General features: G+C 33.9%; 9 protein-coding genes, 1 long non-coding RNA gene and 6 pseudogenes across 15 annotated transcripts; 8 read left to right on the top strand and 8 right to left on the bottom strand.

Moving 5' to 3' along the window:
* Nucleotides 1-1,591: 1,591 nt before the first annotated feature.
* LOC120189385 lies at nt 1,592-4,620 on the bottom strand (annotated as a pseudogene).
* A 19,348-nt stretch (nt 4,621-23,968) lies between these two features.
* On the top strand, nt 23,969-32,655 carry LOC120189327 (annotated as a pseudogene).
* Nucleotides 32,656-35,915: 3,260 nt separating this feature from the next.
* On the top strand, nt 35,916-37,365 carry LOC120189238 (annotated as a pseudogene).
* Nucleotides 37,366-39,240: 1,875 nt separating this feature from the next.
* Nucleotides 39,241-40,389, top strand: LOC120189240 (annotated as a pseudogene).
* Nucleotides 40,390-49,902: 9,513 nt separating this feature from the next.
* LOC120189241 lies at nt 49,903-50,720 on the bottom strand (annotated as a pseudogene).
* Nucleotides 50,721-61,489: 10,769 nt separating this feature from the next.
* LOC120189239 lies at nt 61,490-63,763 on the top strand. Its single transcript, XM_039192554.1, has 5 exons — nt 61,490-61,662; nt 61,995-62,109; nt 62,381-63,016; nt 63,161-63,272; nt 63,734-63,763. The coding sequence occupies exons 1-5, from the start codon at nt 61,583-61,585 to the stop codon at nt 63,757-63,759; spliced, it is 969 nt and encodes a 322-aa protein (XP_039048485.1). The 5' UTR covers nt 61,490-61,582; the 3' UTR covers nt 63,760-63,763.
* Nucleotides 63,764-66,744: 2,981 nt separating this feature from the next.
* LOC120189242 lies at nt 66,745-68,054 on the bottom strand (annotated as a pseudogene).
* Nucleotides 68,055-82,895: 14,841 nt separating this feature from the next.
* LOC120189243 lies at nt 82,896-83,301 on the bottom strand. Its single transcript, XR_005522495.1, has 3 exons — nt 83,215-83,301; nt 83,038-83,121; nt 82,896-82,952 (listed from the first exon to the last, which is right to left on the bottom strand). It is a non-coding gene; the product is annotated as an uncharacterized LOC120189243 (long non-coding RNA).
* Nucleotides 83,302-83,336: 35 nt separating this feature from the next.
* LOC120189326 (NADPH--cytochrome P450 reductase 2-like) lies at nt 83,337-85,495 on the bottom strand. Its single transcript, XM_039192637.1, has 9 exons — nt 85,148-85,495; nt 84,997-85,056; nt 84,819-84,895; nt 84,622-84,685; nt 84,376-84,496; nt 84,049-84,118; nt 83,759-83,953; nt 83,570-83,662; nt 83,337-83,460 (listed from the first exon to the last, which is right to left on the bottom strand). Exons 1-9 carry the CDS (start codon nt 85,493-85,495, stop codon nt 83,337-83,339), a joined length of 1,152 nt encoding a protein of 383 aa, XP_039048568.1.
* A 7,639-nt stretch (nt 85,496-93,134) lies between these two features.
* On the top strand, nt 93,135-97,867 carry LOC120189411 (dihydrolipoyllysine-residue succinyltransferase component of 2-oxoglutarate dehydrogenase complex 1, mitochondrial-like). Its single transcript, XM_039192700.1, has 15 exons — nt 93,135-93,190; nt 93,282-93,353; nt 93,451-93,525; nt 94,154-94,217; nt 94,308-94,335; nt 94,599-94,669; nt 95,176-95,250; nt 95,357-95,412; nt 95,490-95,534; nt 95,705-95,980; nt 96,077-96,171; nt 96,412-96,502; nt 96,607-96,717; nt 97,223-97,417; nt 97,567-97,867. The coding sequence occupies exons 2-15, from the start codon at nt 93,300-93,302 to the stop codon at nt 97,756-97,758; spliced, it is 1,428 nt and encodes a 475-aa protein (XP_039048631.1). The 5' UTR covers nt 93,135-93,190; nt 93,282-93,299; the 3' UTR covers nt 97,759-97,867.
* Nucleotides 97,868-98,982: 1,115 nt separating this feature from the next.
* On the bottom strand, nt 98,983-114,695 carry LOC120189322 (aspartic proteinase-like). Of its 2 annotated transcripts, XM_039192635.1 has the most exons (15): nt 114,689-114,695; nt 111,598-111,603; nt 102,151-102,538; nt 101,991-102,051; nt 101,552-101,646; nt 101,334-101,446; nt 101,029-101,197; nt 100,692-100,731; nt 100,540-100,604; nt 100,228-100,341; nt 99,985-100,049; nt 99,734-99,890; nt 99,526-99,645; nt 99,290-99,378; nt 98,983-99,177 (listed from the first exon to the last, which is right to left on the bottom strand). In XM_039192635.1, exons 3-15 carry the CDS (start codon nt 102,520-102,522, stop codon nt 99,093-99,095), a joined length of 1,545 nt encoding a protein of 514 aa, XP_039048566.1. In that variant the 5' UTR covers nt 102,523-102,538; nt 111,598-111,603; nt 114,689-114,695; the 3' UTR covers nt 98,983-99,092. The 2 variants fall into 2 exon arrangements, with proteins under 2 accessions (XP_039048566.1, XP_039048565.1); XM_039192634.1 differs by lacking the exons at nt 111,598-111,603; nt 114,689-114,695 and adding an exon at nt 104,146-104,243.
* A 5,066-nt stretch (nt 114,696-119,761) lies between these two features.
* Nucleotides 119,762-121,179, top strand: LOC120189301 (ribonuclease 3-like). Its single transcript, XM_039192615.1, has 4 exons — nt 119,762-120,315; nt 120,432-120,524; nt 120,731-120,867; nt 120,968-121,179. The coding sequence occupies exons 1-4, from the start codon at nt 119,827-119,829 to the stop codon at nt 121,140-121,142; spliced, it is 894 nt and encodes a 297-aa protein (XP_039048546.1). The 5' UTR covers nt 119,762-119,826; the 3' UTR covers nt 121,143-121,179.
* Nucleotides 121,180-122,396: 1,217 nt separating this feature from the next.
* LOC120189275 (ethylene-responsive transcription factor 3-like) lies at nt 122,397-123,493 on the top strand. Of its 2 annotated transcripts, none has more exons than XM_039192587.1 (2): nt 122,397-122,498; nt 122,612-123,493. In XM_039192587.1, the coding sequence occupies exon 2, from the start codon at nt 122,679-122,681 to the stop codon at nt 123,303-123,305; it is 627 nt and encodes a 208-aa protein (XP_039048518.1). In that variant the 5' UTR covers nt 122,397-122,498; nt 122,612-122,678; the 3' UTR covers nt 123,306-123,493. The 2 variants fall into 2 exon arrangements, with proteins under 2 accessions (XP_039048518.1, XP_039048517.1); XM_039192586.1 differs by having other exon boundaries at nt 122,397-122,511.
* Nucleotides 123,494-123,952: 459 nt separating this feature from the next.
* LOC120189233 lies at nt 123,953-127,969 on the bottom strand. Of its 2 annotated transcripts, XR_005522494.1 has the most exons (7): nt 127,186-127,969; nt 126,549-126,891; nt 124,949-126,303; nt 124,745-124,858; nt 124,462-124,616; nt 124,255-124,377; nt 123,953-124,145 (listed from the first exon to the last, which is right to left on the bottom strand). XR_005522494.1 is itself a non-coding variant. In XM_039192552.1 (6 exons), exons 1-6 carry the CDS (start codon nt 127,591-127,593, stop codon nt 124,329-124,331), a joined length of 2,424 nt encoding a protein of 807 aa, XP_039048483.1. In that variant the 5' UTR covers nt 127,594-127,969; the 3' UTR covers nt 124,252-124,328. The 2 variants fall into 2 exon arrangements, 1 of the variants encoding a protein (XP_039048483.1); XM_039192552.1 differs by lacking the exon at nt 123,953-124,145 and having other exon boundaries at nt 124,252-124,377.
* A 1,137-nt stretch (nt 127,970-129,106) lies between these two features.
* LOC120189220 (V-type proton ATPase subunit e1-like) lies at nt 129,107-131,556 on the top strand. The gene is made up of 4 exons (XM_039192538.1): nt 129,107-129,192; nt 129,315-129,442; nt 130,357-130,404; nt 131,305-131,556. The coding sequence occupies exons 2-4, from the start codon at nt 129,345-129,347 to the stop codon at nt 131,369-131,371; spliced, it is 213 nt and encodes a 70-aa protein (XP_039048469.1). The 5' UTR covers nt 129,107-129,192; nt 129,315-129,344; the 3' UTR covers nt 131,372-131,556.
* Nucleotides 131,557-132,017: 461 nt separating this feature from the next.
* Nucleotides 132,018-134,902, bottom strand: LOC120189210 (syntaxin-51-like). 3 transcript variants are annotated; one of them, XM_039192528.1, is made up of 7 exons: nt 134,842-134,902; nt 134,680-134,805; nt 134,083-134,298; nt 133,705-133,907; nt 133,531-133,631; nt 133,372-133,416; nt 132,018-132,241 (listed from the first exon to the last, which is right to left on the bottom strand). In XM_039192528.1, the coding sequence occupies exons 3-7, from the start codon at nt 134,295-134,297 to the stop codon at nt 132,110-132,112; spliced, it is 696 nt and encodes a 231-aa protein (XP_039048459.1). In that variant the 5' UTR covers nt 134,298; nt 134,680-134,805; nt 134,842-134,902; the 3' UTR covers nt 132,018-132,109. The 3 variants fall into 3 exon arrangements, with proteins under 3 accessions (XP_039048459.1, XP_039048457.1, XP_039048458.1); XM_039192526.1 differs by lacking the exon at nt 134,842-134,902 and having other exon boundaries at nt 134,083-134,301; nt 134,684-134,806; XM_039192527.1 differs by lacking the exons at nt 132,018-132,241; nt 134,842-134,902 and adding an exon at nt 133,113-133,256 and having other exon boundaries at nt 134,083-134,301; nt 134,684-134,806.
* Nucleotides 134,903-142,778: the final 7,876 nt, after the last annotated feature.

The raw sequence follows: 142,778 nt of genomic DNA, 5'->3' as shown, positions 1-142,778 counted from the left end.
TTCTTAAAATATTTAATTCGATCGAATATTTATCATTATTTTATATATTCGTGTGACTAAAGAGTGAAACAGAATTGTACGTTAGTTTACAGAGTATAGAATTAATCATTAATAGCAAATCAATAATTTTATATTTATAAATACATAATATTTGATTGGTTTTTATTTAATTATCTTTTTAATTTAATTTTTTATACTCTCGTATTTACAAATTATAGATGTGATATTGTAGAGGTATGATAAAGTCAGTTTATCAAAGTGTGGTCATTGGTATGTACATTTTTATATTAATGTTGATAGTGTTTATGTTTCATGTTCAATGATAATGTTTGTTTGTCTATCGTTTTCTTCGAGTTATTGTTTGATTGAATTATTTACCCTTTATGTGTCCTATTTTAATTTTTAATAGTTAGTTTGTGTGTTTTGATGGTTGTAATAAAGATGATCGGCTAATGTCATTTAATCTACTTTAATTTTGTAGATTTTTTTAGTACAGTTTTTCTATTTTCTCAATAAATTAAATAATTATTATTAATTTTTAGAAACATATAGAATGTTTCCTAGGTTGGTATTATAATTAGACTTGAACATAATTTATTATAAAATCCTTACGAAGCACATCACAAATTGATTTAGCTTTCCAAAGCATGAAATGCATGAATCATGCGTGTACACTCATATTATTTCGCGCGGCCAACGCCGACACGTCTATCTCCCAACTATTGATTTCAGCCATTGAAATTCCATACCTTGCTTTGCTTGGATTATGCCCATAGTTGCTAGTGTAGATTGTGATTATTTTCAAAGGATGTTACTATTAGTTGGGTTTTAAAATCGTTTCATTAGCAAGTCGAGAATTTACTTTTAAAATATTATTTATAACCATGTATATATTTACATTGATTAAAAAAATACTAAATCACACCGGCCTTTGGCATAAATCCTTTAGGGTGCGTTTGGTTCACGGAATGTAAGATTACCAGTGGGAATAAAAGATTACCAGGGAATAGGATTACTGGGAATGTTGTATTTTGCGTTTGGTTGGTTTAGCAGGAATGTAAGATTACCGTGTTTGGTTAAAGGAATAAAAGATTTTTGGAATGTATATTTGACCAAATTGTCCTTATTATATATTTGTATAATATTACAAATTGTAAAATATTTATATATTTTCTTTAAAAAATTAAATTCATAATATTTATATAATTTTTTTTACAAAATTAAAAATATAAAAAAGGTTTAATGAAAGGGTAAAAAAATTTTAACCCCTGAACTTCATATAAAATTTTAATTATATATTTTTTTTGTAAATCTAAAATAATTTAAGGATAAATTTGTAATTTAACATTCGTAGAATTTTTATTATTTAATGAAAGAAGAAGGATATTTTTGAAAAAAAATAAAAATTTAAGGGTATTTTAGTCCAAAATGCCGGTAATGTTACAATACATAAGGGAAGAGAGATAATGACATTCCCTGTAATATACCCAAAAAAATCTACTATTGGTAATAAAATATTACTGAGAATGAGATTTCCGGCCAACCAAACATGGGAATGTGGAATTCACATCCCATGAGAATCCCACAATCCTTGAACCAAACACCCCCTTATTGTATAATCTCCTTACTATTCTACATTTTGTTGCTGTATGTTCAAAAACAGCGACACAATTCACATTCATTTGCCGAGTACTTCCTCGCCAATGACTAAAGAGACTGGTGATTCGAGTTCAATCTATGAAATCTAATCGGCGGACTCCACCCCGAGTTTGCCCCAGCAGTGACACAACTGTGGCGGCGATGTGCTTCGAGCTCAGCCCCGCCTCTTCGATCTGATCATTTTGAGATCCATGCTCTATGTATCTATCCGGTAGTATCATTGGCCTCCACTGCACCATGTCACATTAATTTTAGCCTTTATAATCACACTGATTCTTCAACTAAGTAGTAAATTTAATGGATGCTAGTGTTACCTTAAGCTTGCCATCGAGTAGTCCATTCAAGCACAAGAAATGAGAAACGTGGTTGCTGAACCCTCCAATCGATCCTTCTTCGGCAGTGATCAATATCTCGTGTTCTCGAGCTAACTTTCTCAGTAAATCTCCGTCAATCGGTTTGCAAAATCGAGCATCCGCCACCGTTGCAGAGACGCCGAGCATTTGTAGCTGCTCTGCTGCCTTCATGCAACTTTGGACTATTGTTCCATACCCCAAGATAGCCACCTTGCCACTTCCTTCTCTTAGTACTCTTCCCTTTCCAATCTGAATACATATTCGAAATTCAGATTAAGAAAATCGGGAACAGGTATTGTCCAATAAGACGCATTAAGAGATCAGTTGCAACTAAAAAGATGTAGAATAAAATTGATGTACCTCCAAAGGTGTTCCTTTGTTGTTTGGTGGGAGAATAGAGCCAATGCCATTGCCTCTGGGGTACCTAAAGCAGCTAGGACGATCATCGATGGCAGCTGCCGTTGCCACCATGTTCATCAGCTCAGTCTCGTCCGAAGGTGCCATCACCACCATATTCGGCAAACACGCCATAAATGTAGTGTCGAACGCACCACAATGGGTCGGCCCATCTGCACCAACCAGGCCAGCCCTGTCTATGGCAAATCTCACTGGTAGCTTTTGAAGATCAACATCATGAGCGACCTGATCGAATCCTCTTTGTAGAAACGAAGAGTAGATGGCACAAAATGGTTTGAGCCCTTCACAAGCTAAACCAGCAGCAAACGTAACAGCATGTTGTTCAGCTATGCCGACATCGAAACAACGATCCGGGAATCGTTTTTGGAATAAGTTAAGCCCTGTTCCTCCTCCCATGGCTGCATGGATCCCAACTATTTTATCATCTTCTTCTGCTTCAGCTATTAATGACTCTGCAAAGTACTGAGTATACGAACGTGTTCCCGACTTGCTCTTCATTTGCTTCCCCGAATTTGGATCGAATTTCACAACCCCTATAAGAAGAAGAGGAATCTATGATGACCCAATTGTTCATTTTGCTTAAAAAACTTGTGTTCGATGCAATATCGGTCATTCCGAGTCTGCATAACACAGTGTTAAATTATACTTACCATGCATTTTATCAGGTGCAGTCTCAGCAGGGGCATAACCTTTTCCCTTCTCCGTAATGACATGAATGAGAACAGGCCCCGTGGCTGGCATTGACCTAATTTCATTCAACACATAAACAAGGTCTTCTATGTTATGACCATCCACCGGACCAATGTAGTACAATCCGAGTTCTTCAAATAGGCTAGCTCCGGAGCCACCAGCAACTTCTCGCACATAGGATTCGAATTTGGCGGCGATTTCATGTGTTTGCCCTCCAATTTTCTTTGTAATACCCTGCAAATTATGTCAAAACAATCTAAATATGCTTGGTTTTGCAGAGTTTTCATGGGAAGTGTTAGGTTCCGAGAGTCGAATTTTGATACCTTTGCAGCCTCGCGTAGTTGACGAATTCCCTGCTCGAGTGCAGCTTTGTTAGAGCTTTGCTAAGAGCTCCGACAGGAGGAGATGGACCATCGACCGTGGCAGTCGGCAATGAGACTTGTTTGTTATCATTCAGGATGATGATGAGATTTGAGTCAAGATAACCAGCGTTGTTCATTGCTTCATATGCCATTCCAGCAGTCATTGCTCCATCGCCTATTACTGCAACTACATTATTGTTCTTCCCTAACAAATCTCTTCCAACTGCCATCCCTGGGAGGAAAAAAAAAGCAATATAACACCCCCAACATTAGCAGATGATAACTATTGTGATCTATACCGATGACGAAAAGCTTCGAACAAGTACCTAATCCAGCTGAAATGCTAGTAGAACTATGGCCAGCTCCAAAGGCATCATGAATGCTCTCTTCCCTTTTCGGAAACCCCGATAATCCGGATGTTTGTCGAATCGAATCCATTCTCGATCTTCTACCAGTTAAAATCTTATGCGGATAGGCCTGCAAACACCAAAATTCAATAACTAAATCGATCACATTCGGATTAAGCTCAGGCCTAACCGTATGCAGCAAGCAACAGAGAAGAAAAATGTAATTACCTGATGGCCAACATCCCAAATAATCTTATCCTCAGGAGTGTCGAAAACATGGTGCAGTGCCACTGTTAACTCGGCCACTCCCAGGTTTGAACTCAGATGACCACCAGTCTTTGACACTGTGTAAACCAGCTCTTCCCGTAGCTCATCAGCTAACTTCCCAAGCTCCTATAGTTTCAAATGGACAAATATACAATGTTATACATATACATATTCATTTCCTTTGTATATTTCTACAAACAATTAAAAATCATTGTGAATAGTGTTAATAAACATACCTGGATGGAAAGATTCTTCATATGGATGGGATGGTTTATGGTATCAAGAAGCGGAGTGGATGGTTTTTCACCTGAGAAATTGAGGAATCTTTTGATTTGTCTCGTCTGTTGACCTCCTTTGACCATCATGTTCCTTTTTTTACTTGTTTCCATCTGGGCTCTTGCCCTGCGATGGAAGTTTGAAGATGAATTATACCCATATTGAGACTGCTGCAAAGGATGAAAACTTGTTCTGAGAATGGAAGAAGCCATTGCCTAGTGATTGTAATTGTATTGGTTTGGGTGGAAAGGTATGTGATGGATTTGATGGAATCTGGGGAAAAGAGGAGATTTTATAGGGTAATGGATTCAACTTTCCGGGAAAAGTCATGTAAAGTTCCACGTGAAAAACCTTGGAGAAGATGGCCAAGTCGCCGTCACTGTCACTATCATCCACGTAGAGCTTGTCCATGATTCATTCCTAACACTACGAGTGACTCGATTGTAAACGTTTCAAATGATCTGAAATCTAAAACAATTCAAAAAACGAAACTAATAGAAATGATTGAAACCCGAAACTATTCTAAATTAGATCGATGGACAGAAATAGACGGTACAATTTATGTTGGAATTCAAATTTATAAAATATATCTAAAATATATAATCATTTAAAATATTTAAAAGTTGATTATCCTCATCCGTAAATCTGATAATTTTAAAACTCAAATTTATATGATCTTGTTCGATACAACACAAATTTAATACTATTCATATAATTAACATGCTTGGCTTTACATAAGATGATATTAGGGATGAGTATGGGATTTATATTCGTGTGTTTTGATCCAACTCAATGTTATAGAGTTGATCTTAAAAAATAAGTTTGAATCATATTGTTTTTTTTAAAAGATAATGTCATATCGGGTCACGTTTTTGGATTTACGATGTAAAATCCTCAATCCAAAAAAATAATATAATTATCTTTTATATATTTAGAGATAATAATAATAATATTCATTGTTATATTTCTTTTTTCAATTAGATCTTTGTATGACCTAATAAAAAAATTATACATGCATTTTTTCCAGGTCGAGTCGAATGCAGATTTTTACTCTAAAAACAAATTGTAACTTTATATCAACTGATATCTTTTTAGATTGAATTAAATCTAATGATTAAAATAGAATATTCGGATCAATAAAAAAACCTGATCCAGCTCAACACTTCCTCTCCGTGGATGAGATGAGATCTTTCTCCCTCACTTTTGAGTACGTGTGAAACAAATCCAAGATAAGTAATGAGATTAAATGATAATGTTGTTAAATATGACGTGATTAAGCACAGTTTTACTGATAATTATTTGCTTTCGTCATAGCTGATGGGGTCAAGAGCACTGGGAAAATCTCTTACACGGCTTTACTGAGAAGGTACGTAGATAAGCCACGCCGCTCTTTACTTTCAAGTTAGAGTAAACGATAATGTTAATAAACAATGGGATTGAGCTCATTTTTAATGTGAGCTTATTTTATAGGGTTGATCATAGATAAGTAAAGACGGAACCTAGAATAGGTTTCGTTGTAGTATGTATTTGAATAAATTCAGGTACATTGATAATACCGTTCAAATTTAAATCACCTTAATGAAATATGTCATCTTTTATCACTAGAATCGCTTCTTAGATTTAAATGTCAAATTTAATTTCATCAACTTCAAAACTGTATTCAAATTAATTAAATTAAAAATAATAAAGTTGTAACTTATTTTCATAATTTTAAAATAGGTAAATTATAACTTTTGTTATGCAATTTTCTTATGATCACTCTTATTTTGATAATTAAATTTTAAATCTTTCAATTTACTCGTTAAACTTTTGATTCTCTCTTATTTTAATCACTTTATTGTTAAATACTTAACGATGTTATAATTAAACATTTTTCTTTTGAAATTTATGAAATGGCCCCAAAACTTTCTTCTTTTTGTAAAAAAAAAAAATCTTATTTTTGAATCCTCTTTGATTTCTTGACGGTGAATCATCTCATCCCAAATCTCAATGGTAGAAAGGTGGAGAAAGAGAAAGCGAGATGCATATCTTGATTCCACGTTGATTAAATAGCAGATGTTTTGGATCAATGTTGTTTGGTGTTTTATAAGTCTTGAGTTTAGGATTGAGTTTTAAAGTGATATATGTATAGTCTAAACTGATAGGGTGATATGACAATAAGGCGAGTTCATCGATATCTTAAGTGGTCGGGGAAGACATCAGATAATGATAATTACAGTGTCGACGTGACACAAAGATAAAACTATAAACCTTTTATCTCTAAAGGAATAAGATAAAATAGAGAGAGGGAAAATGACGTGGATAACACATGGTTCAATGTCAATAAAATAAGACATTATCAACACATGTAATTGATATGTCATTTTATTTATTTATGATTTAACACACGAATGACTAAAATAGGAATAATTTAAAATTTTAATGAATAAATTAAAAATAATGATTAAAAAATTAAAGTGAAAAAAGTTGAGTGAATTTAAAATTAGGGTAAAGTATAGTAATGTTCACTAAACTTTTCTAAAACTTTTATTTAGGTTCCCCAACTTTTAAAACTTGCAATACAATCCTCCAACATTTAGTTTATTTGTAATATGGTCCCCGATGTAATCGGACGTTTGACGTCGTTACACTACCGTTAGTACGTTTGCAATATGGTCACTGAACTTTTCAGGCGCTTGCATTTAGGTCCCCCAACTTTTAAAACTTACAACACAATCCTCAATTTCATTCTAAACCCCAAATTCCTTTTCAATCTCGAATTTCCTTTTTCGCTTCTCTCTTCTCATTTTCAGTGTAACTTTTCAGCCAGTGATGCATGAGAAATTCTAATCTAACTTTGAATTATGTGGAGTTGTTGACTTGAATAAGGGTTCATTGAGAGAAGACCCGACCAAGAGACTATCGGGACCATCAACAATTCAAGGTGTAATGTTAGATACAGATCATCTCAGGTGAAGCATAGATGTTCGATGAAATGCTTGTGAGAAAAAAATGGGGTTAGAAATGCAGAGTTGACAAATACTACTAAGATGAACTAAGTATCATTGTTGAAAGTCACCAACAAAGCTAGAATTATTTTGTATAAATGATATATAATAATTTCTTCGTTTAATCCTTGTGGTTAAAGATTTTCCAACAGATGATCAAATATAATGAAATCCCAAATTGCGCATTCACCTCTCAGTCTCTTTCGCAACTCGAAAGACATTATGATAGAGTCAAGTAGTTGCTCCAAATATACTACCCTGACATGATGCCTTTCGAGTTGTGTGCATGCAAAATTGTCTTATAAAGCTATAATTCAATACAATTCAACTATAAAATTTCCAAAACATGTAAAAAAATTCAAATCGTTCACGATGTATCAGTCCCATAATTAAAATCATTCACGATGTATCAGTCCCATAATTAACATGAACATATTAAAAAGTATACAAGCTCACAGGACGCCGAAAACCACAGGTCGGATCAATACAATTCCCAGTAAACTAGTATCAACAGTCTCTCGGAGTGAGCCTGGCGATTTCACTATGTCTGTTGAGTTAATCGATCGACGGAATTAGCCAAGAGGGGGGTGAATTGGCAATTAAAAATTTGGTGGAAGCTTTTGCAGAAAATTGAAAAAATTTGCACAGCGATTTAGAGTGGTTCGACTTTCTCAATCAAAGTCTACGTCCACTACCTTAGCTATCCACACTAAGGATTTTCCAACAAATTCATTAATTTGTTCTTTCTTTTGAGGCCAAAGAGATAACCTTACAATACCCTCAAGAATATACCACAATTCTTGAGAACACTCTTTTCCCAAAGAGAAGATTATAAATTTGCAAACTTACAAGGAAAACCTCACAAGGTAAGATGTTTGCACAATTCTAGAACAAGAAAAGAACACTCAAAGATAATTACAAATGAGCACAAATGGTGTTCTTGAAAGCAAAATGAATATTGAAAGGAAAATTAGCTTGATTTGCACAAACTTGGTGTTTGATGCTTTCTCTCTTGTTTCTCTATGATTTCTTGTTGATCAAGGGCTTCAGAACTTGTTTAAATACACCTTGAATCACTTCTGAACGTTGGGGATGATTAGTGAAGATCATATAGCCGTTTTAGTGTGAAAACAATTAATAAAACAGTTTGGAGCGTGGGGGGAATCGGTACCCCCTATGGGGAATCGGTTCCCTAAGTGTAAAATTCAAATATTTCGACCGTTGAACAGGGGGGAATCGGTACCCCCTATGGGGGAATCGGTTCCCTCCGACCATTCTGGAAATCTCGGAGCCAAACCATTCAGGGGGAATCGGTACCCCCTTGGGGGGGAATCGGTTCCCTCTGAGCAATCTGGAATTTTTGGCTTTGAAATGGTTCGAAATACTTTGAAAGATTATTTTGAAATTGTTTTAAGATTAAAACTTAATTTTACACTTAAGTAAAGATTAAAAATGATTTTTGAAATATTTGGAGTAATGTTTTGATATTCGAATAATTATATCGAATATACTTAGAAAATCATTTTGGAAAATCTTAAAATTCATTTAACTTAATTTGTTATATCGAAATATCAAAATGTTTTCAACAATCTCCCCCTTTTTGATATAACAAAACATTTTAGTAATTTTAAGATTTTGAAATCAAGTTTTGAAATTACTCCCCCTTACTTTAACACTTCTCCCATTTATCATTTTAAAACACATTTATCATTTTAAAACACACTTAAAACACACACTTACACTTCTCCCCCTTTTTGTTAAATCAAAAAGATTCAAAGAAACATGAAAAACATTTAGCCAATTGATTAGGTATATGTATGCATAAGCTGCTAAGATCACAATCAAGAGAACCGTTAGCCATTAGTTCCATAATCAATATTCAAAACAATGTGATATGGTAAATTGGTCATATTGCTAATAATGATGTAAATGATGCAATAATGAATAAATCACACCAAACATATAAGTTCACACCATCCATAAATTCAAACATTCCAAAATATTCAAAATGTTAAAACAATAAGTTTGGAAAACAAAGTAAAACATTTAATCACATATCCGGATCAGGAGGAGGAAAACGAGCTCGCATAGCGGCCATTTCGTTAGTGAGGTCATTAATACGTGCGTTGGTTGCTTCATTATTTGCACGCATTTCCCGAAGAATTTCTAATTGTTGAGCTCCCATTGTGGATAAATGGGACTCTATAGAATTAAAGCGCGAATCCATGGTCGCATATCGGTAATCAAATGTCTCCATAAAAGATTGAAAATATGGAGGCATTTGAGTCGATTGTTGTGCTTGCTCTTCGGGTTGCTCCTCGGCCTGCTCAGGTTCATCTTCAGCTTCATCGATGTCTCGCATTAGTTGCTCAAGCTCGAGATCTTCGTCAGCTTCGGGTGGAGCTTGTGAAGAACTAGCTCCCGGAGTAGTTGCAGAAGATCGAACCCATTCCCCGGTTTCCTTATCCTTAATCCATCCCGCTCTCGTTAAGGAAAGAAGGTTAATTTGTTTCTTAAGAGGAAAGACGGCATCTAGACCGACTCTAAGCCCAGCTTTGGAAAACAAATTACTCAAAATACAACCGTAAACAAGAGATGAACAAAGTTTTTTATTAGGAACAAGATTTACGGTTTCAACAATTTCAGCAAAAATAATCTGAGGTAGGTTGATTTTAATATTGTTTTTGAAACAATGTAACCACTAAAGATCTAAGGCTCTAAGAGTAGAATAACGACCTCCAGATGGTCGAAACCACCAAGAAATCATTAGATGAAGAAAACGTTCATGAAGGTCTAGGACACTTGCACTATCCCTTCTTTTATAACGAGATCCTAAAACCTGTTTTTCATTTGAAATCCCTTCATTATCTAATCTGAATGTATTGCCTATGTAAGCCGAGTCAATATATAAGAATTGTCCTAGAAGGTAGGAACGAATTCCTATGGTTTCGGTTTCAGTTTGGTCTTTAACACAAACGGCATTAGAATAGAAAATACGAACAAGTTGATGGTAAACTATGGGTTCAAGGTCAAAGAGTTTATCAAATTTCCACTCTTGTAAAAGAGGAAGATATTTAAAATTGATAGCTAACATAGCTTGACGAGAAGGAATACGTTCTTCCCGGATTTTGTATGAGTCGAAATATTGATAATACCAAAAACGATGATTTCTAGGACTAGGATGATTGAAACACGAATTTTGGATAGTCAAATTAGGATCAATAGGATTAGGATTAGAAATTGGAATAGGTGGAGGATTTGGAGGTGGATTTGGTTGTCGGTGTGAACGACTAGATGAAGACCTAGCACGTTTAGGATTAGACATGGAGAAGGAAATCGGAATAGATTGGATAACCTGCAATTTTAAAATGTATGCAATTTAATTAATCTCAAAACTCAATTGAGTCCTCAATATTTCAAGGTTCTCTAAATCAATCCTAATGGGCAAAGTTTTTGAAAAACTTTTGAAAAATATGGTTTTGAGAAACAATATATGTATAGTTTTCATAACAACAACATAATTTAATCAAAACACAATGATTTGAAAAACAACAAATTTTTTTTTTAATTTCGAAAATTTAAAAATTTTGGAAAATTCTTGTGTTTTTGATTAAATTAGTTGTAACATCTAGTTTCTAATCACTAAACAATCAATGCCCGATCACTATTTCAACCTAGAACTAATTAAAACTAATCCTATGTTCAAAAACAATGAAATAGAGAGTTTAGAAAAATTTACCTTGAAAGATGAAGATTGAGGGGATTTAGATGTTGTTTGCACGATTTTAATGACTCTAACAGGTTTAGAAGATGATATTTGAAGCGAATTCCGATTAAATATCGTTGATTTGAGGCAAGAAAGGAGAAAGGGAGAGAGTTTGGTCGGCAAGGAAGAAAATGGAGGGTTTTTGTGTGTTTTGAAGGGTTCTGCCCGATTTTAACAGAACCCCAGGGGGGTATCGATTCCCCTGTGGGGGGAATCAGTTCCCCTTCAAAGGGGGAATCAGTTCCCTCATGGGGGGATCGATTCCCTCTGCACCAAAATGCTAAAATCCGATTTTAAACACCCAAAATGCTAAATTAATTTTCTCTAGTGGTATTGGCAACTCATATATTGAAAAATAATTATGTTCAAACAATTAAATTAATCTTTAATTGATATTTGAACATAAAATTAATTTTTCATCAAGAATCATAAACTCCCCCTAACTAATAACAATGAATGCAATCAAAAAATTACTATTATGAGCATTTTTCAGTATTTATTAAAAGTGCTGAATTATTTTAAACACTAAGTGAAGATAGGTCAGTTAAACCTAATTCTCTCCTAAGTGTCCAAAACCTTTCCTTATCTAAGGGTTTTGTAAAAATATCCGCTAATTGATGCAAAGTATCAACAAATTCTAGAACTACATCTTCCTTAGTGACATGATCTCTAATGAAGTGATGTCTAATTTCAATGTGTTTAGTTCTAGAGTGTTGGATGGGATTTTTAGTGAGACAAATAGCACTAGTATTGTCACACTTGATAGAAATAGTACCTACTTCAATTCCATAATCAAAAAGTTGTTGTTTCATCCATAAAACTTGTGCATAACAACTACCGGCTGAAATGTATTCCGCTTCAGTGGTAGATAATACAACACAATTTTGCTTCTTTGAAAACCAAGAAATCAGCATATTTCCAAGGAATTGACAAGTACCGGAGGTGCTTTTCCTATCTAATTTGCATCCTCCATAATCCGCATCAGAAAAGGCATGCAAGCTAAAGCTAGAGTCTCTAGGATACCAAAGTCCTAAACTAGGAGTGTCCTTAAGGTATCTAAAGATTCTCTTAACAGCTAGTAAATGTGATTCCTTAGGACATGATTGAAATCTAGCACATAAGCAAACACTAAACATAATGTCCGGTCTACTTGCAGTTAGATAAAGCAAAGAGCCAATCATTGACCTATATAATTTAACATCTACACATTTACCTCCTTCATCTAAGTCAAGCTTTGTTGAAGAGCTCATTGGAGTGTCATGAGGTTTCCCATTTTCCAGTCCAAACTTCTTGAGCATATCTTTGACGTACTTAGCTTGATTAATGAAGATGCCATCTTTCTTTGCTTGATTTGGAGTCCCAAGAAAATGAGAGCTCCCTCATCATGCTCATCTCAAACTCACTTTGCATTAGCTTAGAAAATTCTTGGCAAAGAACATCATTAGTAGAACCAAATATTATATCATCAACATAAATTTGAACTACTAATAAATCTTTACCTTTATGCTTTAAAAATAATGTAGTGTCAACCTTTCCTTTTGAAAAACCTTTTTCAATTAAAAAATTTGACAATCTTTCATACCAAGCTCTAGGAGCTTGTTTTAAACCATAAAGAGCTTTTGTCAATTTAAGAACATGATCTGGAAATTTTGAATCTTCAAAACCTGGAGGTTGTTCCACATACACTTCTTCTTTTATAAAATCATTTAAAAATGCACTTTTAACATCCATTTGATATAATTTAAATTCATGAAAACATGTAAATGCTAATAACATTCTAATTGCTTCCATCCTAGCTACGGGAGCGTATGTTTCATCATAGTCTATGCCCTCTTCTTGAGTATACCCTTGAGCAACAAGTCTAGCCTTGTTTCTCACTATATTACCACTCTCATCAAGCTTATTCCTAAATACCCATCTAGTACCTACAGTAGATTTATTACTAGGCCTTTCAACTAATGTCCATACTTTACTTCTCTCAAATTGATTTAACTCTTCTTGCATAGCCATAATCCAATATTCATCATTTAATGCTTCTTTAATATTCTTAGGCTCTATGCATGAGATAAATGCAACATAATTACAAATATTTCTAAGAGAAGATCGAGTTGTTACCCCTTTTGATGGATCACCTATAATTTCACCATCCTTGACATAGTTGTTCTCTCTTGGATAAGATACTTCCCTTTCTTCAATGGTTGGATTCTCAAGAGGATCATGAGTTTCCTCATTTTTCGTTCCTTCCTTTGATGATGGTTCTCCAACTTCATGTCTAACGTCATTTGTATTTATAACACCTACATCATCATTCACACAAGAATCCTTCCTCGGAAGGGGATTATCATCGAAAACAACATGTATATACTCTTCTACAACTAAAGTTCTTTTATTAAATACACGATAGGCTTTAGAATTTAAGGAATAACCCATAAAAATTCCTTCATCACTTTTAGCATCAAATTTGCCAAGGTTTCTTTACCGTTGTTTAAAACAAAACATTTACATCCAAAAGGATGAAAATAACTAATGTTAGGCTTTTTATTTTTGAAAATTTCATATGGAGTTTTCTTTAAAATTGGCCTAATCATTACTCGATTTACAACATAACAAGCGGTATTTGTGGCTTCCGCCCAAAAATATTTTGGCAAATTACTTTCACAAAGCATGGTTCTAGCCATTTCTTCTAAAGTTCGATTTTTCCTCTCAACAACTCCATTTTGTTGAGGGGTTCTAGGTGCTAAAAAATTATGACTAATACCATTAGAATTACAAAATTCAATAAATCCAAGATTTTCAAATTCAGTGCCATGATCACTCCTAACACTAGTTATAGAGTAACCCTTTTCATTTTGGATTATTTTTGAAAATGTGATGAACTGTTCTAATGCTTCATCTTTAGTACTTAAAAATAGAACCCAAGTATATCTAGAATAGTCATCTACCAAGACAAATGCATATTGTTTTCCACCCAATCTAGTAGTCCTAGTTGGCCCAAAAAGATCTACATGGATCAATTGTAATACTCTACTAGTTGATATGTCATTAATGGATTTAAAAGAAACACGCTTTTGTTTTCCTTTAGCACAAGCATCACAGATTTTATCATTATCAAATTTAAGCTTAGGCAACCCTCGAACTAAATCACCTTGAATTAGCCGTTGCAAAACACTCATACTAGCATGTCCTAGTCTCTTATGCCATAACCAACTATCATGTTCATCTTAGCAACTAGGCATAAATTAGTCATATCAAAAGAATCTAAATGCACCATGTAAATGTTCCCTATTCTATGACCAACAAGTATAATCCGATTAGATGCAATGTCAATGACTTTACAACCATTAATTTCAAATAAGACATTGAATCCTTTATTGCATAATTGACTAATACTCAATAGATTATGCTTTAATCCATTCACATATAAAACATTCTTAATTTGTATGGAAGAGGTATTACCTATTGTACCAATACCTTCAATGTGACCTTTTGAATTGTCTCCAAAAGTCACTTCTCCTCCATTTTTGGCGTTAAGCTCAATGAACCGACTTTTGTCTCCGGTCATATGTCTTGAGCATCCACTATCAAGGTACCATGAATTTGAATTTGTTTCCTGTGCCTTGTAGAAATGCTCATTTCCCTACAAACATAGATTAACTTTTGATTTTTGGTACCCAAATTCTTTTGGGTCCATATTCATTAGTTTCCAAAATCCTAGTCCCCTTAGGTATCCATTTGTGTAGGATATTTTTATCTTTAGTAGTAATGAGTTCTTTAGGAACCCACATACTTGTAACGATTTTTCCATTAGAGGTTCTTTGGGGACCTCTATGATTGTAGTTTCTAAAACTTTTTCTAACAAAGTTGGATTTTGAATTTCCACCTTTTTTAAAATGTTTTGTTCCAACTTTATCAAAAGAAGAAGATCATCAATTTTCTTTTGATGATCATCATTGATCTTTGAAAGTAAATTTTGCAAATCTAAATTTTTCTTTTCAAACTCTTCTAGTTTGATTTGCAAGTCTTTGATTTTACTTTCAAGATCGTTGTTAGTTTTGGATATGAGTTTGTTTTCATTTTTCAATTTTGAATTATCATTTTTATATTTTAAAAATAATTTCTCATAATCCGAAGCCAACCCATTATATTCCTCTAATAACTCATCATAGGATAAATTATCAAAATCGGATGAGTTAGAGGTTACCTTAGAATCTTCCCCAAATTCCATCAAGCACAAGTTAGCTACTTCTTGTTCCTCTTCATCGGAACTTTCTTCATCGCTCCATGTAGCCACATGAGCCTTGTGCTTATTCTTTGATTGACCATTTTTCTTCAATTGTGGGCAATCATATTTAATGCCCTGGCTTTTTTGCATTCGTAGTAAATGATTGGGTCATTCTCTTTCGTTCATTTTTGAGGCCTTCATTTCGTTTGAATTTTCTTCCTCGATAAGGTCTCATCATTTTTCTGAACCGTTTGGCAAACAATGCCATTTCCTCGTCATCGTCATCGTTATTCGAATCACTCTCATCTTTTGTGGATTTGAGAGCAACTCCAATGTTTTTCTTCTTCTCTTTCTCCTTTGGTGTCTCGTCAATTTTGTCGAGGTCCACCTCATCTTCGAGCATCATTTCATGAGTGAGGAGTGACCCAATTAGCTCTTCAAGAGTTAAGGACGTTAAGTCCTTAGACTCGATGATTGCCGTCTTCTTTGATTGCCACGATTTTGGGAGGGAGTAGACTAACTTCCTCACAAGCTTTTCATTTGAAATGATCTCTCCATATGATTTGAGACCATTGACAATCGTTGAAAATCTATCCGTCATAGCTTTGATATCTTCATTTGGTTTCATCCTGAAATTTTCATAGCTATGCGTTAGAATACTAATTTTAGATTTCTTTACCTCATCGGTACCTTCATGAGTGACTTGAAGTTTGTCCCATATTTCTTTGGTGGTTGTACACGATGAAACTCTTCCGTATTCATCTGGTCCAAGAGCACAAAAATGATATGGATGGCTTTGGAGTTGAGCTGGAACATTCTTGTCTCTCCTTCACTCCACAACCTTGGATGAGTGAGAGGTTTGATGTATCATTCTTCTACAGCATTCCATGCTCCCATGTCACTTGCTTGAATGAAGTACATCATTCTATTCTTCCAATAGGCATAGTTAGCTCCATTGAAGAAATGAGGCTTGTTGACGGGCATCGAATCGAGGTCGGAGTCGAAGTTTGAAGCGGAGGCCATTGATGACTTTGATAATCGATATAACTCTTCCCGAATCGACTCAAGAGGCGATTAAACCTTCAAATGAGTTAGGCTCTGATACCAATTGTTGAGTTAATCGATCGACGGAATTAGCCAAGAGGGGGTGAATTGGCAATTAAAAATTTGGTGGAAGCTTTTGCAGAAAATTGAAAAGATTTGCACAGCGATTTAGAGTGGTTCAACTTTCTCAATCAAAGTCTACTTCCACTACCTTAGCTATCCACACTAAGGATTTTCCAACAAATTCACTAATTTGTTCTTTCTTTTGAGGCCAAAGAGATAACCTTACAATACCCTCAAGAATATACCACAATTCTTGAGAACACTCTTTTCCCAAATAGAAGATTACAAATTTGCAAACTTACAAGGAAAACCTCACAAGGTAAGATGTTTGCACAATTCTAGAACAAGAAAAGAACACTCAAAGATAATTACAAATGAGCACAAATGGTGTTCTTGAAAGCAAAATGAATATTGAAAGGAAAATTGGCTTGATTTGCACAAACTTGGTGTTTGATGCTTTCTCTCTTGTTTCTCTATGATTTCTTGTTGATCAAGGGCTTCAGAACTTGTTTAAATACACCTTGAATCACTTCTGAACGTTGGGGATGATTAGTGAAGATCATATAGCCGTTTTAGTGTGAAAACAATTAATAAAACAGTTTGGAGCGTGGGGGGAATCGGTACCCCCTATGGGGAATCGGTTCCCTAAGTGTAAAATTCAAATATTTCGACCGTTGAACAGGGGGAATCGGTACCCCCTATGGGGGAATCGGTTCCCTCCGAGCATTCTGGAAATCTCGGAGCCAAACCATTCAGGGGGGAATCGGTACCCCCTTGGGGGGGGGGGAATCGGTTCCCTCTGAGCAATCTGGAATTTTTGGCTTTGAAATGGTTCGAAATACTTTGAAAGATTATTTTGAAATTGTTTTAAGATTAAAACTTAATTTTACACTTGAGTAAGGATTAAAAATGATTTTTGAAATATTTGGAGTAATGTTTTGATATTCGAATAATTATATCGAATATACTTAGAAAATCATTTTGGAAAATCTTAAAATTCATTTAACTTAATTTGTTATATCGAAATATCAAAATGTTTTCAACAATGTCGATACTTACAACCAATTCCCTGATTTAAAGAAAAATCAAACAAGAAGATAAAAAAAATTAGCCTAGGACCCTCTTTCACTTATATTCTGATGGACTGAATATCTTTCATAAGGAGTACTAAAAGTTTTGATTAAGAAAAAAAAGAGAAAATTAGATGGTTTTGGTTCAAAACTAACACTGAATATCCAGATCATTGACATGCAGTTTCAGAAACATAAAAATTCAACAAAAACACCCAATGCGAGCTGAAAATAGGAAAGTGCGAAAGAAGAAAAGCTTACTTCCGGATAGCCCAAAAGAGAAAATAAATACCTTCTTGCAAATGAGGGGAGAGACTAAGAAATAAACGAAGAAATTATTATATGTCGTTTATACAAAATAATTTCAGCTTTGTTGGTGACTTTCAACAATGATACTCAGTTCATCTTAGTAGTATTTGTCAACTCTGTATTTCTAACCCTATTTTTTTCTCACAAGCATTTCATTGAACATCTATGCTTCACCTGAGATGGCCTGTATCTAACATTACACCTTGAATCGTTGATGGTCCCAATAGTCCCTTGGTCGGGTATTCTCTCAATTGACCCTTATTCAAGTCAACACCTCCACATAATTCAAAGTTAGATTAGAATTTCTCATGCATCCCCGACTGAAAAGTTAAGCTGAAAATGAGAAGAGAAATACAAAAAAGGAAATTCGAGATTGAAAATGAAGTTGGGGTTTAGAATGAAATTGAGGATTGTGTTGCAAGTTTTAAAAGTTGGGAGACCTAAATGAAAGCGCCTAAAAAGTTCAGTGATCATATTGCAAAAGTACTAACGGCAGTATAACGACGTCAAACGGTCGGTTATGTCGGGGACCATATTGCAAACGGATTAAATATTGGATGACTGTATTGTAAGTTTTAAAAGTTAAGAGACCTAAATGAAAGCTTTAGAAAAGTTAAGTGATTACTATACTTTACCCTTAAAATTATTAGAATATAGAATATAATTAATTTGAGAACAACGACCCTATCTCCTATAGACAAGATACATTTGTTCATGAATCACGTTATTGAATTGTCTTTCACATTTGGTACAATGTTAATAGTTTTCCACTACCCTCACAGTCTGTTATTTCCATGGACATGACAGACCAAATCCTAATTTTTTTTAACAAAGAAATTAGTATTTTTATTTATAATCATATAAAAGTATAAATCTCAAACGTTAAATGTTATTAAATTCAAAATAGCAAACTTTTACAATATTTTTAAAAAGTATATAAATTTAAATATTAAACTCTAAATATTAAAACATAATTCTTCAATATTAATCCTAAAAAACTGAAAAAATTATAATAAAAAATTTTTGTTGGATGTTTTCTGTTGTTGCCCTCCCGATTCCAAGACTTTGCCTTGATTAATCCGGACTGACCCACGTGGTATATATAGTTTTGGTGGGTGAGTCTCCCAGCAAAGATTTTCTACGTACATAATTACTCGAACTCGAGATCTTGCTTAAACAATATCAAACTGCTTATCATCTGAATCAACCCTTGTTGGTTATTGTTGGATGGTTTAATAATTCGGAAAAGATTTGGAGAAAAAAATTGTTGGACGCTTTAAAATCAATGGTCAAAACATAAAATATATATAACTTGACTAAATATAATATAATAATATATAATACAATATAAAAGTCAATCAAACAAATATGGATCACATAAATATTGTACAATATATAACGATATAAAATAAATGTCAAAATCATTAATCAAATACATATTAGTTTTAATTCGAATGATATTTTTTAAAGTTTAAAATTTAAATACTTTTAAATATATTATTTGATTAATTCAAGAAGAAATCACATAAGATCAATGAGAGTTAAATCATTTTTATAGAATTATATGCGGATGATACTTTATTTACAACAAATGATTTGAATAGTCGGGTGAGATGAAATTATTTTTCTCTCGAAATTTTTGTTTGAAGGATATGAACGAGACATTTTATATCATTGATATTATAATCTACTATGCATGTTGATATTTCTTTCTAAAAAAACTATGTTAATCAAATTCTTAAAATATATTACATAAATAATTATTCACTAAATTTACATTCCGGAGTAGACGCAAGATTTTATTCTAATGGCAAAAATATATTATCACTAGAAAATATATCAAAAAAATCTAAAATATAGAATAACTTGAAAACTTCAGGAGACGAATGCTCTCACTCGCTCCTCCTCGGTCCATCCTTTATTCTACTTATTGTCATGACAATACTAATTTGATGTAAAATAATATTAAATGGTTAACTATAAAAGATGATTATATAATTTTAAAAAATTAATTTATCTTCCTTTAGTATAAATCGACAACATTGACTGATGATGCACATGTATGTTTACGTTAGGTTAAAATAAACGGACCAAATATGAATTTGATTTTTTAGTCCGATTAATATAATTATTGCATTATATATATGAATGGAACTAATTGTTTTTTACGTGAGACCTCTAAATTCACTAGTCCACGTACGTTTTTGCATGTAATAATCTGGAGGATTACTTGAACATGTTCTCCTTTGACCGGAAAGTCCTTTGACGGAAAGTCTTCCTATAACTTAATTTTTTTATATACAAGTAATATATGTTCAAACGTAACCTCTCAATCATTTGATATTGCTCACCCCCCCTAAGATTCATGGTGATCGAACCTAGAACCTCAAGAAATAACAATAATTTCTTTACTATCGAGATCGTTTGGTTCGTGCATATAACTTAAGTTTAAATTAATAATTAAAGAATTTTTTTATTAAGAGTATAATGCCCCATACCACTATACTAATGATTTTTTAATCAAATAGATTTTAATTTTTTTTACAGAAACAACTAATTTGTCATGGTGACCCTAAGAAACCCTAGAAATAAGCTATATTATTTCTTTTGAGATTGTAGTTTTCTTTTACTTGATATACTTGCTCTTTGTTCAACTTTGCGTTAATTACCGATCAACTAGTCTAGTGATATGAGGTATAAGATTTCTTAAGCAAAGCCAAGAGTTTCAAACTCTGGTATTTGCGAATGGAACAAATTGAGTGAGAGTGTCGCCATCGTCTATGTAATATCCGATCTAGATTAGTCGATCACTATATCGGATATTAATGATTAAAAAAAGCTTTGCATTAATTTCCGGATTTAAAGGCTCTATTATTTTATACTTTAAAGTTTATGATAAGTTCAAAGTTTTTAGAATTTAAAAAGTTTTAAAATTAGAATCTATTTATAATCAAATCTTCATCATCAAAATTAAAATTAGAATCTATTATAATCCAGATCTTAACGTATTCTAAATTAATCGATTAAATAATAATATGAAATTGAACAATTAAATCAAGTCCAACCGAATTTTGCTCATAAATTGACATCGTAGAATACTAGAATGGAGAGTTCAATGTTGGAGAAAAAACAGACACCTACGAATACATGCCGGAAACGCTCAATTATTTGATGTACTTCGTGGCCAAGGCTGACCCGCCTCTCCCCTCCACCCATCTATTATCAGACTATCGGTGTTTCAATGAGTGACCCCTCCCCTGAAATCGTCATCCATTTCGGCCATTCGAATTCACACCACATGAAATCATAGTTTTCACGACACTGGTGTAATGGTGGAAACACTAGTTGATCGTTCTAAGTTATATCTGGCAAAACACTATTTGATGTATATCGTAGTTTTCACGACACTGATTTAATGGTGGAAAACACTAGTTGGTCGTTCACATAAAAATGTTGATTTTAAGTTGAGTGTAACCTTCTAAATTTGGATTAGGTCAAATTTTAGATTGAGTGAAATTTTCCTAAACTCGAATTAGATTTGAATAAATAAAAATGTTTTTAAATTGAATTTGAGGATAAAAGCCTTAGCTACATCCAAAATTCAACTAAACCCGACTTATAACAGTCGCTAATTACACCCACGAAATACATGCATCAAATCATTGATGCAGTTTGTCAAGGCTGACACGCCTCTCTCTCTCTCCACCAATTTCTTATCATGAAGCCGAGCCCCCCCCCCCCCCCCCGGAGATCGACGCCAATTTCAGCCACTAAACTTCGAAACCCATGAAATTGTAAGCCCATGACCTTTGCGTTTATTCAAACATGGTTGTTGCATTTTTATTCGTATTATATGATAAATAAATACTTAAATATATTAGTTTTTTATTTAATATTATAAAATAACGATATGTATAATGATCGCTCCAATAAATAGATACTAAAATTTATATATGAATTAATTTGTGTCATTTTGAATTCAAGTTAAACTCTAACATTTAAGTATGTAATTTCTTTAATTAAAGTAATATTTAAGATTATCATTTTGAATATTTAATTTTTTTATCTAAGTTCTAAAAAAATTGACATATGACATCAATTAAATAATAGTCTAACTACTTAAATGAAAAATATAGTATATTTAAGTACTTATTTTGATAAAAAAATCTTAGATGCCTGTTTTAACAAAAATGATAATTTATATTTAAAATGAACCTCAGTTTAAACGTGTTTCACTATTCCTTAAATTGTTCTTATTATCGTATTTAACACGTTTGAACGAGGGATTTCGAGGATGTGCTTTATTTTCATTAAGGATTTTTAAATTTACAATGATCTGTAAAAGGAGATTTTGGTAGCAATATCTTGTTTCATTTAATATACCTAATCCCATTATAAAAAAATAAAAATATTAAACCTCACATAACATTTTATTTAATTATGACGTACCTTTTAACAATTTATATTCTTTTATAAATCTAATGATATCCATATTATTTATTCTAATATCATCAATAGTTTAATCTAATATAAATAATTGAATATATCTTAATAAATAGATACTAAAGATTATGATTTAATAGTATGTCGATTAAATTCTAAATTGCATTTCGATATAAATCTTAATGTTATTTATTTTATTATGGTTTTATATTGTTATTATGGTTTACGTTCTTGCCATAATGATCAATTTTACCCCAAGATTGCATGAAATTCTTCTTTAGCAATCATGAGTATTTGGAAAGTAGCATCTCCAATATGACACGTGGAACAAAGGTAAAATAAGACTAGGAAGTAGGAATGTAAGTAAAGGGGTGGTTAATCTTAAGTGAGTATTCGATTAAGTTGAATAAAAAGGTTTAAATTAGTAGAGTTTACAAATATAGTTGTATCATTTAAATTTTATTTGATTTTTTTAATCAAATTCAAAATTTTATTCAAATTTAAATATAATTATTTATAATATTATTATACTAATCAATTATGATTTTAACGACTCTCTAAGCCCCATATATATAAATAAAATTTCTAATGTCATTTAATAAATCAACCATCAAAATTATATGATATATTTGTAATGTTATGTTTAAAAGAATGAATTTTTGAGGATAGAGGATTGATGATAGTATAAATGATTAAAAATGAGGCGAAGAAAGAATTTGCAAAGTTTTCCAATTGAGGGACCAAATTAAATAAGATACAAAGTTGAGGGCTAAGTAAAATAAATGGAATTTTGTTGCAACATACATAATTATTCTAAGTGGTTGAGGGTATGTCATATGTGATTTAAATATGATTAAAAAATGAATTTAAATGAAGGGAGTAATTGAAGAAACAAGGAAATCAAAGATTAAATTACAATCAATTAAATTATCTAACTAAAGACAAAACATATCATTTTAAATTTTCAAATTTTTTATTATTTGAACTTTATAAATTAAAACTCGAAATCTGAACCAAAATAAAATCAATTAGAATAATTCAAATTTAAAAAATATTTTAAAATTAAATCAAAACTTATTTGAATTCGAATCATTCTATCTGAATCACACATTCTATCGATGAAACTAACACTGAGTTTAGGCCATAATTATTTTTTTTCGAAGAAAAATAGAAGGTAATTACAAATACAATTGCAGAATGGCTGGGAGGAGAAGAGTTGGCGACCCAGAAGGTGGAGAGCCATTTCGAAGATGTGACGATCGCGGGGGGGATGTTGGGGAGGATGGAATCTGATCGGAGATGGATCGTTGGTCGTGGAAGGCTGGCTAGGTTTGATCGAAGGATGGAGGGGCGTGGCCAACGCCGACTAGTCACCATTCGATGAGAGAAGCAAGGGTTTTTCTGTGTTTATTGATAACGTTAGCAAAAGAGTTGTCCGTTCGTCGTGTTCATGAGGCTTTTAGCGAGTACGGTGAATAGTGGATGTGTACATTGCTTATAGGAATATAAGGAGAGCAGGCAGGAATACCGCGTTTGGCTTTGTTAGGTTTAGAAGTGGTCGGAAGCCAACCGGTCAGTAGAACTGGGTAGCGGCAAAAGGCTTGATGGATTCATTATTAGGGTGTTCAGGGATTCTCCTCAAGGGGTGAGATGAAGAAGACAGCAACTAAAGTAGCGAAAGTTTAGAGCAGCAATGAAGGATGAAAGGTCCTTCAAAGAAGCCCTCGTAGGGGTGGGCAGGGATGAAGTAAGGAACAGCGAAGGGAGAGGCAGACTAATGAGAAGAATTACGTTAGAATGAGAAGAGGTTTCGTTAGTCTGGTGTGGATGTTTTCATAGAACTCGGGTGACAAAAGTGAGCCCACGAGCGAACTATTCTCATCCCAAACTCGGAACAAGAATGGAGAAGCCGTTGTTTAGTTGTTCGCATTAAAAGAATGTACAATGCAGATGTTGTTAACGATGCTCTCAGGTCTAAGGGATTTGACGTTAAGTTTGCCCTTGGGCTGGGTTATTGGTAGTAATTCAATTCGAGAAGAAAGATGATTTTGAGAGGTGCTGGAATAATCGCTCGGAGCTGGTAGAGATGTGGTTTGATGAACTTGAGAAGCTGGAGTGGTTTGATGGTAAAAGGAGGGTGAAAGTGTAGGGGGCGAAAGTTGGCAAATTCATTCATTGGGTAAAGTGGGACATTGCATGTGGGTCTGGTTGTACACTCCCAGGAACTCTTGTAAGATCGTGGAGTATGCGGATTGGATAAAGACCCTGTTTGGAAGTTGGTCTTGGCGAACCTTGCACCTCCGAAAGTGGAGGCCTGTGTTTGGAGGCTAGTACATCATAGGATCCCTTCACTGTTTGAATCATCCAAAAGAGGGTAGGTAACCTTGATCCTTTTCTTTGCGTGTTGTGCCATGAAGAGCAAGAATCTGTTATTCATTTGTTTTGCCACTGTAAGGTGGTTTGGAGAGTCTGGCAAAGATGGTGCCAGCTTCGGAGTTTAGAGCTTGTTTTCCTGACAATGTTAGAAGCTTCCTATTGGCTTGGGATAATGTACCGATTAAGAAGGGGGCCAAACCGATATGAAACATGCTTTTTTTGGGTTTGTATGGTCCATTTGGTTATATAAGAATGATGTAATGTTTAATAACAAATCATGTTGCGAACTCCAGCTTTTCGAGTATGCTTGTTGTGGAGTTGGGTTGTGGTGTAAAAGTAAATGGCTCAACTGCATCATCAATATACTTGATGTCATTCGGTTCCCCAGTTTGTGTTTGGTTGGGCATAGGGCATGAATTTTTTAGGAATCTTGTGGGTTGAGGAGTCTGAAGCTCGGGGGTCTTGGGGCATTTGGTTTTGGTGTTGGTTATGTTGGTAGTTGAGCGTGTTTGGGTCCTTAATGGATAGGGTGAGTCTCTACTTTTGTGGGGTGAGTCATAAGCCATACAAAACATCATTTCAGAAGGAAAAAAAAAAACACTGGGTTAAGTCGGAAGAACAACACAAACATGGGCTTTAATAGGACGTTCATATCAACCTTGAATCAATTGGTCATAAGGGGATGGACATAAAATTCACCTAAGTTGTGGACTGAAAGACACATTCGCACTGTTTCATATAGATTAAGAAGTATTTGATCAGCCATCTAAATCCTAAACTTAGAAAAATAAAATTAACAATGGCCATTGAATTTAACTGATAAAAATAAAAGAAATAATTATAATTGCAATACACTCATATAAAAAGAAAAATAGAAATAATAATCATTAAAAAAATCCTAGAAAACAAAAAGTATTAAAGATAAAGATAGGAAGAGAAACAAAACATTCCCTTAAAAATTATGACCAACATACAAAAAATTCAGTAACCTCCATAAATATTTATTATTTTTGTCGAACGAGACGTTTTACGAAGTGATAAAGGAGTGGTGAGCGAACCAAATTATATGACAGGCTACTTCACTACATAATTCTAATTATATCGACAAACAACCTTTTACCAAAAAGTAGATTTGACTATATTTGACCACTTATAAACAATCAGAAAACAAATATCATTTGTGCAAGCACCAAAACCCACAAAGGTATGTGAAAAACGTACCAAAATTCATAAAGATAGTGTCACAATAGCATAAAAGCATGTCACAAAAAATGAAAAACAGAGGCCATAGTATAAAAATAAATAATTAATATTAATGACGATTAGTAACCAACATTAAGATTGACGTCACCACTGGCTACACAAATATCAAAAGGAAATATGAAAATAACACAAAAATATTAAGAGAAAACTTAGACTTAATAAACTTTATGTAAATTTGATTACTTAAATTAACTTATTTGGTTTGAGATATGACATTTAATATAGGTTCAAATCTTATCATTTAAATTCAAATTAAATTGGACTGAATCAAATCGATTTTAATGATATGACATTTAATATAGGTTCAAATCTTATCATTTAAATTCAAATTAAATTGGACTGAATCAAATCGATTTTAATTTTAAATGAATCGATATTGATATGTATTTAATTTAGTCTGAATTGAAAGTAACCCTTCTTATTTGTAAAGACATAATTTAAAGTTAGTATTCAACGTTTGTCAGAATGATATTTTGACCCTTATGATTTCTTATATTATTTTAGTTTCCTACATTTTAATTTTTAATCAAAATATATTTGTTGGATGAAAATTATTAATTAAATAATATTTAATGCATGTTGTTGACGTGCTATTTATATATCAAATTATCGATGTGTCACGTGCTATATCATTTAAGTTGATGATATGATATGTACTATAGTAATTAAGCACATAGAAATGTCACATTAATAATATGAATTGATAATTAATCGACTAATAATTTTCATCAAACATGAATAATTTTAGCAAAAATTGGAACGTTGCTATTACTTAAAAAATAATAGAGACTAAAATGATAATTTTAATAAATACTGGAACTAAATTTGATATTGTGCTATTTGTAAATTTGATGCATCAGCAGATGACGCGCGTCTCGCCAAAAAGCGGACGTCACCTCCAAAGAAAAAGGCATAAACATTTCAAAATGACGTGGCAAATGCCGACGTGCGGTGGCGATTTAATCACAGGCCTAATCCGACCACTACCCCTACGTTGGCAAAAAAAAAATCCAATCCATTAGTAATTCACTGCACCGTCTCCAGCCTACACTCACCTTCATCAAATCTCACCACCACATGAAAACTCCATTACCAATTCACAATCATCTTAATTCATTGACCCTACTGTGTTTACCGTGAATCAGCCGTACAGGATCTTTCCTCGAGAATCTCTTCTCAGCCTAAGAGTCGCCAGAGTAGACTGGTATGCCCCCAAACTCAATAATTTTTCCTCGTTTTTCTCAGGTAATTTCCTCTTTCTTTTATTAATCGGATTTGTCCCTTTATTTTTTTCCGCTGTTAAATTTTGGTGTAAACCGTTCCAGTAATAGTAAGAACATGATTTGCGCTCTTTTTTTTTTCACTTTTTGATTTGATATTTGGTGTTTAACTGGGAAATTATGGTTTTGACTTTTGAGTAGTGTTAATTTGAACTTTGTAAAGATTTAATTTAAACCGGTGGTTTTTGTTGAGTGTTGATTTGATTTGGTTGTGCAGATCTGGGAAAATTAGGGTTTTGAATTTGGTTCTCAGAGAATGCAAACTAGAGGAAGAGGAGTCTGGAAGGAGATGAGAATCAGCCACCCGAGCGGAAACGCCCCGCTTTAGCCAGGTATTTTCTCTTTTGTTTTTGAAAATGGTACTTTGTTTGTTTGCTTGCTTGGTTTTCTGGTACCATAGTACTAATTCTTGACCTGATATCTAACTTTGCTTATATAGAATTATTATGTTATTTATCATTAAATTTGTTCCTTTTAGTCCATGATGAACTTGCGGCAAGTTTCTAGGAGGCAAAAAACTAGTAGTATAAATATCAAACCAATCACGGAAATTGGGGGAAAGAAATAAAGTGAATTATTAACCTTATAAGATTTTTGACTTTTGTCATTTGATTGTCTGCACTTGGGGAGTTTAAAACTTTCTCTCCCCGACGGCTTAGCAATTTCTCTGAAATTATTTTATATCACATGCAGCGTAATTGTAGAAGCTCTCAAGGTGGACAGCTTGCAGAAGCTCTGCTCGTCTTTGGAACCCATTCTTCGTAGAGTTGTAAGTTCTGTTTACTACTGTTTGTTCATTATTTGCGATAAATTCTTTTGTTGTGGAGGATTTGAGGTAACTGTAGAGTTGTAAGTTCTGTTTACTACTGTTTGTTCATTATTTGCGATAAATTCTTTTGTTGTGGAGGATTTGAGGTAACTATTAGTCAATGAGTGATCAGTGAATCTGCTTTGTTTATATATATTCTTCATCTGATGGGAGTTTTCTGAATTGGTGCTGTGTCATTCTTATTTATGCCTGCTCATGAACATGCATCTATTTGCTTTTGTGCGCATTTGTTGTTTATTTATACAGAGACACACAAAAATGTGCCCTTTTCACAATTTTGGATTATATCCTTTACATTTGAAAGATTTGAATGAAATGCTCGTTTTTTAACTGTTCATATTTTTACCCATGAACCTACACAAGGCTGTTTCCCTGCAAGTCTTTTGGACTGTTTCAGCTTTCACCTAACTTACCTTGTTAGGTATAAAGGCTGGTCATTCAATCAGATTTTGATGTGATCATTCACCTGATTTCCTAATGTTTTTACTGTTGTCATAAAGTGCATAATTCTTGCATATATTTTCAATAAATCCTAGACTAACTCATGCTTTTGGGAAATTGAGTCCTGAATAGAACTTTAGATGATCCCATGTTTTGTTTATCACTGTCTCTAAGAATGGCTATCCCTTTGGGATATTACTCATTCTTCACTCTCTCCCTTACCCTTTTGCGCTAGTTAATGATATGGAAAATGCTTTGGTTTAACTATAATGATCACTTGTCCATGCACATTTGCCTTCCTATGGAGTCTGATGATGAGTTTCTTTTAGGATTTTCATAGCTTAAACACTCATGCCTAGGGGTTTCTGAGTGTAGTCACTAGCCTGCCTGCATCCATGTTCCATTGATGTTCACTGTTTGTGTTGTAATTCTATTGGATGATTCTAAAATGACCCTTTTCTATAGCATTTATGAGCCCAATTTAGGACAACCGTTTTTAGCACATTTCTAAGGTATATTGTAGTCCATCATTTTACCCTTTGGATTATATTCTTTCCCTTGTGTTCCTTCTTATGTCTGCTTGACATTTTGCAGGTAAGTGAAGAGGTAGAAAGCTTTGGCAAAATTAGGCCCTCCTAGACTTAGTGGAAGGTAAAATATTTGTCTGATTATTTATGATTGTAAAGGCAATTATTCTCTATTCTGATGTCTTCATTTAATTAATATATAATATATATATATATATATTTCAATTGAAGATATGGACAATGATGCATGTTAAGTGTTGAATGACCAATGATTTTGGTTTGGTATATCAATAGTAGCCTTATATTGCATTGTTCCCTCTGCCTATTGTTCATCACATCCCTATGCTTAACAATGTCAAATCATTTAGTGAGTTTGAGGTTTGAGAAGATTAAACTTCATGTGATAAAAGAACTGTTTTCCTGTCAATTGGTGTATCTTGCAGTAGCTGGAGGTTCTAATATTCATTTCGGAACTTCTGGGTTTTAGTAAATTCTAGTTATTGAGAAATTCCAGGATGTTTTAGCGTTGTGCATAATGTGGGAACATCATATTAAACGTTTTTGTCTTCTGTTACCACCCATTTTAGCATTTGCTTGTCGAATTATAGGTTTTTTTCTTAATGTTCAGGAACAGTAAATGTTGGTCACAGTTTCTGTTAATTCTAATAGTTTGTGTTTGGTATTGCCTCATTAAGTAGCCGTTTAAGAATATTGTGCATGAGAATGGAAGTGGTGCAATAAGATTCTGAAAGAGTTGTGGAATAAGAATCACTGCTTGCCTTTTGATATACTTGAGCATCATTAATGCATCGATAGAAATAGATGAACCCATACAATAACTTGTTTTGATGTTATTTTCTATTATTTTTTTGGCTTGTTTGATGGTATTCTACTTTCTTGAATGAACTATTTTTACTCCTTTTTGATGTCGATTATTTACTAGAACCACCTTTTTGGTTTTAAGGTTCCTTGTCTCCGTGTCTCCCTACTTTTCTTCTTTCATCATTTCCTGCGATGCCTTTTCTTATATGGATGAATCTTCTAATACTTTTGGCTTTTTAGGTCTTCTCCGAAACAAATTGAAGGTCCAGATGGAAGAAGCTTACAGCTCCACTTCAGGTCCAGGTTATCTCTTCCTCTTTCACTGGAGGAAAGGTTGAAGGAGAGCAGGGTGCTTCCATCCATGTTCTAGTTGACAGCAAGAATGGACATGTTAACAACTGGACCTGAGGCCTCTGTTAAGCTAGATGTTGTTGTACTTGAAGGTGATTTCAACATGAGGATGATGAAGATTGGACGCAAGAAGAATTCGATAGCCATGTGGTAAAAGAGCGCGAAGGAAAAAGACCACTGCTGACTGGTGACTTGCAAGTGACTCAAAGAAGGGGTAGGGACACTAGGAGATCTCACTTTACTGACACTCAAGTTGGATTAGAAGCAGGAAATTTAGACTTGGCCTGAAGGTTGCCTCTGGATATTGTGAGGGTATAGTGTACGGGAAGCAAAGACAGAGGCTTTTATTGTCAAGGATCACAGAGGGGAATGTGAGTTCATTTATATTGTATCTAATTTTTCATATGTGGATTTGTAGAATTTTTTTTAAATTGAGTTGCATGACAGTGTATAAGAATATCCACCTGCATTGAATGATGAAGTATGGAGATTGGAAAAGATTGGGAAAGATGGGTCATTCCATAAGAAGCTTAACAGTAATGGAATATTACTGTTGAAGACTTTTACGGCTTACAGTCAAGGATCAACAGAAGTTACGAAATGTGAGTTTGGATTTTGGATATGAAATCAAAGACTATTGCTTTTAACTTTTCTTCTGATTTTTTTGTTTATGTTTGTAGATTCTTGGAAGTGGCATGTCAAATAAGATGTGGGAAGCTCTCTTAGATCATGCAAAGACTTGTGTGCTGAGTGGAAAGTTTTATGTTTACTATACTGATGATACGAGAGATGTCGGTGTTGTCTTCAATAACATCTATGAGTTGAATGGCCTAATTTCTGGGGAACAGTATTACCTGTTGATTCTCTATCTGATAGTCAAAAGGTGAGTAAGATGTGCTATTTTTCACCTGTCAATGAGATGCTACATCTGTGGTACTTGGTTACTTTTCTGAGATTACCATATGAGATTTGTTAGCAGCAATATTACCTTGGTCTGCCGTAATATTTATCAGATACATGCAATTGCTTGATTTCTTCCCAGTTGTTTTTTCCCGCCTTTTTGATATGCCTTTAGTTGAGATTGGTTATTCTTAAGGCTCGGGGTGGTGTTATTTTCAATTTATTTCCGACGAATAAAAGTTCTGCTTATGTAACGAAGGGAGCAAAATTTGTGTAGGTTTATGTAGATACGCTGGTGACGAAAGCATATGACAATTGGAATCAAGTCATATATGATGGCAAGTCACTGGTGAACATCAAGCAAAATAGGAGGTCAAGTGCCCGAAATGAACTTCAGATGGATGCGTTAAACTACCCTAATGCATTAGATCATCAATTGCAGTTACCAAGGTTGCCAGTTTCTGTTCCTACGGAGCATATACTCTCAGGCCCACACATTGGAGGTAAGCATTATAATCACTTTAATGTTTCAGCTTTAATAATTTTTATGTTCAATCATATGTAGCATAGCTTAATTTTATTTTTTGCTTGCTTAACATCTCTAAATGATGAATGTTTGTCTATGAATTAAGCTAAATGGATAAAAATGGATCACCTAATATAATAAAACCCTAAAAATTGATCAATACGTTGTAAAAGAAACATCTGATCTAGACTTCTAGTAATTGTCAAGTAGTTCAATTTCCCACTTATCTCCTATAAAGGCTGGAATCAGTTTGGATTTGAGTCGATGGGAAAGACGCATTGATTGATGGCTTTTTGTTTTTGTTTATACTGAGAAAGGAAGAAAGTTCGGGTTTAAGAATACCCTTTAACGAAATAAGTAACATGTTCTTAATACCCTTAACTGCTGGCATTTGGTTACCACAGGGTTTAATGATCAGTCGACCAGATATACGGGACAATCTGAGCTTGTGAATTCGAATTCTCGTAGTCAATTTGACAACACGCAGTTTTTGCCATATGATCAGCTGGTTAGCAGTTCACAGCAACCACAAGCTCAAGAGCTAATAACAATGCTGTCGGGCTTGCTCTCGGTCCTCCACAGTCATCTGCCTTAGGATTCCACAATGCCGGATCTTCTATCAGCCTTCAAATGTTAATCATTTGATGATTGGACGAACAACAGGGACAGGGGAGTCGAGGACTTTCTCTCGGAGGAAGAGATTCGCATGAGAAGTAATGAAATGCTCGAGAATGAAGATATGCAGCACCTTCTCCGTCTCTTCAGCATGGGAGGTCAACATGCTTCTGTGACAGAGGATGGTGGGTTTGGATTCCCAAATTACATGTCATCCCCAATGATAAACTTTGTGGACGAAGATCGATCACGCCCTGGAAAAGCTGTTGTCGGGTGGCTAAAGATCAAAGCAGCAATGAGATGGGGTTTCTTTATCAGGAAGAAAGCAGCTGAGAGACGGGCACAAATAGTAGTTAGAAGAGGAAGAAGAAGAAGAAGAATAGCTAGCTATCCAAGCCTCACATTTCTTAGTATGGTTTGGAAGTTGCTAACCCACCCATGCCAGAGAGAAAAACTAGAGGTACATCGATCCAATGAAATTATCGGTCTCAAAGCCCTGAAGAGACATCTCTTGTACAGTTTCCTGTGCAGTAAGCTGTTGTTTATTTGAGGGGTCGAATTTGCTTTTAAAGTTCAATGGCCCCTCCTCCGTTGACTGCTCTTTTCTGATGCATTAGGGGTGTGTGATTCAAGAGGTGCCCCTCCGTCTCTCAAATTCTGGGATTTGTAAGCAAATTGTCGTCTGTGTTTCGTCTCCACTGAACAACCATTTCACTGAATATTGCAGCTCTTTTTACTTGCACGTTTATCGTCTGTAAACTCTCCTGTTATGTAGTTTCAAGTTCAATTGATAAGACACTCAACTTTAGTATATGGATGACACTGTTTATTAACTGATTTAAAATCATAAATCATGAAAATTGAATTCTTAGAAGGGGTAAATTATAAAATTGATCACTCAAAACTTCTTTCACTCGTTTTATATATTCATAATTTATCTTAATTATTGCGTAACCTTATGATTTTTAAGAATAATATTTCCTTTAATTATGATTATTTGTTTTGATTATGTATGATTAAATACTTAATGTCATTCTGACATAGCATATAGTATCAAAATGATAGCAGAAAATCAAATTTAAATTGTTTTTGAAAAAGAATTCGCACCCATCTTTTTTTCTGGATCCTTGTAAATTTAATTTCCTTTTTTTTTATCTATTTTTTTTATCTTTATCTAGTAGATTTTCGATAGTTATTCATCGCGATTAAACATCATACTAATTATTACTGGTAGTTACTAATGACAATTGGTGAGTTTAACTATTTTCATCAAATTTATGTCATTCTTTTACATATGTTCAATATCTGTCTAATTGAAAAGTCTCTTGAATTTTACGAATTTAGTATCTTTGTTTTATGAAATAGTTGCTTTTTGTTTATTTTATTGGATCGGACCTGAGTCTTTTAAATTTAAATTTTTGAATCGAAATCATCTTATATTCAATATAATAACTTCTATTGTGGGATTAATATTTCAAATTATATCTTCATTTTATTGGTTTTAGTTTAGTTTTTAAATTTTAATGATAAAATATAAGAAAATTGATGTATCGGCGCCGTTTCAATTAGTATACTTACATCTTCCTTTAATTGGTTTTTAGTTTTGTTATCGGCGTTGCTGCTCCGTTTATTTCGGGGCAGCACCGAAATGACAGCCGTTGTCAGGATGTTATCGGCGCCGTTTCCACCGGTTTGTCAGCTAGGAGAAACCACCTCTGGCTAGATACTGCATTGGCAGTCGGGGCAGAGGAAACTGTAATGAGCATTTATTTGCTTAAAATTATCCATCACAATTCTACTTGTAAAACCAATTCATCCTTAATATATAGATATACATTTACCCGATATTAATCTTCGGAATTGTTTATTGGAAACTAAATGTTTATTGTAACTAAATGTTAAATATAAATATATTATTTAAAAAATATAACTTTTTAATTAAAAAAATAAATTAAATGTTTATTAATAAACATATTGAAAATTTCTTTCCTCGTCGTCTTCTTTGTTTTTTCTTCTCTCTTCACGCATCAAATAAATGATAAATCATATATATTTATAATGATATTCACCAACATATTTCTCTATCTCAAACAAATTTAATTATGCATATAAATTATAAAAAATAATTTTCCATTTCCATTTCTTTAAAAAATCTCAAACTTAAAAATTTGAAGATATTTATGTGAGTTGTCATGATCATGGACAGCTTTTACGTGGGCCATTTATATAGTCATGTTTGTGTGGCATTTAACAACGATTTGTTCGTGTTTTGTGTGTTAGCCAGCCTACTTGAAGTTCAATGGATTTGCACACCCCCTCCATGCCCCACTACTTTAGGATTAATTATTATGTATTGATCCATCAAATAGAATCAAATACTGTACAAATTTATTACAAAAATAATCATTTTTTATTTAATTTATTTTATTCATAATGTCAAGATTCTAACATTTAATTTTTTTTAAGGATATAATGATTCAATCCATTGTCACAAAAATTATTTAAAACATCCTTTAGGCGTAATGATAAAAATGTCTTTAATATTTGATTACGTAGTCACTTTAATCTCTTATTTTATAAGGAGTATTTTGATCTCTCGACGTTATATTTTAGGACCTGCCTGAATATGAAAATCGTTAGTAAGAAACAATCATTGTTCCATAATATGAACATTTTTGTCGTAAAATAAAATATTTTAACGTTAAAATACTTAAAAATAAATAAATATTAAAGTAAATATTAATCAAATGTTATGATATTTTTATCTTACGTGTCATGTTCATTGATAAATGAGATGCAATTTGCTTAACTAATCCCCATTTTGACATTAATCATTTGGCGGCCAGCTGTTGATTTTCAACCTTTTCTCTTGTTGTAATCATCCACCGACTTCAAGTTCCGATTTAATGTTTATTATTATGATTTAAGTCATACAAACTATAATTTATAAAAAAATTCACTTTTGACGCCGTTTAATTTTCTTTATATGTATATAATAATAATTTTTAATCTTATTGATACACTAAAATATTGATTTATAAAACCTAAAATGTTCAAATTATCTATAATTTTTTTAACTTTTAAACAGTTAAATATATTTGAATTAACAACCTCTTAAATGCTACTAAATATTTTAGGTAAATCTATTTTAACGTTGGTAATTATTTGACGTGACGATGTCAGTGGTTGGGATTTCTTGTCAATACGTGTCGACTCCATCATGCAGTTTTTGACCTTAAGTGTCAACCAATAATGACAAACACTTCTTCATTTACGGGTAAAGTACACTACTAGTCCTTATATATATTTTTCATATCATTTTCACTAGCCTTTTAAAAATTATAAATTAATTATTAAAATTATTATACTATTACAAAACAATCATCATAATGTTACAATAAATAAATAATATAAATTTAGTAAAATTTTTATTTATTTTTTAATCATTTGACAAATTTCAACAATCATTTTATAATAACTTAATAGCTATTTTTTATAACTATTTGAAAATTCAAGAAATTATATATTCTTTTAATTTGAGATGATTATAAAATAATTTATGTTTATAATATTTTTTTTCAAATTAACAAAATACATACTCTTCAATGTAATTATTCAAATTTGAAATCTCAAACAGACAATGAGCTGGAAAAATTATAATTTAAATGCTTGTGGCATACTTGGTTTAACCCCATTGGCTTTGGGCCAAAATATCTTCTGATTCACTCAATTTGCCCAAATAAAGCCTCTGCCTATGGACAGGCGGCCTATTCGGTTCAGTCCATACCAAACGCATTAAGTTACGTTTGCATGGATAACCAAGCAGCACCCATCAATCTATACACTATTTTCCAGCTGTTTTTCAACTATCGACTCACACGAAGCACGAAGCCTCCGAATTCCTCTGTAATTTCATCTCTCAAATCCTCCCCTATATTAACACTTTACACTGCCAAATCCAATTCATCAACCAAGACTCCAAGAGAGAAACCCAGAAAAAAAGACATGAATTTTTCTTTGCTGGTATTTGTTTTGCTCGGCTTTGTATTGGTTGCATCAGCTGCAAACTTTAACCAAGACATAGATGTTACATGGGAGATGGCAGAGGCAAGATTCTGGAGAACGGCCAGCTTTTGACTCTCAGCCTCGACAAATTCTCTGGTTCTGGCTTTCAGTCCAGAAATGAATATCTCTTTGGGAAGATTGATATGAACGTCGAGCTTGTTCCGGACAACTCTGCTGGCACTGTCACCACATATTATGTAAGTTGTTAGTTTGTTTTGCATGTAAACGAATTCTGTGCTGATGTTTGGTTATCTGTGGCGGAACAGCTTCGTTCACAAGGATCGACGTGGGATGAAATAGACTTCGAGTTCTTGGGAACCTTTCCGGCGAACCATACACGGTTCACACGAATGTGTATTGCGGAGGAAAAGGAGACAGAGAGCAACAGTTTCATCTTTGGTTCGATCCCACTAAAGATTTCCATACCTACTCTCTTCTTTGGACCCATACCTACTCTCTTCTTTGGAACCCTCGACGCATCATGTAAGTTTTATTTCACAGTTGTTGTGTTTTGCATATTATATTTTTGTTTGATTATGATTTGAATGATGTCAGCTTCTCTATCGATGGTATTCCGATCAGGGAGTTCAAGAACCTGGAATCCATCGGCGTTCCGTTCCCGAAAATCTCAGCCGATGAGACTGTATTCGAGTCTTTGGAACGCCGATGATTGGGCGACTCGTGGCGGACTCATCAAGACAGATTGAGCAAAGCTCCTTTCACAGCTTCCTACAAAACTACAAGGCTGATGCTTGTGTGTGTCCTCGGGCAAATCTTCGTGTTCGTCGAGCTCACCTTCTCGAAATTCATGGCTGTCGCAAGAACTGGATATCGGCAGCCAACAGAGGCTGAAATGGGTGAGGGAAAAGTATATGATACAACTACTGCGCCGATACCAAGCGGTTCCCTCAGGGACTACCTAAAGAATGCACTGCTGCTTAACGGCTGGGACTTCCTCATGTCAATGTTGTTTAAATGTTTCTTCATTTGTAATGCTTAAAGATGAATGTAGTTTGTATATCTTTTGTATTTTATGTTTTTTCTTTCGATATATATATAACATAAGATCAATAATAATTTTATATTTTGATTGCATATTATACTACACTTTACCTATACGTATGGTTTTATTTTATATTAGAATGTAATTTTTAAAAAACTATATTAAAATTTAGAATATAAAACTACCAAATTTTAAATATAGAATTAAATTATTAATATAAAAATATTAAAAAACACTTAATTTTCAAAAATATGATTGTACCCCACTTTAAATGAATACAATTATATTCGTGTTTATTTATATTTTTAAAATGTTTATGTTTAAATTTTTAGTATCATAATTTTATTTATTTTTAAAGATATTTATATAATTGTACATGAATAATTGAATTAATATTTGTTTATATGTGAATATGTTCAATTAATATTTGTTTATATGTTGATTTAATATTGTTTAATGTTAGACTATTATATTCTCTTTTTATTTTTTTATTTAAAATTAGTGAAATCGCACCATTAAATCTTTAAATTCGTTAGACTTTACACTTGAACTCTAAAATTCACCTTATTTTAGTATAGTTCTATTTTCATCAATATTGAAAATATAAAAAATAAAAGGAAAATGTGATCCGAGTAAATGATCTTATAAACGAGTCAAAAAATAAGTTTTATTCGTGTGTGTAAATGAATCAAAATATTTGAATTCGTATTCGTTTATTTATTAAATGAGTATAAAAACTCTTATATACTCATTTATTTAATTTAATAAACAAACATTTATTCGTGCTATTCTTATTCTTTATTCATTAAATGAAAATAAAAATTCTTATATACTCATTTATTTAATTTAATAAACAAACATTACACAATAATTTAGGTATAACTCTATATTCATTTGCACCATACCATCCTCGATACCATTCTCTTTTAAAGTGTTAAGCAATATGAGAAGGGCTCCTCATTTAACACCATTGGTTTTTGGTGTAATGGAATCTTGTGGTTTACTCAATACCGCCTATATGAGCCTCGGCTTATGGTCGTGCTCGCTCGCCTTAGCCCCAACCGCGTTTGCTTTTGCTCCCTCAATTTCAATCCCTCCTTTTAGATTGTTTAATTTTATTTATGATTGATTTTATTTCATTTTAAGGGTAAAATTTAATTGTGATATGTTAATTTAATTTCTTTTATTATTATTTTAGAATTTTAAAATTTAAAATTATTTCGTACACTTTGATTATTTGATGTAATTTTATTCATTTATGTTTTTATTAATTTTATATATTTAAAAGAAAATAAAGCAAAGTTTTGGAGAGTTTAATGAGTAAGCCGAATCAAATATGTTAATTTAATTTCTTTTATTATTATTTTAGAATTTAAAATTTAAAATTATTTCGTACACTTGATTATTTGATGTAATTTTATTCATTTATTTTTATTAATTTATATATATTTAAAAGAAAATAAAGCAAAAGTTTTGGAGAGTTTAATGAGTAAGCCGAATCAAATAACTGATATTTTACCGAGTATATCAAGTATTGAGTTGAGTCAAAAAATAAATCCAATAAATACCATTCAACTTGTGATTAACCCACTCAATAAGCACCCATGGATGGAATCACACCCTAGACTTTATTTGTAATAATATATTTAAACGAGTTAAACATGCAATCCATGGCGGATCAGTCTGCAGTATATTTTAATAATTAATAAAATAAAATAGCGTATATTCAAATAGAATGGGTTCGAACTACCGATTAATTCCTGGGAAGCACAGTAATCAAACATAGAAAGGCGGCACCAAACATATAAACATTACTTGCATGGAACCAAGAATGAGCATCGCCATTATTATACTTGGACCATCTCTCTCTTTTTCCATTTTCCAGCTGTTTACAACTCCGACCAAGCACGAAATTTCCAATACCTCTGTTTCTCACCAAATCTTCTCCTATATATAACAACGCCCCCCCATTTCAAAACATCGACAATCAAATCAAAAACCCCCACAAAATTATGATGTCTTCTTCATTTGGCTGTGTCCTATCTGTTTTGCTCGGCTTTGTGTTGGTTGCTTCAGCTGCAAACTTTAACCAAGACGTTGAAGTTATGTGGGGGATGGAAGGGGTAAGATTCTGGAGAACGGCCAGCTTTTGACTCTCAGCCTCGACAATCCTCCGGTTCTGGTTTCAGTCCAGAAATGAATATCTCTTGGGAAGATGATATGAACGTCAAGCTCGTTCCGGGAAAATTCTGCCGGCACTGTCACGACGTATTATGTAAGTTGTTGCTTGTTTGAAAGTAAACGAACTCTGTGCTGATGTTTGATTATATGTGGGTGAAACAGCTTCGTTCACAAGGGTCGACGTGGGACGAAATAGACTTCGAGTTTTGGGGAACCTTTCGGTGAACCATACACGGTTCACACGAATGTGTATTGCGGAGGAAAAGGAGACAGAGAGCAACAATTTCACCTTTGGTTCGATCCCACCAAAGATTTTCATACCTACTCTCTTCTTTGGAATCCTCAACGCATCATGTAAGTTATATTTCACAGTTGTGATATTTTTACAGATTTTTTCATTGTTTGATTGTGATTTGTGATTCATTTTTTAATGTTGTCAGCTTCTCTATCGATGGCACGCCGATCAGGGAGTTCAAGAACTGGAATCGATCGGCGTTCCGTTCCCGACGAGCCAGGCAATGAGAGTGTATTCGACTCTCTGGAACGCCGACGACTGGGCGACTCGTGGTGGGCTTATCAAGACAGATTGGAGCAAAGCTCCGTTCACAGCTTCTTACAGGAACTACAAGGCCGATGTGCGTGTGGTCATCGGGGAAATCGTCGTGCTCGTCGAGCTCGTCGTGGCTGTCGCAAGAACTGGATATTAGCAGCAAACAGAGGCTCCAATGGGTGCAGAAAAACTACATGATCTACAACTACTGCACCGATACCAAGCGCTTCCCTCAGGGACTTGCTAAAGAATGCACTGCTCCTTAACTGACTTTTAAACTTGATATATGGCTGGATACCTGTTGAATCTTTGTTCATTACTTCGTCTTTTATCAAATGGATTGATTTAGTACTGGTGTTAATAAAAATATTTTGAGATAATTTCGTAGGATGTGCCCAAATTATGACTTTTATTTTGAATTGTTCTTTCAATTTTAAATACTATATATCGAATTTTAAACTATAATCTTATTCTAAATTGGTCCTTAAATCTTAAAAATTATATTCATTATCATTTTTGTTTATCAATCTAAGGTATCGTTAACTCTAATGCATATTTGTTTAAGGTCATAGGAATTGAACTTGTGACCTTTTAAAATTTTCCACAACCTTCAAAATCATATTAGCCTTAGAATGTTGCAGGTCCAATTCTCACTGATCTTGAAAAATTAATAGAGTTAACCGTACATTAATAGAAGGATCAAAATGAAATGATATGATAACTTGAGGACTGATTTAAGTATCGTGAAGTCTAATAACCAATTTAAAATAAAATTATAATTTGAAGATTGATATAAACATTTTCAAATTTAAGAACCAATTTAAATTGAGAATCATAATTTTTACCACTAAGTCACTTAATAAGTTCTATTACCAAATGACAACAAAAGATTATTATAATTTTGAAACTATTAATAACATTATAAAAACAGAATAATTAAATTAAACTAAATTAGAAATTTCAACATAATACAAAGATTAAAATCATAATCAAACCCAAATTTTGTCTTCACAAGTTCCGGTACAAACCAAATGTTGAACGTCCCATTCTCTCTTCTACTTGAGAAATTGGAAGTTTTATATAGAAAAGTATGAAAATTCACATACATTCTTCACCTACTTGCACTTAATTCTCAACCATTCAATTACAAAAATGTGTTGAAGAGGTAAATACGAATAGTCAAAACTAATATAACCCATAAAAATCAATGTTTTGCGTGATGAAATGTATTTAATATTGGTTCGCACCAGACCAAGAAACTAACTATTAAAAAATAAATGCATTTCTCAACTATTATTTTTAATGATTTAAGGGAATTTTCTCTCATCGCTAAATCATTCTCTTTTTATTTTCATCTTTATTAATCGACGGCAGCACTAATTTTAATATTAGTTATGGTCTTTTATTTTCTCTTTTTTTACTCAGCTAAATCATTCTCTTTTTATTTTCATCTTTATTAATCGACGGCAGCACTAATTTAATATTAGTTATGGTCTTTTATTTTCTCTTTTTACTCAATAAGTCTATTTACATGATACGTTTTCCTCTGCCTTTATAAACGTTTTCTTCTGTCTTTTGACACTTTTTTTATCATTTGATCGTTGTTTCATTTGTCATTTTCTAAGAGTTGATAGACATCGTAACGACTGATCAATATGACACTTATCTGTTATATTGTTTATCTTCTCTGTTTTGGACCATCGGATTGGAATTGGATACCCGTTATGCGTTCATGAATAGTTTTTCATATCGCTCGAGTCTGATTTGGTTTGTCTGTGGTCTTCAGTGGCTTGAATCCTTTTGTGGTTCGTTTACCGATGCAATCATATCTATTTGTATCTTTGTTCGAGTTTTCTTAGTTAGATTTTAATATTTTCTTGTATAGTCCTTATGTGGTCTTTAAGTTGCTAGTTTTGTGTTAATGATTATAGGAAATTATTCTAATTATGTGCTTAATTAAAAATTATGATTGTAAATCTTTATTGTAATTTAAGATTTCCTATTTGAATAAAATTAGTGATTTCTTTAAAAAACTATTAAATAATAAATATGAAACTTAAAAGAATTTAATCAAATAATTAAAAAAATATGAGATACAAGCAAACACGATTGTCATCGTAAAAGAAATATAGTCAACACTAGTGTAAAGATGAATATAACGATGATGACACATAATAATTGACTTTATCACAACTCGAGCACTCTTTTATCTAAGATGATAACAAGCATCTATTAATATGAGGGAAAAAAAATCATATTGACGGTCCAAATAGGAATAGACCAACAAAGTAACCAAATAAATGTTTATAGGTGAGATAATGTCAAATCGACCTTAAAAAATGAAAAAATTGTTATAAAAACATACATTGGCCGTCAAATCCATACCAGATATAAAAATCTATTATAAAGACAATCCTTCCAATTTTATTTTCTCATTTTAATATATAGATTTAAACTTCTGGCCAAACTTAAAGATCTAACGTCTCATTTCACCAGTAATTGTAGATTAATATAATAATAACAAAATATTACATTTAATATGTTGACAAACGAACGAATTTCTTTTATGATAATTTTGTGAGTACAAATGAAAATGTGAATTCAAATTGTTCAGGAATCATTAGTGGAACATTGGGTTCATCTACGACCTACCTTCCCTCTCTAGTAGAAGTTGAAGAATAATAAGTCATAAATTACATAAACCTAAAATTGTTGAAAATATCAGACTCTATATATGCAAATGCAAGCTGTGGAAAACTGGAAAGCAAAATCTTACGTAAGGCCTTCTGAACTTTCAATATATGGACCTTATAAGATAGGAATAGCAATGTCTAATGTAGATACATACGTATACGAAGACTATTTTATAGATTCGAATATTATAAATTTTTATAATATTAAATTTAAATATTTTAATTATTATTCACAATAGATTTAAAGTAGGTATGGATTTTTAATGGTAGAAATGCTTAGATAATATATTCGGAAAATATTAATTCATTTAGGGTGTTGAGGAAATTATTTTATGAGATATGATGTTTATACAATACAGATTGGAAGATGCATAAACTATTGACGTATTTGGAAAGACTTGAAAGACACGACGTCTTATGTTCTGTACTCTGCTTGATTTGGTAGTCCGGTTACATGAATACTAGGGAAGACGTCGTATCTACCAAGTGTCTTCTAAATCATTGTAACAAACATTCAATTTCAAAAAATAATTCCCTTAACACCTTAAATGAACCAATATTTTATCTCATAACATTATATAAGGAATTTTGTTGGATATTAATGTTGAGATATTTATTATCAAAATAGTTTTGTTTTATGAGAAATATCAATGTTCAAAAATAAAATTAGAGAAATAAAAATCATGAGAAATTATTTAGGAAAATAAAATAAATTTACAGGGATTGACAAAGTCGTTGACAAATGAGTATTATTTTAGCAAAGTTATTGGCAGCTACAAATGAATTTATTCTATTTGTTTTTTACATTTTGAAACCAAATTGTAAAGAAATGGAAGTGAAGTGACTGAAATAGGAATATTCAGAAATCAATTTTAAGTGAATTAAATTTTCAGTCTTATTCCTTATCATTTTATTTTAGAGAAAATAACTCAGTGACCAAAAATCCCAGATAATATACGATTTGACAATTTTTTTGGATTTGCGAAAATGACCAACAAAATCGCAATGCGATCTCTAATTCGCATTGCGATCTCCAGTATCGCAAATTCGTGTTCCATTTCGCGTTGCGATAGTCTAAATTGCGTTGCGATTTTTCAAATTCGTTGCGATTTTCCAAATTCGTTGCGATAGTTAAAAAAAAGATTTTGTTTCTTAAGAATTTCTCTTAAAAGATAGTATCCGCGCGGTGTCGAAGACACGTATTACCACGACCACGACCGACCCGAGACGAGACGGCGGCGGCGGCGGCGCGCGAGACTCCTTGTTCTCTTTCACTCAACAAGGAAGTGCACAATCCAAGCCTTAAATACATTCCCAATATATTTTCAATACTATGTGGGATTGAGCATTACCCCACTTTTTCTAATTTTTTATTTTTAACAATGTTTTGAAACAAGTAAAAGTAGTCCTTTAATTTGATGATTTGCTTGCATATATAGCAACTTACATTCTTAAGAGTAATATACGTAGATCATGTGATTAATTTAAGTAGCATAGGTTATCATCATTTCTTCAAGTATAAGAATACAAACCCGACATAACCTCCACCAGAACCAATCATGCAACGCTTGTGACAATGAACGTTATTCAACTCTTCAAGCAACAATCTTCACAATAGGATTGGTAATGCTCAATCCACATAGTATTAAAAATACTATTGGGAATGGTATTTAAGGCTTGGATTTGCACTTCCTTGTTGAGTGAAGAGAACAAGGGGGACTCTCGCGCGCCGCCGCCGCCGTCTCGTCTCGGGCCGTGGCCGTGGCGGGTCGGGGTGGTCGTGGTAATACGTGTCTTCGACATTCGCGTGGATATTTTTAGAGAAAATTCTTAAGAAACAAAATCTTTTTTTAACTATCGCAACGAATTTGGAAAATCGCAACGCTGTAGATTATCGCAAAGCGAAATGGAAAATCGCAACGCAATTTTGCAACGAATCGCGATTTGCGATACTGGAGATCGCATTGCGATTTTGTTGGTCATTTCGCAAATCCAAAAAAAAGTTTAAAATCGTATATTATCTGGATTTTTGGTCATGAGTTATTTTCTCTTTATTTTATTATTCCTATACTTTTAATTTCCTGATCCTAAAAATGTATAAAATATAAAAATTAAAGTAAAGTGATCGACATTGAGGACAAAGTGGTTCTCTTAAATCACTCTACTTTGGCAAATTTCTATTGTAGTCGTTTCACTTTTATTTCTTTACAATTTGGTTTTAAAATGCAAAAAGAAAAAAAGAAGAAGTAAAGTCGTCTACAATTGTTGACGACTTTGCCAATCACTATAAAATTTACCATATTTCTCTACATTATTTCTCATGATCCCCGTTTCTTATTTCCTTTTCAATATCATATCCTCCTAATTAATTGGATAAATAGTTATCAATATAATGAATATCCAATTCAATTTTACTTACTTTTTAAATATCAAATTTAGATATTAAATAAATATAATATTTTAAATTTAATAAATAATTTATTTAATTTAAATATATTTGAATTATATAACATTAAAAAATTCCAATATCCAAATTCAAGTTGTAGAGTTTCATAAATGAAGTCATTCAGAAGATTTGAGAACCCAATGGCATTACTTACTCAATTGGGCTCAAATAATCATGGTTAACCCAAACTAGTTGCCCAAGCCACATTCTTTGGCCCAACCTGATTTGCATTAAAATAAATAAATTTAAATACGTTTATTTATTACGAAACAAACTAATTTAGTGATTAAAAAATAGTTATTATCTTTAGATGTACACTATGAACACAACGTCTATAGAAATATTTGAATATTCATTATCGAATACATACGGTCTTGTAATTCTTCTGAACTAATAAAACTTTTTTTATTTAATTATAGTTATAATTATAAAATCAATAACTTCAAATCTAAATGCTAATAATTTTATGGTCATAACATAAAATATATAATTACAAGTACATTTCATAAGACTATAAAAAGAAGGAAAATTACGCGTCTTTTCCTATCAAAACACAACATAATCTCTAATAGCGTCATATTAAGGATAATAAAGTTCCTTGTTGAGTGCTTTGCTACTGACTCCAAAGGCAATTATTTATAAAACAAAAGGCGTTGTAAGTTTGTAACTAGCTAGTATGGGGGTGGATGAGGGCGATTCCAAGGCGGTGATGGTCTATATGGATCAAAATAAGGCAGCGGCGGAGGTCCAGGAGGTGGTGAAAAAGCATGAGGCGGTGGACCTGCTGGATGGTTGTGATGTGGTGGAGGAGGTGGTGGTGGAGGAGGAGGAGGTGCAGCATAGTAAGGCGGAGGTGGCGGCGCCGCACCATATAGGTGTGGTGGCGGTGGCGACGGTGGTGCAAAAGGGTTAGGGGGGGGTGCCTACGAAAATCATTATGTTTGGGAAAAAAGAAACCGATCGTGCTGGTAAAAATTGAGCGGCGGGATTTGGTTATAAATAGAGTAAGGAATTCGAGACTGTTCGTTGGATGACTGACGGATTACAACGTGGCAATTTTTCTTTCTGGCTAAGAAAATTATAACCCACTACACCCATATTCGGGTTATCGTTTCATCTTTCGATATTGAAAATATAAAATAAATTAATAATATGTCTTGTCCTTCAAATTTTATGTCTTTTACAAATTATAATAATTCACCTACTAACATAAATAATATGTTTTTTTAATTTAAAAAATATTTATAATATCTCTATTTTTAATTAAAATTTTATTTTATGAGATTCTTTATATATATTTATATTGACTTGAATCGATTAAATGCGAGTGTAAATATAGATTTTTATGTTAAAAATCAAGTCAAATAGAATCTCTTTAAATTCAGATTGATCAAAAATTGATAAAAAAAAATCTAACCTAGCTCGACCTGATTATGTTGATCCTACAAATTAGAATAGATTAAAGAAAATAATGTAAAGGGAAAACTACTTCTTTGGTCACATACCTATTACTTAGTTTCTATTTTGATCACTCAACTATTATTTTTTTAGAATGATACCTAATGTCACAATTTTTATTTCATTGCATATCGTTAAAAAATTAACAACACTACTAATGTATATCATAAGATTGTTGAAACGGTCCCCGTTGGGCTTTTTAGGGCTTTTTCGAGAATCGGTCCGACTTAATATTGGGAACATTTCAGGTTTTAAAATAGACAAATTTGGAGTCACCAATCGACCTTTGGGTTAGGTAAGTCGAATACCTAAAAATATCTTTTAAAATAATTTTAAGAAAAATAATTTTAAAAGATAAAAATTTGATTTGCGATTGACCAGAGATTCATTTTGAAAAGGGTTCGAGAGTCGGTTACGTGTGGGGAAGGATTAGCACTCCCACAACGCCCAAAATTGGTACTTACGATTATATGTCATCTGATTATTAAAATTGGCAAATTCGAATAATATTTAAATTATGTTAAAAAGGAAAATGGGATATTATTTTATACGAATAATCTTCGAAAATATTTTCCTAGCAAGTTAGGAGATATTTTTATAAATCGCTCGAATAAAATAACATTTAAAAATTATAATTACAAAATTTGATAAATATGTAAATAAAAAACTAAAATAATAAACTTAGTGATTAAATTATAAAACTACAAAAGTTAAGGTTATCTATGTAAATAATCATATTTTAAGCAATAAAATTGTAAATAAACCAATAATAATTTTAAAAATTAAAAATATTAAAGTTAATGGATTAAATAAATAAGAAAACTTATGGCCCTAAATAAAAATATCATAAAATAAAGGTACTAGAATGGTAATTTAACCTTAATTATTATTCGGGATTAAATTAAAATATTAAAATCTAAGGATTAAATAGGCTATTTTACCTAAACATATAAAAAACGGTTAGTGATTAAAAAGAAATAAAAAAAAATGTGAATACCAAATTGAAATACATAGAAACATGATTTCAATGAAAATATAAGCTTACAAAGTACAAGGACAACATACATGATTTTTCCCTGCGCAAATAACACATAAACCCCTTGAAATAGTGTCATTCAGGGAGGGTATTTATACCCATTAAACCAACCATTAAGGCCAAAACTTCTCATTTCTTCTTCTATTCTCTCTCCAAGAGAGAGAAGCTCTCATTCTCTCTCTAGAAGTTCTCCATTCTCTCTAGATTTCTCTCACCAGAGGGAAAGACAGCCACCGCCTGTCGCCGTGCACCGGCGTTGGTGACCACCGCCGACCATCGTCCACGGTGACCGAAATTCGGGAAACTTAAATAAATCGAATCCCAAGTTCCCCTAAACACGAATCCGAGTTATTTTCTTCTAAAAACCCACTAAACCCTTAGATCTAGACTTTTACCTTCAAAAACTCGACGATGTTTGACTTTCTCGGTAAGTTTCTACTCTTTCTTTCCTTTTTTCTTTTCGAATACTCGTTGGTTGCTCTGTTTGTTGGCTTCCGTTTATTTTTCTCTCTGTTTCTGTTTTTTTAATGACTCTCTTGTCTTTCTGTTGCTTATGTTGGGGTCTTCTCTTTGTAGGTTTGGGGGTTTTATAGCCCATTTAGTACTCGACCGTTATGAAACCTCAGTGAGTCACCGAAGATACGGTGGTGACTCACCATAGGGGTGATGTGTGCGGTGAATTGGTTGGGTGCATTAATGCACCCAGATCCTCTAGATCCAGCTGGAGAGGTGGTGGTTGTTGACTAGAGAACTTGGAGACGACGACGAGGAGCTCATCATCAACCTAAGGCGGCGGTCGGAATAGCCCTAGGGTTATAATGAAACCCTAAGGTTTCTTCTGACATCCTCTGGGCCAATGGATCTCTCCAGATCAAACAGTTGAGATTGTGGCGGCTGAGATGAGATGTGGAAACCTTAGTTGGGTTATGGGCTTCTTGGACCAGCTTGTTGGGTTTTCGGGTCAGATGGGTGGATTGCTTCGGGTCAATTTTGTAATATGGGCCTGGATCGGGTTTATGTAATTGGGCTTCAGGTTTGGTTGTATTGGGCTTGTAATATTATATATTTATTATTAATAATAATAACGATAATAATAATATATAATAAATATGTAAACTCGACGAAAATTTTAATATTGAAAAATAATTAAAAATATTATATCAATATACTCTTTAAATTTATAACGATAAATGATCAAAACAGAAAAAAATATAAAGTTAAGTGTGGATTTATTTTCAATATTGTCGATTCGATAAAATAAAACTCGAGTCTAGATTTGGGGGTGAGCCTAAGCACCTCCTAAATGTACTCTAAAATGTGGTTAATTACACTAAAAGGAGAGTGTGATTGGACCCACTTATTAGCAAACCTTACGTCTAAAATTGCCCTGCCCAAGTGCTGATGTCAATCAATAAGCTTCCTAAACTTTGATTTGAAAACATCAAATCAAAAAGAAAAGCAGTGATTACATAAATTTGGTCTTACATTATCTCAAACTAATTCCCCTTATCACTTGCCCTAAATGGACATGATCATCTTAATTATTGACCTTAACTTACCCTACATTTTGTACAAATGCCCTTCCTTACCTCTCCTAATCCTTCATGTTTTGTTTATTTGTTTAGTAGGGGCTTAAAGTTTACGACTTTAAGGTTTAAGATTTTTTGTTAGTTATCTTTCGATTGTTTTTTTATTTATTTATTATTTTTGATTGATTAGAATTGTCGAATTTTAATTCCAGATTGTATTTTTTTTAATTTATCTTAGATAATTATCAGGTTGAATTCATTTCAACTTCGATAATCCTTTAGAACTGAAAAAGTAATCCGAGTAATATAATATAAAGATTCAATCAATATATAAATATATGATGCATGCATGAATATTGGTATATATACTATGAACATGTTCAACTAATAAGCCATAAAGATTTTGGCAAAGTTGATAAAGAATGAGATTTTATACCTTGAGCATTCAGATTCGATTTTCATTTTATGTAAATAATTATCTTTAAATTTTATCATGAATTAAATCATACACGTGTGAATAATTTTCATATATTCTCGGACTATGAATTCATTATACCTTATAACTTTAAAAGGATACACCAGCAAAATACTTGTACTATAAATTGTTGAGGCATAGGTAAAAGAAGATACTATGTGAGATGGACTTCTATAGCCCATGCTTTAATATAAGGTTATAAAACAAATTAAAATGAAATACAAATGAGTTGAATAGTCATTGCACAAGATAGAATGCTACAAAATCGAATAATTATTTTTATAATCGTAATAACACGACGCGATCGGAAATACATTCACGAACTACAAGTTTATAGCCTTAAAGACAAGTCAAGGTGGCTAAACTCTTCTTGGACATCTTCAGTCAGGTACCCCATGGGCCAAGAACCGATCCCTTCTCTAGGACCATAATTCACATCTCTCCGTAGCTCATTTCTCCGAAAAACCTTCCGGCTGGACCGTTTTGCTCGATAGACTCGACGACGACTGCATACGTCGGGGATGACTCGAACCGTCGAGACCGGACGACACTGGATAGCTCAAACTCGATCCACCGTGAGCTCGAACGGACGAGCTTAGCTCTCGGCTTTTCTTAGCAAGAGTTCGCTCAAGCTTGTGAGCATTTTGATGCCCGCCGAGCGCTTGTGAACTAAAGAACTTCCTCTGGCAATAGCTACAAGGGAAGATCTTTGGTTCGGTCGGACTATTCGTCGAGGAAGACGACAACAACGACGGCTCGAGAACAAGGTCTAGGTTAACGTGATCGTTGGGGAGACTTAAACGAAGTGAAGTATTGGGTTGATAATCCATAACACAAGGTATTTGGAGCCAATCTTAATGGCGGAGAAAGGAAGAAGAGTGGTGATAGGGAAAATGATGAAAGAAGGTGAAGTGGTTTGAGAGAGACGGAGGGGATCGTTCAAGTGTTGTTATAAGAGGAATGAAAAGGTTTCACTGTTGGTGCAACTCGAAATAGTGAGTTGAATGAAAAAAGGGAGATGGACCCAGTGAGTCACTGAGTGAGAGAGAGAGTTGAGTTTATGTGCAGATATCTATGGAGGAATCAAAGTGCTGTCGTCTCCATTAACGGCAGCATTCTAATCTTTTGTCGGCCCAGGGAATTCATTCCCTTCCTCAAAATACATGTATCTGTGTACTGTTATATGTGTATTTAGCTATGTTTAAAGGTCGAGTTTATAAATTGACCTATACGGACAGGGATGAAATTAAAAAATAGGAGAGTCAAAGTTCAATTCAGATATAATTTATACTTTATTTATTTAAATTTTTATAATTTTAAAAAAATATTAAATCATAAAATCATTATTTTAGGGACTAAAGTATAATGTTATAATTATACTAATTCAGAATGTTACATACCCTGAAGAGATTAAATAACAATTTTATAATTTAAGAGTATATATATATATAATATATATATATATTATAGGGATAGTAATTTCATTTGAGTAATGGATTTTGATGACCTAATTTAATAGATTCGATATTTTTTAAAGAAAATATTAAATATGAGTTAGATTGAATCAGATTTTGTAATAGTTGAGGTAATAAAGAATAGGTAAGTCTTAACACGCAAAAATTTGGAAAATTTATTTTATACTTAGGGATAGGCACAAGTAGGGTTGGGTCAAATTTTTTGTTTACAGGAACATGAATTTATTCAATTAGAAAAGCTCCATCATATTTGAAAATTGGCATGATCTTTAGATAACAATTTGTAATCAACTCGACACAAATATATATAATTATCGCTTTCATTCGGTAAAATAGAGACGTAGTTGCAAAGAGAAATAATATCGTATATATCCCAAAATATATAAGAGAGAATTATAATATTATCTCATATAGGATATTTTTAATCCTAAATTTTAATCGACCGAGTTCGACCTTACCCATAAAATTTTTTGGCTCGACATAATTCTATAAAAGACTGTAGAAGACCGAATTAGATCAAAAACTGTTAGATCTTAGTCTCATTCTCATCACTAATTATAGCTCTAAAATATATTTAAAATTTATTTTGGCATTTTTCATTTTTAAAGAAAAAGCTCGTGAAATCTTAAATTTTCGAATTATTTTAATTAAGTCTCTCAAAATTACTAATTTTTTTCATTAAATCTCCAAATAATTACAAAGTTTAATCGAATACTAGTTTTTTAAAATATTTTCTTTAAACCATTCAAAATTTTATATTTTTTAGTTAAACCTTTATATACTTGTATAAAGCAACGTTAAATAACAGGTGTTCTTTATATATACATATCTCATTTAAGTTTAAATTAGAATATATTTTCATTATCAATAATACGTTTTATTTTATTACTATTATTAAAATATTATTAGATTAAATCAGCCTGACATATCCCAAGCTGACTGAGACAACCGTACAAGATTAGACATGATCATAATTGTCCCACTCATCCCCATGAACCCAACCCAGTTTGCCCATTGGTACAATGTTCTTTGATCCATTTAATATTTTTTTATTAATAAAAACCCATCTAATCTTACCTTATTCTTTTTCAGTACCTTAAAATTGAGACAACTTGAGCACATGGTGCGTGTGGTATTTAAGAGTTCAATTAAACTGTGGGAAAATCATACAAATCAAATAAGCTCATAAAAAATAAATGGTAAAATAAGTTAGAAGTTATTGAACTATGTCAAAATGTTATTTTTAATCAGTAAATTTTAGATATTATAAAATAATCATTAAATTTATAGAAATGGTATACAATAGTTTCTATTATATATAAAAAGTACAATTTTGATAAGTTTAATGACAATTTTATAATAGTTTGATAAATTTTAAGGATTTCGTAATTATTTGAGAAATTTAATTATTTTGTAATATTTAAAAGTTCAATAGCAAAAATATTATTTTTGACATATTTAAGTGACCTCTAGTGTACTTTACCCAACAATAAATTAATTTATCAACATCTATTATTAATGTGTTAATTAATTAGGGTTTGATTGTTGTGGGAGCATAATCTTGCAGGTCGGCTATGATTGCGCTCACCTTTGTCTATTGATCTCCACTCTAAGGAACATTAATTCTCTTCACAATTATTTAAATTGTTCCAAATAAATAAATACGTATACATGAAATAATGTAAAGCATATTAGAGGTGATTAAATTATATTTACATAATTAAATTTAATGATTAAATTTTTAATAGTTATAAACTAATTATTAACTTTACATAATTGTTATAAAATAATCAATGTGATATTATAATGATTGTAAACGTTCAATAAATATAATGATCATTTGTAATAATTTAATAAAATTTAGCGATCATTTTATAATCGTTTGATACATTTTATTAAAACAATGATTTTATTCATATGTCTATAGATGAAGCTAGGAGACTACCCCCACCCCTAACATGGGAAAAATACTTGTTTAGGCCTTTAAATTCTAAAATTTAAATTTTAGATAACGATAAATTGCATTTTGGATGTCATAAATGATAAATTTTAGTTCAATCCTTTAGAAAATTATTGAATTATACGCTAGATCAATGGTAAGACCCTATTATAAGTTTAGGTATCATTTTAGATGTTCTGACAAAATATAGGAGTTATATTGGACATTTTACTAAATTACTGGTGTTGTATTGGACATTTTGTTAAAGAATAAGTATCCCATTTAATGTTTTATTAAATCACAAGTGTCGTATTAGACATTTTCATCGTAAGATAAGTATCATATTAAAAGTATACATACTAATAGGATATTTTGTTAGAGTATAAATATCAAATTTAATGGTTAGAGATCGTAACACGAATTTTATTTTGACCTGAGCCAAAAAGCTCGTGGTTTTTCTTGCAATTCCGGTACATTTTATCGTTGATATAATGATTTTTTCCTCTATTTTATCACATATAATGTTCGGGTATAAATATCAAATATAATGAAGATCTATTATACGCCTCTTGTGTTTTTGCTTGCATTTTATCATCTAATATAGTGATTTATTTTCTTCCTCATTCATATTTTTTAATAAAATTTTCTACATAAAATATGTACGTTTATTTTTACATTTTTGTGGTTGATTATTTGTTATCATCCGTAATAGTAATATATTTATTTATTTTAGTAGAATACAATATATAAATTTGTAAGTATTTCATTTAAAGTGGTGAGTATTGAAGTTGATGTTTTGCAAATTTCATGCAAGCAAGGGTTTACGATTAGGGTGTCATTTAGACCCACTTTTGCCCTGCATGCACTTTGTGCTCCTTTTTCTTGTGTGTTTATTTTCTACATATAAATTGATTGAACGTGTCTTTATTTGTAAAATGTGTGTTAGAATATGCTATTTTAATAATTAATAAAATTAAAAAATATCTTTCTTTAAAGATTATATTTAGATTAATAAATCACATGATAAAAATGTAACGGGATAATTAATTGGGCGGTGGAGATTCCTAATGATGTAAGTAAAGACAAATGAAATCCAATTTTAAGACAGCCTTCAATCTTGTCTGTCATTAATCAATCAAACTTCCCCATGATCTCAATTGCCACAGTGCTTCCCAAATTACATTAATCAACCTTTTTTTTTTCTTTTAAGATTGTTTTGGAAAAAAAAAGTCTAAGGATCAATATTAAAAAGACATAGTATTTATGTTTAAATTTCAGTGAAATCAAAACGATGAAGATGTAGAAGTATGCATCGAAGGACATGTTCTCCCCTCAAATGATTGTTTCAAGTACCTAGGGTCTATGATACATAAAGATGGGGTGTAGATGATGATGTTACATACCGTATAAAGGTGGAATGACTAAAGTGGAGGGCTGCTACTGGAGTTTTGTGTGACAAGAAGGTGTCTCTAAAACTAAAGGGAAAATTTTATACAATGGCAAGTAGACCATCACTGCTGTATGGATCAGAATGTTGGGCAAACAAGAAAGATCACGTAAGGATGATGGAGGCCACAGAAATGAGAATGCTTCGATAGACATGTGGTGAGACTCTGTGGGACATGACACCAAACTCTGCAATTAGGATGTCCTTGGGGGTGGTGCCTGTATCCGAAAAGTTGAGGGAGTAAAGACTACGGTGGTTTGACCATGTTCTTAGGCGACAACCGTCGGATGCGGTCAGGAGGATAGAGTCGATTACAGTCGACGGGTGCCAGAAGGAGGTCGACCAAGGAAGTGGGGTAGACTGGTTGAGATGATTTGAAGGATTTAGCCCTTACCGAGTACATGACTTTGACATGAAAGTATGGAGACTTAAGACCCGGGTAGCCGAGTAGCGTATGTCACAGAAATAGGGTGTAGCATATCTGTCTTCTTTTTAATGTCTTTATAGTAATTTACATGACTTCTACTTTTTATACGTTTCTGTCATTGGAATTTATGAAGGCTTAGAACTATGGTAACAGAGTAGTGTAACCTTAGTTTAGGTTTTAACCCATTTGACTTGATTCATTCTCGTAACTTGCTATCGTTGACTACTGTGTATCATTCTCTTCATGTTTCCTCTTTTTAAATTTAGCCTGGACTTACGTTTCTGTCTATATGCAGAGATTTTTACGCAGTGATATATTTGCAGGGATTACTTCCCATTATAGAAGCGCATATGCATATTGCATATGAAGATTGTTCAACTATGTATTTATTTATTTATACATGCATTGTATTTTATATTTATTTATTTTTAATTTTCTGACTGCTGGAGGTCTTCCACGGAAGCTGTTCTCAATCTGGCGTTGGGGACAACCTACTACCCTACATCTCCTTATCCCATTGTATATGGGAATAGAGTTGTTGTTGTTGTTGTAACATTTTTTCTTCCTTTACAAGCATGTGTTTGGTATTAAAAAAAAACTAATCCAGCCTAACACCATTGAAGCAATTGGATGCACAGTGCACATCAATTGTTTGGGAGTCACTTTTCAACTCTTCAACAGGGAAGAGAAGAGAAAGACAAAAACAGTTATCTAAACAGTAGTTGAGTACGGACATAATGATATAAATAAAAATGTTTTAAGGTGAGAATAAAAAGTAAGGTTGTGTCGATGTAATATATATACGTGGTAGACATAAGAGAGTAACACAAGTGGACCTAGAAATTGGAAAACGTCGTCGGATGATGGAAGGCTGAGGTGTCGGCATTGAGGTTGTTTCAGTGGTGGGGGAGGACGCAATTGCAAGAGATTAACTCTTCTTTAAAAAAAAACAATCTCTCTTCGTAGGAAAGCACTCATGTTCTTTAAGTGGGATGACAAGCAGATGCCAAACAAACTCTTATTGTAATGTCATTTTGTAGTGTTATGTTGAGAGATAAATAAGATTTTATGATAAAAGAATGAAATTATAAAATGTTAAGAATGTTGGTAATGCTCAATCCCACATAGTATTAGAAATATTATTGGGAATGAGTATTTATGGTTTGGATTTCCCACTTCCTTGTTGAGTGAAAGAGAACCAAAGGACTCTCGCGCACCGCCGCCGCCGTCGACGGTCTCGGCTCGGCACGGCTCGGCTCGTGGTCGTACGTGTCTTTGACACGTCCGCGCGAATACTATATTTTTAGAGAAAATTCTTGAGGAATTTCTCTTTGAAAGAAACAAATGGAAAAATGTGAAAGATTTCAACTAGACTGATTTCTAGCTTTGTACAAAGGGGACAAACTGTTAATATCATGAGTTACAGGAGTAATTTAATTTAATTACAAGGGTTACATGATATAATTTCGGGAGTTATAACAACTGAATAATGATGCAATGAATCTGGACTATTTCTGAGTCATGTTCATCTAGACGTTTCAGCTGTTACAAAGAAGAGATTTAATCATGAAATTTTATTGACGATTTTAACCCTATTTCTAGCCTATAAATAGATAGTTATATTCAGCTTCTCAACTCACTCTCAACATTTCAGAATTTACTCTCCAAGTATTTTCTAAAGTTCTCTCTGTGTGCTTTCCGATCAGAAGTGCAATACCATCAACAATCCACTCCAGTTTCGGGTGTACGAAATTTAGAGCGACAGTGTTAACTTCAGGGGACGCGCCTACTGCAATAATTACACACATCGGGGCGAATTCGTTTCTAAGGCAATGGTTATACCACGACACGGTTTACGAATCTGTTCATTTTAATTACTGTTTATATTTCCAGTCAGTGCTAACGGTGTAGTTTTACAGTCTATTTTACCAACAAATAAAATAGTTTATTAATAGAAAATACAAAGAAAATATATTAAAAAACATTATAATTTGAAATATTGGGAGAACTGGTCTCAGTCCATCCCCGATTATTGTATAATGGAAATAAAGTTAAAAAATGTATTGTACTAATCTCGATAAAAATTGAAATTTGACAAAGTATAATTTGGACCAAATGAATGGACTTTAAAACGAGTTTAATTTGGATAATTTTAATTCGGTTTGATATTGAACAAATGAATTTCATATTAAAATTTTGAACCTGAACTAAATTATAAAGATTGCATGTCTAAATCGACCTAAAATTGGATCACGAAAAGAAACACTAAAACCAAATTAAATCATACAATTGGATTCGAATGATTTTTTAAATTTTCTGAATTTTATTATTTAACCCTAAATTTATCCTTATAAGCCCGATTCATCGCAATGAAGACATCAAAACCCACAATTATTATCATATGGTACTTATATAAGCAAAGCCAAGAAGTAACTACGGATGAATAGAGTGGGACGGATTGGATCCCACATCGAATTGGACTTCATCATTGTTCCCTTGGTTTCTCTTTCTAGCACTGGGCCATATAATTTAAATATGGCCAATACATGTGCTGCCCCGTTTGCCGAACGATGAATAGAACGGATGCTGATTGAAGGGTTAAAATCCAAGATCCGACGAGCTTCAGATAAGGTGAATCGGAGAATGAAATTATCAGAATGATGGTTTAAAAGTTGGTTAACCACGTTAATAGCATCACTTTCAATCATAACTTGAGAGTAACCCATTTCCGATACAAAGCGCAGACCAAAACAAAGAGCCTGTGCTTCCACAAACCCAGCATCATGCGGACTTGCAATACAGCCTGCACTTGCAGCCACTACAAAACCTTCAGAATAGCTCCAACAGCCAAAGAACCAACATCGAGGGGACAGGCTACATCTACAGTATTTTTTTAACAGGGCTCCATCTACATTCAACTTTAGAAAATCAGGTGGTGGTTTAGCCCATCGATTAGAATGGTCACGGGAGAGAGTAAGAGATCCATTCGTCGGGGAAGGGAAATTGGACGGATTATACGCCACTTGCATAGCTCGAGCTGTGACAACCAAGTGCCACCTCGGAAGCAGTCGTTGTTCATGCACATAACAGTTATACTCTCTATTATAAGTTGGATATTTAGTCTTTTTAACTTAATTTAGTTATTTTATATTTTTCATTTTTCATTTTTTAATTTTAATTTTAATTCAAAGAGGGCTATAAAATTTATTAAGTCAAATTACATCCGTTGATGAATCTATTAATTATTCGGTTGAAATTTCAAAAACTAAAAATATATTAATTCCTCGAGATGTATGTGGTATTGTTTGAACTCTAGCATTTTGTCTATTGATGAGAATTTCGAAAGTGTCTCTCCTCATTGTTCGATAAAACTCCTAATAAGCAGAAATATATTATTTTTCGAGGTATTTGTGCTGTCGTTTTAGTCTCGATATTTTATCTAAAGTATAGAAAGTTCCTCCACTGCAAATATTAAGAATTTCAATTATTTTTTATTATAATTTATCTCATATATCAAATCATAGTAGAATTTAATTACCCCGAATTAAGGTGACAAATCATCAAAATTGGCATGGCTTGATGGTACTATAGATGCATTACAAAGTTTTGCTTTGCCTAGGGCATGAGATTCATTTCTCTTCATCAATGATAGGTATAAAAATATTTTTGAGTATAAAAATATATATATTACTATACAAAGTTTATATATAAAATGAACACAAATAAAATTTTAAGGTACGCACCATTAATAAAATAAATAATTAATCAAATAAAATCTAGATTTTAAGATAGACACGTCAATAAAATGAATAATTAATCGAATAAAATTCATATTTTACAGTAGACACGTATCCACCCTAAATATATAGTGGATCCACTGTTACTCTCAAGGTCATTTCACTACCAATTTTCTAATTTCACGATTTAGTCTTCTAATTAGTTAGTTTTATCAATTTAGTTTTTATGGCACTCAGTCTATTCCCAACTCTTGATGAATTATCAGGGTCGAAACTATGAATTTATTAAAGCGGGATTAAAATACTTTTTATTTTTCATAAATACAATTTTTTTAATCGAGGGAGCAAATAAATTTTTCTTTATTAAGGTGGGGCTTAAAGTATTTTTTTTAATTTTTTCATAAATATAATTTTTTAATTGAAGAGTCGAATAAATTTCTCTTTATTTATTTAAAAAAAAATATTTTTTAATATTAATTAATAGTTAAAAATTGACGAGGGGTCAAGGCTCCCCTTCAACTCCACGAAAATCTGCCAGTGTGAATCACGCGACTATTCGATATATAAAGTAGGTCATAGTAAGTTAGACATAATCTACGATCGTACTCACTTAGTTGAAGTACTCCCGTGAATTTCTTAAGAATCGAAAGATAAAATTTCGATGTTAAAATGATATCACTTGCACTTTGAGAAAATCAACACCTTTTTGATTGTTGAGATTTCGACCGAACAACCAGAGATCCCTTAACAATGTTATATAAATGATTTATCTACAAAAACTATTTTTATATTTAATATTTCGTTCTTTATAATCTATTTTTTAATTAATCTAAGATAATTATAAGATAATATTTTTAACTATTTGACATTAAATATTTATACCTTTAACATTTATAATACTAAAAGTTTATCATCGAAGTAATTTAATTTGTGCTTTATTGATTTTAAATATATCATAATTAAAACTTTTTTTGATTTGTTTACAAAATATTTTGAACGGCTACCCACACTCGCAAGGTCAATGAGTTGTTAACATCTAGCATTGTCATTATATATTTATAATAATCCAAGCAGCATGAAACCCTGGACTTCCACATGAATTGTCACACAATATTTTATTTGTTTGTTTTCATGCTGTCAATAGAGAACTTGTAATATCATAAAATATACATATAGTTTACTTACTTTATCATAAAAAAATCTTCATTCATGGTATGTATTTGCATGGAATTCAATATATATTTTAAAATAATTATTCTATTTAATTTATTAATTGATTAATTTAAATTAAATATTGTAAAAATTTATTAAGAGAATAATTCTTTTAATTTTATAACATCAAGATATAAGCTTCTAACTTTTTTAAAAAATTAGCATCCTATTCGATTAAATCAAGTGATAATCGATGTAAAGAAATCAATATTAATATTGAAATTAGCATCTAATCTTTAATTAAATCTAAGATAATAATAATGATAAGATAATGGTAACTAAAGTGGTGGTTAAGTGGGGGGTGTCTCTTTGATGATGTTAACATCTTTCCTTCCCATTCATTAATATGAAACCACAAATCCAATCATCCAATTCCTTCTTATTATTTCCCACCTAAAATATCAATTTATCACCAACATTAATTAGCAAGTGTTATTATTCTCTGGCATGAGATTTTATGTTAAGATACAAATTTTAAAAATTTGTATTGAAAATTTAAGGGTATACCATTAGATAATAACTAGAAAATAAGAAAATATTTAAATTATACGAAAATTTAAAATTTTCAGAGATACTATCACCTTAAACATTCTCTCGATTTTTCCTGATTATTTTATTGATAAAAAATCACAAATGATCATGTTTAATACATGGTAAATCCTTTTTTTAAGAGTTTACTTTAAGTTGGAATCTAATTCATATTAAAGTTTTGTTAATGTACTATTTTTATTTATTTGATGACATTCTATGCTTAAATTAATATTCTATTATTTGATCAAATGAATAAGTGAAGAGAATAAAGAGAATACCAACTATGAATGCCACTTTTATCTTTGTACTCCAATCAACAAGTTATTATATTACCCAAATATTACATAATAATAATAATAAAATGTAATTATTAAATAATAATTATATTCTTTTATAGTTATGCAACATGTTAATTATTTAAATATGTATGAGTAATATAATACAATAACATTTAATTTAGCTGGATATATTAATTAAAAAAATAAAATTTATTTTTTTATAAACGTTGTTAGTTTATTGAAAATAGAAAACATTTAAATTATATGAAATTTTACAAACACGATGGTAAATTAATAAAAATATTTAGGTCGTGTTTGGATATCATATTGTAATTACATGAAAATGTAATTATTATCTTATATGTAGTTACAAGAAATTTTAATCTGATAAACATATTTTAGATGATAGAGTATAATATAATTCTTTTTCATATTTGATAGTGTAAATTATATTATATTATAAATTTAAATATGTATAATTTAAAAATTAAAGAGTATAATTATATCAATTATCATCTCTGTCCAAATAATATAAGTATTCAATTCATAATAGAAGACTAAAATAGAAAAAAAAACACATAGTAAAGGGACCCGTTTTGGAGTTGAACCTAAATGTTTTATATAAACTTCACATGAATAAAACTGGGAAAAAGAGAAAGGGAAAGAAAGAGGAAGGGAAAGGGGGTGAACAAGAGAAATACTTTTGTACGTCTCATCGTCTTTCTTCCTTTCTCTTCTTTGGCTCAACATGTGTTTGCTTTCACCATCTTCTCCTTAGCAAAGAAAAGAAACGAAAGACCCATCCATTTTTTTGTTGTTGCAAATCTCTTGATAGTATTTTTTTATAATTTTATTCTGGGTTGTAGCTGTTGAAACAGTGAAGAAGAAGAAGAAGATGATTGTAAACAGTTTTGATTTGTGGCAAAAAGATTCCTTCTTTTCTGCAGCAGAAGAGGTTCAAGAATCTGCTGATATGTATGTTTTTTTTCCTTTTAAATTCAACTTATATGCCAATTTGCTGCTTGAGTTTGGTTGCCGATATGGGTTTTTGTTGTTGCTTTTTAAATGTTTGGTTAAGTTTCATATAATTAACTGTTTAATTTCATATATATATATGATTAAAGGTTCCATCTTTTCGAGGAAGATTATATGCTTGAAATCTGAAAACTTTAATGGAGATTTTGTAATGCTTAATGTTATTAATCAACTACATAAACGACGGTTTTGCTTATATAACAAGTTTAAGCTTCAAGCATTTTTGAAAATAAAGTGTTTGAAGTATTTTCATGGCTTCTGTTGTTTTTCAGAATGGAATCAGCATATAGGTTATGGATCAAACATAAGAGAGAAGGGCTAAAAACTGAAGATTCTGCTGAACTTTGTAGAGAACTGCAAACTGCTTTAGGTACTGCTAAATGGCAGGTATGTCTTTCAGTACTTAAAGTAATCGTTCGATCTTTGTTGGATTTGTGTGTGTGTCTAAGACATATATGTTCGCTTTTGTCTAAGTTTTATTTTTACACGTATTGTGAGAAACATGTTTCCTTATCCATGTGCTGATATGTATTGGACATGGATACTTTTAACATAAATGAAGAAACGTCGCATTTGCTAGATATCATTGCCTTTTAGTCATTTCTAGGAAGCTTACTCATGTCAATATCTGCTCTATATATTATGGATGTCAATTCAGTTGGAAGAGTTTGAGAGAGCAATACGGTTGAGCCATGGACATCGTAGCGATGATATTACAGCAACTAGGCACAAACAATTTATTACTGCTATCGAGAGTCAGATTTCCTGTGTAGAAGCAGCTTTAAAAGAAGCATTTTCAGAGGAGGGGAAGCAACCCCTTCAGTGGGTTAATTTGGATGAAGAAGAATGTGATGATTTAGCAATCTTCCTTTCCGGTACTTCTCCGACCTTGCAAGCATCTGTGAAGAACCCTCTTTTGGAAAATTGCCATAAGAGAAAGGACGTAGATTCTAATTTCAATGCTACATGCAATGGCGATACTTCTGAAGTGAAAACTTTCAAAGATTCTAGTAATGATGCTGTGTGTGTCATCAATGTAGAAGACAATGAAACTTCTGGAAGGGCTGCTGACGTAAGTTGTGGACAAGAGAGAACAATTGGTGCAAGGAAAACATGGAGTTCACCAAATTTTGGTGCACTAAGAATTGTAATTGCTGATGAATATGATAATAGAAGTGAAATCAGGTCGAGTATTCAGTCCACACCTAAAGATAAAGATTCAAAGCTTTTCTTCAATAAGCAAAGGTGTGGAGATCTTCCTCGGGACAAGGGTCCTTTTAATTTATTCTATCAGGTAAGAACCAGGGGAGGGGGATCATTACCTTTATTTCCTTTTTATACTGCTTTTATGCTATGCTATAATTCTTGTATAATTAACATTTTGTGCACGAATATTTGCTAAGTACTCGGGGAACCTAATAAACTTAATATATTGCAGCGCTCTGGATGGGTCGGTGGGTTATTACGACATCTGCAAAGTCCAGTACATTTGCAGTTTAGTTGCTCACTGCAACTTACACTTGCTTTATTGATAGCTATTTTTCTTATTGGTGAGTCATTTCTCCATTTTAATTTGAGGGTTTTAATAACGAAGTAGTTGAGGATTTTGTGTGTTTTTGCAGACAATTTTTTATCGTTTAGTATCATTTGCAGAAAAAATTGCATTTTAAACAACGACCAACTTAGTGTTCTTTATGTATATGTTTTTGCTTAAATCCAAGGTGAATTATTTTTATGTAGTTTTGATACAGTATAGTTCAGTATGATCAAGCTGCAAGAATCAGGAATTACGTCACGTGATTGACCCTATATCTCATGTTTTTATATGTATCTGTTTTATTTTAAATTATCGTTTATACCCTTTTGGACCATGTTTAGGATTGAGAGTCGTTGATGTGCCTTTTAACGTTTCATGGATTCTCGTAAATTTCTCAGGGACTGTAAATTTGCAAATTCTAATGAGATAACATTTATTCATGTTTTCTTATGTCCTTTTAACAATGCACTGCAGTGTCTTTTGTGCTTTATTCAAGTTGAGAGCTTGTGGCTGCTATGTGTTGTTGATCAAGACAAAGAGGTAAATCTATATCCTCTGAGTACAGTTAACACATTTTTTTATTATACTCAGTGTAGCAACTCGTATTTCATATTTGTGGTCTAGACGAAATGCATCCAACACAAAAAGAAATTAGAACAGCTTTGATCTTTTAATATCACTTGAGTGCACAATACCATTTGTTGCTGGAAGAAATGTATCATATCCGCCACCCTTATAAATGCAACAGGACCGCAATATAAATCCCTGCTTTTAGGCATTCTACATGAGGTTGGGGGTATCATTTTGTATGGGGCAGGGTTGAAACAGGGATCGGTGACTTCGAAGTGGTGTGCATTTTTGTTTCATATGACATGTCCCAAAAGGCTAAAGCCTGAGTTAGTTCTTGATCGTTTTTTCCTTTCAGGTGTTGGATCTATTTCCCCTGGATTCAGAGACTCCCTTCGGGCTTGAAGATTGTCAGCTTGAATCTCTTGACCAGTTGTTTTCAAGATCGGGGTGAAACTCCGCTCTTGAGCTATGCTCAGACAAAAATGGTTTTTGCTATTTCATCGATACACTGTAAATGCATTGGTCTTACATGCATAATACATTCATACATATACATATATATATATGTTGAAGGATCATTTGGTATCATAGACAGCAGTCTCATAGTCATTGCCATGTGAGCTAAAGCTCCACATGCTTAAATTAACAATACATTAAGAAGGATTGTCAATGGCGTAGCATTATGAACTTGACCCTACCCCCTTTGTAGAGGATGCTTTGCCCTCACATTCACTACAAATTAATGCTCGAGATACTTGCTTCCGTCGTCGTCGTTCGTTGTTGCTTCGAATTTGGTGAAACTTGGTTGTTGTGTTATATACATCATCGGTTCGCCTTTCTATTTTTGTTCCATTAGAATATTTTATCAATGCATATTGGTTTGGTACTTTTCTTTTTCCTTTGCTTTTAATGTCCACAAAGGCATTTCAATCCATTTCTTGGCACAATGTTTTATCATGACCTTATGTAAGCTTGTATTGAATTTTGGGTTTTACTATCCTTTTAAGAGTTAATGTTTCAATAAATCTAAAGATCGGAATATCAATATCTGCAACTTACATTTATTCTCAAATTGCACATCCTCGGTGGAAACTTAATGGATTCGAACGTGAAAATGTACCACCTCGGCTTAACCGCTTTTTTAGGAGAAATCTTAGATTGGTTGAAGCTCTTTGTTGATGTAACCCTCTCCATTTATGGTGAGACGGTGAAGCTTCTGCTTCTGAGAATCCAAAGAGCGGTTGATTCTAAGAAGAGCATTGTTGTTTTCGGTAGAGCTGATGGTATGTAACTTAGAGAGCTACCGGAATCGTCTGTGTAAGAGATGGGTTTTTTATTTTTAACTCGTTCTTTCTTCGAATGGAACAAGTTTTCCGTCGGAGATTATGTTGCTGGCTGGGCACATATCGGAGCTGTCGTCATCGTTGTGAAACTCGGAGAATTCAAAGAGGACTTGGGGAAATGATTTCGAGCACCACAGTCCATGTATATAACTTATGCATGCATATAAAAGTAAAAAAATAAAATTAAGAGAAGAAAGACAAGGGTGAGCAATTTATTTAATTATAATAAATGTTGATTTTTAACTATAATTGATTTAATCTGTGACAATAGTATAAATACACCAACAAAAACAACAAACATAAAGCACAACATTGTGGAGGTTTCGGAGTGGTTATTGGGAATTACAAGAAAACATGTGGGCTCTGCTCGCGCAGGTTCGAACCCTGCCGTCCATGTTCTTTTTTTGTTTTTGTTATTGTTAATCCCTTTGTGCGGTGGAAATGCATGCAAATTTCTTCGATGTTCTTCGTATTTTCGTAGTCAATTTCCAGAAAAAGAGAAAAAATAATGCAAAAATACGTTAAACTATGAAGTACTAATAATTAAGAAGGATTGGTTTTTCTTCTTTTTGTTAACCAAAAGGAAAATATGGGGAAATAACGAACCTCGCTAATCAACAATCGATAATATTCAACTTCTGACATTCTTAGAAAAAAATCAAGTCAAATTGTTTGACTAGATGATCAATCGATAGGTGTTGGGATATGGTATCCCTTAAATAATTTAAATTCTCACATAGTTTAAATATTATATTTATATTTTATCGATTATTTAATTTTATATCCTTAAAATTATGATTATACACTCTAAAAATTTTATTATAACTTCTCATGTTTATATCTCTTAACATAACATTACACAACCATTCCTAAAAGAAATTAACTACAAAATTAAAATTGTGAATTTCAAAAAATAAATAAATTAGAAACGGTCGAATTAAATAAAATTGACCAAATTGGCTAAAAACACAGAACGCGACCTTATATACAATATGACAATATGTTATAGGAATAAAAATAACTTTTAATCTCTGAACTTTTTTTACTGGGTCGGTGAATTTGAATTAAAAAACAATTAAACCTTATATTTTATTTAAATTTAATTATAGTTATACAATATACAAATTATTAACATATAAAACTATCTTTTAATACATTATTTTTTTTAAACAACAAAAAAAGCTGATTTTTTTTTAAAAATTAACTCTAACCCGACCTATGAACACATCTAATCTTTGAGAAATTAAAATTTTGATATCTAATGTGAAGTGTCAATTCTTTGACCAAGGAAGCAATTACTTGAAATTCCAAATGATCCATTCAGAAAGAATCAAAGTTAGAATGTTAAGAGTCCATTACTACAACTAATTTTATTAATTATATAATGTAATACATAAATTACATAGATAAAAAATAAATAAAAGAAACAAAATCCCTTCAAATTGCAATGGCAGAGTTAAAAAAGAATCACAGACCTCATCGCTTTCGATTCGATGCGAACAATCCGGTTTTCCATATTTTTTGTCCGAACAATCCGGCCTTGGCTTGTGTATATATATATATAGTTCATAAATATATAGATTGAGAGAGCAAATTCCTTTCTTTCATTATTTTCATGGTGGAATCATTCACCATACATCACGTAGATACCTGCCAGTCGTTTGCAGGTTTTTCACCATGCTCTCAGCCTTTGAGCTGTCTAGACCTCCCTGAAATCAACAAAGTTTGGAACACCGGTATCGGGGTGTGAAGTTGTAAAAGTTGCAGTAACTTATTTTTAATCAAATTGCCTTGTAACATGGCAGCTGATAATGTTATCGATATCGGCAATTATAATCTTGGATTTGTATAATAAACATACCTGCTCTCGCAAAATAGTGTGTAGAGTTCGATGCACATCTCTAGCCATGCCCTTGGAATCACCACATACATATAGGTAACGTCCCTGAAAATCATTCCAGATGTCCGCAGCCTGAAAACGTGGCGGAAATGTGCTTAGAGCTTGAAATTAAGGGTACTGAAAATGCCGAATTCGTAAAATAGAAAGAGAAAGTTATATCCTGCATTTCATGATGGTAGGTGAAACATGTCCAGTACCTTCTCCATCATCTTGTGTTGCACATATTCCTTGGTAGGCCCCTCGCGTGAAAAGGCAACCACAAGCTCAGAAAGTGCACCACTGTCGACGAAGTTGTTGAGCTCATCTTCATAAATGTAATCCTAGATATGTATTTTAAAATCAAAGGCATCGGTGATGCAAAACTTATCATGGGACTGGAAAGTGCGTGCATGACTTACCATTTTCCGATTCCTGCAGCCAAAGAACAATACAGATGGACCTAGAGCAGCTCCAGCTTCTTTCAGGGCAAGTCTTCCCTGAAAAAGACTATATAAATAACTAGTTCACAATATTCGCTCAACGTGACTAACATTGAAAAGGTGATAGAACTTACCTGAAGGAATCCCCTGAAAGGAGCCAATCCAGTACCAGGGCCAATCATAATAATCGGCACTTTAGTGTCGGAAGGAAGTTTGAAGTTCGATTGCCTGACAAAAATAGGAGTCCAGCTGCAGTCACGGCTTTTCTCCGATGGCATGGAATTCTGAAAAGAAGGGAGCAAATGGGGGTAAAGATTATATTAATACTATTATTCAACGAAAATATTTGTTAAATACTACAGGGACGATAATTATCAAAGCATGGCAACCAGGAATTATATATCATTTATCTGATCAAAAATGTCATCTCCCGACTATGTAGAAGAGAAAAAGGAAACATGGGGTACCTTAATCCAAGTTCAACAAACTACTTTGTGAATACGACCTGTTGGTGTCTTCTCGTGAACCAATGCACAAGTTACATGAATTCTAGATGCTGCCATCCTGTAAAACATAATTATAGTTGGTAAATATGTTGACATACATTAAAAAATATTATAGCTAGAATAAAAACATGAAATTGAAGATTGTAGAAGTTTTATTAAATGATATTTCCATAATGCTGGTCCGGCTCAATCATCTATTACACATTTTTCCACCTTGCTATTTAGAAAGCAAAACTACTGGCCAAATAGAAAGAAGACAAGAAAAGAGGACCACCTTGGCGAGGATGAGATGGAATAGTATCTAAAGTCGGAAAAACTTGTTCCGAATAAATCATATTTATTTCTGCCGAATATGACTGACTTAAATAGAGTTTACAATGTAACAACTTTACATAAAAAGATGCATAAAATTAACAACATAATAAAACTGATTCTATCTAATTAAAACTGATCATATCTAATTAAAACTGATCCTATCTAATAACTAACAGAATAAAACATCTAGTTAACAATCCTAATATTTAATTTAGATATTCTCGACACCCCCCTCAAGCTGGAGAATAGATATCGATCATTCCCAACTTGGACAGAAATCCTTCGAACATCGTAGTAAACAGTCCCTTGGTGAGAACATCGGCGAGCTGCTCTGATGATGGAACAAACGATATGCAGATATCGCCATTTTCCAGCCTCTCATTGATGAAATGTCGATCTATTTCGACATGTTTGGTCCTGTCATGCTGTACAGGATTCTGAGCAATACTGATTGTCGATTTGTTGTCGCAATACAACTTCATCGGTTTATCTCCTTCAACCTTCAGCTCCTCCAAGATTCTCCTAAGCCATAACAGCTCACATACTCCTTGCGCCATGGCTCTGAACTCGGCCTCCGCATTGCTTCTAGAGACAACTGGTTGCTTCTTGCTCCTCCAAGTAACTAAGTTGCCCCAGACAAAGGAGCAATAACCGGTGGTAGATCTTTTGTCTGTAGAACTTCCGCCCCAATCAGCATCAGTGAAGATCTCCACTCTTTGACTTCCATTCTTTGAAAACATGATTCCTTTACCCGGACTCCCTTTCAAGTAATGAAGAATCCGATAAACAACATTGGAGTGTTTTTCTAAGGGACAATGCATAAACTGACTAACCAAGCTCACAGCAAATGCAATATCTGGTCTCGTATGAGCCAAATAAATCAATTTCCCCACTAGCTTCTGATACCGATTCTTGTCCACAGGCTCAACACCATCTTCTTTTTCGATTTTTTGATTCGGATCAATAGGAGTCACCACTGGTTTACATCCGAGTAATCCGATCTCTTTCAAGATATCGAGGACATATTTCCTTTGCGAGATAATTATACCTTTTGAGGATCTAGCCATCTCCATTCCAAGGAAATATTTGAGTTGTCCTAGATCCTTGACTTCAAACTGGTTGGATAAGAAGTTCTTCAGCGACTCCAACTCTACTGTGTCATCTCCTGTCATAACAATGTCATCTACATACACAATTAAAATAGCAATTTTACCATTATTGTGTTTGTAGAACATAATATGATTGGAATGGGCCTGAGTGTAACCGTGTTGTTTCACAACTCTCGTGAATCTCTCAAACTAGGCTCCCAGAGATTGTTTCAATCCATAAATGGATTTCTTTAGCTTGCAGACCATGCCATCCTTCTTCAATTCATCAAAGCTTGGAGGAACTTCCATAAACACCTCTTCCTCTAGCTCATCGTTTAGGAACGTATTCTTCATATCAAACTGTCTGAGATTCCAATCCAAATTGGCGGCTAGTGAGAGTAGGACACGTACGGTGTTTAGTTTGGCCACAAGAGCGAAGGTTTCCTCGTAGTCAAGGTCGTATGTCTGAGTGAAGCCTCGTGCTATGAGTCTTGCTTTGTATCTCTGGACCGAGCCATCTGTATGGTATTTGATGGTGAATACCCACTTGCTGCCTACAGATCATTTCCCCTCAGGTAAAGGAGTTAGATCCCACGTGTCATTCTTCTTCAGGGCCTTTAACTCCTCAAAAACTGTCTCTCTCCATCTCGGAACCTCTAGAGCTTCATGTATCGACTTAGGTAGTTCATCATCCATAATCCTGGTGGAAAAAGCTTTGAAATCTGGAGATAGTTTATGATAAGACACGAAATTGGATATTGGATGTTTTGTGGTAAATGATCTGACACCTTTGCGCAAGGCTATGGGTTCAAAGAATTCTGTAGAAGGCTCTAAATTTGGAGAAGAAAGAGAAGTCGTACCTTGGACCATAGTCGAGTCCGATGGTTGGCATACCTTGGGGGCCAGTGGAACATTACTTGGTCGAGTCATCCTTCTAGAATAAACACGAAGTTCAGTAGGTGGTTCTAAGTTGGTTTCTACCTGAGTCTCACGAGAATGTGAATTTATAGGTTGTGAAATCCTAGGATTAGTTACATAAATATGAATTGGTTCCACTGAGCTATTTACAACCAATTTTGGCAAGGATGTTTGTTCCCAAAAACTCATTTCAGAATCATTCTCCCCCGGAAGAGAGTTTTTGTCAAAAAAAGGTTGTTTTTCAAAAAACGTGACATTCATACTGTCAACACACCTTTTCGTCCTACTAGAATTCAAACTCCTAAAGATATGATAGAATTTTGTTAGGATTCAAAAAATAGGATAGAGTTCTACTATGATTTAAACTCCTAAAGATAGGATCCACAAGCACTATAAATAGCCATTGTAACTCACTATTGTAAGACACGATTTACACACAAAACACATAGGAAATCACGGAAAATACAAAGGCAAAGTTGTTGTAAACGATTCGAAAAGGAAATAAAAGGTAGCATCTTTTTTTACATTGGTTCGTTCATTTCTCGCATGTGCACGTTATTTTTCTTGAGATTTGGTTCGAATAACCCAAAACGTGGGTTGCGCCGATGACTAAAAAAGGGTGGGATTTCGAAGTTTCGAACCTAGATCCACCCCCGAGGCGTGTTCATTTTTTTAAAATATTTAATTCTCCCCCCTAAATCATTTTTTTCCTATTTTATTATTCTTGTTATATATGCATATTACTTTCTATTAATTTTATTATATATATATCTGTTTTTATTAGTGTTATATATATATATATTATATATTTCCTATTTTGCATGTATATATTACTTTTGATTTTCTTTTTTTTTATTATTATTATTTTACTTATATATATATATTATGCTTTTACTTTTTATATATTTTACTCATTTATTTATCTATTTTTATATTTATCCTATATTTTATGTTTTTATATTCTTTTACTTGTTTTATTATTTATTTGCATTATCATTTTATTTTTATTTAGTTGTTGTTGTGCATATATTAGTGTTATTGTTTTTTATTTTATATATTCTATTCATTTTATATTTACTTTATTTCTTACTTATCTCCTTATTTTATTTGTTTTACTTTATTTATTTATTCATCTCTTATAACCCATATTTTGACTTTTAAAGGGTATATTTGTAAATGCGTCAAAGGTAAGTAATTTTGGATCATTATTTTATCTTTTAATTTAACTTGTTATTTTTCTTAATTAAGACAACTGGAAATTACGTAGTACCGAAAGGGCGGTTCAAGGGTGCTAATCCTTCCTTGACCGTAACCGACTCCCGAGCCCGACATATTTCTGGTAAGACGCAGATCAGATAAGAAATAGGGTATCCGATCAACCCATTTATCTTTAAATAAATGATCGGTGGCGACTCCAACACATTTTCCTAACTCGAAGCCCAATTCCGGGGCCTAACCGAAAGACGGTTGCGACAGCTTGGCGACTCCGCTGGGGACAGGTAAGTGAGTCAGGCTAAGGTAATTTTCAGTTGTCTTTTTAACGAAAAGGGTAAGTTTAAATTTTAAGGTAACATTTCGATCCTTATTGCTTACTTTTGATTATATTTTCGAAGTAAATAGTTGTACTGACCGTTTTTTAATGATTTCAGCCCTTAAAGATTTTTCATCTAAAGGCTCTATACCCGAGCTCCGAACCCTATTTAAGTGGGGGTAAAAGCGACGCCTTCGTGTGAATTTATTCTCCGTATGGGCCTAGCAAGTAACCTTCAGGATTCATATACCTTATGCCTTCGTGTGAATTTATTCTCCGTATGGGCATAAGGGAATGTTTCCTCTCGAGTTTAACTTAGTCCATACAAGCCTGTGATGGGTTTAGGACTAAGGGTCTGGCAAGCCCAAGGGGGCACCAGCAAGGAGAACTCGGGTACCATTTTTTAGCACCTAAACCGGGAGACCATGGAGAATTAGAGCCCACCCCAAAATCTCATTCCAAACCCTAGGCTGCTTTGTTTCCTGCTTTAGTTTCTGTTCAAAGCATGCGAACTAGACAAATATGCGGTTAGGATTTGTTTGAAAGTAGCATGCGGGATAGAGATCATGTCCGGGTAGGAATAATAAGCATGTGGGGTAGATATCATGTGGGGTAGGACTTTCATTTTTATGATCGTTTTTGATTATTTTTTTCACCTCACTAACTCTTTTCATCTTTATTTTATTTTATTTTCATCACTTGCATCATAAAAGAGGTCATTGATCCACTAAAACGTGTTTGTTAAAACTCGAATAATCTGAATCCATGGACAAAGGTGTTGTAATACAAGAGATTAAAAACTATGGTCCGAGAAGACTCAGAAGGAAAAGGGAGACAGTCTTCAAGGAAGCTATGTGTCAGAGCTGGTTAGCTACGCCTCTATCAGCCTAAAACAGAATAATGTGTAAGAACTTCGAGACATCTGAGAATGATCGGAAACAGAAGTTCAGTCAGCGGTATGGTGACATTGCATTTTTGCTTCATGTTAAGACCGATGAGCCCTTAATCAGAGTCTTGGTTCAATTTTGGAACCTGGGATACAATTGCTTCACTTTTAACCAGGAGGACATGGTACCTACCATCGAGGAGTATACTACACTATTGCACCGTGAAAGCATTAAACTGGAGTGAGCCTACATCAAACATATCAAGAGTCAGCCTTTCAAGAACGGATTGGCTAAGATTGCAGGAGTTGATGAAAAATGGGTGATTGACCGACTCCGAAACAAAGGTAACGGGCAAGGAATTGAGTGGATCCACATAAGGGAACTAATGAAGGACCACCCTGATGAATGGAAGACTATAGACATTTTTGCACTAGGTCTGGATGGCTTGATCATCTTTCCAAAGGTTTTGGGATGCATTGACGCAACCCCAGTGGAACTGTTTGAGCAACTTCCGAAACGAGTCAACCCAGCACCGACCATCTCAGCCGAGACCATTTGGTCTCTCAACCATTACCGAAGAGCTGGTGGAGGTAGATTCATTAGATGTGTTCAGTTCCTTCAAGTCTGGATTCACATCCACTTCTGGAAGACTAATGGGGTTGCCTACTGTAGATTTAGCACTACGTATTCACCTTTGAGAGAGTTCATCACCATGACATGACATGAAGGCGCTTCAAAAGAGAAATGGATGAAAGTCTTCACTCATCTTCAGGACCGGGATATTACCTGGAGAGCCCCCTGGTTGTTCCTCAGTGATGTTCTTTTCAAGTGTGGGAATTCTGACATTATGACCCTATTTGGACTTTGAGGTGCAGTTGGGTATGCTCCGTTGTTGGCACTTAGACAGTATGGGGCACATCAGTTTTTCCCAGCAACATATGGATTATATATATCAGAGTTTATGTATCACAGTGACAGTTATAAGAAGATGATCAAAGAAGCAGTCGAGTCATGGAAGAAAGTATCTCGGATGGATGTCTAGAAGATTTAGTCCGAACATACCTTTTATTGTTTTTATATCTCTTACAAGATAAAACATTTTTGTCTGAATAAGGATTATTTATAATAATGGACACTTTTCTGGATCAATGCCTCGAACATTTCATGCATTCTTGCATTTTGCATTTTTGCCTTTTTGCATTTTCATCTACAATTTTAAGCATTTTCACAAACATGAAATTAAGTCATGAAGGACTCGATGAAGCGAATTTAACCACATGGAAGCAAGATTGTAACATTAAAGAGCCTAATTAGCTGATGATAGGACAAAGCCGGCCATGATGATCTAAGAAAAGAATCCTCGTATCCTAAGGACTACGATGTTGAAGCTGTTAGCTGTTACCACATAAGAAGCCCCAAACATTCCTCTAAGAACTATAAGGCATTGAAGCGCAAGATCCAAAACTTGATGGATTCAGGGGCATAAAAAGCCGAAGAAGGGGACATGACATATACCATTTGTACTTAGAGGATTGTTTTGTTTGAACACGTCTCTGATCTTTCATGTTTGCTTAATCTGTTAAACGATTGAATTTATGCTACTTTCTAAGGTTGAGCAATTGAACGAGTTTTAATCTTTAGTTTTTCGAATATTAAATGAATTAAGGATTCTTTTAATTCTTCAAGAATTATAGATTTTTGACATATGACAAGATTAGACATTTCTTATCCTGTCTCAAACCCCAGAATAAAATACCTTGATTCTTTGCCCAAAATAACTCATGGTCATTACCAAAAAGACCAAATTTTGACATTACCTCCCTTTGAAATTCTTGAACATTGCCTTTATCTTTTTGATACACCCATACTTTTCTTTGAGTCAATAAGATCACACCACTACCTTTTTAGACTCAAAATTGACATTTTAACCCAAGGCATTGAGTTGTTCATCTGAACATGAGCTTTATTCTAAAGACACAACTTGGGGCATCTCGACGGGAGCCTGAACATTGAGACATGATGGGAGCAAGGAGCAGAAAAAACAATTCATTCGAAATAATTCTATCATGCATTAATTGAACTGTTTTCATGTGAATAGAATTAATGAAAATCTATCCCCCTGGGGATACCTCTTCTGTGAAGACTTACATGTATGAAATGATGAACGGCTTTCTTTCTTTATCCCTTCACAACAGGAGAAAATATATATCCCTTGCATCCCCTTTTGAGCCTATAGTATTTTTTTTTCTTCTGATTCTACCCTAACCAAGGATCACCCTCCACACTGGGGGGCAAGGTGGAGAAAATCTGCTCACATGAGTGAAGACATTGATTCAGATGAGATACCGAAAGGTGAACCAAATGCCAAGTGCGATGATTCAATCAGAACAAAAAGGGCAAAAAGAAAAAAAGAAAAGAAGCAAAAAGGAAAAAATAAGAACAAAAAAGAAAGAACAAAAATAAAAAAGGGGACAAAAAGCACATGCAAAATTCCCTAAAGACAAATGGTGCATCAAGCTTCAATGAGATTGATCAAGCACAATCATTCCCGAATCACTGAATCCCTTCACTCAAAGATCATAGAGCATCAAGAGAAAGAGACATTTTGAGCAAGACAAGATTGATGGCATCAGAATGAATTGATCCTTGGTTCAATACCCTGAAACACTTGTTTGGGCCTATTTATCCTTTTCTTTCATAACCACGAACCTTGGCCTACATTACGTGCCTTAAAAGTCCCTTCTAATCATACATGGATTTCTAAACAGAAAAGACTATCTTCAGATTTCATCCCGCCCATCAGATTAATCTTTGTTTGCAAAAAAACAATGTAATTATGTATGGTAGAGAAAAATAACAAAGGGGGTTCAAGACGTAAATCCTGAATAACGTCTTGAAACCAAAGGAGGATTCGAGTTGAAAACCTGAAAAGGCGGCTCGAATAAAAATTGTGCAACTGAGGCGATCACACAAATTCCTCGATAAGGCATCACACAATCGAGTGTGACCATAAAAGCTGGGAGTCGGAGAACACTTCTAGTAGATGAGCATGCAAGCTACCCCATCAAACTTTTGAGCATCAAATGTCAAACCATTTAGCATCAAATGAACAAAAATGCCAAACCTTTGACCAAACACAATAACCTGAGACTTTTTATCCTTTCTTTGCTTGACCATTTCCCAAAAATAGCTTTGATCTTGGCACATGTCAAATAGCTATAATTATTGAAGGATTAACATTGTAATTAATTCTTTGATAGCCGATGAACTCTAGTTTTATGATTTGTCTCAATTGTAAAACCGTGAAAGTGACAATATTTTCAAAACTTTGGATCAAACATCTTTCAAAACTCTTTTAATTGATATTTTCAGAACTTTGAAAATAAAAGAGAAAGAAAAACATTTTTTTCGAACAAGACAGTCTCTCTAGAGTGGATCTTGGTAAATGACATGTGACTCTTAGACATAAAGCTCGTGCTCAGAATCATGATGAAGCAAGAAATGAGGAACATTGGGGCATCTTTGAAGATTCAACATCAAATATTGGGGCATTTTTTGATATTGGGGCATCTTTGGGGATTCAACATCCTAATGCAAATTATCAGACCTTTTTCAGGAGATAAAATATAACCAATTCATGTTACATGCATCTTATGCATACATTTTAGAGCATCATATCTATCATTTTCTTTCCACGTACATAATTTTTACAGCTTTAGAGTCAAGTTCGACTTCAAGACGAAGGATACTCGATTCAAAAGCACCTTTACAGATTGATGTCGGTTGTTTAGCTCAGCAGCAAGAAGCTACACTTCAACCAACTCGACAGATAGAAAGATCGACATTCATTTTCAGATTCGACATTTCCAATATAAATTCTGTCTCGCTTGAGACAGTGTCATTTAATGCAGATGATTATCTCATTTGAGATTGCTTTTTTAAAACAGACTTTGTCTCACTTGGGACTGTTTTACTCGAAGAAAATTTATTTCACTCATGATTGTTTTTCTTAAAACAAGATTTGTCTCTCTTGAGACAGTTTCTCTTGAAACATAAACATTGAAAACATTTCCCTTGAAATAAATTTCGTCTCTCTTGAGATAGTTTCCCTTGGAACTAAGTTTTGTCTCTCTTAAGACAGTTTCTCTTGAAACAATTTTCGTCTATCTTGAGACAGTTTCCCTTGAAACAAAACCTTTGAATTTTTCCCCTAAAACAAATTTTTCTCCCTTGAGACAGTTACTCTTGAAACACAAAATCTTCAAATTTATTTCCCTTAAAACATAATTTTGTTTCCCTTGAGACCGTTTCTCATGAAAACAGATATCTTTGAGATCGTTTCCCTTGAAACGAATTCTATCTCTTCAAGACAACTTCTTTTGAAGCATCATCTGAACCGTTACACTCAGCTCAGGCACATACTTGAGATGGTCGAGAAGCATTTCTCAAATCAAAATAGAATGTGCACATCAGATTTGAACATTTGAAGAATTCAAGATCAGGGATCAAAATTTGAAGATTCAAGAATCAAGATTCCAGACAGGTAACTGGTGATCGAGATGTCTCTCAAGAGCCCCAAGATAACATATGTTGCATATGCATTTTAGGCACACCTAAGAGCATTGCATCCATAGCATCACATATATGCATAACTTTTCAGGTTTTAGCTAGAGTCAATTTCAACTTCGCGGCGAAGGATATTGAACTCAAAGCGCACGATTGCTCGAGAGTGGATTTTAACTTCACGACGAAGGATATCTAGCTCGAAGCCAAACTTCACAATAAAGGGGTCTCCACGGTTTCAACTTCACGGTGAAGGGAATTGTGTCCACCCGCAACATACAATACTTGGATTTCAACTTCACGACGAAGGATATTCAAGTCAAGGCTCAACTTCACAACGAAGGGGCCATCTGCGATTTCAACTCCATGAAGGAGGATATCGTGGCACTCGAGGCAACACAAGTTCAACTTCACAACGAAGGGACAACTGGTTGTCAACAAACAACTTCTCAATTTCAGAGCCAATTTCAACTTCACAACGAAGGATATTGGACTCCAGACAACGCAAGTTCAACTTCACGACGAAGGGACCGCTGCCTGTCAACAACAACTTCTCAATTTCAGAGCCAATTTCAACTTCACAATGAAGGATATGGACTTCAGACAACGCAAGTTCAACTTCACGACGAAGGGACCGCTGCCTGTCAATAATTCTCAATTTCAGAACCAATTTCAACTTCACAATGAAGGATATTGGACTTCAGACAACGCAAGTTCAACTTCACGACGAAGGGACCGCTGCTTGTCAACAACAACTTCTCAATTTCAGAGCCAATTTCAACTTCACAACGAAGGATATTGGACTTCAGACAACGCAAGTTCAACTTCACGACGAAGGGACCGCTGCTTGTCAACAACAACTTCCCAATCGCAGAGCCAATTTTAACTTCACAACGAAGGATATTGGACTCCAGACAATGCAAGTTCAACTTCACGACGAAGGGACCGCTGCTTGTCAACAACAACTTCCCAACGAAGGATATTGGACTCCAGACAACGCAAGTTCAACTTCACGACGAAGGGACCGCTGCTTGTCAACAAAATTTCATTCAGATTCAATTTCAACTTCACGACGGAGGATATTGGACTCTGAACAATGCTACTTACTTGGATTTCAACTTCACGACGAAGGATATCCAATTTCAGGCTCAACTTCACGACGAAGGGAATCGTGCACACAAGCATCATCCATCTTTAGATTGGATTTCAACTTCACGGCAAAGGATATCCAACTCAAAAAGGGAGTATATGTCAACAAAGACCTTCGAGTTCGACTACGCTCAGCTCCAAGGCACATCATTTACAGCATAACTCAATGCTAGAAGGGTTATCTGCCATCAAAATTGTCGAGTTCGATTCCATTCAGCTCGATGACACATCAATCGCACTACTTTCCGGTTGCAGTCGATGTTTTCAAGTCGAGAAGAGGACCTGGGTTAACCGTGCCTTAGTGACAAGCAACCATTTTCAAACAAAAGCTATATGTCAATGAAGATTTCTAAGTTCGATTCCGATCCAAGGTCTTTAAACCGAGAAGAAGACCGAAGGGCAACGAGAAGCCACGTTCTGATTCAAATTCCGAACTACGGCTTCAATTTCATATCATTCCAAGATGAACTCGGCTTCACGACGGAGGAGTCATCCGTAACTCAATTCGACAGGGAGTTATTGAAACATCAGAGTCAATTTTCAACTCCACCGAACGAAAAGTGTGTCTTTTAATCTTTGCCCTATCCCCGTTACACGACTATGGGCAAAGAGGGGCAGCTGTCAACACACATTTTCGTCCTACTAGAATTCAAACTCCTAAAGATATGATAGAATTTTGTTAGGATTCAAAAAATAGGATAGAGTTCTACTATGATTTAAACTCCTAAAGATAGGATCCACAAGCACTATAAATAGCCATTGTAACTCACTATTGTAAGACACGATTTACACACAAAACACATAGGAAATCACGGAAAATACAAAGGCAAAGTTGTTGTAAACGATTCGAAAAGGAAATAAAAGGTAGCATCTTTTTTTACATTGGTTCGTTCATTTCTCGCATGTGCACGTTATTTTTCTTGAGATTTGGTTCGAATAACCCAAAACGTGGGTTGCGCCGATGACTAAAAAAGGGTGGGATTTCGAAGTTTCGAACCTAGATCCACCCCCGAGGCGTGTTCATTTTTTTAAAATATTTAATTCTCCCCCCTAAATCATTTTTTTCCTATTTTATTATTCTTGTTATATATGCATATTACTTTCTATTAATTTTATTATATATATATATATATATATATGTTTTTTTATTAGTGTTATTATATATATATATATTTATATATTTCCTATTTTGCATGTATATTACTTTTGATTTTCTTTTTTTTATTATTATTACTTTATATATATATATATGCTTTTACTTTTTTATATTTTACTCATTTATTTATCTATTTTTATATTTATCCTATATTTTATGTTTTTATATTCTTTTACTTGTTTTATTTATTTATTTGCATTATCATTTATTTTTATTTAGTTGTTTGTTGTGCATATATTAGTGTGTTTTTTATTTTATATATTCTATTCATTTATATTTACTTTATTTCTTACTTAATCTCCTTATTTTATTTGTTTTACTTTATTTATCATTTATTCATCTCTTCTAACCCATATTTTGACTTTTAAAGGGTATATTTGTAAATCCGTCAAAGGTAAGTAATTTTGGATCATTATTTTATCTTTTAATTTAACTTGTTATTTTTCTTAATTAAGACAACTGGAAATTACGTAGTACCGAAAGGGCGGTTCAAGGGTGCTAATCCTTCCTTGACCGTAACCGACTCCCGAGCCCGACATATTTCTGGTAAGACGCAGATCAGATAAGAAATAGGGTATCCGATCAACCCATTTATCTTTAAATAAATGATCGGTGGCGACTCCAATCCATTTTCCTAACTCGAAGCCCAATTCCGGGGCCTAACCGAAAGACGGTTACGACACATACTCACATAATACTTCCCAGATTTAGGATCAAAGCATTTATACCATTTTTGTGTTGGTGAAAAACCTAGAAATATGCATTTATGTGCTCGGGGATCAAGTTTTCCTCTATTTTGGCCGTGTATATGAACAAAATCAATACAACCAAAAATTTTAGGTGTTAAATCAGTAAAAGATCTATTTTCAGGAAACATATTCTTTAGAGCTTGCAAAGGAGTGATATAATTAAGAACTCTTGTAGGCATTCGATTTATCAAATAAGACGCTGTTAAGAGTGCTTCATTCCAAAAATGATTAGGAACATTCATAGCAAACAATAAAGCCCTAGCCACCTCTAATAAATGCTTATTTTTTCTTTCAGCAACTCCATTTTGTTGGGGAGTATCAACGCAAGAACTGTGATGAATAATTCCTTTTTGTTTCAAAAAATCACCTAAGATTGCATTAAAATATTCTCGACCATTATCGGTTCTAAGAACTTTAATATTTGCTTTAAACTGAGTCTTGATCAGTGAGTGAAATTTTTTTAAAACATTTGCTGCCTCGGATTTTTCTTTTAGTAAATAAATCCACGTAACTCTAGTGTGATCATCAATGAATGTGATGCACCATCTAGATCCTGAGGCTATTTTTACTCGTGAAGGGCCCCAAATATCACTATGCACAAGAGAAAAAGGTTTTGATGGCATATACTTTAAAGATGGATAAACAGATCTATGATGTTTTGCCAATTCACAAACTTCACACTGAAAAGAAAAACCGCCTTTTTTTTAATGATTTGGAAACAAATATTTCAAGTAATTAAAACTATGATGGCCTAACCTATAATGCCACAACATTATTTCATTCTCACAAGACAAGGTAGTAAAGCATTTTGTTTTCTGAACTTGTTTATCCGAAGGATTTTCCGTGACCAAGTGATAGAGTCCATCAACCTCCTTAGCATTGCCAATCATCTTCCCCGAACAAGGGTCCTGAAATTCAAATCCATCAAATGTTATTGTAGTAATGTATTTGCAATCATGAATAATACGATTAACAGAGATGAGATTGCAAGAGGCTTTGGGACATGTAGGACATTTAGTAATGTGAGAGATGGGGAAATAATAATAGAGCCTTTTCCAGCTATAGAGGTTAAGGAACCATCAACAATTTTTACTTTCAGATTACCAGATAAAGAAAAATAAGATGAGAATATGGAGGAACTACCGGTCATGTGATATGTTGCCCCTGAATCTATGATCCAAGGGTTTGATTTAGAACCGGCTATGAAAGCTGTATGATATGTACCTTTCTGGACTAATGATGAAGAGGCAATATAAGATGATGGGTTAGGAGTGATGGATATGGAATGGGAACTCATTAGTTGATACAATTGCTCTAGTTTTTCTTTGCTGAAGGCAGACGGTTCTGAGGCAGGTTTCAGCTCTTCAGAAGCATCTTCAGACGAGGCATGGAATCCCTTTGCATTACGATAATTCTGATTGGCTGAAAAATTCTCGGCTGGCTTCCTGTGTAGCTTCCAACACTTGGCTTTAGTGTGTCCCGGTTTGTTGCAGTGCTCGCAGATTGGTCAATCTCTGTCGTTCCGACAATCGTTGTGACGTGGTGGCTGACCTGAGAACAAGGCAGAAGAGTCGGTGAGATTTGGTGAGTGGCCTCCAAGCATGACTGTCCGTTGGCTCTCCTCTCGTCTGACTTCAGAGAAGACTTCTCTTATGCTTGGTAGTGGTTCACGACCAAGAATGCGCCCTCTGACTTCATCCAATTCCTTATTAAGGCCGACAAGGAATTCAAAGACGCATTCTTTTTCCACCATCTTCTGGAATAGAGCCTTATCCTTAGCACAACTCCATTCGTAGTCGTTGAACATGTCAACCTCTTGCCACAAGGTCTTGAGGTCAATGTAGTATTGAGTGACAGTTTTTTCTCCTTGTTTTAGCCTCCATAACCGAGTTTTTAGCTCAAACAGTTGTCCTGCGTTCCCGAGATCAGAATAATCCTCGTTCACAACATTTCAAATGTCATGAGCAGTAGGTAGGAAGAGATAAGTTATCCCTACACTCGGATCCATGGAATTTATGAGCCAATACATAATCATCGAGTTTTCTGCCTCTCATCTTTCAGATTCTTCATCTTCTTCGACAGGTTTCGTAATGGTACCTGAGAGATAGCCGAATTTTCCACGACCACGAATAAACAGTTTTACAGATTATGACAACTGTAAGAAATTATTTCCATTCAACTTGTGAGAAGTGATGGATATATTTTGGAATGATTCAGTGTTTAGGGTGATTGAGGGTGAGCGAGTAGAACTCATAGAGTCGATACCAGAGGTATCATCGTAGGGTTTGGTCATTTTGGCTCTGATACCATAAAGTCGGAAAAACTTGTTCCGAATAAATCATATTTATTTTTGCCGAATATGACTGACTTAAATAGAGTTTACAATGTAATAATTTTACATAAAAAGATGCATAAAATTAGCAACAAAATAAAACTGATTCTATCTAATAAAAATTGATTCTATCTAATTAAAACTGATCCTATCTAATAACTAAAAGAATAAAATATCTAGTTAACAATCATAATATTTAATTTAGATATTCTCGACAGTATCAAGGAAGCTTCTCTGACTTGCAACTATCCATTGTGCATATTCATCCTGTAAAAATGTCAGAAGTTACATCAGATTACAAATAAGCCGCAGATAAAGAAACCAAACTATAATATAAATTGACTCCTCGAACCTTTCCAGCAGGCGATGCAAGGTGTCTTAATCGATCAGGTTCAGTTGGATCAGATGCATGAGCAGCCAAAGCAAGTAAGGCAGACTGGAGGTTATATGCATAAAAGAATTAGCTTCTTTATTCAAAGAAAAATACAACAGAGTTTATGATATAATGAGAACAAAAAAATAATCTAACCTTTTTCGGTGAGCTCAGAAGATCAGCATATCGAGCCAGTGCTGTCCTTAGAGTGCAAGGTGGGAAAGGAGGCAAAGAATTTCCACCAAGTGGCAATCTCAATGTTTCCTCTACAACTTCGTCTAGATTCTCACAGTAAACACCAACATGATCACCTGTTTCATATCTGAAAAGGAAGACAACTGTAAGTAGGCAAAGTTATCTATGATGTTAAAAGGAAAACTTGCAATTACCAGCACTTGGCATCTAGTTATAAAATGAGGATAAAAGAGGAGCAGAGGTGGTCATAAACTCATAATTGCTATAACAAGAAGTTACCCACACAGTTACCAAAATATTTAGGAAAGCAACTTACGAAAGTCCAGTGCCAGCAATATCAAATTCAAGATGGGTGCAAGAATGATCAGACGCAGGAGTATGAAGCTCCTTCCTCACAGCCACATTAGACCTTTAAGTTAGAAACAAATAAAGATGTTAGGTTTCATTAAAGAAAAAAAACTAACAAATTGCCACCGGGATATCTGAAAAAACTATTCTTGCATACCTGCATGGATGTTGAGCATCATAATTAGTGTGTCCACTTGCATTGCTCCAGTTTTTATCCTGAACAGGTGCATTTGTAGGATCATAAAATACAATACGGTAATCCAAAACAGCAGCAGTGTATGGAGTAGAAACAGTTGTTGCGTTATCTTCATCACGCAAAAGCTGATCTAACTCGGGCCACACTGATTCACGCCTAAAAGAGCAAGATGGGTTCAATAAAGGGTAAAGATAAAAGAAGAAAAAAAACTTTTTTATTCAAACAGAGTGGAGGTTCTTAATAGTTAATACCATGCTGTAAAGTCATCTTCAATGCATTGGTCATCATCTCCAAGACCCAGAGGAACTAGGCGCTTCGCTCCTGCAAGTATAAAGGATAATGTTAGCCCATAGGTTCCTAAGCAGTGATAATTTGATTACAATATATATGAACCAACTTTAAAACAAACTTTTACTGCATGGACCTAAAATTTATCCATCTGTATAATTCTGTTTGAAAATTTGAATACATGTCAAGACACACTTTCTCTCACTGAAATCAGATTTTTCAAGGATTGAAAACAAAAGAAGCATCCATTTATATAAGCATAGGGGAGACAAGAAAAATTAAGAGCATACCCTGCTCAGCAAGGATGTCATCAACCACCTTTGCAACCTTGTTAAAATGTTCATACTGTCTGTTTCCAAGGACAAAAATTTCGTACTTCATGTTCTGTAGCCATTCTCCCCGCTCTTTTCCCTAATATCCAAACACACATTCAATAATCCAATAACAGCTAACTAAAACAATTCTAGCAGAACCACAATTACCATAATTTCGCTAAAGAAATAACTCATTATCATCATTAACTAGCTACAATTAACATTTATCTCAGCGAACCATTTATAGAACCTAGCTGCATTATCAGTCGGCTCGCCATCTCCATATCTACAAGTTCACCAAATTAAGCGAATCAACAAAACGGGTTCTCAAAATATATACATATAATAAACACATAAACACAACAATACAAAATACAAAAGTATAGTCATTCAAAAGAAAATGATTCAAAATAACCCACGTGGCTAAGAAGAAAAACGCCAAATTCTCTTTCTTCATCTCCTCCTCGTATTCATCATCATCAGCTGCATAATCATCCTATTTATAGCACCAAAAACAAGGTTCAACAGTTAAAATCGTCAATTCGAGTTCAAAAACTTAAACAACAAAAGAAACAAGGGGCTCAGGATTAAACTGACCAAATCCACAACTTTAAACATCGCCTTGTCGTACTGTGCTTTTGCCTCCTCAGCTAGAGCCTGAATCACAATAAAAATCAAATCACGGTCGAGAAAAAATAAATCAACGAATTAAAAAAAGGATAGAAATTATGTATAAATGGAATGGAACCTTGGCAAAGCCTTCGGCGGTACCGGTTTGAGTACCGAAGAATATGGTGACTTTCTGCTTGCCATCATAGACTTCGGCATCGTGATCTTTAACAATCAAAGGCTTAGGAGGAACGATTTGCTTAGGTTTCTGAGAACCGGAACTAAGCCAGACCAAAACGACAACCCAACCGACGAGCATGGCAATGGAGGTAGTTAAAATCATAACGAGCTCTTTGTTCTCGAGAAGGATGGCGGCAATTTCGGCGGCGGAGGCGTTGGAAGGGTCCATTTTGGCCTTGATTAACGCTGACATCAGATCGAGCGGCGAAACTTTCATGGAACCTGAAGAGGAAGATGAAGGTTCCATTGCTGTTGTTGTTGAAGAACCTGAGGAACTGTAAATGAAGAAATGGAGTTGAAGAAGATCTTTGAATCTGTTCAATGCAAAAAGGAAATGTCGTTGTAGGGAGTTTGGTAATTGGTGGTAGTCGAGAGTTTGTGAGAGACTTAAAGGTGGAATTAAAGGGTAATTCTGCGGTGCGGCGCTTAAAAAACGGTTAATATATGACGTGACCGGTTAAATAAGTGATCGGTTAAAATTTAGATCAGTTATGTTATATTATTTAACTGGAAATATTATAAAGTACAATAACATACTAGGTAGCGCTTATATAATGTAATAGGTAGCGCTTATATTTACCTATTTTATAAGTAAACTGGTATATTTATACCGATAGCATTGCAAATTTACCTATTACATTATATTATATTGAAAGTGTCCATACTTTTTATAAAAATGATCGATATTTCTTTTAAAGTTATGTAATTTATGTTTCAATTTTTTTAATAGTGTTTCATGTTTTCCACCTACAATATTAATTTAATAATTTCATTTGCACAAAAAATTATTTGATTGTTTTGATATTTTATAAAATATTATTTAGAATTTTTAATTTAATAATAATATATATCGTAACGTAAAAAATAAATCATTAGACGCCTATAATTATTAAATTAATATCTTAAAACTCACTCAAAAGATAACCTTAAATTAATGTTTTCCACAGTGAGCATTGCAAATTTACCTATTACATTATATTATATTGAAAGTGTTCATACTTTTTATAAAAATGATCGATACTTCTTTTAAAGTTATGTAATTTATGTTTCAATTTTTTTAATAGTGTTTCATGTTTTCCACCTACAATATTAATTTAATAATTTCATTTGCACAAAAAATTATTTGATTTTTGATATTTTATAAAATAATATTTAGAATTTTTAATTTAATAATAATATATCGTAATGTAAAAAATAAATCATTAGACGCCTATAATTACTAAATTAATATCTTAAAACTCACTCAAAAGATAACCTTAAATTAATGTTTTCCACAGTGAAAAAAGTATGGACACTTTTATAAAAAGGATAGACACTTTACAATATAACCACTACCTATTACATTATATAAACGATACCTATTACATTATATAAGGGCTACCTATTACATCATATGTTTACCTATTATATTGAAAGTGTCCATACTTTTTATAAAAAGGATCGATACTTTTTCTAAAAGTTATGTAATTATGTTTCAATTTTTTAACAGTGTTTCATGTTTTCCACCTACAATATTAATTTAATAATTTCATTTACACAAAAAATTATTTGATTGTTTTGATATTTTATAAAATATTATTTAGAATTTAAATTTAACAACATTAACCAAAGATAATAATAAATATGTATATATGTTTATTGTTTTTAATTTAATAATATATATACCGTAACGTAAAAAATAAATCATTAGACGCCTATAATTACTAAATTAATATCTTAAAACTCACTCAAAAGATGTATATACCTAAATATGTAGTTAACAAACATACCTAAATATGTAGTTATTGTACATACCTAAATTTAATGATAATATACTTGTAGTTATTGTACATACCTAAATATGTACTGCGAATTTAATGTTGTACCCACCCTTTAACTACCACTACCAATGCCACATCATATTGAAAGCAGCACGACAGAAACATGTTCAAAATGAACCTTTGTTTACATCTCCATCAACTCCTGGAGCACTGAACTTGCACAACAAAATTTTTGCCATGGATAATACTGATGTAGACAATGTTAAGCCAACCGAGGAATGTCATGAAGTACATAATGTTGATGAATCTGACAGATTGGTTGGTCAGCTCTTCTGTTCACGTGATCAAGCTTGGCACTTTTACAAGGGATTCGCACGGGAACATGGGTTTAGTGCAGTAAGGGAACAACACGGCTTGACGTGGAAGGGAATGTGAAGACACAAGAATTTTGTTGTTCCAAAGAAGGGTTTCGAGTATCAAAAGTCAATACTGTTGATCGTAAACGTGCTCATACGCCAGTCACAAGAACATGATGTAAGGCTAGAGTCGTAGTTACAGCAACAAATACAAACGATCAGTGGGTTATAAGTAAGTCTGATCAGAAACATAATCATGCATTGTGCACATCTGCTATGACACCATTTATGCGTTCTAATAGAGCTGTAAGTAAGGCTGATATCGATGAGGCAACAACATTGAAAGAGGTCGGTGTTGGCACGTCACAAGTAATGAACTATTTAACGCAGCAGGCAGGGGGCTATCATAATGTTGGATTTACACATAAAGACCTCTACAATGCACTTCAAAGAGGTAAAGCAAAGGAAATCGTCGATGGGGATGTGAATGCGCTTATTGCCTACTTTGATTATAAGAAACATGATGATCCCGGGTTTTTTATGACATACTCGGTAGACGAATCGGGGGCATTGTATAATCTTATTTGGTCGGATTCTACATCGAGATCGGATTACACATGCTTCGGTGATGTAATTGCGTTCGACACAACGTACAAAGATAATTTGTATGGTCGACCAATTATGCCTATTGTTGGTGTCAATCATCACCATAACACAATTGTGTTTGCCACTGCCATAATCGCTGACGAGACGTCTCAATCTTTCGAGTGGGTGCTACAGAATTTTTTAGAAGCCATGATGAATAAATCACCTATTTCTGTTGTAACCGATGGGGATAGGGCAATGCAGAGGGCTATCAAATCTGTTATCCCTTATGCTAAGCACAGATTATGTTCTTGGCATCTTTCTCGCAATGCACAAGCTAACATTGGTGACCCAAAGTTTACAGCAGCATTCTCAAAATGCATGGCTTCCTGGTGGACAACCAAGGAATTTGATATTCAATGGCGTTCGATTGTTTCAGAATTCAACGTCCAAAAGCATCCATGAGTGATTGAGAAGGGAAATACACGACACTTATGGGCACAAGCATATCTAACCGGTCATTTCTTTGCCAATATTCGCTCAACACAAAGGTGCGAGTCTATGAATGCTTTCCTATTACAATGGAACACAAACACATTCATGATAAAAACTCCAATATAGAAATCAATCAAACCCATAAAATAACGATAAATTTACCTGAATATCTGATCGTCACTTATGATAACGGTAGAAGAAAGAGGAAGATCTGCCTGCTTGCCTTTATGTTTAGGGTTTCTCGATTAAGAGTACTATATATCATAAACGGTGGAAAACACTTGATATTTAAATTAGTATCGACACAAACTCTATTAGTGTCGACACATTATTTAGACATATTCTCTCATAAAACCGGTATAATTGTACCGGTTAGATTGAAAAATTACATATTACATTATACTTTTGGGTTCGATGATTTTGGGATCGACATTTTATATATGGATCGACACTTTATGGGTGCACCTGTTTTCCATTCATTCTGGAAATAAATATCGACACAAACTATATTAGTGTCGACACATTATTTAGACATATTCTCACATAAAACCGGTATAATTGTACCGGTTAGATTGAAAAATTACATATTACATTATACTTTTGGGTTCGATGATTTTGGGATCGACACTTTTTATATATGGATCGACACTTTATGGGTGCACCCTGTTTTCCATTCATTCTGGAAATAAATATCGACACAAACTATATTAGTGTCGACACATTATTTAGACATATTCTCTCATAAAACCGGTATAATTGTACCGGTTAGATTGAAAAATTACATATTACATTATACTTTTGGTTCGATGATTTTGGGATCGACACTTTTTATATATGGATCGACACTTTATGGGTGCACCCTGTTTTCCATTCATTCTGGAAAAAAATATCGACACAAACTATATTAGTGTCGACACATTATTTAGACATATAAAACCGGTATAATTGTACCGGTTAGATTGAAAAATTACATATTACATTATACTTTTGGGTTCGATGATTTTGGGATCGACACTTTTTATATATGGATCGACACTTTATGGGTGCACCCTGTTTTCCATTCATTCTGGAAATAAATATCGACACAAACTATATTAGTGTCGACACATTATTTAGACATATTCTCTCATAAAACCGGTATAATTGTACCGGTTAGATTGAAAAATTACATATTACATTATACTTTTGGGTTCGATGATTTTGGGATCGACACTTTTTATATATGGATCGACACTTTATGGGTGCACCCTGTTTTCCATTCATTCTGGAAAAAAAATATCGACACAAACTATATTAGTGTCGACACATTATTTAGACATATTCTCTCATAAAACCGGTATAATTGTACCGGTTAGATTGAAAAATTACATATTACATTATACTTTTGGTTTTCGATGTTTTTGGGATTGACACTTTTTTATATATGGATCGACACTTTATGGGTGCACCCTGTTGGGATCGACACAATTCCCTCCGAATAGGTCGATCCCTTACTCCGATCAACGATCCAAAACCTATTTCTCCCAGCACATTCAACTGACCCTTCTCCTTAAGGTGTTTAATTAATAAATTCACCCTTTTAATGTTGCATCTTGTCGACACTTCCTACATTTTTTAACAATATATAATGTTATAGTTCTTATATATTTTGTATCAACGTATTTACAAGTTTAATGAATACCTTATTTTCATGTGCTTTCCTCCGTTCTTTGTATTCTTTACTATCATTCCTTGACTGTGTGATGTAAGGTTCCTTTTCAGCATCACTCATTGAATTCCATTTGGACCTCACATCTTTTTTCACCTAATATTAAACATAAACGTTTCTTAATCAATACATTAACACTAAATACTAATACTACTCAATGTCAATTTCATTTTACATACCGAACCGCTCTGTGTGCCATCTCCCTTCATCCTTTTGCATTCGGCCATACTGTTAACATTTAAAATTTGTAATCAATTTAAAGTTTATCGATACTTTAATCCAATTACCATTTCAACAATAATAACAAAAAGACATTGATACTTACTAGAAGTACATATATCCACCCTTTGGTTGCTTTCGAGTCTCGGCCTCAATTTCAAAGTCATCTGCTCCACCATTCCTGAGACATTCCCGGAATTAAAAGGGTGGCAATTTGCCAAGGAGCAGCAGAGCTTGTTTATTTGGTTTAAAATATTACCTACTTTATATCATAAATTTTAATAATTGTGAAAGAATCACACATTCACACATTGTGACTCTCATTTTAAATTGTCCTTAATTTTTTTAATATTCTAAATTATGATCATCATTCTAATTTAGTTCCTAAACTTTTGAATAATTTGATAATATCCCCTAATATCATCTAAAAATTTGGAGATAAAATTGGAATACTCAAAAGTTTAGGAGCCAATTTAGAATGAGGGTCATAGTTTGGGTATGGATTTGGATTATTCAAAAGTTCAAGGATTATTTTAAAATGAGTCATACTTTATGGACAAAAGTTTAGGACTAATTTAAACTAAGATTCATAGTTGAGGATGTGAGGTGCAATTAAACACCCTTTAAATTTTATCCTTTAAGTCCACTTTTTTAATTAAAAGCACTAATTGGAATGAAAATAAGAGTTTGGAGACCCTTTTAAAATAAGTCATATTTGACGTGGTTGCATTAAAAGTGATAGGAACTTAAAGGGACTTAAATTGGAATTATCATTTATCATACCAACCTTTTTAGTAATCGTATTAAGCTTTCGCATATATATATATTTTTTTGAAGATTTATTTTATTTTCCTTCTCAAAGTGCGTCATTATCTAGTATTTATATTTATAATTTTTTTGGTTACATTCTTCTTGGTTTACTTTTATGTTCGATATTATAAATTAATTGTTTTTAGAGTTAATTGTAATACACATCCTCAAACTATAACTTCTATTTTAAATTGATCACTAAATTTTTTAACATTCCAATTTCATCATCAAACTTTATCTTCTTTTATAATGGTCTCTAATTTTTTAATATTCCAATTTCATCCCCCAAACTATTATCATCATCATTCTATACTAGTCCCCAAAGTTTTGAACATTCCAATTTCATCCCTATACTTTTAAATGAATTGGGAGAGGTTATTTGAATGTTCAAAAGGTTGAGGACCAATTTAGAATGAGATCGTGGTTTAAGGATGAATTTGGAATGTTCAAAAGTTTAGAAATGCTTTAAAATGAGTCATGTTCTAGGTATGAAACTGGAATGTTTAAAAGTTAAGGGATCAATTTAAAAAGTTAATTGTACTACACGATCCCCAAATTATGACTTATTCTAAATTGATCCCCATACTTTTGAACATTCCAAATGTATCCTCAAACTATGATTTTTTCTAAATTGGTCCCAAACTTTTGAATATTCAAAATCTATCCTCAAACTATCACTCTCATTTTAAATTAGTCCCTAAACTTTTGAATATTCCAATTTTATCCCAAACTTTTGAATTATTTTAGGGAAGTTATTGGAACGTTCACAAATTTACGGATTGATTTAGATTGATGGTCATAATTTAGGGATGAAATTGAAATATTCAAAAGTTTAACAAGTATTTAAAATGAGAGTTTAGATATGCAATTTAATTTTTTAAAAGGTTTGAAGACCAATTTAAAATGAGAGCCACAAATTAGGGACTCATAGTGCAATTAACTCTTATTTTTAATCACATTATACTAATAAAGAACAGTTACTACATTTTAATCACATAAGCGAATAAAATAATATATAGAACAATAAGCAATAGTCATTATCTAATTATACTCTTGTCTTATTATTTTAAAGGCGAACATTTATCGACCAATAAAATAACATCAAAAACTTAACAAGAGTCCAACACTAACCAATGATACAATACATTGATTAAGAATCTCAATCACTTGTACCAACACTCGTTGACCTAATCTTATCATTATTAGAATACCTAAATGACGAATATTGTTTGATCAATGAAATGATTTTAAAACCCTAAAGTATCAAACACTGAACAATAATCAATAATCACACGCTAATTTTATTATCATTAGACTACTTTAAAGATAAACAGTAATTGAACAACGAAACCATATAAAAAAAATTTAAAATATGAAACACCAACCAATAATATAGTACATGGAACAATAGTCAATAATCACATTGTAGTCCTATTGTTACCATCCTACTTTCAATGTAACTTTTTATTTAAATATAAACATGCGTTTTTTCAATATCAAAACTAAATTGAATAAAATCAATTCAAAGTATTGAAATTTTGTAAAATACTTCCGTGGAGCATCTACACGGCCTTATTAACTATAGGCTGGCCTTTTTGACCCAAATATTTGTAGGAACTATCTGACCCTAACAAGCCCAAAGTTAAACTACTCTAAAACGCCGCCGTTGGACTTTTCTTCTCCGGTTTCGGTCAATAGTAAGAAAAGAAGTTTCGCTTTTCATGCAGCCCACCAATAAAACGATGCCGCGTATACAAACTCTACTGCGCTCGCCACGTGAACGCGTACTACGCCGTTTCTGTCGTAACATAAGAAAGTCAAAACCCTAGTTTATTATTATTTAATAATATTATTATAATACTGTATTCGACGACTCACAAATATGTTCTGTTAAGCTTAAAAGCTCAGGGCAAACGCCTCTCTTTCTTCTTTAATCGCTTCACGTCTCGTTTATTCTCTATTTTCTAATTATTGAGTTCAACATCGAATCGAATATAAGCTGAAATCTGGTGAATAGTTTGATTTTTGAGGGAAAAGATTAACGTGTTTGATTTTGAATTTAAATTATTGATTTATATTTTTTATTTTGATATTGGGAAGAGGAGGGATTGAATATCGATGATGTTGGGTGCTTTGAGGAGAAAAGTTACGATTGGAGGCTCGTCAGCTTCGGTTTGAACTCTTAAATCTAATTTGTTTTTGAATTTGTTATTTATTTAACTAGAACCCTTAGATTTTATTGAATTTTTTCTTCATTTCTTATTTTCAGCTATTAGGGAAGTCATTGCAAGCGATTCGGCCTGGTATTTCAACCTCTAGAGTTTCTGCCAATGCTGGAAAAGAGGTAAAATAATTAAGTTGAAAATGAATCGGGTTTGCTTATTCATGCTTGAATTTTGATTGATCTTGATTCTATTTTTTATGTAATTGATGTCGAAGTTGCTTGATTTGTTTAGCCTTTTTTCTCTCTCAGTAAAACGTTGATATAAAGTAAAAAGAGGGCAAGATCAACTTTGCATTTTTATTTTTTTATGTATGAAGAACAAGTGGTGAAATTGAAATTGCTATTCAAAATAAGTCTTGAAGTTAAAAAATCATGCATTATGTCGTTAATTTGTTAATTATTGTTACGTGTTGCAAAATTTTCACTTATGGAAGCGAAGACTAAGCAGTAAAAGCCATGGTCTTCGTGTTCTCATTTTCTCAAAAATATGTGTTGGACACCTATGCTCGACACATAGTAAAACGTGGCCACATGTGTATCTGGTCTTTGAAGTATATGAAAAAGCTTTTAAAAAATTGAGCATACCTTATTGTACACGTATTCATATCTGACATTCATCCCTGTATCTGAAAATGTAGAGTAAAAGCAATAATCAAATCAATGCTTTAGTGTTTTTTTTATCATTTTTTATTTTTATATTCCGTTAGTATTTATTCTCATGAGATTTGAGTTTCATGTGTTTGAACAGATTCTATTACTTCAGCCTAGAGGAATTGATCACGTCCGTAACTTCTCTCATCTCATTCTCCCGGGTAAATCTTTTGGACAGATTTGTTTTCATGTTAGCAAAATTTTGTTGGTTTCCTCTGTTATCGATGAAAATCATTTCATGGTTATTACAGGTTGTTCTGTTGGTTTAACAAAGACAAGGTTAGTTTGTTCTAAACTTTTTATGCACATAAATGATGGGAATTCTACTGTTACTCATTTATCTTTACTTGAGACTGCGAGTATATGTGCTTACTGGATTAATCTGATGTTTCATCTCTAATTATTATATCTATCTTTAATAGAAGGTCCATTTTTAATGCAAAGTAGTCCATTTCGTTCTTGTTTATCACAAAATTAGGTTAGTCGGGGAAAAGGAAACACGTGCATATTTTTTTTCCGCTAACAGCTTTTCTTATGTGCAGGGATGTCATTTCTAGCATTCCGTCAGAAACTATCATGCAAAAGTCATGCAGGGCTTTCTCTTCTGGAGAAGGTAAGATATTGATTAATGACCTTAGTGATATTTCGTTTTCCAAATCAGCATTTTCTCTTATTGTTTTCATTTTAAACATTATTAATACATGGGTGAGTTGTTTTGGTTAAGAATTTACCATTAACATCTAAATTAATGTTATCAATCCTGTTTTACAATTAGGAGTTGCGTCGCTCAAGAGGGATGGTCAAGAGGTACTAGATCAGGCAACATGTCAAAATAAGAAAATAGTTTGTGTAGAAATTCTTATAAAATTTCTCTGGGGAAATGTGAAGGCGATAGTATGAATTTTTTTTTGCTGTAATTTGGTTATATAGTGATTTTGGAGTATAATTTCTGTTCTACTGGACTTGCACCTTTGGCTTTTTTTTGTTGGCATTTTTAGTGCCTTTTTAAATAGCATATGATGGGGAGCAGGTGCCTTCTTGAAAATAACCGTGCATATCTTTTTATTTCATTATCATCTTAAATTTTAAATTTTTTGACTTCCCAATTTACTTGTGAAGGGGATCTTGTTGACGCTGTTGTCCCTTTTATGGGAGAATCAATTAGTGATGGCACTTTGGCAACATTCTTGAAAAGTATGTTTTTGACTACTGTAATTTCCGTTGATCACTCTGCCATAGTTGTTTTCATTGTTGTAAATGCTTGACTGTGGATATATGTGAATTGTATTTTTGAGAGCAGAACCTGGTGATTCAGTCGCAGCTGATGAACCAATTGCTCAAATAGAAACAGATAAGGTACTATTCTTAGCCTTTTCTTCTGTTGAAAATATGTGGGTTTGTACCCCTAATACTGCTGTGTTTATTCTTATCAGGTTACAATTGATGTTGTCAGCCCCCAAGCTGGTGTGCTACAAGAGGTAATTTATCGACAAAATTGGATATATGGATCACATATGTATGAATGCACATGTCTAGCTTGTTGGTCATTCTTAGGTTCCTTTTTTTGGAAGTCATTCCTAGATTCCTACCTTCTCATTTCTGGGAGCTAGTGCAGTGATCCAGGTCCTGAACTGTAATCTTTTTCCAGTATGTAGCAAAGGAAGGAGATACTGTAGAACCCGGAACCAAGATTGCTATCATTTCAAAGTCTGCTGAAGGTGTAGCACCGGCTGCTCCTGCCGAAAAGAAACCAGAAAAAGCCGCTCCCAAACCATCTCCTCCTGCTGAAACTGTAAAGGAGGAGAAACCAAAAGCTAAGGCTGAAGCTTCCCCTGCTGTGGAGAAGCCTAAACCCCCTTCTACACCACCTCCAAAACGAACTGCTACCGAACCTGTACTTCCACCAAAAGAAAGGGAAAGAAGAGTAAGTCTTTCATTTTCTATTTACATCCAAATTGTACCTGTGATGAAATGTTAGCATCATAGAAAAGAATCCTGATTGTATGATTCCATGTTACAGGTTCCTATGACAAGGCTTAGGAAACGGGTTGCTACACGATTGAAAGATTCCCAGAATACTTTTGCTATGTTAACAACGTTCAATGAAGTTGACATGTGAGTTCATTTCCCCCACGTATTTTAGTTCTCTGTATCAGGTGTTAGGTATGCTGACTGCCTGTGTTACTTGACTTTCTGGACCATTTCTACGTCTTTTCTTAGCTATTTGATTCCCTTTTTTAATACAAATTTTCTGTGAGTTTGGTGAGAGCATTTTATAAAGGCTATGGTCTATTTGTGATGAATCTGGCTCCATGTATTTGTTTTCTTTTCTTATCGACTTGCTTCATATTGCAGGACCAACTTGATGAAGCTCCGATCTGATTACAAGGATGCTTTTGTTGAGAAACATGGTGTCAAACTGGGATTTATGTCTGGATTTGTTAAAGTATGCAATGATATGTTCATTAGATGCTCATTCACAATTACTCTGCTTTCTCTTTTTCCCTTTCCCTTTCCCTTTCCTCTATTTTATTTTATTTTTGGTTTCAGGCTGCCGTTAGTGCACTTCAGCATCAGCCTATTGTAAATGCTGTAATCGATGGGGATGATATTATTTATAGAGATTATATAGACATCAGCATTGCTGTCGGTACTCCAAAGGTAATCTTTTTTTTCCTCTGATTGTCTTTGCTTTAACATTTGTTTTGATAGCCGAGCCTTCGAACAACTTGTTGAAACCTGGATTAGTGTTTCTCTCAACATTTTCTCTTGGCTAACTTTGGAAGAAATCTATAAAACTGCGGGTTCATGCATGTAAAAATGTATCGGAACTGAAAATATTCTGTGAAGTGAAAGCATTTGTGAAAGTTAAAATGAGTAAATCCAATAGATTCGAAACTGTCCTTTGACTAGTAAAAGATATTATAGACTTGTTCAAGGTTTTTCTTCTCATTATTCTTCTTGAAGTACTCATTTCCAACACTTAATCGGACCTATACCATGACATATGTATCGGGATATGAACCTTCTAGGACCCTCCAAATATGCAAAAAAAAAAAAAACCTTAAAATCGGATGTACATGTGTGGCGTCCTACATGTATAGGTTCGAGATGCCTTGAAAATTAAGAGTTTTCTCATTTTGAAGCCTTCTATCTTTTCTGCTAGGGGCTTGTTGTTCCGGTAGTCCGTGATGCTGACAAGATGAATTTTGCTGAGATAGAGAAAACAATCAACGGCCTTGCAAAGAAAGCAACTGAAGGGACCATCTCAATTGATGAAATGGCTGGTGGTTCGTTTACTATATCCAACGGTGGTGTTTATGGTAGTCTATTGAGTACCCCCATTATCAACCCTCCTCAGGTTCGTGGTTACAAATTAAACAGTATGCATTTACTCGTGCTTGCATATATATGAATACGGTGTCCGACACTTTTCTGAGTTCCTCATTTTAGCTTTTGCTTGTGACCCGAACGAAAATCTTACATAACCAATTTTTGTTTCTTTTGCAGTCAGCAATCTTGGGTATGCATTCAATCGTGTCCCGACCAATGGTTGTTGGAGGTAATGTGGTGCCAAGACCAATGATGTACATTGCACTCACTTATGACCATAGGCTGATTGATGGAAGAGAAGCGGTCTTCTTCTTGCGACGAATCAAGGATGTCATCGAAGACCCTCGTAGGCTGCTACTCGATGTCTAAAAGGGGCCTGAATATCATCTGCTGTGATAATTATCATGCATACAACTATCTAAATGGACAATGAATAAAATGCCTGAAGTTTTGTAGGGTTTCGTCTGTTGATTCACCCTTGAACGCCGGAATCGCGGCTGAGTTTTCCGATGTTTGCAGTATGATGTTCTTTCTATATTTACACCGAGTTGTTTACTTCTGGTGTATAAAGGGCGGGCATAATACACTGCAGGTTGAGCGTATTATCCATGAACCAAAATTTGTTAAATGAGAAAAATCAGACATGGACAGTCCACAATTTCTTACATTAATGTTCTTTTTAAATGTTACATTTTATACTCTGATTGGTTTCTTTCGATCAGCACCGACCAACTCCCAAAGCTCAAAATGGTCTTCCAGTCCAGTATGATTTAAATGTGTGAATGAGTCGGATTGAGTTTACATGAAATATATGCACAAACGTGCCCACAAACTGGATTGTGTTTGCTTCAAGTGTGTATATAAGTGCACGTATTGAGTTCTCAAAGAAATTCATTACAGTTCAAGTTTACAAAATAAATTAAACCCAAACTAACACAATAATCCATTTTATTGATTTAAGTTATTACAATATTAAAAGATCTATTATTTATATTAAAGTCAAACTATTTTGAAGTTAAAAAAAAGAAGAAAAAATCTCTGTCCGGGTTGTATTAAATTCGTTAACTATTAAATATGCTATGAAATTTTGTATCCATAGGTTAACTCGAAATCAGATCAAATTTAAACTAAATCTAATATCAAAGAAATTCCAACTATTTATTGAAATAGACCTATGAGTATAAATCATACGGGTTGTATTAAGTATCAGCATTCGGTATATTTTCTCAAAGAAATCTAAATAACTTTGTGAGTTGTGCTTGTGTAAAACGTCACGGACCATGAACCCAGACTCGAAACTCTATGCACATAACTACTTAAGATGTTCTTCGCAACATATTAAATTTAATTAAATCACTTCATCTGACCTGATTCTTAAGAAATACTAAAAAATATATTCGATTAAAATTTGATAAAAGAGTTGATAGTATCTCTTCGAGGGATAAAAAATAAATTTATTTAACAAACACTCGTACGCGAACAAAAAATAAGGAGATAATTTAAAAAAAATGTTATTAAAAAAAAGGTAGAAAGATATGGATCGCGTAAGTTGCTTCCTTAATAAAAGCATAATCACAAGCTACAATATTTATATGCAAATATTACCATTCCATACTAAAGTCACCAAGTCCCACACGTTTATTTCTGTAAGCCACTGCATATTATACAAGACTAACTGGGTTTAAACGTAGAACAGTAACGCTTTATGCAGCCTCTGCGAATCCGACTTGCAAGTTACCGTAGTCGAATACTGTATGGAACTGCCCCATAAAGACATCGCCAAGGATCCTGAATATCGATTACACAAAAATATTAGTTTGATTTCTCGGATATGAATACGAGTAATCGGAAACAGTATTATTTATCCATGGATTGTATGTATATGTGGTCAAGCATATACCAGAGTGGTCCGCGAGGTGGTGGTACATCGAGAGCGGCGAATCCACTAATGCATTGAGCTACATCTCCCTCACCAACTTTCAGGATGTACTGAATTCCCGTAACCAGCAAAAAAAAGGGAAGGAGGTCAGGAACAGAGAGAACCAGTGAACACCACCAACATGCCATTGCCAGCCAAATCGGCATCAAAGTAAAAGGCCGAAGTAACCTTAACAGATCTGGCATAATACAGCATACCTGCTCAGGGGTAAGCTCGAATATCTTTCCACCGATTGTGAAGGAGACACTAGGCATAGAAGATAGACCATCGCAATCAACAACCGATTCTCCCATCGGACTAGGCAACCGATCACAGAGCTGGAATTATCAATTTTCGGAAAAAGGTAAGCCCCTAGTTAAACTTGCCAGAACTTACAAATATCTGGATAAGGGGTTGCTTCTTCACCTGATTGACGTACTCAAGTATATTCTCCTGAGTCTGGTTCTGCTTAAGCTGGTTTTGCGCCCAGACAACTGCCATCTCACAGACGGAACACATCGCATCACCGAGATTGCCAGAGTCTTTTCCGGCAGTATCATTCACAACACTTTCAATTCCCATGCTGAACACGATACAGTTTACGGAAACTAATTAACAAAACATGTTCTTTCAGAGACAAAAACTAGAATTTTAGCATAGAAAGATTCGTGTCTAACCTTACACCTCGAGTTCCATCAAATGTGCACAAACCTATTTGTGAGCAAATTTTCATCGGTTGGTCCTGTAAATGCAGAATAATAAACACTATTTTAATAAGGCAGTGACCAAGAAACAACCAGAATCTTATTCTAACCATCTCCGGAAACCACATAGCTGAAACTACCAGAACCTTATATTAGCCATCTCGGGATACCACTTAGCTGCAACACAATCATCACATGTTTAAACAGATCATATACCTTTGATAATAGCATGTCAATTATTGTTTCTCCATATTCTGAAACTACAGCCTTGCATTCTTGACTTACAGCCCCTGATGCACCAATAGCATGATTGACTTGAGCAATGATAGCCTGAATACATGCATACAAAACTAAATCACCAATGGGAGATCTGAGCCCAACGCATGCATTATGTTTATAGTGCATCCAAAGAATTGTTTAGAAAAAGAAAAGGTGTGCAGCTGCATGCTTAGAAGCGTTAGTTATAACTGCACAAACACAGCTACACAAACATGCATGCACACATAAAATACACCGAAATGTACAAACCATAGGGCCAGTCAACAAGGAAGTTCCGGAATCAACAATAGCACTGCAGCCACCGGCACAAAGTCCTGAAACAAGTCGAAGAAAGTAAGGGAACCAATATGGTGAAGCAGGTATTCAAACATCTTCGTAAGACAATTCTGACAGTTCCTCACCAGTTGTTTGGTCACCAATCAGGACATCACCCATATCAAACTGCAAACTCAAAGAAACAGTAGCATTACTGAAATGAAATACGACATCAAAAAAAATTAGTTGACCCTTATTCCCATATGTTATGGGGTAAGGGAGAGGTAGTATAGTAGGCTGCCCCCAACACCAGGTTGAGAGCAGCTTCCGTGGAGACCTCCGAATTATGAATTGCCCACCGTGGACTCGATCCCACAATCCCAAGGTTAATAGCCTTGTGCTCTACCAACTGAGCTGGAACAGGCAATTATAAATACGACATCAAACATTATACAAAATACAGGTAAACTATAGAATTCTAACCTGCCAGTATCCTTTCTGTGTTACAGGGACATAAGTGTGGTCCCCCTTGAAATGTTTTGGATCCATCCCACCAAAAACCACTTCTCCGCCTAAATCATCCTCAGGATTGCGGTTAAGCCAAAATGAGAAAACTGGTTCCTTAACAAGATCTTGATTGACCATATTGTACCTGTAGCACTTACAGAATCAAACTTATGCAACACCATTTTCATCATTAATTCTTATACTATAAACATCTTATGCCCATAAATTGACCCCAACAAAGCATAACAGCACATAAAGATATAAAAGGTGCTATTGCATACCACACAGGCACAGCATTTCCAACTGAAATCTCTTTAAATCCAAGTCCAAGTATACCATCAAACTTGGCAACCAAAAATGTTATGCCGGGTTCCCTTGTTGCCTCAATAAATTCCTAAACAGATAAAAATGAAAAAGTAAATTCTCACATAAACCATCAACAATAGAGTACCACATAATTACAAGCTCAAACACATGTACAAAAATTTACTAAACATACCTGATGTTTAACTACAAGATCACCAACTGTTACATGGTCCTCACTAAAGAATCCAGAAATAGCTCCAGTGCCATAATGGATATCCGCTCGTTTACCTGCAATTACTCATTAAAAAAAAAGTACATCGACATCACCTTCATTATCCTCACTTCGACTCAAATAAACAAGGATTAAGCATAATATCCTTCTTCTCATCCTTCCAAAGTTTCCTCACTCAAAAGCACAATGGAACTAATTGTGCATTACAAGCACACAAGTTTTTTTATTTTTGTCTTTTTAAAAAAGGCAGCCAAATTATTATAGAAGTAAAAAGAACAAATACACCAAATTCAACTACCGCATCTGTTCTAAATGACATTTTTAGGTTGATCAAAAGAAAACAACCAGTTTATAAGTGGATTTCAGGAAAGCCTGAATGGACCAAGACATAGAAACAAACCATTGGCCTTGTAGGTACGTGAGCGGCCTGATTTATATCTTGAATGTAAATAGCAAGCTATCTGCACGAAGACCCAGACAACAGCAACATGTAAGAAATATTGCAAATCACATGTCCACTTCTTAAGCACTCAGGTATCAATTTAAGGAATAAAACTCACCGAGAAGTAACATTTAGATGAAGGTACCCACAAATTGGAACTACCGGTGTCAAATATCACAGTGAAGTTTTGTGGTGGAGTGCCAATACCAATCTCACCAAAGTACTGAGCATCCAGGTAGTTCTTTAGTGCCACAATGTCAATGTCTTCAGGTTCCCCCAAGTTCCCATGAAGACGATACTTTCTAATAGAAGCTTTCAATGCCTCTCCCGCCTTGGAATCAAGGTGGGCAGCCAACCTATTGTTCCGGTCAATCTTTAACTTTTTGAGCCCAATTCTGATCAACCGTTCATTGGGTGTGGAAAAGACAATAGGAAACAGAAGAAGACAAAGAAAAAGAGTGACAGTAGTAGTTTTGATTATTGTCCCCATTCTGATGACTTCAACTCTGCAATTGAAAGTCAACAAAACAGAGATTTTAGTAAGATATGATAAGAACTCCAAACGGGAAGCTTCAAAATTAGATACCAACACACAACTGGAAAAATTTATTTCACATGAAAACTATCACACCAACCACTTTTTTCCTACATAGGAATAAAAATATATCTAGTTCACCTATGCCTAAAACATATATCCAGTTCAGGTTTGGTCGCTGAGAAAACACTACACTGGACATAGATGCACGCGGGCGCATACACATAAATAGATAAACAATCTACAACTTAAAAGTTAATATTATTATGGTTAGATTAATTTGATTAAAGCTAGGAGAAATCTTATTTAAAGTTAAATAATTGCTCTACACGTCAATTAATTGAAATTCAGTAGAATCAATTTATGGTCAAAGTAATTTGCTAAAAGCTAAGAGAAATCTTACTTAAAAGTCAAAACATTTGCTCTACAGTTCAAGTAAATGAAACTGTAACACCAATTATTGACCACGTGCCAAATACTGAAGAGATCCCACAAATTCATATTTGGTTGCAGGAGAAAAGGGTGGAAATAATCAAACAAAATAAAATCTATCTTATTAGAATTTCAAAACAACAGCGCTAACTTAATTCAGCTAAACATTAAAGTCAAAAATTTTCCATTAAAGTCAAAACACTTTCACGTTTCTCAGGTTCCAAACACACACAAGAAAAAACAAGACGCAGTATCTCATCAGACAAACAGAAAACACGACAAAAAATTACTACAAACTAGAGCGGATAGACTGAATTTCAAAAGTTGCAGAGTCAACTCAAAATTCAAAACCAATATTAATCAAAGTCTAGCAGGTAAAGCTTTTAATTTAATTTTTACATGAAACTTCAGCTTCTAAGATCACATGTTTCAAATATCACAACAATTTTTTCAATAAAAAAAACTAAAAATGAAAAGCACCGAAGAAAAAGGGTAATCGAAAGGAGATATAATGAAAAAGATTAGGAGAAAAAAGTAAAAGATGAATTACATGAAAAGAAAAAAAACAATAGCTTTTTACAACTTCGAAGATGATTTGAGCAACTTGAAACAGAAAACACTACAATAATGACTAGAGACGTAACTGGGTAACCTGAACTTCAAGAATTACACAGTTAGTTCACAAGTAAAAAAAAAAGGAATACTCGAAGTTAGATAGAAAACCAGTTAATTTATTTTTTTCCTGAAATATCAATTTCGAAGATCACATACTCCAAAAATGCTTACAGTTTAAATGATGATTTGAGCTAAACTTAAAACAGAAAACAACAAAAAATTACTAAAGACGTAAACAGAATAACCTGAACTTCAAGAATTTCACAGTCAAGTCAACTCAAGAGTCAAAACAAAAATGAATCAAAGTCAGATAGTAAATATTTTCACTTTATCTTTCCATGTAATTTCAGCTTCTAATATCAAATCCTCGATATATCGCAACAATTTTCCAACCAAAACAAACATAAAAAAATAAATTTCATAGAAGAGCAAGAGTGATGATCAAAAGGAGATCTGACAAAAAAATATACAGATATTAGATGAAAAATTAAGAATTAAAAATAAAAGAAAGAAAGAAAGAAAGCTTCTTACAGTTTCGATGACGATTTGAGCTGAAAAGTCGAAATGGAAAGTAAAGGAGAAGATATTTCTCCTTATAGGTTCGTTTTGTGGTGTATCCAATGATCATTAATCGGTTGCCTGAATTTTCTTCTTTTCTCCCGCTAGCTGAGAGGGATGTGTTGAATTATTTTTATTTTTAATTGTTGTAGCTTCTCGGAGAATCATAGCCGTACAAGTATATATTCATTATTATTATTTTTTTATTTCTGGATAAATTACATTATATGTCATTTAATTATTAGTGAGATTATATATAGGTCACTTAATTTTAAATATTTATAAAAAATATTTAATTAATCGATTGTTACAAATATGTCACTTTGGCATTAATTATAATTGAGTGATTTAGTTGTAATAATTGATAAATTGAGTATATGGTCATTACAATTATAAATAGAGTGACATGTTTATAACTCAAAAAAATTAATGTTTGTTTCATTTTTAATGACATAGTGATATACTTGTAATAACTAATTAATTCTTTTGAATAAATTATAACATGCGTCACTCGATTATTAGTAATATTATGAATATGTCACTTAATTTTAGACATTTACAAACAGATTACTTGGTTAGTCAATTGTTACATACAAGTAACTCTGGTGTTACACGAATTAACTTACCTCAGTGGTTAAAGAATCACTGATGTTTCTAGAAGTCACATGTTCAAGCACCATCGACTGCAAGAGTGATTGAATGTTCACTGTCAAATGGTTGAAAGTATTTAGAACAAATAATTTTTTTGTAATCATCTTTAGCTTAATAAAAAAAAACTCTGATGTTAGTTACAATAGAGTAGTCTGTTTTAATAATTGATAAAATAAGTACTTGATTGATACAATTATATATAGAGTGACCTATTTGTAATTAAAAAATTAATGTTTGTTTCATTTTTATTGATATTGCGAACTATTTGTAACAATTGATTAATTAAGCGATCTAATTGTAAGAGTTGATAAATCGAGTACTTGGTTGTTACAATACACAAATGTTGTAACCTATTTGTAACCATAAAATTAACTCATGTCTCATTTTTTACGATAGAAGGACATGCTTGTAACAATCAATTAATTGAGTGATATATTTAGAACTTTTTGAAATTAATGACCAATCTATAATCTTATTAATAGTTAATTGACTTATGCTGTAATTTAACTTTTAACTTTTTCTTATTGTGCAAGAAATGGAGGGCGATATCGAGTGCGGTTGAGTGTATGAGGATTTTGGGATAAGAGATATTAGAGAAATCTTAATGACTAGATAGTACATATGGGCCCGTGCGAAATAAATGGGCCAAAATCAGGTTACTTGATTGTTTTATTATACAAATTACTACATAGAAAATGTTTTAAGAAGTTGGCTTTATCTAGAGTCAAACCTATACAAAAGTTATACTTTTATATACATTAGAGTTCATTGTGAGCCATCTACTACTAATAATGGAATAAGATTTTAAATTATTTAAATAAAGCTAGGAGTTTAATTTTTAATGATATGAATGAAATAAATTGAATTGGAAGAGTTTACATTAGAGATGGTCAAAATACCTGAACTCTATGGTCCCGACTCGACCAAACCTTAAAAAGGTGTTTTTTTTTAATTTTGGGGTTTAGAATGGGACGGGACAGTTATGCAGTATATAAATTCGGGTCGAGGCAAGGCCGAATTTAAGGTGAAAAAATCATCTATCCGACCTGACTCGGTTAATTTATAATTTTTTATATAAAAAATATATTTAATATTTTAAGAATTTTAATATTATATTATAAAAAATGTTATTTAATTATTAAAAATATAAAATATATTATTTTTAATCTTTTAAAATATAATAAATAATTATAATATATTATTATAAAATATATTATTTTAATTATTTTAAAATATTAATATATTCTGATTGGGTTGGGTCGGGGTTTCAGACTAAAAAGCCTAGACAGGTTCGGGGTGAGAAAAAAATGAAAATTTATCGGGGCGGGCGGGATCGTGTATAAGAAATATGTTTTTGGTTAGGGTCGGGAGGTCCAAAACCCGGCCCGATCCGTCTCGTGCCTATCCCTGGTTGACACAGACAAAATTGTTAAAACGAATAATCCTTTTGGAAGGACAAAATCAAAGTATCAAACATGTAGATGTGATTGTTGAGTTTTATGGCGGCGAACTCAATGGAGTTAGATATAGTGATATCGTTAACGCGAAAAAATATAGTATATGTGTAACATCCCCAATCCATATCCAACTCGGATACGAGTCAGAGATATTATATTGACTTTAAAACACAACTCTTACAAATAATAGCAAAATACTTGAACTTATATTAAGAAAAATACAATAATATATATATATTAATACAAGTTTATCAAAATACTCAGAGCATACACAACTTAACCATTTAGTTACATGCCAACATCCCTTTTCATAACAAAATGACCTACTGATTAAGTTGCTTCTGATCTGATAGTTGCAGGAGTAATGTTGTCCAGCTGCTTAACCTCGATCGTCTACTTTATCGGATCTTACGTGTGAAACACTCACACGCTAAGTCATCGACTTAGTGAGGCAATATAATAATAATATCAATAAATATAAAGTAATTGCCAAATTGGGATGGGTTGTAATGATAAGATGTATGTAAACAATGCAATAACCAGAACCATGTTTCTTACATATACTTATCAAATTCACCTTAGTAAGTTCATTAGCCCATGGTACCATACAGAGAACCTAAGGTATGTGAGTATTGTGAGGTTGTGCACTATGCTGTCACCACAGCTCATATAATTACACCGAAGTGCCACGTAGAATTGCACCAGAGTGCCACGTAGAATTGCACCGTAGTGCCATTAATAATGTCCATAAGGACCACATATCATTCCTTAAGAATCATATACATATATTAGGGATCAAGTATGTGTCTCACCAGACTTCACACATATTCCAAAGAATACATATATGTCCTGAAGGACCACATATCATTCCTTAAGAATCATATACATATGCCAAGGATCAAGTATGTGTCTCACCAGACTTCACACATGTTCCAAAGAATACATATATGTCCCGAAGGACCACACATACCCTCTACCATTGGCATGCCAACTATACCTATAGTTCTCATTTACATAACATGGGCTTTCACAATTTATCTTATTTGTATCACGTAGACATATTATTTTCATACCTTTATCACATAACTCATATAACTTTTTCTTGCATATTCATGTCCCATAATGCATATGGTATGGATTCATGTCATATATCATAATATGAAATACTATCATGTATCAAAATATTGAATCTAGACTTATCACAAGTCTAGAACTGAATAAAATACATATTCGTGCTATGCATATGCACTCACCTAGATTTCTTTGTCTTTCCCTCGATTGATCCTACTTGTTGATGGTTCCGGAACTGGTTTATGCTCGATATCTACATAGTAATTTATTGATACTTATCAGTATACTAATTAATATATTCTAAACTATCATTTCTTATGCTAAAAGAAAAGTCATTTTCATCTTTTAATGGAGGTATGCATCGATGCACTACATCATGCATCGATGCATAAATCCTATTCGATGTTTTATTTTTAAATTAATACATCGATGCACTGCTGTGCATCGATGCACCTTAAATAATTTCTGGGATTTACCATCGATGCATCGGTGCACAATGAATGTGCAACGATGCACATTGCCCAGAATTGTCATTTTAGCACGAAAATCTCTTCTTAGTCTACTTAACACTTTATATTTCCCTCTTTATATATCCTTAACTTGCATACTCTTACTTAAACTAATTATTATCCATTCCATACTTTTGAAACTTAAAAATCCAATTCTCCATGTAGAATTTAAAAATCTAACCCAAATTCCAACATGTTCTAATTTGAATTCTAACACCTCATACTTCTTAGTTAGCTTTATGACAAGTCAAATCCCACTTCTAATTCTTATTAGGAACTCTAATCCAAGATTTCACTTTTCTATTTCATTTATTTGATTCTTCATATTCTCCTCGTCTTATGGTTTTAAGATAATCTAATATTTCCTTAAGCTTAGTTATCAACTAAGGATCAATAAGAAACCTTAAATTCATCAAGAATTTAATCAACAAGAAAACTTACCTTTAGCTTGGTCTCTCGATGGAGAAGAAGAAATGAAGAATAAGAGAAATCTGGAAACTTTTGTTCTCTTCATTTGCCTTCCACGTGGATTTAAATATCCTCATCTAATATTTAATTATTTCCCTTATTAAAAGACTCTTTACCCCTTTAGTTCCTCCTTCTTTGTTAATTGATCCTACACAAAACATTCCCATTAAATCTTTCAACTATTCAATTTATCTACTTTGGTCACTGAATTTTATAATTTCACAATTTGATCACTAACCCGGTATGGAGGATGTTACAAATCTCCCTCTCTTAAAAAAATCATCCTCGAATTTTCATTGTACGAACAGATGGGGATATTGAAGTCGCATATCTTCTTCACGTTCCCACGTAGCTTCTTCTACTTTGTGATTTCTCCAAAGAACCTTGACCAACGAAACTGTCTTACTTCTTAACTGTTTGACTTCAAAAGCCAATATTCTCACTGGTTCTTCTTAATATGTCAGATCTGATAGGACTTCTACTTGTTTTGGTGTAATGATGTGAGAGGGATTGAACCTATATCTTCGTAACATGGATACATGGAAGACGTTATGGATCTTCACCATTTCTAGTGGCAAGGATAACTGATATGCCATGGGTCCTATTCTCTTAACAACTTCATATGGCCCAATGAATCTAGGACTTAACTTTTCTTTCCGACCAAAACGTAATACTTTCTTCCAATGAGATACTTTAAGGAAAACTTTATCTCAACCTCGAACTTAATCTCTTTTCTTTTTAGATCAGAATAGGAATTTTGCCGATCAGAGGCCACTTTGAGGTTATGCTGAATTTCTTAAACTTTTTGTTCTACATCTTGAATTAAATCCAGACCAAGAACACTTCGATCTTTGAGTTCATACCAATTTAATGGAGTACGACATTTCTCCCATATAATGCCTCATATGGGGCCATCTTTATACTAGACTGATAACTATTGTTGTAAGCGAACTATGCCAGCGGCAAATACTTTTCCCATGATCCTTTGAATTCCATTACGCATGCTCTCAACATATCTTCCAAAATCTTAATAGTTCTCTCTGATTGCCCGCCAGTCTGAGGATGAAAAGCCATACTAAAGTTTAAACGAGTCCCCAACGCTCCATGCAAAGATTTCCAGAATCTATAAGTGAATCGAGGGTCTCGATCAGAGACTATGGAAACATGTACTCCATGCAATCTAATAACTTCTCTAATATACAACTCTGCATATTTTTCCATAGAGAAATCTGTTATAACCGGGAGAAAATGCGCTAACTTAGTTAATCGATCAACAATTACCCAGATTGATTCTCTTTTGTTCGGAGTCAAGGGTAACCCCGAAACAAAATCCATCGTAACATTTTCCCATTTCCATTGAGGAATGACAAGCGGTTGCAATAATCATGACGGAACTTGATGCTAAGCTTTGACTTATTGACATATCAAACACTTAGACACAAATTCGGTGATGTTTTGTTTCATCCCTGGCCACCAAAATCGATCCTTCAAATCCATATACATCTTGGTTCTACCCGGGTGCATCGTTAATGGACTGCAATGAGCCTCTGTCAATATTTCTTCCTTCAAGTCTTCATTGTCGGGTATCACAATTCTTCCTTTACAATATAGATTTCCATCTGACTTAACCTCAAAATCCTTAATCTCTTTATTCTTTACTTGCTCTATTCTTTTCAAACACATTTCATCTTTACTTTGAAATTCTCCTATTCGTTCCAACCATGCTGGTTTAAGTGTTAACTCTGCACAAAGACCACCGTCTCCCGTTAAAGATAATCTTGCATCAATATCTCGTAAAGCTGCAAACGTCTTTCTACTCAAAGCATCTGCTACCACGTTAGCCTTTCCGTGATGATAGTCAATTATCACATCATAATCTTTTAAGAACTCTACCCATCTACGTTGCCTCAAATTCAACTCTTTTTGAGTCATCAAGTACTTCAGACTTTTATGGTCTGTATACAAGTAACACCTTTCTCCATACAGATAATGACGCCAAATCTTGAGAGCGAACACCACAGCAACTATTTCTAAATCATGGGTGGGGTAATTCTTTTCATGTGGTTTCAACTGCCTCGATGCATACGCTACCACCTTCCTTTCTTCCATTAATACACACCCCAACCCGTTATGGGATACGTCACTGTATACTACAAAATTCTTTCCAGATTCCGGTTGAACCAATATCGAAGTTTCTGTCAGAATTCTCTTTAAAGCTTCAAAACTTTCTTGATATTCAGAAGTCCAAACAAATGGTACATTCTTTCTCATCATCTTTGTTAAAGGCAACACTATCATCAAAAATTCTTAACGAATCTTCGATAATAACCGACAAGTCCAAGGAAACTTCGAACTTCAAATACATTCTTTGGAACTTCCCAGTCCATTATAGCTTTAACCTTCTGGGGGTCCACTCTAATCCCAACTGCCGAGATCACATGCCCCAAGAAAATTACTTCGTTTAGCCAGAATTCACATTTGGACAATTTCGCATAGAGATTTTTATCCCTGAGAATTTGCAAAACTAGTCTCAGATGTGCGATATGCTCTTCAATGGACTTCGAGTAAACCAGTATGTCATCAATAAAGACAACAACAAACTGGTCCAAATAGGGCTGAAAAATCCTGTTCATGAGATCCATGAAAGCAGCTGGTGCATTCGTTACTCCGAATGGCATTACGATGAATTCATAATGACTATATCTCGTTCTGAAAGCCGTCTTCGGAATATCTTTCTCCTGAATCTTCAATTGATGATAACCCGAACGTAGATCGATCTTCGAAAATACTGAAGCTCCTTTTAGTTGATCAAACATGTCATCAATGCGCGGAAGGGGATACTTGTTCTTGATGGTCACCTTATTAAGCTGTCGATAATCAATACAAAGACGCATTGATCCATCCTTCTTCTTAACAAATAACATCGGAGCTCCCCAAGGTGACACACTTGGTCGAATAAATCCCTTTCCTAACAACTCTTGCAATTGATTCTTTAACTCTTGCAATTCTTTTGGAGCCATCCGATAAGATGTCATTGCAATTGGAGCGGTTCCTGACATTACTTCAATTTGAAATTCTACCTCTCTATCTGGAGGTAATCCTGGTAACTCAGCCGGGAAAACTTCAGGGAATTCTTGAACTATTGGAATCTCCTCTAGCCCTTTCTCTATCGCTCTTAAATCTATCACATTTACAAGAAATCCTTGACATCCTTGTAGCAATAGCTTCTTAGCTGACATTACTGACATTACATTTGCTAAAGATTAAACTTTTCACTGCTCACACTTATCTATGTTCCTCATGGACTTTTTAGGGTTACCTTTTTCAATCTACAATTAACATCTCCATAGTATTGGAACAACTAATCTATTCCCAGAATCACTTCAAACTCGTCAAAGGGTAATTCCATCAGATTAGCAGGGAATTCAATTCCCTGAACCTTTATGGGATACCCCTTACAGACTTTATTCACCCGAGCACTATGGCCTAAAGGAGTTGTTACTATAATCTCATTACTCGTAGCTTCTAAGGGAATACTCAATTCCTTTACTAACTTACTTGTAATATAAGAATAATTAGAACCCGGAGCAATCAGTACCAATACTAATTTATCGTACAACTGAAAAGTACCTGCTATAATATCAGGGTCTTCACGGTCTTCACTTGTCTTTAGATTGAACACCCATGCGGCTGACCGAACTTCAGGTTGAGCAGAGAATTCAGACGGGTTCCTTCCCATGCCTCTTCCTCGTCCTCTTTGTGATGAAGAACCAACTCTTTCAGATGGTGCAGGCTCACCAACCATCAATGGACAATCCCGGATAAAATGTCTGGCATCTCCGCATCGAAAACAAGTCTAATAAGCCATCTGACAAGCCCCAAATGGTTTTTCCACAGTGCTGACATGTCTCGCTTGACTCGGAGTAGATCTCCCAACACCAAATCCCATTGGCTGCGTCTGTCTAGGTCTTGCCTGACTTGCTCCCCTAGCAGACGATGCAACTGATTATGATCTAGCTTGTGATTGAAATCATGAGTCTCTTCCCCTTTTTAATAGTGCTGAGCTAGAAGAAGCACCCGTTCTCTTTGATGTCTAAACTCTAAAATCCCCAAATCTCTCATTTGAGCTCTTTCAAGAGCCTTGGCACGATTGATCACCTCTTGGAACGAGGACAAATTCAATACTATCAGCATCTCTTTCAATCTAGGGCGCAAACCCTCCACAAACCATTCACAAGCCTCTTTTTCAGTAGGCACAAGCTCGGATGCAAACCTACTCAACTTGTTGAACTCACATTCATACTCATATACAGAGTGGTTCATCTGTTTCAAATTCAAAAACTCATGCTTCATCTGTTGAATAAATTGATCTTCAATGTACTTGTTTTTAAATTCATCTAAGAATAAAGACCAAGTCAATTGGTCACTGGACATCCTCATGGTGACGTTCGTCCACCATATTCTCGCCTGACCCCTCAACAACGAGACAACTCCATCTAACTTCTCCACTTCAGAACAATGGAGACCATCCAACATGATTTTTAAGTCATTTAACCAAAGATCCGCCGCAACTGGACCTTCTTCGGTTTCTCCCTTAAATTCAGGAGCTCCCAAACCTCTCAACTCTTTTGCTACATTCATCATTTGAGTTGGTGGAGCAGGAGGTTGAAGACACGTTAGAATAGCGTCTAACGTTCTGAAGAACATATCTTGATCTTGTACAGGTACTCCTCGAGATGCCTATTCTTCACCTCTGGCCAGGGCAGGTGAATTACTGCTTTTAGCAGGCCTATCTTCTCCCGCTTCACTTCGGGAGCTATTATGTCTGGACATCTAATAAGAATAAACACATTGTTCTATTAGCAAAACAACATACTCATACTATATCAGATCAGAAGTTCTCACTATTTGTTGGCATGTATTCCATTTAAAGACTCTATAGACTCTGGTTTATGCCTAGAATACGAGTCAGAGATATTATATTGACTTTTAAAACACAACTCTTACAAATAATAGCAAAATACTTGAACTTATATTAAGAAAAATACAATAATATACATATATTAATACAAGTTTATCAAAATACTCAGAGCATACACAACTTAACCCTTTAGTTACATGCCAACATCCCTTTTCATAACAAAATGACCTACTGATTAAGTTGTTTCTGATCTGATAGTTACAGGATTAATGTTGTCCAGCTGCTTAACCTCGATCGTATACTTTATCGGATCCTACGTGTGAAACACTCACACGCTAAGTCATCGACTTAGTGAGGCAATATAATAATAATATCAATAAATATAAAGTAATTGCCAAATTGGGATGGGTTGCAATGATAAGATGTATGTAAACAATGCAATAACCAGAACCATGTTTCTTACACATATACTTATCAAATTCATATTCATAAGTTCACCTTAGTAAGTTCATTAGCCCATGGTACCATACAGAGAACCTAAGGTATGTGAGTATTGTGAGGTTGTGCACTATGCTGTCACCACAGCTCATATAATTACACCGAAGTGCCACGTAGAATTGCACCAGAGTGCCGCGTAGAATTGCATCGTAGTGCCATATAATAATGTTCATAAGGACCACATATCATTCCTTAAGAATCATATACATATACTAGGGATCAAGTATGTGTCTCACCAGACTTCACACATGTTCCAAAGAATACATATATGTCTCGAAAGACCACATAGACCCTCTACCATTGGCATGCCAACTATACTTATAGTTCTCATTTACATAACATGGGCTTTCACAATTTATCTTATTTGTATCACGTAGACATTATTTTCATACCTTTATCACATAACTCATATAATATATTTTTTTGCATATTCATGTCTCATAATGCATATGGTATGGATTCATGTCATATATCATAATATGAAATACTATAATGTATCAAAATATTGAATCTAGACTTATCACAAGTCTAGAACTGAATAAAATACATATTCATGCTATGCATATGCACTCACCTAGATTTCTTTGTCTTTCCCTCGATTGATCCTACTTGTTGATGGTTCTGGAACTCGTTTAGGCTCGATATCTACATAGTAATTCATTGATACTTATCAGTATACTAATTAATATATTCTAAACTATCATTTCTTAGGCTAAAAGAAAAGCCATTCCATCTTTTAATGGAGGTATGCATCGATGCACTACACCATGCATCGATGCATAAATCCTATTCGATGTTTTCTTTTTAAATTAATGCATCGATGCACCTTAAACAATTTCTGGGATTTAGCATCGATGCATCGGTGCACAATGAATGTGCCTCGATGCACATTGCCCAGAATTGTCATTTTAGCACGAAAATCTCTTCTTAGTCTACTTAACACTTTATATTTCCCCTCTTTATATATCCTTAACTTGCATACTCTTACTTAAACTAATTATTATCCATTCCATACTTTTGAAACTTAAAAATTCAATTCTCCATGTAGAATTTAAGAATCTAACCCAAATTTCAACATGTTCTAATTTGAATTCTAACACCTCATACTTCTTAGTTAGCTTTATGACAAGTCAAATCCCACTTCTAATTCTTATTAGGAACTCTAATCCAAGATTTCACTTTTCTACTTCCTTTCTTTGATTCTTCATATTCTCCTCATCTTATGGTTTTAAGATAATCTAAGCTTTCCTTAAGCTTAGTTATCAACTAAGGATCAATAAGAAACCTTAAATTCATCAAGAATTTAATCAACAAGAAAACTCACCTTTAGCTTGGTCTCTCGATGGAGAAGAAGAAGTGAAGAAGAAGAGAAATATGGAAACTTTTGTTCTCTTCATTTGCCTTCCACGTGGATTTAAATATCCTCATCTAATATTTAATTATTTCCCCTATTAAAAGACTCCTTTACCCCTTTAGTTTCTCCTTCTTTGTTAATTGATCCTACACAAAACATTCCCATTAAATCTTTAACTATTCAATTTATCTACTTTGGTCACTGAATTTTATAATTTCACAATTTGATCACTAACCCGGTAAGGATGTTACAAGATGTGTTCAATTAGGTGTAAATTTTGAATTATATCGTGCTACTATAAAATCCGATGATATTTTCATTTACAAAAAATATGAAAAATATACTAGATGTGTTCAATTGACATTGGTTTGAATTTATTAAATGGATAAAAACGTTTCTTAAATGTATTTTCATTTACAAAAAAATATGAAACATATGTTTTGACAGCAGAAAACAATAAATGTTCAATAAATAGTAATTAAATTTAAATATTTTCATTTTTTTCTTATTTAATTTTTCATTTGATAAATTCAAGTTTTAGGTTTCAGTTTGTCTTGCTTGATTTCTCATTGGATCCACGATTTTAATGAATTCAACTTTTTATAATTTTAATTGCCCATTCTTATTATTTCGAGAAGATAGACTTTAATTCAGAATTCGTATTTTCAAAGTTTCACCAGTTGAAACTCTTGTAATAATGAATATAAAATTTTACGTTAAAATATGTTTTTTAAAAAAAAAATAAAAGTTATATTAAAATTTTAAAAATATAAAACTAAATTATTAACATAAAATAAAATACTGTCCCAACACACTTCAATCCATTCTTGCTCAGTAATATACGTTGGTTCTTCGTAGCATAATGGAGGCCATGCCCCATGCATAGTGGTACGTATCTTGGCTAATGCATGCGTATTTCCCCCCGGATAATTTATAAATTTATCATTCAGTTTTCTTTTTACTCTTATTTTTAGGGTTGAGTGTTTGAAACAATCGAGTCTAGACAAAAAATTTAAGTTATTCAAGTTGATAAATCATATTTTGTGACTGGAACTTAACTTGAAATTTTTTCAAGTTGAGTCGAGTTTAAGAAATTTAAGTCAAGTTATTCGAGTTTCTATACAAATTTATTATAATTATTTATAGTATTATGGTAAGATTTGATTGCAATTTTTCGATTTTCTATAACCATATAAGATATATATATATATATATATATATATATATATATATATATATATATATATATATATATATATATATATATATATATTTCTTCATATTCTTTAAACAATATAATGTTATTTAATATATGAAAAACAATCTAAAATTATACAATATATTTACAATATTTTATTTTAAAGAAGATATTTTAAGGGTAAAGTATTGGTGAGAGTATAAAAGAGTCAATGAATAGATGGGAAGAAATAATTTGCAAACAATTGCAATCAAAAGACCAAATTGAGTAAAATGTAAAGTTAAGGGACTAAATAAAAAGAGAGAGAATATTTTCAGTAAAAAATAAAAATTGAAGTTACATAGGTATTCTATAGTGGTATAGGAGCATGTGGTTCAAATTTGTTAAAAAAAATTGGATTAAAAATGAAGGATGAATTGAATAAATAAAGAAATCATGAAAAATTGAAGGATTAAATTGAAAAATAAAAAATTGTTATCAAAAAGATGAATTGAAAGAACATATGTATTTTATGATGGTTTAGGAGCATGTGGTTCAAATTTGGTAAAAAAATGACTTAAAAAATGAAGGAAGAATTGAAGGAATAATGAAATCAATGACTAAATCGCAAAACTGTAAAAACTAGTCAGTCAATTTTTTGATTTTTCGAGTAACTCAAAATTTCCAAATTCCAACTCGACTCAAACTCAAAAATCGAATTAATAATTCAAATTGACTCGAATAACTCGAAATTGAAAAAAAAATATTTTTCTAATCGAGTCGAGTTTTGCTCACCCCTATCTATTTTAATTACTAAAGTTTAAAAGATTTTAATTTACTCATTGCACCCTTGAATTGCTTCTACTTTATTTAATCACTCGGGGTTAAATTATAAATGAAAGTATGATATGCCACTATGCCAGCCACATATGTTGATGTGGATTGCTTTTTATTGACATTAAATTCATGTGTCATTCACATCATTTTTATATTTTATGTTCTTCCTCCAAATATGAAAGTTTTAGAATTTTATCCACATGCCACGTCGAAATTATTATTAATTATCTCGTATCACTTTATCACTTTAAATTTTACCTAAATTAATTTAAAACTCATAAAACTCAACCCTAAATCCAAAACTCATAAAATTTCAAACTAGTACTCCAATATATAATATACACCAGCTGATCAACATGAAATCAAGATACACAACTTGCTTCTCCTTCTCCACCTCTTCACCATTAAAATTTGAAGGATAATACTTCATCATCGAAAAATAAAAGACAATTCAAAATTAGAGTTTTTCGCACAAAATAAATGAATAAAGTTTCGGAGTCCATTTCACAATGTTTAAAAGAATTGCATGTCTTATGCATGCACGCACGTATATTTTCGTATATGAATGTATGCTAATGTATGCATGTATACATTCTTCTTTTATTACAGTTGAATGATCACCATGGATACATTCTTTTTTATTTCAGTCGAGAAAACAAAATACTAAGATTATGTAAACGGTGCCCAAACCATAGAACCTTCAAACTTGTTGACTTAATTGATCAGTTGCGAGGAAACCTAGCTATCAAGATGGGACTCAGTTTGACAGCAAACCCTGCAAGCTTTTCAGGGTCAGGCAAAAGATCCTTCACAATTGCGTGGGGGAAGAAGCTCTTATGAGCACATCGGATCAAACCTGGCGACAATGATGTTTGTTTGTATCTATCATTTGTTCGAGTTACTTAATTGATTATTTAACTAGCTATTTGTATGTTCTAATTTTATTCTTAAGTGACTAGTTTGTGTACTTCAATAATTTTGAAAGAATGGCTCGATTTATATGATTAGTTTACTCTTATTTTTTACTTTTCTTGTATTATCATATATTTTTTCATGTATTAATGAATCATTTCCCTTTATTAGTATATTTTTATATATTTGTTAATACGTAATATATAGGTATATTTATTAGTGTATATTATTTTTGAAAATAATAAAAACATAAAAGACCATAAAATTACACTAAGAAAACACGGAAACGATGGTCCTAGGGATTAGGCTTATTTATTATGTTCTACCTAAGTTTGTTTTTCTTTATCAATGTCAACATTTTTAATTTTTAATGCCTGGTAGGATCGATGGCGACAGTTTGTTTTCGAGTCAGGTGGAAGATAGGTTACGCACAGAGGCCTAGGTAAATTAAGACCAAATTTCTGGGAGGGAGAGATTTCTTAGTAGAGATTGATGATGACGAATTATACAGTATCATGAAGGAGCATAACTGGTCGTATTTAAATGAAGTTTTCCTGAAGTTCACCCTTGGTCATAATCATACAGACCGTCGGAAAGAGTAACTTGGTCAAATCATACAAACCGTCAGAATCATGAAGGACCTTGTTTGGATTCCATAGTATTTTTTGTGGTAGCGTAATCTTCTTCGAGAATTATTCTGGTGGCCCACTCTGGAGTGTGTGGAAATGCTTTTGTGCCTCGGTATGAGTTTGCTGGTGTCGAGTGTTGAACTGCCGATTGGAATTGTTTTTCTGTTTTTTACCTTTGAGTGTTTTGATGGTTGTAATGTTTTGCTTCTTTTAGATGGTCAAGAGTTGATTTTGTAGGGGGTGGGTTACTTGAGTATCTAGTTTCTGTTTTTGGTTCGTTGTGTTTGTATTGTTCTCTTATGTAGTACTATTTTCCTCCAATTAGATTAGGGAGGTTTTTAATGAGGCTCATAAGTTGAACTTCGACTCTTTATTTACTTTAATAAATTGTCCTTTGCTGAGCGAAAAAGAAAAATACTATTGGTTTGGATTTAATTAATTTTTTAATAGTATTAAGATGATTATAAAGTAGTATTGTTTAAAAATTCTTAATCATTTGAAAATGAACGTTTAAATATCATTATAAATATTATACTCGAACTTGAGACCTTTAGAAATAACAATTATCTCTTTAACGACAAATTTCGCTTGATTCGTGCTTAAATCTAAATATATATTCAGTAATAAATAATAGATCAAATCAAATTAAGAAAACTAATTTAGAGTAATTCGATCGGTTTGTATCAAAGTTTATACACTCCTAACTATACGTGGGCAAGTCTATTTACGTTGAAAATGATGGTAGAGAAGGATTTTAGTAATAAAAAAGAAGTTAAAATTTTAGGAAAGTGTAAGAAATTAAAACCCAAAATGCAGTGTGTGGGTGAGGTTAAATACTTGATGATCGAGCGATAAAAAGAGTGAAATTATAAATTTAGTAATACAATTAAAATATTTTAAAATTTAATTATTAAAACATAAAAAAAGAAAAATGAAGGATCAAAAATTAGTTTACCCAAGGTTAAAACTGGTTAATTCTTTCTCTATCTTTAAACCAACCGAAAGAAATATGAAACGTGGCCTAAGCTTTAAATAAAGTCAATCTCAAAGGAGACAAAAATTTCTCTGTCATTAGAGACTTTATTTTCCACTACAACTTTACTTGTACTGAAGTATTGGATCGCTTCACGTCTAAGCAAATTCTAATTATTCGATCACAGTACTTCCACCATGAAACACCACTTCACCCAGCTCGACCACGGCGTTTCCGACGACGTCAAAATGGCGTCTGCTCTCGAAGTGGTTGTTGCCACGGTGGTCCTAGCTTTGGTTTTGCACATCTTCTGGCGTTGCTGTCGCTCGTTTTACCTTAATCACGTCAAGAAATACATTTCTTCTTCTTCATTCGCCGCGGCCTCTAGCTTAGAGCCGTCGACGATCGCCGCTGTGGAGGAGATCCTCAACTACACGTTCAAAGACAAAAGACTCCTCGAGGAAGCTCTGACGCACTCTTCATGCCGCGAAATCATTTCGTATGACCGGCTCGAGTTCCTCGGCGATGCGGCGTTGGGCTTGACGGTTGCGATCCATTTCTTCCGCTCGGAGCCGAAGCTGAACCCCGACCAGCTCACTCAGCGCCGAAAAGAGAGTGTGTGCAACGAGAGACTGACGCACGTGGCAGCTAGGCTTGGGCTTTACCGGTACATCAGGAGCCGTAATGTACGGAGAACCTCTGTTTCTCTCTCATGAATTTTCAATTAGTTCTCATATTTTACGAAAATTTAAAAATAAAAAATATATTTTCATAAATGATTGGTTATTGTTTGCTTTCAAAGGTCATGAGTCCAAACATTTTGGCCGACGTTGTCGAAGCTCTAGCCGGTGCTGTCTACGTGGATCTCAATTTCGATTCAACGAAACTATGGATGGTATTTATTTTATTTATTTCTTATTTTACAATGATCGAATAACTTTTAAACAGTCTGAGATGGAGTATACACCTTCGTATAAAGTTGTTTTAACTCAAATCCTCTAACATTCAATGAATTCATGATAATCAAAATTTAAATATTTTTCTTATAATTTAATGTAAAGATGATAAAATTAAATTATTAACAGTTGGATACTTGAGCAGATCTTTAAAGATGTATTAATGGTGGATGAAATTAAGGTGCCGAAGGACTTCGAATCTCGTGAGATTATTAATGGAGCACAAGATGAGTTGTATAGACTATGCGGCAGGAAAAAATGGGGAAACCCCATTTATACATAGTATGACCCATCTTTTTGCACGTATGATATATGAATCAATTGAATATCTCTAGTGAATTTGATAATCATTTGTACCTTCGGCATTGGGTTTTTCTCGTAGCCTTGCGAAAGAAGGATGTTCCCGACATGAAACCACGATGAAGTATTCCGTTGAAATTGAAACCGACGACGGTGTGCTCCGGCAAGAAGGTGATGAAAAATCTACTCCGCGAGATGCCCGCAACTCTGCTGCTTACCGTTTGCTTCGTTCCCTGCAAAAATCTGCTATAGTTTGATTCTTCTTCTTTCTTATAGGATCGATCCTATCTATTAGATGTGTATTAATTTTATAATATTTAGTTTAAAAAACTGTATTTTTATTTTTATATAATATTTATCATAAAATAAGATATAAGAAAATATACCAAACGGCGATATAAACATGTTTTTCTTGATGTATTTAGTTCAAATAATTGAGAAATGAGCTCAAGATTATTAAATTTTTTAAACTCATTGATTACTATTACTAGAGAATTAATTTTTTGTTTAAATTTAAATATGATATATATATATATATATATATATATATATATATATTTAACTATATATTATATCGAATCTTTAATTTTGTATACATTTTTCACACATAAAAGTATGACTTAATATAAAAGTAAGTGTCTAAACTATATTATTTTTTCTTAAAGTGGTGTTCAAACTTTCTTCCGGTCAATCTAGGTACCTAACGTTACGAACGTTATCATTTTAGGTGTTCGGACTGTAACAACCGTTAAAGGATATATGTCACTTTTATAACATTTTAAAATTTTATTTAAATTAAAAACTTAAAATTTTAAATTTTAAAAGAAATAAACCCAAATTTTATAAAACTACAAAAAAAAAACCAAAACTTTCGAAATCTTAATTTCAATCTTTTGCCACAGTTGATCACCACCGCCGCCATCAATCGACCAACCACCCAACGACGTGTGACCGACCAACCATCTATGATCAAAACCTCCTTATTTTCGCAACTAGTCGAGTACCCAACTAATCCTGATTTAGGTTCAGCGTGTTAGTTGTTCGTTGTGATTTAGGGTTCTTTGATTATTATTATGGTGATTGTTCATCAGGTTAGTGGTCGTCGATCAAGGCGCGAGACGGAAACGACAACGACAAGAGACAACAGGCGTGGGTAAAGGGATTAGATTTAGGGATTTCAAAGTTTGGAGGAGATTTTTAATATTTTTAAAAAAATAAAAAAAGTTTAGGCACTACTTTATAAAAAATGGTATAGTTTAAGTACATATTTTTATATTAAGCCTAAAAATATTTGTTCAAGTATTTTAATATACAAATTATTAATTATTTTAATACATTATAACAACATATGATATATAATAAAATTTAAAAACCCACATAATTATTTTTTAATATATTAATTTCAAAAGAGTTAAAGTGTATTAAAATTCATGAAATAAAATTAAAATAAATAAATAAATAGATCGTACAGATGAAATTAATATAATTCGTGCAGAAGAGAAGGTTGTGTTCTCACCTATCATCTCATCGCCCTTTTTCTTTCTTTCCTTAAAATTTACATTTTCTTTTTTATTTTTTGCTCTCCGGTTTTTTTTTAATTATATTGATTTCGGGTATGTAGATTTGGTGAGTTTACACCTTTTTAATTCCTAATCTTTAAGCTTTTGTTCAATCTCTTTGTATGGATATAATAATTTTCCTTTTTTTGTTTTTTCGATCTTTGAAGTTAAACTCTGTTTCTGGATAACCCCTTTGAGAGAATCGGGTGGATTTTAAGTTCCGATCATTTTCCGATGCGGAAAGGGAGAAGAGCCGACGTAGCGATGAAACTGGCGGTGGAACCCAACGGATCTGTAAAAGAACAAAGATACAGAGGTGTTAGGAAAAGACCATGGGGAAAATTCGCGGCGGAGATCAGAGATCCATGGAAAAAAACCAGGGTTTGGCTAGGGACCTTCAATTCTGCCGAAGAAGCCGCTCGAGCCTACGATGCGGCGGCGATTTCCCTCCGTGGAAACAAAGCGAAAACGAATTTCGCCTTAAGTTCCTTGGACCTCCCACCTTTTCATCACAGCAACAATGAAGCCTTCATCGACGGCCACCTGATATATCCGTCAGGGGCTGATTGTAAAGATCCGGAAGTGAATCCGCAAAGACCGGCGAGGAGTAGCATGAGTAGCACGGTGGAGTCTTTTGGTGGGCCGAGACCAGCCCAACCACAGCAGAAACCGACGGCGGTTACGACTCGGAAGTGCGCACCGCCAGTGGTGCCGGACGATTGTCACAGTGACTGTGATTCATCGTCGTCAGTTGTCGATGACGGGGATGGTATGGCATCGTCGTCTTGCCGGAAAACCTTGCCTTTCGATCTCAATTTTCCACCGTTGGATGAACTCGACGATCTCACTCTATGTCTCTGATCAGTTAGTCGATCTTAAAGTATCCTTTTTGCGATTTATCAAATGATAGATCTTTGTCGCTGGAAACATGATGGTGATTTAGGGTTTTTGATTATCATATCTCAACTCTGATGATCTGAAAGATCTTTCATTTTGTATAAACAATTTGTCTAATTCAATCCCTAAAGAAGCGATTGCTTTCACTTTCACGATTGATCTTTGTAGTAAATGATGATTTCTTAGTGTTATCAGATCTGGAGTTCTTTCATCTTCAAGCTTTGGACCTTTTCTTAATTGGCATCAGATCTGGGTTTCTGTTGTTATCTTACCCAAGAATTTGCAGAACTCAGTTCCAAAAGAACTGCATTATGATCCATTGATCTACCGCTGAATTTGCATTATAAACATTAGGGTAAAATACAACTCATGTCATCCAATTATAAACGACAATTTTACCCAAATATATACAACAAATAATTAATTATTAAAATAATACACATTGATGATTAATTCTCGAACAAATATTTATATTGTTATGTTGATAAAGACATGTTCTGTAAGAAATATCTTCTACCTTATAGACACAACTATTCTAACAGTAGACCATTAAGGAGAACAACACTCGTTTTCCATAAATAATTTCATATAAAAGAAAAGGTTGAACAATGTTATAAAAGCTGAAACAGATTGATTTATGATTGTTTAAACAATTTGGAAATGTATGAAGAAATGAACTTAAATTTCTAGTCGAACAATGGATACACAAGTAGCTCTAGGACAAAGACTACATATAATACACAAGGCAAATAACAATCATCATCATCAGATGTGCAACAGGTCCAAGCTGCAAGCTTTCTATACCTGTGTTCGACATAAACAGTTACAATTCCGGTTAATGTCTTGGGAAAATTCGGTTCCGGGCATTATTAGAAAACCGCAAACAAAATCGTGATATCGATAGTATGTTTACCTGACCTGAGTACTGATATCATTTGCCATGGCAACTAGTCAAGGCATGCTAAGTAAAAAAGATGCATAACTGTGTTAACTTGATATAGGCCGAAAGCTTCCTTGGAATTCATCATAAAGCCGTCTGCAGAATAAGTTCCAGTATTAAACAAAATCCGATTCTTCATGTGCTTATTACATGATAAATTTATCGAATGAAAACACGTACTTGCATAAGAAAATTGCCCTTAATCCTTCGGTTGCTTCAATTCCTAACTGACTTCGCCTTTCACTTTCTTCTTTGAATTTAGCAGCAGGGAGAACTTCACATGGGCGTTGAATCGAGGTTGCCATTACAGTGCTACCATTAATAGATTCATAAACCTACAAAGAATAGCAGAAGGAACGATTGGCAAGCCATCAGATTTTACTTGCTACTATGACAGACAAGAAGTAGACAACAGAGAACATTAGTAAGAAAACGGTCAACTTAATCATGCATGAAAGATTACCTCACTCGTTTCGGGAGCACATGGATGGACAACACCCTCCGGCAAATCATTAGGAAAGTAGCACCTTTTGACAACCACCCACTTTATCCTGGTTTTAGCATCCTCCCACATTGCCTGCAGTGAAGATCCAAACTTATGAAGCCTGTTTTTACAGGACATGGGCACTATCAGGCTCATCATATAAATTCTTTTGAACAGGCTTACCTGAAGCTTAGACGGTATCAGTTTATCCTGGCCAAAATGAACAAGAGCATGATCATGAACTTTATAAGTTATGCCATTGATGTAACAAGACTGGTAAAACTCTTTCTCATCCACAACTTGAAGTACGTCACCAGCCCATTCAACAGCACACAAACCGTCAGAAGAAAACTCGGGATGTCTTGAAATCTCAGTATTAGCTCCATGATTTGCTGTCGAATGTACTTGTGCATTTGCAGCATCTTGTTCACTTTGATTTATCTGTTTACTGCAGTCAATATCTCCTTTCGAACCTTTCTCCAAATCTGTATCTCCTGAACTTCCATCATGGCAATTATTTGAAGGGATTTCAGCACAGTTTTGATGCTTTGTTAGGATATCTTGATTGCTATGTGAAACCTGTGAATGATCAGCCTTGTCGCTGATAGTGTTAGATGATGTATCCGCAGGCTGTGACGATGTTGTATGATCTTTTTTTTCTTCGCGATTAGATGATTCAGTAATTTGAGAATGCTCTTCAGGTTTCTCATTTACTGTGCCAACAAAAGGAGAATCACATACAGCATCCAAAGGTTTTGTTGAGTTTCCTTTTGAAACCTTAGAATCAGATGCTGACTCAACAGAGTTGGCGTCAACTGTAGCAGACACAACAGGAGTCTGCAATGCTGAGCTTCCATTTGCAGTCACCTCGTGATTGAGCGTTGGACCCAGGTTTTCCACTTTCTTCTCTGAAGATGACTGAACTTCAACTGAGCTAGATGGCACTTTGGGTAGATTGATACTTCTCATGACACGACCATATTTGGGGGGCAAAGGCTTCCCATTGCAAAATGACAAGCATCTAGCACAGTGCCACTCTCCCCTAGGGATTCCCTTTGACTGCAAACATTTTAAGTGAAATCCTTTCTCACATGCATCACAAAGCAGCACATTTTCCACTTCATTAATGGCAAGTTTGCATGTTTGACAAGTCATGGCCTTATTCATATACTCTCTAGAAGGACAAGTCCAGGTAGGATGTGCAGGAAGCTTCAGTTGCAACAACTTCTGAACAATTCTAGCAATTTCGGTGTGATTATTATTAAATGGAGGAGCTTGGGTAAAGTTCACACCTTGCACGGGCTGGTGCACACTTGGAAAAGCTCCAGTTACAGTTTGAGTAATGAATGGTTTAAAGGTTTGATCTCTCACAGCTTGAGGAGTCATCTGTGCCATAGTCGAACCAGAACTTCCTTCAACCTTGGTTGGATGATGAGCCAAAACCTTGTTCTCTTGCCCAGGTTTACCTAATACTGCAGGTTGAGCTTGCATAGACCAAGTGGGAGCATTGGCGAGTGAATGGCTTGCTGAAGAGTTAGCTGAAACACACAATATTGACATCCATTCAGAGATGATGCATGGATGAAGATGCTAGACTATAGAATTGATCATTTCATAATCATCATAGAACACAATTTCAAGCCAAGGAAGCATGCCCCACTCATGTAAAAATTAAGTAGACCATATCATCTAATCTCTCCCAAAAAGTTTCAAATGATATGTAAACAGGTCCATCAAGTTTTTAGCTACCAAGGGTCGGAGACCTGGTCAAAGAGAGAATTACCTGGTACATGGGAAACATAAGAAGCCACGTTCCATCCTCCATCCAATTTAATCTGTGGTCTGTCAACCCTGGGATATGCAAATGAAGACGAATTTCCTAGATGGCCACTCGGTAGCCCAGTGGACATTGTAGCAATTTTTACGCCGCTGGTGGGCAATTGATGCTGAAATAGAGTTGAACCTGCTGCGGTAACATGAGACACAGTTGCTTGAATTGGTCGATCTGATGGTAAAATGCGAACTGCACGCAATGAGCCACAGTTTTCAGCGGATCCACCAACATTAGTTTGCACTGACCGAGTTGCATATGTAGCAGGAGTAGTGAATTTCTTGGGTTCTTCCATCTGAAAAGCATTAAGGTAATCGAACACTCGAATTCCAATATACTACAAAGTAATTTAAATAACATGAACTTTTCACAAAAAATCAGTATTACATTCAGAATATCATAAGAATTCTACAACATTCATAAATATCTTATGAGCAATTTAAACCAAACGAAACTTCTCACAGCTTCAGACATAATCCTTAATTCCCCAAAATTAACATTAAAATCTTTCCCCAAACCAATTATTCCTCACCAATTAAACAAACAAAATTAATGCAATAAATTCATTAAAATAACAAAAAGTTTTTACCTTCATTTTAGAAAATAAAACCTTCTGAGAAATCGACATTCCCATACCCCTAAACCCTAATCTCTGCTCTTTGAGATGGGAATTAAGCCCCAACTCTTCAATCACATTCCCTATCGCCTCCCGCCCAACAATATCCTTAGGCGTCATCTCCCCACACATCTCCGCCAACGCCTCACGCGCCTCTGCCATCAAAGCCGTCTCAGCCGACGTGGGATTCCTCCCTCCTCCCCTCATCTTCCACATCGTCGACAGCACCAGCACAATCTCCGCCAGCCTCTTTAATCCCCCACTGCAACGCTGCTTCTTCGACACATAAACATCCCCGTTCTCGACCCCTCTCTTCCCCCCCACCGCTGGAGAAGGCTCAAACGCTGCAGCTTTTTCGTCGACACCCACCTCGGGGTCCATTATAAACAATATTAATCAAAACCCAATGTCTGTAGACTCACGAGACTGACCGAAAACAGAACGAGAGAGAGGAAAGGAAGGAGAAACAAAGATCGAATGGGAAGTAGCTAAATTATAGAATTAAAAGAACAAAAAAAGGGGGAAACTTTTTGGCGGGTAAATTGTGGGAAAGAGAGAGAAATTTTAAAATATAATTTTTACTTTGTGAAAGGAAGGGATCAGAGTTAGGATCGAAAGAAGAAGGGATTTTGAGAGCGTCGAATGACATTAAAGATTAAAAAAGATGGTTTATTTGGGAGAGTTTTGTGATTTAAACTGAACCGACCGGCTTACTCAAATCGGACCGGATATGAGGAATTTGGGGATTTTCAATTTTCAGTTGAATCTAGGATTTGGGTCTTTGGTAATTTTAATACGGTGCGGTGATAGGGATGAGACCAATGAGGATTAGCCACGTCAGTAAAAGATGTAAAGCGACATTTTATCCATTAATTTTTCAACTTTTGCATTTTGGTTCATAAACTTTGTTTTTTAATCCTCTAAATGACAAAACATCTCCGGAAATTAAAATGCATTTTAAAACTTTTTATTTGATGATACGGTACAATTAGGGATGATTAAAATATGTAAACTCAATAGACTCCACATTAAAAAAAATTAATAGACTCTGATTCAATTCGATCTTATAACGTTAAATTAGTTTTGAAATTCAAATTCAAGATATATTTGTGAAATGTAAACTTAAAATCGAGATAAATTTTAAATTTTAAGAATAAAATCTATGATTTAACTCGAAATAAATTATACTATTTACCTGGTTCAATTGGTCTATAAATTTTTTTTTCTTTCATTTTCCCCTTTCTTCATTCTACATTCTCCCCCAAATTATCTAACCTAATTTAAAAATCTATAGATCCAAGTATTCTTGTCGACAAATGCACAAAAAAAAATTACATTAACGATTGTTGTTGAACCTAAAATTTTCTAACAACCCCTTTTAAACCTTTTAAATTCAAATGTAATGTCAATTTAATTAAAAAAAATATTCCGATGTTAATGAATCTAAATTAAAATCTTTTAAATTCTTTATTTTAGATCTCATCCTTCCGTCGTTAAATCAAATTAAAATATAACCATATTATTTAAAAACAAAACTCTTCATGAAATGATAAAAAAATTAAAAATGTTAATAATTAATATTAATATTTATATGTTTTCTTTAAATAAAATTGAATATAGCATATTTTAAAATATTTTAATTATATAGACGGTCGATCGAACTGACCTAAAGCCTGATTTTTTATATTCAAATTAATATAATCTAAATCGAATTAAACTGATCGAACCAAACAAATCACCCGATCCATAAATAAATCTAAAAGCTACTTTAAGCCATTTGAGCCATATTAGCCCAATATAGAGTCCCATTTACTTCAAGCTTGGGCTCAAAGAGACGGGTCATTGATGAACAGTCGGGTTTTCGAAGATCCGAAACTAAAAACTAAAACCTCTACAGAGCGTACCTTCCGATCAACAAATCCAAACTTAAGATCACAATCACTGTTATTTTCTTCCATTTTCTCTGATACCAAACAAAAGGTTTTAGTTTCTCAGCCTATGAATTATATCTTATCTCCATATTTGTTTTTGGCTTTTTTTTTTCAGCCTGGAATCCAAGTTAATTTAAGGGGAAAAAATAAATTTTCCTTTTGTTTTTGCAGGAGGTTTTTTGTGAAATCGACATCTGGAATATGGGTTTCTTGATAACAACCCTAATTTTTGCTTTAATTGGGATAATCGTATCGCTTTGTACCAGAATCTGCTGTAACAGAGGTCCCTCTGCTAATCTGTGAGTGTCCTTTTAAACAACAATCACTCTTTTTAGAATTAAATTTGCTCTTTTTATTAGGCTTTTTTAGATTTAAATTTCATATGTTAGAATTAAGTTTAAAGGGTATCTGTTGATTGGTATACTTCAATAAAATATGCTTTAATTCGGTATTATAACTTGCAAGAACAGAAAATTGGCAACCAATGCTGAATTCGTTGCTGTGGTTGTTTACTCTTATCCGGAATGAACCTTATCATATCTCATTGCATTGGGCTCTGCTGTCAAGGCATCCTTAGTTTCAGTCAACAGAAAGGCCTTGACCCTCTTCAGGCATGATCATTACTCCGATCAGGCGCACGCTCTGCGCTGAGATGTCTGTTAGGAAATATTTTCCAAAATAAAAAACTCACCTAATTGAAGTTCTCTTTGATTTCTTCTAATATAAATTTACTTCTTTATATTTGATATTCAACCATAGAGATGGGATCATAAGGAAATCATGGATATTGTTGGCCAATGAAGAAAAGAGAGTTTTTCATGTTTTGTAGATAAACTAGCTCACTCTTTGGAGTTAATTATCGTATTTTTATATTGTAATCTCTTTTATAAGTAATGTGGACACCTACAAAAATTCACATTTTATGCCTCGTGCAAGGATTTTTATTTTTTTATTTCTTGTGTGCTTTGGGGGCAGTATAAGGAGACCTAAAGGGTGCCTTGCTACTGATCCTTGGTAAAGATTGATCTAACTGGTTTGAATGAATTTTAGTTATTTACCATGTTCTGCTATAGAATAGCCTGGTTTTACATTTAGAGTAGTTACTAAGATGTTTTCTTTTGTTCAATTATTATTTCCTGCCAGATAAGAGTAATTCTCCCTAGATTTTCCTTGTTCTCATCGGAAAACTGTTTTTCTTTGTTTTATTACGCAGGCTCCACCTAACACTGGTCATTACGGCAACAGTCTGTTGTTGGATGATGTAAGTCTATTCTTGTTTTACATTTTATCTTTCTTCTGTAGCAATTTGACTTTCATATGAATTTTGTTTGTAAATTACTAAAATATGAGATCTTCAATATGCAATGATTATTATCTGTGGGATTCTTTTGGCGATGTTGTCCTAAAATTTTGGTTTAGATGAAGAATGGAATGCCACTGCCTTTTCTGACTATCCTTTCTGCAACGTGGAACTACTTTTTCTTCCTGGGATTCTGAATTTGCATAGCGGCACATATATTAAGAATCAATGGCTTTACAAAGACCTAATTCGAAGGTGTATATAAAAAACTTGTCGTAAAATGAGAATAATACCTAATGTAGCTTGTTCGTTAGCTGTGAATTCACCAAATATATCACCTTGTTGAAAGCTGAGTTCTTTTGTGCCTTAATATGCTGCCCAGTTTCTATGGTCGTTGCTATAATGATTGCGGAATAAGTTAAATTTATAAGTTCATTAGGTTGCCCTGGATGATGATAAAGTCCGGAGTCCTGACTTTTTCATTTTAACGAACATTGAAAAGGTTTACTCTGCTGCCTTCGACACACTCGGATATGTGCACTTAATATCTGCTTCTATAACATTTACCTTGTCTCTGTCTTGAGTGCATGTGAACTATTCATACAAATGGCGTATGTCCTACATTGAACACGTAGTTTGGTACTATGTTGTTTTGAGTTTTTATTTTCCTTAAAGTGACACTCATGACATTCTCACTTGAGTCAAAGTAACCCGGCATTGGTATGCACCTTTAACCAATGATTCCAACTTCCAAGGAAGTTAATCTATGTAGCTGTTTATACATAGCTCTAGTTTTGTAAGTAAACTGGTTTTCTTTCTCTGTCTTGTTAGTTTTTAGTGTTAATTCTTTTGCTTTGACAGGTGGGCAATTGTATATCTTGCACAAATGAAACCACTCATCGTCCCCATTTTGAGTGAAGGAGAGTGAAATCCTTCACACAATCAATTCGGAATTGTGGGATTTAGCCTGAGAATTTAGTTGTCATGTTACATGTCTTCTCATGTTGTTTCTGTAAGTAATCCTTATTCAAAGTGTGAACTTTGAATTGGTATTATGTTAGCACTTCACTATTTGTTTCTCATTTGTTTGATTTCATAAAATAGTAGCGTTGTTTCCATCGGACATTATGTCGTTTTTGATGAAATAATTATGGAAAGTGCATTTCTTTCTTATTATCATTCTTTTCAAGATTATTATAATAAATGGTTTAAAGGTGAAATGAATTGTTATGACGTTGCGAATAAAACAAACTGAATTGAAAAGATTATTATAATAAATGGTTTAAAGACGCAAATAAGAGTTGAATTATTCATAAATTTACGAAGTTGCAAATGCAACTCACTCAACAACTACATCACACCTTGTTACACGAACTCTTCATTTTTCTTAAATGTGTCCCATACGTGTCCCACACTTGTATAGGACACCTTAGGGTATGCACATCTCCAAAATATATGAAAAAAGTTATAAAAAAACAAGAGCATATCCTTATTAGATGTATACTTGCATCTAGCACTCACTCCGAGTCCGTGTAACATAACTTCACACGAAGAAAATTACGAAGAAATGTGGGGGAAGCCGATAAAAAGTTCTCAAGCTGAAAACAAATTCTACCCATACAAACAAGACAAAAGGGTGAGCTTGTGGGTTCAGTGTCCGTTGGTATTACAAGTATTTGATGAGTAGATATATGGCAACAACCAGAATCACAATCCCGATCACAGCTAAAAGCATGCACATACAAGAACAACCTCCTCCGGTTCGCTTGGTCAAAATCGCAAGGTTTTTCTGCACCCTCTGTTAAAGAACAAGACAGATCCAACAAAAAACGTATTTATCAGAATCCACCATGATAGTCAAGTTACATTTTTTGTGGCAACTAACAGTGTTTTCAACAAATGCCCCTTAACACCAGGAACATTGGCACTGAAGACATTATCAGACAAGTTAGCATTTGATCAGAGGCATGCGTGCCTAATGCACCAAGACACCCTTTTTGGCAAGGCAATAGTTAGCGTTCAACCTTTTTTTTCATTAGCCTTTTACCTTTCCTAGTAAGAAAGAGGATAATTTCAGACTTTACTCAATATTTGAGTATTCAACAAAAAATACGATACCATAAGGAAATCATGCATACAGCCTAACAAAAGGAACAAAATGTGCTCATGTTTTGCAGATGAACTAGAAGACTCTTTAGAGTTTATTATCATACTTATATTTATATTATCGAACACGTCTACAGAACACTAAAAAACCCCACACGTGAACATTTTGCACCTTCCTTCACTGAGATGAAGGGTATTTTTTACACCTATTGCCTTAAACGCAACAAGGATTCTAGTGCCAAGAGTGCACCAAGCACCCTTTGCAAAATCACGAACTATTGTGGTAAGTGGCAAATAGTGTTCTATATTTTAACTATTCTCGAATTCAGGCACTAAGAAAATATGTGCATCGCATTCGACATGGAATATTTCAAATAGTCCATTCTTTCTCACACCACCAATGCATCAATTATCACAAACAATATAAAAGTAAAACAATAAAGCAACATTTTCATATCGATTGTTTTATTTTACTTCATCAAACTGCCAAAGAATACTACTTATAACCAAATTATTTCAAATAAAATAAAATTCGATAACCAATGACTAATCCTTAGTTAACTTGAGAGAACTTCTATTCTAAATAATGCTCAGATGACCATGAATTATTTCCTTCCTCCTCGAAGCAATGCTATGGATTCAAGGCTTAGTTCATCATTCTCTAGAGAAACGCTAGGACACGTTCAACTTTAGGGGAATGCCATTAACTAATAGGTGGACCAGATTAAATATAGTAAAAACAGTAATTGAATTTTGTTCCATTCAACAAAAAAGGAGGATATAGTGCTGAGAGAATAAAAGTGTTAATTACTAAATGTTTACCCGCAGCCGAGAATCGGTAACATCCACATGATAGTCCAGGTCGTCCTGCATGGAGGAAGCAAGGATAATGTGTAGTTATGGGTGATGAATCAAACCTCATGAAGCATTTTTAAAGAAATGAGAGCCAAAGAGAAAAGCAGAAATAAACAGAAAACATACAATAAGTCGGGTTTGCATATCAAGTTCTTCATTGACAGCCAATGCAATATGCTTCGTACTTACTACAGTCTCCTCCAACTGCTCAAGATCCTCATCTTGCTCTGCTAAAAAATGACAACCTCATAAGTTGAGGGAACTCGAGCCATTTTACAAGCTAGCACTAAAATAACTTGCCTTTCATTATTTGTCGTTGAAGACCAACAAGGCCGGAATTATCCAAACCAGCTGTTCTACTCATGGCATCTGGCTTAATTTCTGGCCCCAACAAGCTGTCTCTATTAGCAAAGTTTGACATGTTGAATGCAGAAGCCATCTGATTGGCTTTTGATCTTAAATTTGCAATCATATCCTTGCGACGATTCATCTCCTTTTCTGTTCTGTAACCAAAACACGAAACATCAACAAGTGCTGAAAGCCAGTTTGCTCATGATAAAACATGCTTCACTTTGCAAGCAAACACAGACCTACCGACTTTATAAATATCACATATGATCAAAATTACTAATTGAACCTCAATTCACTCCTATATGCACCTCGACTGAGTTGACTTACAGGGGCTTCACAGCTGGTCTAGACAAAAGGGACTGCAATCCATCAAGTCTAGTCCCTAAAATCGTAATCTTCCTTCTTATAGCCGATGCATGACGCTGAGTTTCCGGTCCCGATGCAGGCAAGTAACTCCTTTCAGATATCATGGCATTGATATCATCCGCAATTTTTACTGCTTCATTGTATTCTTTAACCCATGGGTCTGAAGAAGATGCCATTGACCTTGGACAAACGACAATCAAGTCAGAATCTAATCTAAATGGCCAAAAAGATACATAAAATATACAAACTTGAACTCATCATTCAGAGTATGAAAAAAGAACATATAAGAGCTCATTGAACTTGCAAAATTAATCAAATATTAATAATTCTGAGAAGAACCCTTAAAGAATTAGACCATTACTCACAAAGAATCAAATTCATGAAAAAGAATCCAAAATTTATTAGTCCAATTAACCCCAAATGTAAAAAGCAAATAAAGTTTGGAAATTTAATTGAAAACTCATCACTACAATGCCAATTTATTTTTTAAAATGGAATTAAACAAATACCCATTCATAAAATGCAAAATTCAATTAAGAAGACGATATCATAAACAACATACAAAGATGGAAAGTGAAAAATGAATGAGATGTTTCGATCAATCCACCAAAAAGAACAAGCGTAAACCCAGAAAGGGGAAAGTTCTTAGCTTTTGAAGATCCGTGTAAAGTGATCAATTGATTAATAGTGCTTGAAAGAGAAAGAGAGAGAGAGAGAGAGAATACGCCGAATTTGATCGAAATTTTTTGGGCCGTTGGATTAAGGGATTTGGGAAACGGCACCGTAGAGAACGAGTGCACATTTTCTGCTTGGTTTATTTTAAAGAAATTAAATTAATCTTATCCAAATAAATGATCATCCAGCTCAGTTGGTAGAGCACAAGGTTCTTAATCTTGAGGTCGTGGGATCGAGTCCCACGGAGGGTATTTCACAATTCGGAGGTCTCTTACGGAAGCTGCTCTCAACCTGGTGTTAGGGGTAGCCTACTATCTTACCTCCCCTTACCCCATATATATATATGGGAAAAAAGGACATCCATTATCCAAAATTAAAATATTTATTATTATTATTATTATACGATAATGACCTGGCAAGTTAATAAATTAATAATGTCCATTAGTATAATCTCATCAAATTTGGCCAATCTCTTTCACTAACGATATATATAATGAATTATTCAATTTTTGTTTAATTTAATGAGAAAATAACCTCAGTGACCAAAAATCCCATATAATATACGATTTTAACCAACTTTTTCCAGATTTGCCAAAATGACCAACAAAATCGCAATGCGATCGCTAATTCGCAACGCGATCTCCATTATCGCAAATTCGCGTTGCATTTTCGCAATGCGATAGTTGAAAATCGCGTTGCGATGGTCTACAGTATCGTTGCGATTTTCCCAATTCGCAATGCGAATAAGTAAATCGCAACGCGAATTGGGAAAATCGCAATGCGAATAAGTAAATCGCAACGCGAATTGGGAAAATCGCAATGCGATAATAAAAAATCGCAACGAGATACTTACTTTCGCAACGCGATACTGACTTTCGCAACGCGATAATACATAATCGCAATGCGATTTTCAAAGCGCCATTAATATCCTGGCCAAGTATTTTATTTTTAAATTCTAAATATGAATATTAATATATTGGAACACTGAACTGTCCACAGTATATCCCGTAATCGCAACTCATAACCTAAAACCTAAAATCACAACTCAGTCACATCTCCATCTCTCACTCTCTCACCCATCTCCGACGAAATCCGTCCCCATCTCCGGCGAAATCCGTCTATCTAAATCTCTCAGAGCCACCCTCACAATCAGAAATGGAAAATCAACCAAATCAACCAACGAGGGTTAGTTTTTTTAATTATTTTGTTTTTGAAATTTTTGCATTATTATTAGGTTTTTCATATTGAAATTGATGATAAGTTTACTGGTAATTTCAATAATAGATTAACCATTTCACTTAGATTGCTTATTAAATCAACCAAGAATCGCAACGCGAAATGCAAATCGCAACGCGATTTTAGTTTCGCGTTGCGATTCTCTCGTTGCGATAGTCATTTTCGTGTTGCGATTTTCATTTTCAGAAACTATTCTTCTTCTGCAAATTGAAACTTGAATGAATTGCATTACTTCAACCAAAAAACAAAGACAAATACGAAATTCACAGTGTTGCATATTTAAGTTTGAAGAATAAACTACTACTATTTATGTTTATTATTGTTTTTGGTATATCTTCACAGTGTAGTTTTTGGTATATCTAATTTAGTATGTTTATTGTTTTGTAGAACTTTTATTCGGCTCAATTGACCTTGAGAAATAAAGTCAGCCTGGCCAAAACAATTGCGTCGAAGCTTTCACCTGCACAAAGAAAAATGTTTGAGGATACATGCTTCGGGCCATGGCTGAAAGTACAACATCCCGGTGGAGATGCGATGTTGACACACCTGTTTCTTCAAACCATGACTAGAGATCTACCAGAGACTATACAACGTCGTGATGAAGAGATATGGTTTGATTTTCCACCGGCGTATACGTGTTTTGGGCGGGAGGAGTTTTGCTTAATCACCGGTCTACGCTTCGGACACGATGATGTAGGTCGGTACACTAGACACATTACCCGCCCATCATGGCTATCCCGGGTTTTTCCTGAGCTGGAGAGGCCGAGTCTACACGTAGAAGACCTGACAAGATTTTTGAATAATAAAGATGGTTTTACTCGGATGGATGACGTCGACGTTGTCCGAGTATGCCTTCTAATTCTTTTGCATGCCGGTTTTTTAGGCAGAGAGGCCAGACAACCTATTCCAAATGATCTAATCAAATTGGTAGAAGACCTAAATGCGTGGAACCTGTTTCCGTGGGGCTCGTATTTATGGAAAGCTACATGGAATAAGTTATCGTCTGCCTTGGATGATCGAAAAAGTTTGCATGGCGATGGTTCCAAATACACTTTGACAGGCTTTATTTGGGCCTTTAAGGTAAAATTTTTTATATAATGTTTCCAAAATTATAAGTAATTATTTAACAATTACTAATGTTTGTTATTACATTGTTTGTAGATTTGGATATTTGAGGCCTTTCCCGCCATGAAGACATATGCAATAAAAACTTCAAATAATATTCCCAGGGCTATTTCCTGGAAGAGGAAACGAACCTTGCAATGGGAAGATTTACTACGGTATACGATAATAAATAATGTAAGTTAACATAAATACTACCATATGTTTATAAACAAGTTATTATTAGTACACATTTAACTTTGTTTGAGCTTTTATATTGTTAGGAGGCCAACACTCCTCTACAGAGGCTGACACCCACGGAAGCTGAGCTTGCCACTGATTGGTGGCAAGCTAGTAAGCGTTTTTTTGATGGAACGGTTGATGAGCAGCCTCCACTTCGGGAGCCATCACCTCGCCCAGAGCTATCACCTCACCCAGAGCCATCATCTGATCGACCCGGCTATACACCTCCACAACGACAGCATCACCTATTCTGTCACATCATCGAGCCTCTTCTCCACCATCACCACAAGATAGGCGACCGGCAAAGATGCCACGACGTTTATCTCCCTGTTCTCCACCTCCACCTCAACGGGATGAGTTAGGGGAGTTACGTGATGAGGTCAATGCCTTGCGTGAGGAGGTCGGTACTTTACGCAAAGCCGATGGTGCATGGCGTGTTGAGGTGTCTACATTACGCGGTGAGGTAGCCGCTCTACGTGAGATGGTAGCATCGTTGCAAAATGAGGTTCATACTCTACGCAACGAGGTAAGTTTAAGATTTTTCATACTCGTAATTCATTCGGTTGCTGCCAATCTGTTTTTGTTAGTATTTGTTTTTGGTTTTGTTTTTGTCTTTTGGTTGAAGTAATGCAATCCATTCAAGTTTCAATTTGCAGAAGAAGAATAGTTTACTTTCGCAACACGAAAATGACTATCGCAACGCGAAAATGGCTATCGCAATGCGAAATGAAAATCGCAATGACAAAATCGCAATGCGAAATGAAATCGCAACGACAAAATCGCAACGCGAAATGAAAATCGCAATGCGATTTGTGTTTCGCGTTGCGATTTTGTCGTTGCGATTTCATTTCGTGTTGCGATTTTGTCGTTGCGATTTTCATTTCGCATTGCGATAGCCATTTCTGCGTTACGATAGTCATTTCGCGTTGCGATTTTAAGTTTCGTGTTGCGAAAGTAAACTATTCTTCTTCTGGAATATTTATATATGTTGTCCTTTTAAATGTTTATATAAGTGCTTACTTCTGGAATGTTATCTGAGCATTTTGTGAACTATGATAGAATAATGATTTGGGTGAATACAATGCTAGTTTGAAACATATTTGTCTTTGTTTAATATCATGTCTGTTTATTTACTGATTTATGTATTAATTTTTTTAGCGGCCCGATAAGGTGGATGCTTTACGTCGGGTTTTCCTTGCACGATGGAGTTCACGCATCAGACGGCGTGGACGTGCTATTACGTCTCCGTTCACCCCAATGGTGCGAAGACTCCGCAAGAAGAAGCCCGACTCACCGGTCATCCCTCAAGAGTCCCCTCCAATCGTTCAAGAGGCCCCTATTCTCCCTCAAGATTCCCCCCCCACCGTTCAAGAGGCCACTGTCATCGTTGAAGAGGTCCCTCCCACCATTCCAGAGCCCGATTCACATGGGGTAATATATCGAAGTATTGAGAAACCCCCACCGGTTCCGGACATGATGGATGAGAGTTGGCTCTCGTATGAGTTACCGGCTAGTACCCTTCCGGTATCTGAAGTGGAGAGGAGACAACTACCGGAAACAATTGTGGATAATACCCTTTGGGCTAAGACCGCAGTTGATTTTTATCTACATGAGCGGAGCCAAGGGTGTTACACTGACATCAGCAAACTCAACGATGAAATGTTTTTGTTGCTTGATCGGTCTTGGTGGGGTGTGCTATTAGGGGTTGAAGACAGTGGCTATTTGGATGGGGAGGTAAGACTATATTTGTCTTATATATGATTTTGATTAATTTGTTTAAAAATTAATGTAATTCACTAATATATGTATTTTTTTGTAAAACAGCATATCGATGCGTGGGTGTCACGTCTACTAATAATAAGGAAGCTTAGGAAAAATAAAAAAAATTCGCTATATACAATAATATCGACGGCTTTTCACGCAGTTCACTTGAAGAATCAACGAGATGAATCATTTTTGTTAGGCAATGGACAAGCTAAACTTTATCCTGCATGGTGGGAGGTCGATAAGGTTAGTGTTAATTTTTTAAATTTTTTAAAGGTGTTAATAAATAAGTGCGCAAATAAATGAATTATTACTTATGATCGCAGGTGTTTATCCCTGTTTTGGAACGTTGTCACTGGCTTCTCGTCCAACTTCAGCTCCCATCCCTGAAGATAATAGTGTATGACAGCATGATCAATTACATATCACTGTCTGATTTGAGAGATATTTTCAAGGGATGGAGCTCTCATTTGGCTAAATTCTTGGATGGGATTAAGTATTGGAGTCATTCTGGACACAAGAAGCCAAAGAGTTCAATGTCACAGTTGTCAGAGACGAGACCGTGCCACAGCAATCGCCGGGAGCCAGAGGGGATTGTGGTCCTCTCGTATGCCTTTGCTTGGCGCGTTTGACGACGGGAAGCACAGAGTTTTTACCTCCCACCGATAGAGATAGAGCTACAGTAGGCTTGTGGTTTCGGTATTATATGGCTAGAGCAATATATTCGAGACGCTGCCTACCTGCATCCGCGTTATGAAAGTGTCCATTGTTAATTGGTAAGTCAAATGCAAGTTTTGTTAACATATATACTCCTTTTGGTTTGAAAATGTTTGGTTAAGTACCTAGAATTCAATAATTTGCTGTTTGTAGGTTTTAGATGTGTAGGAAGTCTTGTTTGAGCAAATGTTTGGTTTCTGCAGGTTAATCCTTAAGTGAGCTGCGTGAAATGGATGTACGGGGTCACAAAGTTGTTGATTCATTGATTCAATAATTGATGAAGAAATAAGAATTATTATTATTTTTTGATTGTTTAATTGATTTGTAAAAGATGATTTGTAAATCTCGATTTGTTTAATTGATGTGTACATAATTTGTGTTGAAATGTAATAGTTGATTTGTTGATTTTCAATCTGCTTTATGTTGAAGGCAAAACAGACTATCGCAACGCGAAATGGCTATCGCAACGAGAAAATCGTAATTCGAAATGAAAATCGCAATGCGAAATGAAAATCGCAACGAGAAAATCGCAATGCGATTTTCATTTCGCATTGCGATTTTCTCGTTGCGATAACCATTTTCGCGTTGCGATAGTCAAATGAATGTCTAATAAGTGATGACAACTGAACATATCATAGCAATGTTCAAACTCAAGTTACTAATACATGCCTAACTGAAAATGTTAAAAGTACACACATAAAATACACATAATGCAAGTTTTGTTAACATATATACTCCTTTTGGTTTGAAAATGTTTGGTTAAGTACCTAGAATTCAATAATAATTGTTAAAAGTTTATGCATATTAATCCTCGTTGCCTTTTTCATTTCGCATTGCGATTCTATCGTTGCGATTTGCATTTCGCATTGCGATGGTCAAATGATTGCATTTCGCAACGCGATTCTGACTTTCGCAACGAGATAATACAGAATCGCAATGCGAGTTTCAAAGTTCGCAACAGGTTTTAGTTCGCAAGCCAAATTTTGAGTGTATATATATACGCAGCAGCAACAACTCATAACCTAAATCCCTAAATCGCAACTCATGCCATCTCCATCTATCACTCTCTCCGGCGACATTCGTTCCAATATCCAACGACATCCTTCCCCATCTGGCAACAGGTCTTAGTTTCGCATCTCGTTTGTTTAGTTACAACCATGAAATCATCTAATGTTGATCATGTTTGGATAGATTTGTGTTTTGGAGGGTCATGGGAGAATGTTCATGGTGTTTTACAATATATGCCTTTACCCATGAATCTTCAACTAAAACTGTCATTAAAGAAGTTAACTTATGAAACCCTAATATTACGTGTTTCAAAGAAATTAAATTTAGAGCCCCTAAGTGGATTTAGGCTATCTTATCAGAGAAATGGTAAAGTTTATTTGTTAACCGACAATGAAGATGTTGAACGATTCATTGCTTACATTAATGTTTCAAGTGATGATGTTACATTGTGTTGAACCTAGAAGTAGTATTGTTGGGTCAGTAGCGGGTAGTAATCAACTAAGTGGGTCAAAAAACCCACAACCTTTCTCTAATCCAAATCCAAATCAACTTTCAGCACCAAATTCCGGTTTTCGTATTGACCAATTAGACGATGATGAGCCAAGAGAAAAAATTGTGAGTACTAGTCAGTATTCGAAATTTGATCTTGGTCAATACCCGGACTTTGATATTGGTCAATACACGGATTTTGATGATGTTTCAGAAGAAGAAACAGACCCTGCGTGTAATGATTTTGATATTGGTCAATACCCGAATTTTGATGATGAAACACCCGTTGCCGAGGAAGATGTTGTTGATGATAATGAGGAGGAAGTTACGACTGTTAATGAACATGTTGAACATCCATTCTGTAATTCATATAATCCTGAAGAAGAAAAAGAAGAAGAAAAAGTCCCCGAAGAAAAGAAAATGCCACGGGAGTATAACTGGAATATGCCAGAATTACTTCAGTTACCGGAAGAAGAGTTGGCAAAGAAAGCAGTTGATTGTTACACAAAAGTTATTTGTATCAAGAAAGATGATTGTTTTGATACAAAGGAAGACTTGAAGATAGCTTTGTATACGAAATGTGTGGAAGATGGCTATCAACTAAAAGTTAACAAATCAAGCAAAGATCGTTTCGAAACAAGGTGTACGATTGACAAAAACTGTACGTGGCGTATGATTGCAAAGAGGATAAAAGATTGCGCAATATTTCAAGTTAGGACTTTTATTGATAAACATACATGTTCAAGAACCCAAGTTTTTCCTCACCATAGACAGGCAAACAAAAAGGTGTTGGGTGGTTTTCTGGCTGAGTTAATGTTTTTGAATGACAGGGTATATCGGGGACATGAAATTATGACTGACATGAATGCTCGGTTCAAGATTAGTATATCATATTCTCAAGCTTGGAGAGCCAAATGTTATGCCTTGGAATTGTTGAGGGGGTCGCCAGAAGCATCGTTTGCCCAACTGCCGGCTTATTGTCACAATTTAAAGCTGAAAAATCCTGGGTCGGTAACTCATATCAAAACAGATAGACATGGACGCTTTGAGTTGCTGTTTATCGCCATTGGTGCTGCGGTTAGTAAATCAATATAATTCTGTTGACTCGTTTCTGTTAGTTACATGCATTTAAAATTTAAATGATTATATTTCTTGTGTATATTATTTTGTAGATTCGTTCGTTTATTACTTGCATGCGCCCAGTTATTATAGTTGACGGAGCACATTTGAAAGGTCGATACCTTGGAGTAAACTTATTAGCAGTAGCCATGGATGCTAATAATGGGATATTGCCAATAGCTTACGGGGTTGGCAAATCTGAAACCTCTGATTCATGGACATGGTTTATGGGGCATCTTAGGGATTGCATAGGTCCTATTAGCAATCTGACAATCATATCCGATAGGGCAAACTCAATTGACAAC

This window comes from Hibiscus syriacus, unplaced genomic scaffold (assembly GCF_006381635.1).
Source record: "Hibiscus syriacus cultivar Baekdansim isolate YM2019G1 unplaced genomic scaffold, ASM638163v2 tig00116954_pilon, whole genome shotgun sequence".
Classification (NCBI taxonomy): domain Eukaryota; kingdom Viridiplantae; phylum Streptophyta; class Magnoliopsida; order Malvales; family Malvaceae; genus Hibiscus; species Hibiscus syriacus.
Note: the sequence above shows the minus strand (reverse complement) of the source record. Positions and strands in the feature narration are given on the sequence as shown.

Bases quoted from the DNA above. Each gene is read 5' to 3' on its own strand.
- LOC120189239 (XM_039192554.1), top strand. From the start codon at position 61,583: ATGATTGTAAACAGTTTTGATTTGTGGCAAAAAGATTCCTTCTTTTCT. The intron at 62,110-62,380 runs GTATGTCTTTCA...ATGTCAATTCAG, and splicing joins TAGGTACTGCTAAATGGCAG to TTGGAAGAGTTTGAGAGAGC. The intron at 63,017-63,160 runs GTAAGAACCAGG...AATATATTGCAG, and splicing joins CTTTTAATTTATTCTATCAG to CGCTCTGGATGGGTCGGTGG.
- LOC120189326 (XM_039192637.1), bottom strand. From the start codon at position 85,495: ATGGAACCTTCATCTTCCTCTTCAGGTTCCATGAAAGTTTCGCCGCTC. The intron at 84,497-84,621 runs GTTAATTGTAGC...TTTGGATATTAG, and splicing joins AATGGTTCGCTGAGATAAAT to GGAAAAGAGCGGGGAGAATG. The intron at 83,954-84,048 runs GTATTAACTATT...TTGCTCTTTTAG, and splicing joins GAAGATGACTTTACAGCATG to GCGTGAATCAGTGTGGCCCG.
- LOC120189411 (XM_039192700.1), top strand. From the start codon at position 93,300: ATGATGTTGGGTGCTTTGAGGAGAAAAGTTACGATTGGAGGCTCGTCA. The intron at 93,354-93,450 runs GTTTGAACTCTT...TCTTATTTTCAG, and splicing joins TTGGAGGCTCGTCAGCTTCG to CTATTAGGGAAGTCATTGCA. The intron at 94,218-94,307 runs GTAAATCTTTTG...TGGTTATTACAG, and splicing joins CTCTCATCTCATTCTCCCGG to GTTGTTCTGTTGGTTTAACA.
- LOC120189322 (XM_039192635.1), bottom strand. From the start codon at position 102,522: ATGGGGACAATAATCAAAACTACTACTGTCACTCTTTTTCTTTGTCTT. The intron at 101,447-101,551 runs GTATGTTTAGTA...TTATCTGTTTAG, and splicing joins ATCTTGTAGTTAAACATCAG to GAATTTATTGAGGCAACAAG. The intron at 99,891-99,984 runs GTTAGACACGAA...TATCGTGTTCAG, and splicing joins GATGGAACTCGAGGTGTAAG to CATGGGAATTGAAAGTGTTG.
- LOC120189301 (XM_039192615.1), top strand. From the start codon at position 119,827: ATGAAACACCACTTCACCCAGCTCGACCACGGCGTTTCCGACGACGTC. The intron at 120,525-120,730 runs GTATTTATTTTA...ATACTTGAGCAG, and splicing joins ATTCAACGAAACTATGGATG to ATCTTTAAAGATGTATTAAT. The intron at 120,868-120,967 runs GTATGACCCATC...TTTTTCTCGTAG, and splicing joins GGAAACCCCATTTATACATA to CCTTGCGAAAGAAGGATGTT.
- LOC120189275 (XM_039192587.1), top strand. From the start codon at position 122,679: ATGCGGAAAGGGAGAAGAGCCGACGTAGCGATGAAACTGGCGGTGGAA.
- LOC120189233 (XM_039192552.1), bottom strand. From the start codon at position 127,593: ATGGACCCCGAGGTGGGTGTCGACGAAAAAGCTGCAGCGTTTGAGCCT. The intron at 124,617-124,744 runs GTAATCTTTCAT...TATTCTTTGTAG, and splicing joins GTGCTCCCGAAACGAGTGAG to GTTTATGAATCTATTAATGG. The intron at 124,378-124,461 runs GTACGTGTTTTC...CTTATTCTGCAG, and splicing joins AGGGCAATTTTCTTATGCAA to ACGGCTTTATGATGAATTCC.
- LOC120189220 (XM_039192538.1), top strand. From the start codon at position 129,345: ATGGGTTTCTTGATAACAACCCTAATTTTTGCTTTAATTGGGATAATC. The intron at 129,443-130,356 runs GTGAGTGTCCTT...TTTATTACGCAG, and splicing joins AGAGGTCCCTCTGCTAATCT to GCTCCACCTAACACTGGTCA. The intron at 130,405-131,304 runs GTAAGTCTATTC...TTGCTTTGACAG, and splicing joins ACAGTCTGTTGTTGGATGAT to GTGGGCAATTGTATATCTTG.
- LOC120189210 (XM_039192528.1), bottom strand. From the start codon at position 134,297: ATGGCATCTTCTTCAGACCCATGGGTTAAAGAATACAATGAAGCAGTA. The intron at 133,632-133,704 runs GCAAGTTATTTT...ATTTTTTAGCAG, and splicing joins TCAACGACAAATAATGAAAG to AGCAAGATGAGGATCTTGAG. The intron at 132,242-133,371 runs GTAAACATTTAG...GTTCTTTAACAG, and splicing joins TTACCGATTCTCGGCTGCGG to AGGGTGCAGAAAAACCTTGC.